The following is a 144,179-nucleotide window of genomic DNA, read 5'->3' as shown; positions in this document are numbered from 1 at the left end:
CTTCAAATACTATTTTGACAAGAAAAAACTAGAACAACAGCTAAGAGATGGAATATTTTTTCATAATGCGTGCTCCAATTCTGTAACAATGTCTATTTCCGGCATAAATAAAATCCATGTAAATAAAAAGAATTAACAAACAATAAACACCGTTTCCATTTGTTTTACAAAAATAGACAACAGGTTTCCAGTGGAATCTTTCGAGAAGCGAAAAACAATGTTTTTTTATTTTTATTGTGTCATCGAAATAGAATAACAATTTGTTTGTGACATGACTCAGCTATTTTTGAAACCTTTTAGGGCATTTCATCCATCACAAAATGGAGATGGTATTTTAAGTTTGTAATTCTAGTTGTCACACCTCTATGATTTTAGATACATTACTCACCGGATTTTTTTAAAGTTTCGCATTTGAATATTGGCTTAATGGCTTATGACAAAGGTCCACGTCTTCGTATAGACCCCAATATAACGACTATATTCGGTTTTTTTTTTAGATTTTAAACAAAATTTTTAACGTATTTTATTTTTTTGGAAATTTCGAAGTTCCTTCCAAATGGTGGAGGGTATTCAATGTTCGGCCCGGCCGAACTTATTGCTTTTTTACTTTTTACGCGAAGAGTTCTCTATCCTGTTTAATTCTTGTACTACCATGACAATGTTTGGAAGATAGTTATATTACAATATAGATAATCCGTTTACATTGTTCGCTTGAAACAAAGGTATCAAGAATTTGGTGTGGGAGCGATTCAATACTTTATGTTGCACAGATGGTACTATAAGTAGGAGGAACAGCTGCGCAAAACTACAGAAATGCAGCCCTGAGTCTAAGCCCGCTTCCTGTTGGAAATATTTAAAAATAAAGGTTGAAATTTTCAAAAAAAAAAAAAAAATGTTTTACTGCACAGAAAGAGAAACGATAATCCTATCTGGCTCTAACTTTACAAACCCTATTTATTGTATGAGAGCTAGGCCAGGTGCGAAAATAGACAATATCGGTCAACTCCAACAAGTATCTCCCCCACAAAAGAACAAAGGGAAGAATTATAACTCTTATAAAATGGGATGTACAAGTCCGATTATCTTCAAATTACACACTTCACAATATTTTTATTAACCCAAGGTCTGGTGTGAAGATGGACTATATCGGTCACTTCTTCTGGCACCTCCCCCACAAAGCTCGTACAACGAGAAATAAGAATCAGATTCTCTTCAAATTTTGCAAATCCTATTATGTCTACTAACACAAGATCTTCTGTGAAGATGGGGTATACCGGTCCATTCCTTCTGGTACCTCCCCCACAAAGGGTCAACATTTTGAATATCCATGAAGCTCATAAAACGCGAAATTAACATTCGATTCCATTCAGATTTGGCACATCTCAATATTTCTATCAACATAAAGATGGTACAGATCGGACCATTTTTTTTTCAAACTCCCCCACGAGATCGGTTCAGATTTGGATATAGCTTTTATTGTGCACCAAACGTGTAATATTTGCCCAAATGCGATGGAATTTAGCACATACGACCGAATTGAGTCTAGAAGGTAGTATGCCAAATTTGGTGAAGATCGGTTCAGATATAGCTATAGCTCCCATATATATTGTTCATCCGATTTGTTGTATTTGTTACCCACAGTCGTAATATGCACTCTGTAACAACGATTCAGGGAAATAAATCAAAACCAGCTCAGAAATATCTTTACTAAATTTTATCGAAATCGGTTCAGATTTGGATATAGTTCCCATATATATCTTTATCTGATTTCAAATTAATTTTGCACCAAATGGGCAATACAAGTCCGAATTTAAAAGATACAAATGATTCGGCATATTTATTACTTTGAACTTTAAATTATAATTATAATCATAGGGTGTATGATTGAATTCTCCCATAAAAACTTTTAATTGTTATGTGGAGCTCAACTAAATTAGCAAAGTGGTGTAGGGTATCATAAAATCGGCCCCGCCCGACTTTAGGACTTTCTTTACTGGTTTTTTTTATCTGTATTAGATGAAGTATGAAAATGGAATACTTCGGTCGACTATATCCGGTACCTCACGCACATTTGAACATTTTCTAAAATCTGTGACATATCTCTTATAAAGTGAAGGAAGTAGGCGATATAATTCAAACCTGTCCCGTCCCAATATTTTTATCATATTTATTTAGGTTCGAGACGAAATGAACAATATTGGCCCATTCTTCCGGAATCTACTCCATAGAGGGTCTACAAATTGAATAATCATAACAGAAGCAAAAATATATTAAAAAAAAATCGAACATTGGCTGAGGGTATACATCTGTTGACGAAACCAACTGATATTTTTTAACTTGTTATTTTTTAAAACAGAAACACATACACAAAATTGGCAGAATTCGGGCACACTTAGAAAACATTACCATTTCATTGTACCATGGATGTAATTGTGAAGAAGTCTTCAAGATGTATCGAAATAGTTTTCTGTTCTGTTTTGTAGTCATGCTTCCATGAAAGTCATTCGAAATGAACGTCTTTTCCGGGAAAGAATTGTCAAGGCAAACATATATTGTCACGAAATCTAACACAGTCTATGCATCGAAAAGAATGTTAGCTTTTCTTACGGACGAAAGCGTTTCAAATGTAAGATGACTTGTTTTCGAAACAAACGAGACATAAACCAAAACACAAATAATCCTTTACCACTGCATGCGTATATGTTTGTTTGTATGTGTAGGCATTTTCCAACTTGTACGATTTCTTCTTTCGTCCTATTCTTAGCTATTGCTGATAATGACTCTCAAGAGAATTTGAAGCCAAAGCAATGTTCAACATTGTTGCAGCAATAATCTGGAAGTAGGAACATAGCTTAAGATGGAGCTATGGTTCGTGTAAATCATTTTTTTTTATTCCCACAAAACAGATGGCTATCATTTTTAATGGATATTCCATAGACAGCAGTAGCAATAAATCATAACAAGTGTACAGATTGCTTAGAATATGTAAATTGTAAATAAAAATCTGGCAACATGAACATTTAGGATTGAAATAGGAGAGTGAGAGATTTCTTTTTCTAAAATCCTTTTGGTGTATTTGCTATAGAGAGAAAATTTTCCAGAGGCGAAGAATATATGCGTCCAACTGGCCAATTGACAAGGGTGGATCAGCTTTATGCGAAACAAAGGAACCTATATTATATTTTTTTAATGTTTGTATAATCTAAATCGCTGTCTTGGATAAAACATTGGTCCTAGACCCACTCTGAGACGGCGGTAGTATTCGAAAATTCCGGTTTAAAAGGAAACATATTCATGCTGCTTTACCAAATGAATGAGAATTATTTTGAGCACAAACGACCAGTCAATGTCGAGTACAGCGCGATATTTACATAAATGCCAATTTAAAATTATTCAAAAAGTGGGACGAATATTCATCAAGTTTGTAGGAGGCATAAAATTTAACAATAATTCCGTTTGTGACTCATCGAAATAATAATTTTAGACCCAACAAAGAATATATATTCTTGATAAGCGTAAAATTTTAAGACGATATAGCCCTGTCCGTCCGTCTGTTGTAATCACCCAACAGTCAAAACGAATTAAGATAGGAAGCTAACATTTTACACAGATCTGTCTTTTGTCTGCAGGCGGGTCAAGCTCGAAGATGGGCTATATCGGTCCACGATATCGTATAGCCCCCATATAACGGTACCCCCCGATATTCGGTAATTTGATGATTTTAGCCACATTTTTCAACGAAATTGTTTGAAAATCCACACAGGTAGTTCTTTGTAAGTACTTTATCCCCTGGAAGAGAATTATCTATATAGGTCCACGATATCGTATATCCCCCATATAACGGTACCCCCAATATTTTGTATTTTGATGATTTTAACCACATTTTTCAATAGAATTGTCTGAAAATTTTCACAATAAGTTCCATGTGAGTACTTTACCCCTGGAAGAGAATTGTCTATATAGGTCCACGATATCGTATAGCCCCCACATAACGGTACCCACGATATTCGGTATTTTGATGATTTTAGCCACATTTTCAATGGAATTTCCCGAAAATTCTCACAAGAAGTTCCTTGTGAGTACTTTATCCCCTAGAAGAGAATTGTCTATATAGGTCCATGATATCACGGTTTGATATTTACTATATTTGGTACAATTGTAGTCTGTAGTCTCTTAGAAAATGTGTACTATAAAAGTACCAAATGGTACTAAAAGTACTAAATGTGGTACAATTTGGTATTGGGTGAACATATAGTGCCTGCAGTTTGAATTTTTGTATTAGTGTCGCTGTTCAAGTGCTGCCTGGACATATTGAGGTGGTTTTGGAAATGTGTACGATAATTGTTCTAAATGTACTGAATGGTACTAAATTGGGCGAAAGGATAGATTTGGAATCCCGAAATTTGATATTGAGGTCCGTGTTTGTATTTGTATTTGGAATTTGATGGTAGTTTGGAAATGCATCCTATATTGGTATTGGGAGAAGGAGCATATATAGAATCCTCAAATTTGATATTGAGGTCTCTATTGGTATCTGGAATTGAGGTATGGTGGTTGTTCTGAAAATGTGTACTATAATTGTTCGAAAAATACTAAATTTGGTAAAAATGGTCAGCAAGCAGATCAAGTTTGAAGATGGACTATATCGGTCCACGATTTCGCAAAGCCCCTATATAACGGTACCCCCTATATTCGGTATTTTGATGATTTTAGCCAAATTTTTCAATGAAATTGTCTGAAATTCTACACAAGGAGTTATTTGTAAGTACTTAGCTCCCTGAAAAATAATTGCATATATAGGTCTACCATATTGTATAACCCCACATAACGGTACCCCCGATATTTGGTTTGATGATTGTAGCCAAATGTTTTATGTAATTGTCTGAAAGTTAACACAAGGAGTTTCAGAATTATCTGAAATTCTACTCATGAAGTTCTTTGTAAGTACTTTACCCCCTGGAAGAGAATTGTATATATAGGTCCACGATACCTCCCGATGTTCGGTATTTTGGTGCCTTTAGCGACTTTTTTTTACCGGGATCGTTTCAAATTTTGTGCTAAAAGTTCGTGATTCTATAGCCTATGACAAAAAATTTCGCCTGCAGGTCCACGTTTTCGTATAGCCCCCATATAACGGTACCTCTCGATATTCGGAATTTTCATAATTTCAGGGAAATTATTTCAACAGAATTGCTTAAAATTTCGAATTTGAACCTTGTAATAGGTACTACAACCTATGACGAGAAATTGTCCACGTAGGTCCACGCCTTCATATAGCCCAAAGCTGTTTTTTCTTGTTTTTTTTTTACAATTAAAAATAAAATGTTTGTGTTTTCAATGTAAGTTGTTAGAAATGTATTGAATTGGATCCATCGAAAAAATAGGTCCCTTAGAAAATTTTTTCAGTAAAATTTATATTCCATTAAGATGGCATAGAGCATAAATAATTTAATATGACCAAAACGTCACTCGAACTATATTTTTATACCCTACACCACAAGGTGGTCAGGGTATTATGTCTTTGTGCATTTGTTTGTAACAGGCAAAGGGAAACGAGATAGACCCATAGTTCCTTTTGATAATCTGCATAGAATCACATTCTGAGTCGATTTATGCATGTCCGTCTGTCGGTCTGTCCATGTATTTTTGTAAACAAAGTACAGTTCGCATTTATTGCCCTATCCAGATGAAATTTTGCACAAATCATTTGTTTGGCCCAAGGACAAACCCTATTAAAATTGGAGATAATCGGTCAAAATTTGGATATAGCTCCCATATATATCTTCGTCCGATTTGCTTTTTATTGTGCACCAAACATGTAATATCAGTCCGAATAGTATGGAATTTTGCACGTACGATCATATTGGACCTAAAAATAAGTATGTCAAATTTGATCGAAATCGGTTCAGATATAGCTATAGCTCCCATATATATTGTTCATCCGATTTGTTATTTTTGTCCTCCGCAGCCGTAATATGCTTTCTGTAACAACAATTTTTAGGCAAATATATCAAATACAGCTCAGAAATGCATTTGCTAAATTTTATCGAGATCGGTTTAGATTTGGATATAGCTCCCATATATAACTTCGTCCGATTTACCTTTGATTGTGCACCAAACGTCTAATATTTGGCCAAATTGGATGAAATTTGACACTTACGAACGAATTGAATCTAGAAGCTAGTATGTCAAATTTGGTGAAGATCGGTTCAGATATAGCTAAAGTTCCCATATATATTGTTCATCCGATTTATTGTATTTGTTACACACAGCCGTAATATGCACTCCGTAACAACGATATTCAGGGAAATATATCAAATACAGCTCAGAAATATCTTTGCCAAATTTTATCGAGATTGGTTCAGATTTGGATATAGCTCTCATATATATTTTTATCCGATTTCAAATTAGTTGTGCACTAAATGGGCAATACAAGTCCGAATTTAAAAGATACAAATGCTTCGGCATATGTAGTCCTTTGACCTGTAAATTATAATTATAATCATAGCGTGTATGATTGAATTTTCCCATAAAAACTTTTATTTGTTATGCGCATCTCTACTAATTTAGCAAAGTGGTGTAGGGTATCATAAAGTCGGCCCCGCCCGACTTTAAGACTTTCTTAACTGTTTTTTTTTTTTTGATAAAAATTTGTTAATGAACTCCCTGAGGTCTCCTTCTGAAATTTTTTAGTTGTCTCCAGATTTTCCACAAATGTTCTAGAGGTCTTCTATTACCCTAGGACCTTTCAAAAGGGATTCGTTACCCAGAACATGTCTCATTGAAAAATGCCCTTATCTGTTGCGTTGAGATGGCTTAAAATGTTCGCCTTGCTTCTTAATACAATTTAGCATTAGCTATGCTTTGTCATATTATTTCATTTTTTTTTCTTTTTGCCACTCAAGTGGCAATTGTTTTAATGCTTCTGGTGGTGATGGTTGGCTTTTGGAATACTTCTGCATTTATTTCAGCTGGCAGTTCGTTTTTTTATTGTTGAAATTTATTGTTGCCCTTCGGGAAATAACTCTACACAACTATGCGCTTTTATCATTTTGATTTACGGGCATCCAGGCATAATGGCGTCGAGTACAGAAAGCAGACACTTTGTAGTGGACAAAATGTTAAAAAACAGAGACATAGTTTCTATTACTCTGCCTCACGCTCTCTCCCCATTCGGAAGATACAAATGGGAGCAAAAAAAAAAAAAAAAGATTCGCACAAAAAAAAAGTTCTGAAACAAAACTCAAATAACTATATTTCACAACATGCTAATTTAATTTGAAAATATTGTTTCAGTTTCCGAGAAGCCTTTAAGTAAATTATATGGAATTTCTTCTTTGCGTTTTGTTCTTGCAATTGTAAGTAAGCCTCCCCCGGGGGTGGGGAGAGGGTTTCAAATGGAACCCATTGCCTTATCCTGGTGCTTATTTTTGATTTTCTATTGCCTTGGAAGACGATGACTGAGGTGGCCTTGTTGTTGCCCATGCTTAAAATGATAACAGGAAATGAATTACAGGCAATTTGCCTCCAAGTACAAAAACAGGATATGGTAGGGCATTCATTGCCAGGCAGACAATACTGTGTGTCACTAACACCATTCCAACAACTGCCACTGCTGCTACCACAACTGCTGATGCTGTTGCTTCCACACTTAAGGCTAATAGAAGGAAACATGAATGCAAATGGTATTAGACATGTTGTCCTTGCAAATACACACACAGGCACACACACTCTATCACATGCATCTGTATGTAAGTGTACACAAGTACACTTGTTGAAGCTCAGCTGCAGGTGCATACAAAATACTGAGTATCTCTGTGTTGTATATATTAATGTAATCTTATGCATATGTATACAATTGAGAAGCCTACAGACATACAGGCAGACACATAGCCACACACACACACACACACACACATGTGTACATGTAGCCTACATGTGTTTTGTATGTACACAGGACATTGTGTAAAATATACTGTCACTCTGGGTTATTACATTACAAAGCATCGGTGCTGAAATTGTTGTTGCTATTGCCAGTATACAATTATGAATGAATCTACTTTGCATTAACATCATGTTTTGCTGAAAGCAGTGCAAGAGGGTGTAGGGGATAGGAGAGATTGTCTAAGCGGAAATATGGGGTATGTACCTATTCCCCCTGCAAATTGGAACATCTGTGTCTGATAAACGGATGTAATAATTATGTGGTAATTGTTCTCAATATGTTGGACATAACATGAGTAAATAGGCCCGATGAAAGGAAGAATTATGATTTGATTTTTTTTGTTGGCAAATATGGGACAATGAGAAATGAGCGGGGCTGGGTGGTGCTGGTGATGGGGCTTAAATAAGCATAATGTGACTCACTCCATTTCATGTGTGTGTGTGTGAGTGTGTATGAAGGAAGGTAGCTGGCTGTATCTGATTATATCGAATATTTAAATTAGCAAAAACGTTATTAAGCTCAAACCAATGCACACTTCACTCTAAGGTAAATCGAAAACAATCATAGATACAGGATTAGTAGGGAGATTTGGAGATTTTGTAAAAATGAGAAAAATTTGGCTCTTAAAAAAATCAATACGAAATTTTTTTTATTGATCCTTTAGAAAAAGTAAAAAATATATATCCTGGATAATTTTGGAACTTCAATGTACCTTACTTAGAAATGTAAAAAAATAGTTCCATAGAAACAAATATGAAATATAGGCCATTACATATTTCTCTTTTAAAAAACAAATTATAAATACAAAGTCCTTTGGAAAATTTCTTAAAAAGGAGTTCTTTTGAAACTTCATAATTTGATTAGCATTCGAATTTCTAATTCCTTCGACATTTATCAGTCCTTTTCGGACTACAAACTAAGGTTTTAAAAATGAATAAAATTGGAAACATGGGGAAAATTATCTATATATACAGGGTGAGAAAAAAAATAACTGCAACAAAGTCATACGCCATAATTTTCACATGTTTTTTTTATAAATTTTATTAAATACAAGCAAAACAAGTAAGCAAAGGATACAGTCGAGCGGGGCCGACCGTTGAATACCCTACAACACTATAATAAATGATACAGTTTATATAGGCGAGATACTCGAAAGAATTGCACAATATATTGTGACAAATAATAAAAGAAAACCATCAGGTTTCGTTCTCTAATTTTCGAATAATAGCAACTTAAACTAATTTTCTCATTTCCAATTTATTGGTAGATGTCGCGCTAAATGGTCTTCCTAGATCTGGAACCAATATTTTCCATAGACCTATAATCTCTCAGAAGTGGCAAAAGATTAACATTTTTTATTGATTTTTGACTAAAACGCATCTATATGAGATACAGACATTTTACTATATTCTTCAACGAAATCAGCGTTAACAAAAAAGTCGGAAGTGCGACTTTCCTGTATTTGTGAATTCTCCAAAAAGTCACTGGAATGGACATTTTCGTATTTTGTCTACAAAAGTTGGCAAACTATTTCACACATTGAATATTTTTGGATGGCCATCCAAAACTGCTTGGCTTTTGCAATGTCCGGTAACCCCCATTCAAATGTGCGTGAGGATCGGGCAATAATTACGACCTGCTGAAAATTTTGCAGTTTTTAGGTCCATTTCAACCCCTAAATATATGGCGATCATCTCCAAAAAGAGTAGGCTTCTATTCTGACCTTCATCTTATCCCCATGCAAAATTTCGTAAGGATCGGGCCATAAATGCGATCTGTATATGATATCCTGATATCCTAACTACTTAGTTTTGTTAGCTGTAGAAATATTACCAAATGTTTAATTCAAAATGAAAATATGCCAAAAATATGACAAAATTAAAAAAATATGAGAAAATAGTACAAAATCAATATTTTCATCTTTAGAGAAATATTTTTATCCGATTTTTAGACGATTTTTCTTTCCTGCCAAGAGGCCATTCTGAATTAATGAGAACTGTCGAAATCAGTTCAGCCGTTCTCGACATATAAGAGATCTTTCAAGCATATCTTCTTTGATCGCACATATTTTGTTATATATCCGATTTGTTGGATGTTGACATCAATGTAAAGGTCAGAAGTAATCTTGTCATGGCTTTGTGATTTCGCCGGGATTTAAAATATTCGCGGTTTAATGAAAAAAATTGAATTTTTTCAACGCAAAGGATATGGTCTATTTTACACGCTAAATATTATCCGATGACCACCCAAATTGGTAGGCTTCTTCACCGCCCTAAACTCTAGCTACATGCGAAATTCCGACATTTTTTCAGTATTTGGTCCATTTCAACCCCTAAACATTTGGCGATCATCTCCAAAAGAAATAGGTTTCTATTCTGACCCTAACTCCACCTTCGTGCAAAATTTCGTAAGAATCGGGCCATAATTGCGACCTGTAGCGTGATTACAAATTAACATGGACAGACGGACGGACGGACATACATAGCTAGATCGACTCAGCTCGGCGAGCTAGGAAGATCCATATATACTTTCCTATATGGGAAATCAATATTTCGAGGTGTTACATAAATTCTGGCCCAATCAAACTTATAATACCCCCAACACATAGTGTTGTAGGGTATAAAAATTCGGAAATTTAAACGGCCAATGAAACCGTCACACGCTGTTGTTGTTCTGCGGTATTTCGCCCATTCCCGGCGTAACGCTTGCTTGAGTATTTTTAGTGCCAATCTTGCTTTCCAAAATACTCCAGACAAAATAGTCCAACGGATTGGTATCCGGAGATTTTGGTGGCCATTGTGCGCTGGAAATGAAACGAGGAACCTCATTCTGCAACCATTCTTGGGTGGCGCGAGTTGAGTGCGATGATGCTGAGTCCTGTTGGAATGTCCAAGGTCTGCGGCCGAAATGATTGCCCAAGAATATTTTCGCGATAATATTCGGCATTTATTCTGATGCCACGGTCGATTAATACGAGCGGAGAACGACCATCTATTGTTATGGTGGCCCACACCATCACCATGGCCGGCGCTTGAGTTCTGGTGGCCAACCGAAGGTGCACATTTTCAGCTGACCTCTTTGGCAAGTAAACTCGATCATTTTGTTTGTTTACAAACTGCTGGATATTTTCTCCTCGGAGAAACCCAAATTCAGCAGTTCTCCCCTTTCGGCCAAGCGAAGCAACTCTTTAGCTCTTTTGAGTCTATTTTCTTTCTGTTGCGGTGTAAGTTCTTGCACTTCTTGGAATTTCAATGGCTTTACCCCGAGCTCATATGTTCAGCTCACGAGCCATTTTTCGGCCACTGGGAAGCGGGTTTCGATCAAGTCGCTCCTTTACTTTTCGAACCATTTCTTCTGATGTTGCTGTTTTCTTCCGTCCATTTCCTTGTCGTCGGGCTACGCTACCAAGTATCACGGTAATGAGAGATGGTACGAGACACAAAAGATTTATTCACATTTAAATGCTGGAGTTCTCTAACGATAGCTACTTGTGATTTTCAAGCAAATATATAGAAATTACACTATCACGCTTGGATTCCATCACGAATAACTTTTTTTCTGGAAAATTGTAAACAATATAATGAGCTGTCACTGGAATAATTTTAACAGCTGTCGGACGAGTGGCTTAGAAATGACAGCAGTCTGAAGTTGGTTGCAGTTTTTTCATCTTACCCTGTACATATAAAAGAATGTTAAAATAACTGACTGACTGACCGAGAATTAGAAACGCCCAGATGAAATGGTTGAAGATGTTTTTTTGGAAATTCGAACTTCAAGTTTACGGAAAATTCAAAATTGGTACTTAACTTCTAAAATGGCACTATTTGGTATTATGTGAAGTTTGATATATGAAGGTTTTTTTAAAAATGTGTACTAAGTATGCCAACTGCACTAAATGGTACGAAATTTGGAACGCTTTGTTTTGTTGAACGGATGAAGCTGGAATTTTGAAATTTTGTATTGGGGTCTCTGTTGGTGGTAGGTTTTTAATAAAAAATTCGAGTTTGGAAATGTGTGTGTGTGTACGAGTACACGAAAAGTACTAAATAGTACTATATTTGGTACAATTTGGTATTGGCCGAACAAATAGTGCTTGAAATCTGAAATTTGGTATAAGTGTTGCTGTTCACGTGTAGCCTGGACATATGAAGAAGGTCTCGGAATTGTGTTCTATAAGTGTACTAAAATTACTAAATTGTACTAAATTTGTAATTGAATGAAGGGATAGGAATGGAATCCTCAAATTTGATATTTAGATTATACATGGTATTTGAGATAGGGATGTCGTTTTGAAATTGAAAAAAGAAATCCTGAAATTTGATAAAAATCTCTGTAGGTATATGGAATTGAGGTATAGACGTGATTTTTGGAAATGTGGTATTGGGTGAAGAAAGAGGGCTGAAACCGTGAAATTCTATATTGCGAGAAGTGTTGGTGTCTAGGTTTGAGATATGGAACTGTTTTGCAAATGAGTACTTAAATTATACGAAAAGTACTAAATATTACTAAATTTGGTACTGAGTGAATGTATAAAATTGGAATCCCAAAATTTGATATTGCGGTCTCTGTTGGTATCTGGTGGTGATTTCGCAAATGAGTACTAAAATTATACGAAAAGTATTAAATAGTACTAATTTTTGATTCTTGTTGGTGTCTAGAATGGAGAGATACTAAAGTTGATATTGTGTGAAAGAATGGAGCTGGAATCCTTAAATTTGATATTGGTTTCTTGGGTTTACATATGGGGACGTCGAAATAGTTTTGGGCAGAAAAATTGAATATGTGCAAAAATAATATGCAAAATTGTGCATCATTCGAAATTATCAATACCCGCCCCTTCGTCTTTCTGGCTGATTTGTGTGCACAGTAACACTCAAGGGGAGTTCCGAATTGGTTCAAACTAAGCTAATCGTAATATTTTTAGAAAACTTAGATCTAGTTCGAAGAAGGATAATAGCAGTCTACTTCTTGTGGTACCACCCACACAAAGGGTCAATATTTTCAGAAAGTCATAAATTTCATAAAAAACCCAGTAAAGAAAGTCCTAAAGTCGGGCGGGGCCGATTTTATGATACCCTACACCACTTTGCTAATTTAGTTGAGCTCCACTTAATAATTAAAAGTTTTTTATGGGAGAATTCAATCATACACGCTATGATTATAATTATAATTTAAAATTCAAAGGACTAAATATGCCGAAGCATTTGTATCTTTTATATTCGGACTTGTATTGCCCATTTGGTGCGAAATTAATTTGAAATCGGATAAAAATATATATGGGAACTATATCCAAATCTGAACCGATCTCGATAAAATTTGGCAAAGATATTTCTGAGCTGTATTTGATATATTTCCCTGAATATCGTTGTTACGGGGTGCATATTACGGCTGTGGGTAACCAATATGACAAATCGGATGAACAATATATATGGGAGCTATAACTATATCTGAACCGATCTTCACCAAATTTGTCATACTACCTTCTAGACTAAATTCGGTCGTATGTGCCAAATTCCATCCCATTTGGACAAATATTAGACGTTTGGTGCACAATCAAAGGTAAATCGGACGAAGTTATATATGGGAGCTATATCCAAATCTGAACCGATCTCGATATCCCTGAATATCGTTGTTACGGGGTGCATATTACGGCTGTGGGTAACCAATATGACAAATCGGATGAACAATATATATGGGAGCTATAACTATATCTGAACCGATCTTCACCAAATTTGTCATACTACCTTCTAGACTAAATTCGGTCGTATGTGCCAAATTCCATCCCATTTGGACAAATATTAGACGTTTGGTGCACAATCAAAGGTAAATCGGACGAAGTTATATATGGGAGCTATATCCAAATCTGAACCGATCTCGATAAAATTTAGCAAAGGTATTTTTGAGCTGCATTTGATATATTTCCCCAAATATTGTTGTTACAGAGTGCATATTACGGCTGCGGAGGACAAAAATAACAAATCGGATGAACAATATATATGGGAGCTATAGCTATATCTGAACCGATTTCGTACTTATTTTCAGGCCTAATTTGGTTGTATGTGCAAAATTCCATACTATTCGGGCTAATATTACGCGTTTGGTGCACAATAAAAGGGAAATCGGACGAAGATATATATGGGAGGTTTATCTAAATTTTTACCGATTATCTCCAATTTCAATAGGGTTCGTCCTTGGGCCAAACAAATGTTGTTTGCAAAATTTCATCTCAATCGGATAATAAATGCGACCTGCATTTTGTTCATAAGAATACATGGACAGACGGACGGACGGACGGACAGACGGACGGACAGACGGACTGACATGCATAAATCAACTCAAAAAGTGATTCTATGCAGATCATCAAAAGGAACTATGGGTCTATCTCGTTTCCTTTTGCCTGTTACAAACTAATGCACAAAGACATAATAGCCTGACCACTATGTGGTGTAGGGTATAAAAATTAATTGATTAACCGATTTGATAGCAAATGGAAGCATCGTTATGTTAGTATCAGGCTCCGCCTTCTAGTGCATGTTTCTCGTACCTCGTACCTACAAATTTTCATAAGATTTCTTATGATGAATCAAAAACTATATTACAATTAATATAGCTACCATTTCACCGAATATAAACATATTCATTGATGTCCTTTGAATTGCAACCGAAGTCCTTTTATAGCAACATGACGCCGAATATTTACATGTATGCACAATCATATATATGTGGCGGATAAACAAATAGTTTTGCTAGCCACGTACAGTTATGTGTAGGACATGCCAAAATATGGTTTATTTAAAGTATTTGTTTATCAATATATGCGCGCCATCTAGTGACAATTTATACTTCCTTGCACATCTGGTTCATAACATTGCTTAGTTTTAGCAAATCCCAAAACCCATTAGCCCTCAGTTTAGTAACACTAGACACTGCTACGTTGCTGTACGGCGCTGAAATAATATTGGGATATTTTCAAATAAAATGCTTATGTCCTGTTTACGTATGACGATATAAAATGAATGCCAGCGAAAATCGCCATTTCAATACTTGTTTTTAAAAATTTTGACTTTTATTAAAGTAAACAACAATTTTAAAACACACTTGGAATTGGCGTTTTTCTTTCGCGTTCATATTCATTCGTCATACATGAGCATGCCATTAAACGCTTGTTTGTTTGAATAATCAATTTATTTTGAAATCACCAGATTGTAAAATATGGAATTGAAACTTTCACAAAAAAGTCTTATATTAAGTGTTTTATTCCATTTGTAACTTATCTAAATAAGCATTTAAGAGACAGTAAAGCATACTTATTCTTGCTCAGCGTTAGAAGAGGGAGGGCCTATTTTTCTGAAATATTTAAATGAAGATATTTGCTAAGTTTTCTTATTATTTCAAGGATTAAACAACATAAATTAATAAAACAAGATATATATAAGAAAATGCTAATAGTCATTCGGGGCCAACCATGTGATACCATAAAACACTACAATACGGTAAAAGTCCCCTTATGTCCAAGTCCATTTTGGAAGATTTAGCTTTTGAAATTATGTGATAGAGAACTGCCCAGATAATTCCCTTAGCTTTTTGACCAGGGACATTTGCCCAATATTTGTACACGCCGTCGTGTAATAAGTTGTTGTGGTCCATTTTACAGCTAAATATAATCCAATGGCCATCCAAAATGCTAGACTTCTTCTTTGTCCTTAACTCTCTTCTTATGCGAAATTCCGTGTCGATTGGTTTCAATTGTGTGATCAGGAAAATGTTCCTGTTTTTGATTGAATTGTACCCCTAAATATTTTGCGAGCATCTCCAAATTTGAGAGGCCCCTCTGTATCTACAAATTTAGACTCATGGCTATACTCGTCAATGAAATCAGCATAGAAAACCAGAAGTTCGCAATTTGTGTATTTTGGATTTGTTGGTATTTTTTTCACGCAAAATTAGTGGTCCATCCTATTCCGAGATTTCGTGTCCTTTGCTTTCTTTTTGTGACCATTTCAACCCCTAAATATATTGCGGACAACTTAAAAAAAAAAAAAATAAAAAAATAGTCCTTCTAAGCCTAACCCTACCCTTATGAAAATTTTCATGGGGATCGGACGATAATAGCAATCTGCAAGGTTAACAAATATTACAAAAAGGTACACTTCAATGTTATAAGTCAACTTGAAAAAACGCATGTCAAAAAAATATTAACAAATAAAAAATATCACCAAATCTATATTAACGTCATTATTCACATCTTCTTGTGTGATTTTTTAGATTTTGTCCTTTTATGCCAAGAGGACATTCTGAATTGGCAAAATTTGTCAATATAGGTCCAACCATCCTTGAGATATAAGCATTTTAGCTAACATCCCCTTCCTTCATATCATATATTGTATATATTTCGCTATGTTTATATCCGATATATTTACTAACGGCATCTATGTAACCATCAGAATTGACCTTTTCGTCTATTTGTGATTTCGGCGGGATTAAAAATATTCGCGGTTTAATGGAAAATTTGAATTTTATTTAAAACAAATGTTATGGTCTATTTCACCCACTATGTGACCATTCAAATTGGAAGGTTTCTGCTCAGCCCTAAGCTCTAGCCCCATCGATTGGTTTATAATTGCGACCTGTAGAGCAACTGCAAAATCAGGCAATTTTTCAGTTTTTGGTCCATTTCATCCCCTAAATATTTTGCGATCATCTACAAAAGCAATAGGCTTCTATTCTTACCTTAAGCCCACCTACATTTTCAATTTCATGAGAACCGGACCAAAATTTCGATCTGTAGCGTGATTACAAACATGGACAGACGGACGGACGGATATACATAGCTAGATCGAGTCAGCTCGTCGAGATAGGAAGATCCATGTATACTTTCCTAAGTGGAAAACCAATATTTCGAGGTGTTACATAATTTTTCGCACGATCAAACTTAACGTAGTGTTTTAGGGTATAAATAGGAGTATTTTTATACCCTCCACAATACAGAGTATGAAACATGGTGCAAGAAGAATCAACTTTTGGAAACATTGATATGTCAAAAATTTTGAAATGTTTTTTTTTTTTTTCAAAAATAGGTAGGTTGTTATGATATGATTTTTTTTTTTTTAATTTTAACGAATTTTAATAATTTGTTCAAAATTTTCAATTTTGGTTTCAAAATTGGTTTGACAGTTCATTGTCCCAGCAGCTGTGTCGACGCGACTACCTGTATTGTTCTACCAAGGTATGAATGGTATAAAATTGTATTTCAAGATCTAAAATCTCGAAATATATATTTTAGACCCCACAAAGTATATATACATATTATTGATCAGCATAAAATTCTATGTCGATTTAACGATGTCCATCCCTCATACAATATCAAATTTAGTACTCTTTAGAACTTTTAGTAAAATTTTAGTACACGTTTTCAAAGCTACCTCCATATCTCAATTCCAGAGACGAACAGAGAAATCCAGGCCTATCACTTCACCCAATACCAAATTTAGTACCATTTAGTACATTTCATCCAAATATAGGAAACATTTCCAAACCCAACTCTATATCTTAACAACAGATACCACAGGTGACATTTAAATTAAATTTCAGGATTCCTTCACCCAATCCCAAATATAGTAAAATTCAGTACTTTTCGTGCATTCTTGAGTGCGTTTTTCGTGTTCAATTTAGTACTATTCTAACAATTGTAGTACACATTTCCAAAAGTACCATATCTTAACCACATACTCCAAGAGTGGCATCTATATAAAATTTTAGGATTTCAGCTCGATCCCGTTACCCAATATCAAATTTAGTACTTCTTAGTACTTATATATGACGCAAGGATACCATCAGTAATCTAAATATCAGATGTCAGTATATTATCTCTTTCCCTTCACCCTTCGCTCAATACCAATAATAGTACCATTCAGTGGTGCACATTTCCAAAACCGCCCTCATTTGTCCACGCTACACATGAACAATGATTCTAATACCAAATTTCAGATATTGGGCACAAATATGGTAATAATAAGTAGCTTTCGTGAACATGTAGCATTCATTTCCAAAACCACCTCTTTATCACAAACCAAACACCAACAGGGCTGCAAAGTACAAATATTCAAATTCCAGCTTCATCCGCGAACCCTAAACCAAACTGTTACAAATTTAGTAATGTTTAGTGCAGTTCCCAATATTTCCATATTCCCAAACCCACATTCATATACCAAACTTACTTTCCAAGTTTTAGGTCTATCCGTTCACATAGTACCAAATGGTACCATTTTAGAAGTTTAGAAGGATTTTAGAACTTTTCGTAACCTTAAAGTACAACATTTAAGAACCCTTTGGTACATCTATCCTGCATTCCATCAGGGACTCTTATTCTAAATTTCTAGCTCATTCCATTTGTCCAATGCAAAGTATTAAATTTTTAGTACAGTTTAGTACTTTTCATACCCTTATATTACAGATTCCAAAAAAAAACCCCAGCCATATCATACGTCTAAGCATCGAGACTGATTTTCATGCAAAATTACAAGATTCTAGGTTCGTGCATTTCATCTGGGCGTTGCGAATTTTAAATTTGAAAAATATATTGTTTGTCCTCGCTTTTATGTACACTTTTTTATGTAATGAGAAATATTTATGTAAATAGAACAGATGCGATGCGATGTTGTTTAAAATTGAGCAGTAGGTGCCAGGAGGAGTTTACAGATACATCCCAACTTTATACAAGATCTTGTTTTCAAACACAAAATTGAGAGGCAATAATTTGGTGAATAATTTGGGATTTTATTAATTTTGAGCAAAAGGGTAGTTAAAGCAAAAGTTCTACCCACATTGCCCATTTTCGTACCTGACTTAAACCTGATACAGGCATTACGATATGTGAAGTTTCAACTAAACGGATGCTTCCATCGCTTTCTATGAAATGTTTGTAGGGATGTCACTAGAAGGAGTGGGTCTATTGGTCATTTCCGAACTCCATCTAAAATAAGTAGAGATATAACAATGTTCCAAATTTGGATTAAATCAAATATATTTTTCAAGGTGCACTAGTCTGACAGCTTGACATGGCTAGATTAACCCTAAATGGTTTGAAACGGATTTCGTTTTGAAAGCGTTTTTATTTCGATAAGACCCATTTTAGCCCTAGGAGATGTTGTATACCCTCTATAAGCATGTATCTGAGGCTGTAGGAACAGGAAGCTTATATGAAGCAGTGTCAAATATTAAACGACGTCTATACCTATGTATGTTACAGACTGTGCATAAAAATTATAAATGATTTTAAATTTTTCTATGAACTTTTTTTATACCTCCACCATAGCATGGATGGTATATTAAGTTTGTCATTCGCTTTCGAAATATACATTTTAGACCTCACAAAGTATACATATTGTTGATCGGCATAAAATTCTATGTAGATTTAGCGATGTTCGTCCGTCTGTATAGCTTCCAAACCAAATGCAGGACTTTTAGTATTGAAAATAGGCCATGTAGATCGACGTTTTGGTATAGCCCCCATATAATAGTACCTCCCTATTTTCAATATTTTGGTGATTTAAGCGAAATTATTCACCGGAAATGTTTCAAATTTGGTATTTGAAGTTCGTATTGAATACTACAGCCTATGGCAGAAAATTGTCCCCCATATAACGGTACCTCCCGATATTCGGCATTTTGATGATTTTAACGAATTTATTCACCGGAATTGTTTCAAATTTGGTATTTAAATTTCGTAATGGATACTGCAGCCTAAGGCAGAAAATTGTCTGTCTTTGTATAGCCCCCATATACCGGTACATCCCTATATATGGTATTTTGATTTTAGGGACATTATTCATCGAAATTGTTTCAAATTTGGTATTTGAAGTTCCAGGCAGAAAATTGTGGGTGCAGTTGTACGTTTTGGTATAGCCAACATATAACGCTACCTCCCTATATTCGATGTTTTGGTGATTTTAGCTACATTGTTCATCGATTTTTTTCAAGTTTCGCATTGGAATATTGTGATGCCTTATGACAAAAGTAGCCTATGCAGGTCCACGTCGGCGTATGGACCCTAATATAACGGCTACATTCGGTATTTTTTTAAGATTTTAACAGAATTTTTAACGGATTTTATTTTTTTGAAAATTGCCAAATTCGTTTCAAATGGTGGAGGGTATTCAATGTTCGGCCCGGACGAACTTACAGATTTTTTAGTTGTTTTCGAAATACAAGTTACTAAATATGTAACATTGTGATACCAAGAACTTACTATCCTAAGCTGTAGCCTTTTCAATTAAAAACCAGTAAAGAAAGTCCTATAGTCCGGCGAGGCCGATTTTATGATACCCTACACCACTTTGCTAATTTAGTTGAGCTCCACATAACAAGTAAAAGTGTTTATCGGAGAATTCAATCATACACCCTATGATTATAATTATAATTTAAAATTGAAAGGACTAAATACGCCGAAGCATTTGTATCTTTTAAATTCGGACTTGTGTTGCCCATTTGGTGCACAAATAACTTAAAATCGGATAAAAATATATATGGGAGCTAAATCCAAATCTGAACCAATCTCGATAAAATTTGGCAAAGATATTTCTGAGCTGTATTTGATATATTTCCCTGAATATCGTTGTTACGGAGTGCATATTACGGCTGTGGGTAACAAATAAAACAAATCGGATGAACAATATATATGGGAGCTATAGCTATATCTGAACCGATCTTCACCAAATTTTGCATACTACCTTCTAGACTCAATTCGGTCGTATGTGCCAAATTCCATCCCATTTGGGCAAATATTAGACGTTTGGTGCACAATAAAAGGTAAATCGGACGAAGTTATATATGAGAGCTATATCCAAATCTGAACCGATCTCGATAAAATTTAGCAAAGGTATTTCTGAGCTGTATTTGATTTATTTTCCCAAATATTGTTGTTACAGAGTGTCTATTACGGCTGCGGAGGACAAAAATAACAAATCGGATGAACAATATACATGGGAGCTATAGCTATATCTGAACCGATTTCGATCAAATTTGGCATACTTATTTTCAGGTCTAATTTGGTTGTATGTGCAAAATTCCATACTATTCGGGCTGATATTACACGTTTGGTGCACAATAAAAGGGAAATCGGACGAAGATATATATGGGAGCTTTATCTAAATTTTTACCGATTATCTCCAATTTCAATAGGGTTCGTCCTTGGGCCAAACAAATGTTGTTTGCAAAATTTCATCTCAATCGGATAATAAATGCGACCTGCATTTTGTTCATAAGAATACATGGACAGACGGACGGACGGACGGACTGACATGCATAAATCAACTCAGAATGTGATTCTATGCAGATCATCAAAAGGAACTATGGGTCTATCTCGTTTCCTTTTGCCTGTTACAAACAAATGCACAAAGACATAATACCCTGACCACCTTGTGGTGTAGGGTATAAAAAGAAAAGACTTTATTTCTCAGAATGTATCCATTGTTGTTTCTTTTTTTATATTTTACCCTTTCGGGATTACTTTATCTTCTTTTCACTGAAGCATTGCACAAAGACTTTATTGGAATATATATTCAAATATTCCAACTCTTCAGAAGATGAGCAAAACTAACCTTTATCTTGCTTAGATCATTTGCGTTGAAAAGATTTCGTAAAACAACTAAAATACCGGGTTTGCAGACAATACAATTATCCATGCGTCAAACTTTTGACCTTTCTTGCTGGCTAGAGAAGAAGAAAATGAAAGAAAATGTGAAGAATTGAAGTTGGAAGGGGAGTTTGATCGCCCTGAATGAATCGCAGAAACAAAGTGTTAAATGGTGTTTGTTTCTTAAGTCTTTTGTTTTAATTGCATGTTGTGGCCAGATTGTTGAATGCAATTCAATTCAATTTTTTGGTGTTTGTAATTTATTGTTGTAAATACATTGTATTCAAAGAGTACAAGTCATTACATTTACAATAAAAGGCGAAATGTGGGCAATACCATTTTGAAATCAGGGAGCTTTTATTTGGTGATTGATATGTGTTTTGATGCAAATAACTGTGTATATATGGAAATGCTTCTGTAAATTGTTTTGAAATCAAATATTGCCCTTGATTTTGGAAATATTTTGATTTGGTTGAAATGAAAATAAAAACAAGTAAGCAAAGGCTACAGTCGAGCGGGGCCGACCGTTGAATACCCTACAACACTATATCGTTTATACAGTTTATATAGGCGAGATACTCGAAAGAACTCCACAAGATATTGTGACAAATAATAAAAGAAAACCATCAGGTTTCGTTCTCTAATTTTCGAATAATAGCAACTTAAGCTAATTTGCTCATTTCCAATTTATTGGTAGATGTTGCACGTAAATGGTCTTCCTAGATCTGGAACCAATATTTCCCAAAGACCTATAATCTCTCAGAAGTAGCAGAAGATTAACATTTATTATTGGTTTTTGACTGAAACGCATCTATATGAGATACAGACATTTGACTATATTCTTCAACGAAATCAGCGTTAACGAAATAGTCAGAAGAGCGTCTTTCCTGTATTTGTGAATTCTCCAAAAGTCACTGGAATGTACATTTTCGTATTTTGTCTACAAAAGTTGGCAAAGTCCTTCACAGATTGAATATTTTTGTATGGCCATCCAAAACTGCTTGGCTTTTGCAATGTCCGGTAACGCCCATTCAAATGTGCGTGAGGGTCGGGCGATAATTACGACCTGCTGACAATTTTGCAGTTTTTTGGTCCATTTCAACCCCTAAATATATGGCGATCATCTCCAAAAAGAGTAGGCTTCCATTCTGACCCTCTCCATGCAAAATTTCTAAGGATCGGGCCATAAATGCGATCTGTATATGATATCCTGATATCCTAACTACTTAGTTTTGTTATCTGTAGAAATATTACCAAATGTTTAATTCAAAATGAAAATATGCCAAAAATATGAGAAAATATTACAAAATCAATATTTTCATCTTTAGAGAGATATTTTTATGCGATTTTTTAGACGTTTTTTCTTTCCTGCCAAGAGGCCATTCTGAATTAATGAGAACTGTCGAAATCATGTCAGCCGTTCTCGACATATAAGAGATCTTTCAAGCATATCTTCTTTGATAGACATATATATCGCACATATTTTGCTATATATCCGATTTGTTGGATGTTAACATCAATGTAATATGGTCTATTTTACCCGCTAAATATTATCCGATGACCACCCGAATTGGTAGGCTTCTTCCCTGCCCTAAACTCTAGCTACATGCGAAATTCCGCGTCGATTGGTCTATAATTGCGACCTGTATAGCTACTGCAAAATCCTAAATTTTTTCAGTATTTGGTCCATTTCAACCCCTAAACATTTGGCGATCATCTCCAAAAGCAATATGGTTCTATTCTGACCCAAACCCCACCTTCGTGCAAAATTTCGTAAGGATCGGGCCATAATTGCGACCTGTAGCGTGATTACAAATTAACATGGACAGACGGACAGACGGACGGACGGACATACATAGCTAGATCGACTCAGCTCGGCGAGCTAGGAAGATCCATATATACTTTCCTATATGGGAAACCAATATTTCGAGGTGTTACATAATTTTTGGCCCAATCAAACTTATAATACCCCCAACACATAGTGTTGTAGGGTATAAAAAGTATTTTCATTGGAGGATATCAGTTGTCAGTCTATAGAAGGTGTTTTCTCCTTAGAAGACCCATAAAAGATGTTATGACTTCAGAAGATTTTTTTTTAAAACTTGTTTCCAAAAAAATAAACTTTTAATCGATTTTCGATTAAGTTATTGTCAGCCTCGCCACAAACAAAAGACTTAAGAAACAAACCTTTCCAGCAATTCACCTTTGCCATTGCCATCAATAAAGTAAAGTAATTGAAAAGTAATTATATTTATATTTTCAAATGTTATTTTTCTCACCTAATATCACTGCTATGGACCATAAAGAATTGGTATCAGTTTTTTCGAATCATTTACAACAACAACAAACAAAAAAAAACCTCACTCACAATATGTGTTACACATTACCGGACATCAGTCGAAAAATTCCCATGCCCCAATGTTATGCATGGCTTTTGTTTCTGAATGGTGTTTTGTTTTATGATCTTCAATTATTTTGGACGTTTTCCTTCTGCTTCCCCTTCGTCTGCTATCTTAAATATCAACAGTTAGGGATCATCATCATAATAATAGCAATAATCTAAAGAGTATCCACTTTACAAACAATTTGATAAATTGCTGTGTCCGAAAAATGTGAAAAGGGCTTTGATATGCGTGGCAGCTGTTGTTGGTAAATTCGTAAAACAAATCTCGAAAAAAAAACGGTAATAACCTTGTTTAAAATATTTACAAGAGACCCGTAGAATTTGCTGTTGTGGTGGCGGCAGAAAGAATGAAAAACTGTACATAATTCGTAAAAACGGCTACTAAATTTACCGACACCCAAAAAATGTTATGTCTCATTAACAACAATTTAAGACGTGCCATGTTGACCTTAACCTTTCTTATTTTTATTTGCGTTGAGTGGAGAAAAATAAAACTAATTTGGCCGTCTTTTTTAATAGCTGGTAGTCGGAAAATGTTGAGTGTTTTTGATATGCTTATCATTATTTGGTGACATGTTTCTTCGGCTGGTCAGATGATTTTGTAAATATTTTTTTTAATTAAGAAATAAAGTGGTTTATTAAATAGCCGATCGTATTAAAAGCCACGCCCGTTAGTATTAAAAAGAGCTAGAGATCTTCTTTAAGAAGATCTAGATATCTTTTATAAGAAGATCAACATATCTTCTACAAGAAGATCCACAGATCTTCTATAAGAAGATACACAGATCTCTGACAAAAAGTCCACTGATCTCCTATAATAAGATCCACAGAACTTCTATAAGAAGATATACAGAACTTCTATTAGAAGATCCGCAGATCTTTTACAAGGCGATCCACAAATATTCTATAAAAAGATCAACAGAGCTTTTTAGAAGATACACAGACCTTCTATAAGAAGATCCACAAATCTTCTATAAGAAGATACACAGAACTTCTATAAAAAGATCCACAAATCTTCTATGAGAAGATCCACAGATCTATCAGAAGATCCACTGATCTATGAGAAGATCCACATATCTTCTGTGAGAAGATCCCCAGATCTTCTATAAGATTCACAGTTCTTCTATAGGAAAATCCACAGATGTAATATGAGAAGATCCACAGATCTCTATAAGAAGATCCACAGATCTTCTATAAGAAGCTCCATAGATTTTCTATAAGAAGATCCACAGATCTTCTATTGGAAGATCCACAGATTTTCTATGAGAAGATATACAGATCTTTTGCAACCAGATCCACAATTTCTTTAAGAGATTGGCAAGGAGATCCATAGACATTCTATAAGAATATACACATATCTTCTATAAGAAGACCCACAGATCTTTTACAGGAAGATCCACAGACATTCTATAAGAAGATCCACAGATCCATAAGAAGATTCATAGATCTTCTATGAGAAGATCTACAAATCTTCTACAAGAAGGTCCACAGATTCTCTATAAGAAGATCCACAGATTGTTTGCAAATAGATCCACCGATTTTCTAAGAGGTCCAGAGATCTTCTATAAGAAGATCCACAGATCTTCTATACGAAGCTATATAGATTTACTATAAGAAAATCCACAGATCTTTTATAACAAGCTCCACATATCTTCTATAGGAAGATTCACAGATTTTCTGTGAGAAGATATACAGATCTTCTATAAGAAGATGCACCGATCTTCTATAAGCAGATCGACAGTTATTCTACAAGAACATCTTCCATGAGACGATCCACAGATCTTTTATGAAAAAATCCACAGATCTTCTATAAGCTGATCCATAGATCTTCCATACGAAGATCCACAAATCTTTTATAAGAAGATTCACAGATTCATAAGAAGATCCACAAATTATTTATAAGAAGATTCACAGATCTTCTATGAGAAGATCTATAAATCTTCTACAAGAAGGTCTACAGATCTTCTATAAGAAGGTCCACAGATTTCTAAGAGGTCCACAGATTTTTTATAAGAAGATCCACAGATCTTCCATAAGAAGATCCACAGATCTTCCATAAGAAGATCCACAGATCTTCTATAAAAAAATCCACAGAACTTCTATAAGAAGCTCTACAGATCTTTTATAGGAAGATCCACAGATTTTTTATGAGAAGATATACAGGTCTTCTGCAACCAGATCCACAGTTTTTCTAAGAGATTGACAAGGAGATCCACAGATCTTCTATAAGAATATACACATATCTTCTATAAGAAGATCCACAGATTTTCTATGAGAAGATATATAGATCTTTTGCAACCAGATCCACAGTTTTTCTAAGAGATTGACAAGGAGATCCACAGATTTTCTGTAAGAATATACACATATCTTCTATAAGAAGACCCGCAGATCTTTTATAAGAAGATCCACAGATTTTCTAAGAAAAGATCCACATAGCTTCTATAAGAAGATACACAAAGTTTCCATGAGAAGATCGACAGATCTTCCACGAGAAGATCCACAAATCTTCTACAAGAAGATCGATTGATATTCTACAAGAAATTCCACATATTTGCTATGAGAAGATCCACAGAATCTATAAAAAGATCCGCAGATCTTCTTCTATGAGGAGATATACAGATCTTTTAAAAGAAGATCCACAGCTCGTCCCGAATCTTGCGTTTAATATTGCCTGTCCCATATTTAGTTTTTATTGCAAAAAAGCCCCCTCGATGTCATTGAACATGAAATGAATTTGCAAAAAAAAAATGTCTTTATTTTCAATTGCTTTTATTGCCCATTATCATCTTCACAATCATCATCCTCTTATTATGCAGAAAATTGTGAGGTGATGATGATGATGACACATTTTACTACAGCTTACCTTGGAAAGTAATTTTGGGCATTTTTTTTTTTTTTTTTTTTTTTTTTTTTGATTCCATAGATTTAAGTTTTCATCAACGACAAAACCATTGAAATGAACAACTTAAAAGAAATAAGCGAAATTATTCAATTTTGAAAATTGAGACATCATTCAATACAATTTTGAAGTGCTTCGAATGCGCGTGTATGTGCATAATGAGCTACTTTTTAATTTAGATATGTCTGTATGGATAAATCAATTGAATTGCAATAAATTAGTGCTATGAATTTGCAAATTGGAGAAAAAAATTCAAGTGTGAAATGATTGAATGTCGTGGGTGTAATTGTGTCAGGTATGATTTTTTTGTCGATTTTATTAATTTTGCGTAATTTATCTTTTATTGTATAACAATGCAAATATTAATAAAGACGTTTTAGTTACTGGCGGTGACTCTCGATTCAATTGTATTGAAAATATTTTAAGTGATTTTTAATGGAGTCTTTTCTAATTAGTTTTGGATGAAAGTTTAGTTATCTAACCGGTAGGACTTTAAACAAATAATTACGATTTTTAACAAATATTTGTGGGTCTATAAACATGGAACTTTTAACAAATATTTGAGAGCTATAAACGCGGAATTCTTAAAAAATCTTCGAAAATCTATTTGATTTTATTTTTAACAAATATTTAAGGGCTATAAACGTGGATTTTTTTTAAAAAAATATTTGGAAGACTGTCTAACTTTATTTGGTGAATAATGTCGAAAAAATCATGAAAATACCGAATATCTGTGGGTACCTCTATATGAGCGCTATACTAAACTTATTTAGACAATTCTCCTTCAGGGTGTAAAGTACTCACAAAGAACTCCATGTGTAAAATTTCAGACAATTCTACTGAAAAAATGTGGGTAAAATCATCAGAATACTCAATATCGGGGTGTATACGTTATCGTGGACTTAAATAGACAATTCTCTTTTAGGGGATAAAGTACTCACAAGGAACTCATTGTGTGAATTTTTAAATAATTCCGTCAAATAAAAATACCGAATATCGAGGGGTACCGTTATATGGGGGATATACGATATCGTGGACCTATATGGATAATTCTCTTTCTATCACAAAGAATTCCTAGTGTAGAATTTGAGACAATTCCATTGAAAAATGTGGCTAAAATTATGAAAGTATCGAATATGTGGGCTATACGATATATGGTGGCTATACGATATTGTCTACCGATATAGCCCATCTTCGAACTTGACCTGCCTGCAGACAAAAGACAGATCTGTTCAAAATGTTAGCTTCCTATGTTAATTCGTTTTGACTGTAGCGTGATTGCAACAGACGGATAGGCGGAGAGGTTAAATCGTCTTAGAATTTGAGGCTGATCAAGAATATATATAATGACGAACTTTATATACCCTCCATACTATGAATGGTAGAGGGTATACAAATTTCGGTTATAGTTGCATGGGGCTATACGAAAACGTAGGCTTTTACGAACTTAAAACACTAAGTTTAGGATAACTATGTTAAAAAATAAACAATTCCGGTGAAAAGTGTGACACACCTCAAAAAAATGTCAAATATCTGGAGGTACATTTATATGGGGCCTATACGAACACGTGGACTTCTTCAGCCAATTATTTGCCGGAGAAGATGGTGCCTATTACGAATTGCAAAAACCAAGTTTGAGATAATTCTCTTGAAATGTGGCTAAAATAATAAAAACCAGTAAAGAAAGTCCTAAAGTCGGGCGGGGCCGATTTTATGATACCCTACACCACTTTGCTAATTTAGTTGAGCTCCACATAACAAGTAAAAGTTTTTATGGGAGAATTCAATCATACACCCTATGATTATAATTATAATTTAAAATTTAAAGGACTAAATATGTCGAAGCATTTGTATCTTTTAAATTCGGACTTGTATTGCCCATTTAGTGCGAAATTAATTTGAAATCGGATAAAAATATATATGGGAACTATATCCAAATCTGAACCGATCTCGATAAAATTTGGCAAAGATATTTCTGAGCTGTATTATATATATTTCCCTGAATATCGTTGTTACGGAGTGCATATTACGGCTGTGGGTAACAAATACAATAATCGGATGAACAATATATATGGGAGCTATAACTATATCTGAACCGATCTTCACCAAATTTGGCATACTACCTTCTAGACTAAATTTGGTCGTATGTGCCAAATTCCATCCCATTTGGACAAATATTAGACGTTTGGTGCACAATAAATGGTAAATCGGACGAAGTTATATATGGGAGCTATATCCAAATCTGAACCGATCTCGATAAAATTTAGCAAAGGTATTTCTGAGCTGCATTTGATATATTTCCCCAAAATATTGTTGTTACAGAATGTATATTATGGCTGCGGAGGACAAAAATAACAAATCTATATCTGAACCGATTTCGATAAAATTTGGCATACTTATTTTCAGGCCTAATTTGGTTCTATGTGCAAAATTCCATACTATTCGGGCTGATATTACACGTTTGGTTCACAATAAAAGGCAAATCGGACGAAGATATATATGGGAGCTATATCTAAATTTTTACCGATTATCTCCAATTTCAATAGGGTTCGTCCTTGGGCCAAACAAATGTTGTTTGCAAAATTTCATCTCAATCGGATAATAAATGCGACCTGCATTTTGTTCGCAAGAATACATGGACAGACGAACAGACGGACTGACATGCATAAATCAACTCAGAAAGTGATTCTATGCAGATCATCAAAAGGAACTATGGGTCTATCTCGTTTCCTTTTGCCTGTTACAAACAAATGCACAAAGACATAATACCCTGACCACCTTGTGGTGTAGGGTATAAAAACCGAATATGAGGAGGTACAGTTATATGGGATCTGTACAGAAAATTGTCAGTCAGTTTCAGTTTGAAATTGAGACCGAAAAATACTTAAATCTTTCTGTTCAGATATATGGGCCTATACTAAAACGTGGACCTTTGTGGCCCATTTTCAAAACACATCTGAGTAAAATTTTATCAACCTACTTAATTTTATTCGTAAGCTAGAGTGATATCCATAGACTAGCAGATGGCACACGGACAGACATCGCTCAATCGATGTCGAATTTATGTTGATCAAGAATATACAGGGTGAGATGAAAAAATTGCAACAAAATTCAAACTGCTGTCATTTCTAAGTCATTCGTCCGACAGCTGTTAAAATTATTCCAGAGACAGCTTATTATATTGTTTACAAGCGCACAAAAGCGTTTTGGTGAGAATTTTCCAAAAAAAAAAGTTATTCGTGATGGAATTCAAGCGTGATAGTGTGATTTCTTTATACTTGGCTGGAAAACCACAAGTGGCTATCGTTAGAGCACTCCAGTATTTAAATGTGAATAAATAAATGGTTCGAAAAGCAAAGAATCGACTTGATCGAAACCCGCGTCGCAGTGGCTCGTGTGCTGAACAAATCGCAATATTCCCCATTCGGCAAATATTGAAAAATGAGCTCGATATAAAGCCATTGAAATTCCAAAGAGCTAAAGAGTTGCTTCGCTTGGCCAAAAGTGGTGTACTGCCGAGTTTGGTTTTCTCTGTCTCCGATGAGAAAACATTCATTGTTCAGCAGCTGATGGTCGCTCTCCGCTCGTATAAATCGACCATGGCATCAGAATAAATGCCGAATATTATCGCGAAAATATTCTGGAGGATGTATTTTAGCCTTGAGCATGCAAATATTTCGGCTGCAGACCTTGAACATTCCAACAGAAATCAGCACCATTGCACACAGCACGTGCCACCCAAGAATGGTTACAAAATGAGGTTCCTCGCTTCATTTCCAGCGCATTATGGCCACCAAAAAATCCGAATACCAATCCGTTGGACTAATGTGTCTGGTGTATTTTGGAAAGCAAGGTTGGCACTAAAAAATACCAAAGTGTTGATCACCTCAAGCAATCGCTTCGCCGGGAATGGGCGAAAATACCGCAGAGCATCACTCGGGCAGCGTGTGATGGTTTCATTGGCCGTTTGATGGTCATAATTCGTGCCAAAGGTGACCAATTCGAACAAATCTAAACTAATTCTAAAATTTGATGCTATTTCCTACATTTTTGCTTTAATTCAATAAAATGTAAAATTTATGGCGCTTGACTTTTTTGCTGTTTTTTTATACCCTCCACAATACTATGGAGGGTATATTAATTTTGTCATTCCGTTTGTAACTCCTCGAAATATTCATGTCAGACCCAACAAAGTATATATATTCTTGATCAGCGTAAAATTCTAAGACGATTTAGCCATGTCCGTCTGTCTGTCTGTCTGTTGTAATCACGCTATCTTTCGAACAAGTTGAGATAGAAGGCTAAAATTTTGCACACATGTATTTTTTCCCAGTAGGCAGGTTAACTTCGTAAATGGGCCATGTAGGTCCAAGTTATCATATAGCCCCCATATAACGGTACCTGCCGATATTCGGTATTTTGATGATTTTAGCGACATTATTCACCGGAATTATTTCAAATTTGGCATTTGAAGTTTGCAATGGATGCTACAGCCTAAAATTGCTACAGAAAATTATCTGTGCAGGTCCACGTCTTCCTGTAGCCTCCATATAACGGTACCCCCCGATATTCGGTTTTTTGATGATTTTAGCGACATTGTTTACCGGAATCGTTTCAACTTTGGTATTTGAAGTTCGTAATGGATACTTCATCCAAAGTCAAAGAATGCGCCATGTAGGTCCACGTCTTCATATAGCCCCCATATAACGGTACCCCCCGATATTCGGTATTTTAATGATTTTAGCGACGTTATTTACAGGGATTGTTTCAAATTTCGTATGTGAAGTTCGTAATGGATACTTCAGCCCATGCCAGAAAATTGTCTGTGCAGGTCCACGTATTATTCGGTATTCGGTATTTTGACGATTTTAGCTACATTATAAACAGATTTTTCTTCAAGTTTCGCATTTAAATATTGTAATAATTTATGACAAAAGTTGCCTATGCAGGCCCACGTCGTCGTATAAGCATTCGGTATTTTTAAGATTTTAACAGAATTTTTAACGGGTTTTATTTTTTGGAAATTGCCAAATTTGTACCAAATGGTGGAGGGTATTAAAAGTTCGGCCCGACCGAACTTACAGCTTTTTTACTTGTTTTATCTCACCCTGTATAATACTATTTAGTACTTTTCGTGCAATTGTTGTACACATTTCCAAACCACCTCTTTATCAAAAACGCACCACTAACAGGGACCTCAATACAAAAAAATCAACAATACAGCTTCATCTGTTCAGCTTAAAACAAACTGTTCCAAATTTAGTACCATTTGGTACAGTTCACTTACTAAATACAGATTTCCAAAACCACTTTAATATATCAAATTTATTGCCAACCTTGATTGTCAAATCAAATTTCAAGTTTTAAGCTCTATCCGTTCACAAAATATCAAATGGTACCATTTTAGAAGTTGAGTACAATTTTAGTACATTTCGTAGACTTAAAGTTTTAATTTTCAAAAAACCCAACATCTATCCCTCACTTCATCGGTGACTCTCATTCTAAATATCAGAAATCTAGCTCATTTCGTTTGTTCAATACAAAGTATTAAATTTTTAGTACATTTTAGTATTTTTCCTAACCTTATAGTACAAATTTCCACATCCCCAGACTTATCACACGCCTACGCACCACGACTGACCCTTGTGCATGTTAAGATTCTAGCTTCAGCCATTTTGCCTAAACTTTGATTATCACTCAGTCTGTCAGTTATTTCACTACACTTTTATATGTATCGCCATCCTTCTAAAAAGTATTTACCATCACAAGCCAGAGTCTTGTAAGCGTTCATGTATTCTATTCGGAATACTATTAATGACGAACATTGAATACAATGTGCCAACAACAGCAAGAACATCTCAGCGTATTATCAAATTAACTTTTTTAACCTCCCACTTCTCAGGGCCAACATGATGTTGGATGTTGTTCTCGGTGTTCATGTTCAGTGTGAGTTGTAAGAGGCTTCTTCAATTATTTGTTGTTAGTTGCGTTTTTTTTTTGGCCAGCCATGATATAACGGATATGGCGACTGACTGACTGACATCGGTAGCAAATTTGAGGATGTTAAATGAAAATAGGCAAGATAATTAAATAAAAGGTGTTGTTTTTTAAGAAAAAAAAAGTTCAAAACGAATCTTAAAACGAGATACAAAGCCAGCTACCTACAAAATGTTAACAAATAATTACATGTTTTAATTTAGTTTATAGCTTCTTTTTTTATACCCTCCACCATACTATGGAGGGTATATTAACTTTGTCATTCCGTTTGTGACTCCTCGAAATACTCACGTCAGACCCAACAAAGTATATATATTCTTGATCAGCGTAAAATTCTAAGTCAATTTAGCGATGTCCGTCTGTCTGTCCGTCTGTTGTAATCACGCTATCTTTCGAACGAATTGAGATACAAGGCTAAAATTTTGCACACAGGTTTATTTTTACAGTAGGCAGGTTAAGTTCGTAAATGGGCCATGTAGGTCCACGTTTTCATATAGCCCCCATATAACGGTACCCCCCGATATTCGGTATTTTGATGATTTTAGCGACATTATTCACCGGAATTGTTTCAAATTTGGTATTTGAAGTTCGAAATGGATACTACAGCCTGAGACAGAAAATTGTCTGTGCAGGTCCACGTCTTCGTATAGACCCCATATAACTGTACCTCCCGATATTTGGTATTTTGATGATTTTAGCGACATTATTAATCGGAATTGTTCAAAATTTGGTATTTGAAGTTCGCAATGGATTCTACAGCCTAAGACAGAAAATTGTCTGTTCAGGTCCACGTCTTCGTATAGCCCCCATATAACGGTACCTCCCTATATTCGGTATTTTGGTGATTTTAGCGTCTTTATTCACCAAAATTTTTTCAAATTACGCATTTAGAGTTCGTAATGGAAACTCCAGTCTGTGACAGAAAATTGTCTATGCAGGTCCAGGTCTTCGTATAGGCCCCATATACCAGTACCTCCCTCTATCGGTATTTTGACGAGTTTAGGTACAATACTCACCGAAGTTGTTTGAAATGTCGTATTTGAAGTTCGTAATGGATGCTACAGAATATGAAAAAAATTGTCTACGCAGGTTCCGAATTTGAATTTGGTAATGACTCATGACCAATAATGCCTGTGTGGGTCCACGTCGTATAGGCACCAATATAACGGCAATATTCGGTATTTTTAAAATTTTACCAAATTTTTTCAGGATTTTATTTCCAAATTCGTTCCAAATGGTGGAGGGTATTCAAAGTTCGGCCCGGCCGAACTTACTGCTTTTTAACTTGTTTAGTTGTGATGCAGTGTATTATTTAAACTTTAGCTTAAGTTATATTCATCTTATGTGGTAATAAGGTAGAATTTTGTTTAATTGTTTATCTGCTGCTGGTTAATTAGTTTATCCTTCCGTTTTTTCAGATGGTGATTGTTGCAGTTATTTGTAAACTAAATCAAGGTATTTGGAGGTGGGCATTTAAAGTTACTTTTAAGTAAGATTTTAGAAAAGAGTTTGGTGGGGTAAGGGAAGAACATAGATATTTGAAAAATAGTACCTATATTTCAAATCTTTAAATCAATGTTAAAAAACAAGGTAAAAAGTGTCAATGTTGTTAGAAGATATATGTATACCGTCAGCCAATGTTCGATTATTTAAATATTTTTTGACTTCTGTTATGATTATTCCAATGTTTGACCCTCTATGGAGTACTTTTCGAAGGAATGAGCCAATATTGTCCATTTCGCACCGGACCTAAATAAATATCATATAAATAATGCGACGCCAGGTTTGGACCTTATTGGTTACTGTCTTCAATGTATATGAGGTATGTGATAATTTTTTTAAAAAAATTAAAATGTGCGAGAAGTATCAGATATAGCGTATCTGATAAGGTATCATCTAATACAGATAAAAATATTGGTATTGGCGAAATTACAAGAAAATCTAATATATTTATCCAATTTTATGCGAAATCATAAAATCCATATTCATCTCAGGTTTCTGGTTGCGAAAAATATTTGGATATAGCAACTTGGTTACTATACAAAAACGTGGACATATACATACAATATTTTGCCAACGGAGCTAGAACTCATTATGACCAACAAATTCCAATTTTTAGACAAATCCGTGATAAAATTTGGCAAAAACCATTAAAATACCGAATATCGGAAGATACCATTATATGGAGGCTATATCAAAGCGTGGACCTATACATACAATGTTTCGGCGCACGAACTAGGACCAATTATGACCTATAAATACCATTTTTTTAGAAAAATCCGTGGAAAAATTTGGTTAAAATTATCAAAATATCGAATATCGGGAGGTAGCGTTATATAGGGGGCTGTACTAAAAGTTTCGCCACCGGAGCTAGAACCTATTATGACCAACAAATAGCAATTTTTAGACAAATAAGTGAAAAATGTGGCAAAAATCACCAAAATACCGAATATTGGGAGGTACCGTTATATAGGGGCTGTACCAAAGCGTGGACCTATACATACAATGTTTCGCCGCACGAACTAGAACTCATTACGACCAACAAATTCCAATTTTTAGACAAATCCGTGATAAAATGTGGCAAAAATCATCAAAATACCGAATATCGGGATGTACCGTTATATGGGAACTATACCAAAACGTGGACCGATATATCTCGCTCTACGTCAAATAATGTGGGCTGTATCGTGATTTCAACAGACAGACGTACATCGTTAAATCGTCTTAGAATTTTATGCTGATTATGAATATATATACATTATGGAGTCTACGACGAATATGTTACAAACGGTATGACAAAGTTAATATACCCTCCTTTCCAAGGTGGAGGGTATAAAAATATAGAAAATTGTGAGGTACCAGAATTTGTATATATATATATATATATATATATATATATATATATATATATATATATATATATATATATATATATATATATATATATATATATATATATATATATATATATATATATATATATATATATATATATATATATATATATATATATATATATATATATATATATATATATATATATATAGAAATATTAATATGTTGTAAGTCCTAATGGTAACGGATGTTAATTTCGCGTTTTATGAGCTTCATGTATACTCACAATGTTGTAGCTTTGTGGGGGAGGTACCAGAAGGAGTTGACCGATATATCCCATATTCACCGCAGGTCTTGTGTTAGTAGAAATAATAAGATGTGTAAAATATAAACCTGAACCTGAGCTTGTTTCGAATTTTATAATCATTTTAGTTATTCAAAACTTTGACCCTTTTGGGGGAGGTATCAGAAGAAATGGTCCGATGTCTATCATCTTTATAAAAGATCCTGTTTTGATAAAAAATATTGAGATGTGCAAAGACTGAAATGAATCGGATGTTAATTTGGCGTTTTAAGAGCTTCATGGAAATTAAAAATTATTCCCCTTTGTGGGGGAGGTATCAGCAGGAGTGGACCGATAAATTCCATCTTCACAGCAGGTCTTGCGTTAGTAGAACTAATGGGATATGTGAAATATGAAGAGAACCGGATGCTTATTTCGGATTTTATAATCATTTTAGTTATTGAAAACTTTGACCGTTTTGGGGAGGTATCAGAAGGAATGGTCCGATGTCTACCATCTTTATAAAAGATCCTGTTTTGATAGAAATATTGAGATGTGCCAAGTCTGAAATGAATCGGATATTAATTTTATAAGCTTCATGTAAATTAAAAATTATTCCCCTTTGTGGGGGAGGTACCAGACCGACCGAAAAATGTGTGTGTTAGTAGAAATAATGAGATGTGTGAGATATGAAGAGAACCGGATGCTTATTTCGGATTTTATGATCGCTTTGAATATTCAGAAATGCTCAGTTCTTAGACATCTTTATAACAGATAATGTTTTGATAAAAAATATTGAGATGTGCCAAGTCTGAATGGGATCGGATGTTAAATTTGTGTTTTATAAGCTTCATGGGTATTCAAAATTGTTAACCTTTTGTGGGGGAGGTACCTAAAGGAGTGAAATGATATATTCCATCTTCACGCCAGACCTTGGGTTTATAACAATATTGCAATGCGTGAAATTTTAAGGCAATCGGACTCTAACATCATACTTAATAAGAGCTATAATAATTCAAAATTTTGAATTTTTACCCATTTTTAACCTTTCCTAACACTGACGTGTTTACCCTTTCCTAACACTGATATAAGGATTTGCAAAGTTGGAGTAGAATTGGATTATCGTGTCTCTTTCTATATATATATATATATATATATATATATATATATATATATATATATATATATATATATATATACATATATATATATATATTTTTTCTTTTTTTTTTGAAAATTTCGAACTTTTGGGAGGGAGGTGCCAGAAGAAGTGGACCGATATATTCCATATTAACACCAGATCTTGGTCTTAAAATGTATATAAATATTGTGAAATTTGAAGGCAATCGGACTCTTACATCACATTTTATAAGAGTTATAAAAATTCAAAATTTTGACCCTTTGTGGGGGACGTACCTGATAAAGTGGGCCGATATTATCCATTTTCGCACCTGACCTAGCATTGATGAAAATATTAGGCTTTACCAAGTTGGAGTATGTTTTTTTTTTTTTTTGAAAATGACGACCTTTTTTTTGAGAGTTTACAGAGGGAGTGGACATATATTGTCCATTTCCGAACTTTATCTAAGTTAGACAATAATATTACGATGTCCGACTCTTACATCACATTTTATAAGAGTTATAAAAATTCAAAATTTTGACCCTTTGTAGGGGACGTACTTGATGAAGTGGGCCGATATTATCCATTTTCGCACCTGACCTAGCATTGATGAAAATATTAGGATTTACCAAGTTGGAGTTTTTTTTTTTTTTTTGAAAATGGCGAATTCTTTTGGGAGAGTTTAGAGAGGGAGTGGACATATATTGTCCATTTCCGAACTTTATCTAAGTTAGACAATAATATTACGATGTACCAAGTTTGGACCAAAACGGATACTATCTTCAAGAGTTGTCGTGCGTACCAACTAGACAGACGGACGGACGGACATCGCTAGATCGACTCCAAATGTTCTAAAACGGATTTGGCCCAAAGAGACCTGGGGGACCTAAAACCGTTATTTCCATGAGGCCCGTCTTGGCCGTATCGAATCATTTATACCCTCTCTAGCCATATGACTAAGGGTATAAAAATAAATTACAAAATCATTGCACCAAATCACCGCCTCTCAAACGCCACTCTCAATCGATTTCCACTTTGATTAAATTGCCATCGAAATATTTCTTTTGACAACAACAAATAACTACTTGAATTAAAGCAGACCCATGGTTTTTCCGTTTGGTTTTTAGTATCGAGTACTTCACTTGATGACATTCACTAAACAACAGCAGATGGATGCATAACTAATGGACCCAAGCGATCGATCGACGACCGACCGACCGTCGTCCATCTATTGATGATGACGCTGCTTCAAGTCCCCGTTACCAGTCAAGTGTTGGAGTTTGTTACACTTGTGCTGCGAACGTGTTCGAAACAACACTTGACAACCTGCTGCTATTTGACATTACAAAGCACACACACACACAAAAAAATATAAAAACAAATGCGATCAAAATAATAAATACAAAGAATGTTAAGCGTTATCATATACAGTCCACACATACATACACACAAACAAAAAAAAAAATGGATCAACTTTTGTTCGAAGTTTAACTTTGAATAGCTTTGAATGATACATTGACATTTTGAGAATTTTTTGCAAGTAGAAAATGCACTCTAGTAAAAATTGAGTATAATTATCATTTTATATTTAAGAATAGAGTAAGAAGATTGTTCCGCATAGCCGGCTAAAGTATATTGGAGGGTACTTGATCATGGATTCATATACGGCACATACCAGTGAGATCAGTTGATGAATGCAGTTCAAGTTTTGAAAATACCATGAAATGAGCGGAATCGGTATATGGGGGCTATACCAACACGGGAACCTATATGGAGAACTTATCACAAACCTACGATCCAAGACTGAATCTCGTGCAAAATTTCAAGATTCTGGCTTTAGCCGTTTGGCCGCTGATTCCACTCAATCAGTTAATTCAGTAGTGAAAGAAATTTTGCACCAGGGTCAGTCTTGGTGCGTAGGCGTTTGATTCGGCTGGCTTTTTGGAAATTCGTACGAAAAGGGTACGAACAGTACTAAAATGTACTAAATATTTAAAACTTTGTATTGGACCAACGGAAGGAGCTAGATGGAATGAGAGAGATGTTTTTTTTTTCGAAAATCGAGCTTTAATGGTACGAAGTTCTACAATGGTGCTAAATTTCTAAAATGGTACCATTTGGTATTATGTGAACGGATAGAGCTAAAAACTTGAAATTCGGTGTAAGAATCCAGCTTGGAAAGAAAGTTTGATGTGGTAGTTTTAGAAATCTGTACTAAATGTGCAAACTGTACTTAAAGCTTGATGAAGGGTTTGGTTAAGAGTGAACGCATGAAGCTGGAATTTTTAATTTTTTTATTGGGCCAATGTTGGTGGCAGGTTTGTGAGAAAGAAATCCGTATTCAAAGTACTACAATGTACTTAAAATTTTATAGTTTATATTGGATAATCGGAATGAGCTAGAATTGTGAAATTGGGAATGAGAGTCACTGATGGAGTGCAGTATATAGGGTGAGATGAAAACACTGCAACCAACTTCAGACTTCCGACATTTCTTTAAAATTGTTCTAGTGACAGCTCATTATATTGTTTACAAGCGCACAAAAGCTTCTTTGGTGAGAATTTTCCACAATTAAAGTTATTCGTGATGGAATTCAAGCGTGATAGTGTGATTTCTTGATATTTGGCTGGAAAAGCACAAGTGGCTATCGTTAGGGCAGCCCAGTATTTAAATGTGAATAAATCTTTTGTGTCTCGTACCATCGCTCGTTACCGTGATACTGGTAGCATAGCCCGACCTCAAGCGAGTGGACGGAAGAAAACAGCAACATCAGCAGAAATGGTTCGAAAAGTAAAGAAACGACTTGATTGAAACCAGCGTCGCAGTGGCTGAAAAAGGGTTCGTGAACTGAACACATCGCAGTAATCCATTCGGCAAATATTGAAAAATGAGCTCGGGGTAAGGCCATTGAAATACCAAAAACTGCAAGAATTTACACCGCAACAGAAAGAAAATAGACTCAAAAGAGCTAAAGAGTTGCTTCGCTTGGCCGAAAGTGGTGAACTGCGGAATTTGGTTTTCGCCGATGAGAAAACATTAGTTGTCCAGCAGTTTGTAAACAAACAAAATGTTTGTGCTTACTTGCCAAAGAGGTCAGCTGAAAATGAGCACCTTCGGTTGGCCAGCGGCCACCAGAACTCAAGCGCCGACCATGGTGATGGTGTGGGCCGCCATAACTGCCGATGGTCGCTCTCCGCTCGTATTAATCGACAGTGGCATCAGAATAAATGCCGAATATTATCGCGAAAATATTCTGAAGGGTGTATTAAAGCCTTGGGCCCGCAAAACATATTGGCCGCAGACCTTGGACATTCCAACAGGACTCAGCACCATCGCACTCAGCACGCACCCTCCAAGAATGGTTACAAACTGAGGTTCCTCCATTTTCACCAAAATCTCCGGATACCAATCCATTGGACTATTGTGTCTGGAGTATTTTGGAAAGTAAGGTGGAATTGAGATATGTAAGTGGTTTTGGACATAATATGATTGTTCGGAAAGTACTTAATGTGGTACAATATGGTATTGGTTCAGCATATAGTGCTTGCAGTTTAAAATTTTGTATTAGTGGCGCTATTTATATGTAGCCTGGACATATGGAGGTAGTTTTGGAAATGTGTACGATAATTGTCCGAAAAGTACTGAATGGTATGAAATTGGGAAATAGATGGAATCCCAAAATTCGTTATTCAGGCTTCTGCTGGTATTTGGGATTGAGATTTGGCGGCGTTGTCCTATATATATACGAAAAATACTGATTAGTACTATATTTGGTATTGGGTGAAGGGATATGGCTGGAATCCTGAAATGTGATATCGGTCACTGTTGGTATCTGTAGTAGAGATAAGAATGAGAATTTGTAAATGTGTACTATAATTCTGCGAAAAGTACTAAATGGTTCTAAATTTGGTAATTGTGCCAAATTTGTGTATTTTGAGAAAAGGTAGGGCTTGCACTCAAAAATTTTGTGTAAATGCCGCTGTTTATGTGTAGGCTGGATATATGGAGGTGGTTTTGGAAATGTTTATGATAATTGTTCGACTGTATATTGAATGGTACTACATTGGGTATTGGATGAAGGGATAGAACTGCAATCCTCAAATTTGATATTGTTCGCATCTGGGATTGAGATTTGGCTGTGGGTACGTGGAGATGCGTACTATAGTTGTACGAAAATTACTAAGTGGTGAAGGGCTTAATGTCATTCTTGGTATCTGAAATTCAGATATGTTGGTTGTTTTTGGAATTCCGTACAATATTTGTTCGACAAGTACTGAATGGTACTATGTTGGGTATTAGTCGAAGGGTGATAAAATTCTGAAATTCAATATCAAAATTACTCATTGCATCTGTGTTTGATATTTGACTTTGGTTTCGAATAGTGTCCTATATTTGTATTGATATTGAGTTCACTGTTCGTTTCTAGGACTTACATATAAAGACGTCTGAAAATTTCGTACGCCGTATGAAGTTTTGATTAAAAATGTTGTCAAACGGAACAAATTATTACTAAAAAGACCTAACACGAACTTTTGGAACGAATCTAAAATTTTGAGATGGACTTTCCACTCACGAAGTAGAGGGCACTTTCTTTTTCTTGTATATAAATCGGTATATAGGTGTATATTAAGCCTTTTGTATAGATTTAAGTTTCTCTCATTATTGTTTCCTTCCTAAGTATTTTATGTTAACACCTTCTGGACTCAAGCAAGTTCGTTGCTTAACTCTTTTGTTTTTTTCTTATTGATCTTTTTTTTTAAACTATAACGTTTATTTCCTAAGTCTTTCTAATACTCACACCAAAATGTATAAATTGAACCCATTTAAAGTGAATATAGTAATTCACTTTAAACTGTTAACCTATAACCGATAATTACTACACCACAACAAAACAAAATAGTCCAAACAATTGATTAAATGTTAAAATAAACGGTATTAATGCTCTACTACTCTCCCCAAAAACAATTGTGTGTGTGTGTGTGTGTGAGAAGAGAGATGTGCACAATTGGTCAAATAACCTTGAAAATAATTTAGATCAATTGTAGAGTAGAGAGATGACGATGTACATTGGAGATGAGCAACATGCCACAGTGAGAAACAGAGCGACCAACTAACAACTGAGCAAAGCCATCATTATCATCAATCATTATGACGATGAGTTGTAGAATTTAGTTGTAAGAGGCAAAAAGAAAAATATAAACAACATAATGTAAAATAAGTAAACAGTAATGATGATCTGCTTGTGCTCGTACAAAGAAAACAATAACAACAACTAGAAAAAAAAAAAAAACAAAACAATCTGCAAGTTTGTTGGCAAAAGTCAAACATTGAATGGTCACCGTAGACAAATGCAGGGATGGAAAAACGTGGATTTGTAATGAATGTTTATAGTTTCATTAATATATAGACAAAAAATTATTTTGTTATAGACTATCTGATTTATGTTCATATATATTTTTGAGATTTTTAAAAAGGCTTCTGAGAAATAACGCTGACATACTCAGTGATATTATTTTTCAGAAAGGGAAGTTTGACGATTTAATCTACATTTTCTAACAAATTTGTCTACAATTTGATATTTGTAGTTCGCAAAAGGTTGTAGCCTCTGTGGAAAACATTGTATACATAGATCCACGTTTTCCTATAGTGCTTTCGATATTCGGTACCTCCCAAAATTTGGTGTTTTGAATATTTTAGTAACATTTTTTACGAAATATTTTTTTGAATGTGGCATTTACATTTTTTTTGAATGTGGTATTTTACCTCCTGTGGTATCCTCCATATAATGGTGCCTGCAGATGTTTCATATTTAGACCACATTTTCTATTAGATTTGTTTAAAATTTGGTATTGTAGTTCATATCAAAATGTTGACTCGTGGTGGGTGGAGTACAAGAAGAATTGTCATAGTCTATCTTCACGCCTGCTCTTATGCTGATAAAAATATCAGGATGTGTGAAACTTGAAGACAGTCGGACTTTTTTTCACATTTTTAGAGTTTCAATTATTCCAAGTGTTAGCCCGTTGTGGGGAAGGTAATAGAAGGAGTGGACCGATGTTGTCCATCTCCACCAAGTTTGGACTAAAGTTTGGATTAATCGAATTCGCCCTTCGAGAGTAATTGTGCTCATCAACCAGACAAAGGGACACCTCTGGTTCGACTCCAAATTTTCTGTCTGTAGACATATGTAGGCTGAAAGTATAAGCACGGGTTTTTTATTCGTGAATTGTTTAAAGAAAATAATATTTAATTTTTTTAATTTTTTTTATTTTGTCTAAAAAAAAAAAATTAGAATTGATATGTTTCCTTTTTTCGGGAGAGGATATTTTTTTGAGGTTTCCCGTGATGTACAGGGTGAGATAAAACAAGTAAAAAAGCTGTAAGTTCGGCCGGGCCGAACTTTTAATACCCTCCACCATTTGGTACAAATTTGGCAATTTCCAAAAAAAAAAAAATAAAATAAAATAAATAAATAAATAAATAAAATAAAAAAATCCTTTAAAAATTCTGATAAAATCTTAAAAATACCGAATGTCTATACGACGACGTATACCTGCATAGGCAACTTTTGTCATAAGTTATTACAACATTTAAATGCGAAACTTGAAGAAAAATTTGTTTATAATGTAGCTAAAATCATCAAAATACCGAATATAGGGGGTACCGTTATATGGGGGCTATACTAAGACGTGGACCTGCACAGACAATTTTCTGGCATGGGCTGAAGTATCCATTACGAACTTCAAATGCGAAATTTAAAACAATCCCGGTAAATAATGTCGCTAAAATCATCAAAATACCGAATATCGGGGGGTACGGTATATGGGGCCTATACGAAGACGTGGACCTACATGGTCCATTTTCTGTTTTCTGCTGCAGTATCTATTACGAACTTCAAATACCAACTTTGGAACGGTTCCGTTAAATAATGTCGCTAAAATCATCAAAATACCGAATATCGGGGGGTACGGTATATGGGGGCTATACGAAGACGTGGACCTACATGGCCCATTTTCTGTTTTCTGCTGCAGTATCTATTACGAACTTCAAATACCAAATTTGGAACGGTTCCGTTAAATAATGTCGCTAAAATCATCAAAATACCGAATATCGGGGGGTACGGTATATGGGGGCTATACGAAGACGTGGACCTACATGGCCCATTTTCTGTTTTCTGCTGCAGTATCTATTACGAACTTCAAATGCCAAATTTGAAACAATTCCGGTGAATAATGTCGCTAAAATCATCAAAATATCGAATATCGAGAGGTACCGTTATATGGGGGCTATATGAAAACTTGGACCTACATGACCCATTTACGAACTTAACCTGCCTACTGGCAAATATACATGTGTGCAAAATTTTAGCCTTCTATCTCAATTTGTTCGAAAGATAGCGTGATTACAACAGACAGACAGACAGACACACAGACGGACATGGCTAAATCGTCTTAGAATTTTACGCTGATCAAGAATATATATACTTTGTTGGGTCTGACGTGAGTATTTCGAGGAGTTACAAACGGAATGACAAAATTAATATACCCTCGAAGTCAAACGCCATAGTTTTTACATTTTTTTAATTTGATTGAATAAAAGCAAAAAACGTCGGAGATAGCATCAAGCGCTTGCTTGAGGTGATCGACAGTTTGGTATTTTTAGTGCCAACCTTGCTTTCGAAAATACTCCAGAAACAATAGTCCAACGGGTTGGTATCCGGAGATTTTGGTGGCCATTGTGCGCTGGAAATGAAGCGAGGAACCTCATTTTGTAACCATTCTTGGGTGGCGCGTGCTGAGTGCGAAGGTGCTGAGTCCTCTTGGAATGTCCAAGGTATGCATTCAAAATGTTTACGTGCCCAAGGCTTTAATACACTCTCCAGAATATTTTCGCGATAATATTCGGCATTTATTCTGATGCCGCGGTCGAGCGGAGAGCGACCATCATCTGTTATGGCGGCCCACACCATCACCATGGCCGACGCTTGAGTTCTGGTGGCCAACGGAAGGTGCACATTTTCAGCTGACCTCTTTGGCAAGTAAAAACGATCATTTTGCTTGTTTACAAACTGCTGGACAACGAATGTTTTCTCATCGGAGAAAACCATTTTCGGCAGTTCACCACTTTCGGTCAAGCGAAGCTCTTTTCAGTCCATTTTCTTTCTGTTGCCGTGTAAGTTCTTGCACTTTTTGGAATTTCAATGGCTTTACCACGAGCTCATTTTTCAATATTTGCCGAATGGAATATTTACCGATATTTTCAGTTCACGAGTCATTTTGCGGCCACTGCGACGCGGGATTCGACCAAGTCGCTTCTTTATTTTTCGAACCATTTCTGCCGATGTTGTTGCTCTTTTCTTCCGTCCACTTCCTTGACGTCGGACTACTCTACCAGTATCACGGTAAGGAGCGATGGTACGAGAGACAAAATAAGATGTTGGGATGCTCTAACGTCAGTCACTTGTGGTTTTCCAGCCAAATATAAAGAAATCACACTATCACGCTTGAGTTCCATCACGAATAACTTTTTTTCTGGAAAATGCTCACCAAAATGCTTCTGTACGTTTGTAAACAATATAATGAGCTGTCACTGGAATAATTTGAATAGCTGTCGGACGAGTGGCTTAGAAATGACAGCAGTCTGCAGTTGGTAGCAGTTTATTCATCTCATCATCATCAAAATGTTTTTGTGCCTTCGATCTGAGGCAGACCGTCTATATTTCTTCTTCTGAATATACCCGACTTTTTTTATACCCTCCACCAAAAAAGGTATAGAGGGTATATTAAGTTCGTCATTCCGTTTGTAACTCATCGAAATAATCATTTTAGACCCAACAAAGTATATATATTCTTGATCAGCGTAAAATTCTAAGACGATTTAGCCCTGTCCGTCCGTCTGTCCGTCTGTTGTAATCACGCTACAGTCTAAACGAATTAAGATAGGAAGCTAAAACTTTGCACAGATCTCTCTTTTGTCTGCAGGCAGGTCAAGTTCGAAGATGGGCTATATCGGTCCACGATATCGTATAGCCCCCATATAACGGTACCCCCGATATTCGGTATTTTGATGATGTTAGCCACATTTTTCAATAGAATTGTCTGAAAATCCACACAAGTAGTTCCTTGTGGGTACTTTATACCTCGGCAGATAATTATCTATATAGGTCCACAATATCGTATAGCCTCCATATAACGGTACCCCCCGGTATTCGGCATTTTGATGATTTTAGCCATATTTTTCAATGGAATTTTCTTAAAATCCACACAAGTAGTTCCTTGCGAGTAATTTACCCCCTGAGAGAGAATTTTCTATACAGGTCCACGATATCGTACATCCCCCATATAACGGTACCCCCCGATATTCGGTATTTTGATGATTTTACCCACATTTTTCAACGGAATTGTCTGAAAATCCACACAAAGAGTACCTTGTGGGTACTTTATACCTCGGCAGAGAATTATCTATATAGGTCCACAATATCGTATAGCCCCCATATAACGGTACCCCCCGATATTCGATATTTTGATGATTTTAGCCACCTTTTCCAATGGAATTATCTGAAAATCCATACAAGGTGTTCCTTGTGAGTATTTTACACGCAGACATAGATTTGTCTTTATAGGTCCACAATATCGTATATCCCCCCATATATCGGCACCTTCCTATATTAGATGTTTTAAAGATTTTAAAAGAATTTTTATTGGATTTAATTTTTTTGAAAATTTTCTAATTCGTTCCAAATGGTGGAGGGTATTGTTTTAGATTTAAATGTCCATCCCTGCAGCACCGGCACAAACTTTGCCACTACCAAGATGATTAAGGCTGCTGATATGCGATTGAGAGTCCCACAGAGGTAGCAGCCATAGTTCACAGCTACTGTTAACTGGTCATAATGATGATCTAGTCTTTTACGCTTTGGCAAACCACGATGCCGATACCTATGATGATGATGGTGATGACAATGGTGATGTTGGTGTTGGCTGTTAACAATGATCGCGACGACGACGACGATGATGGTGATGATGATGAAAACGATGATGACGCTGTTGTTTCGGTTTGGCTACAATGACTGTTAGCCTCGTTTGTATGTAGGGGGGTTTGTTTAGAAGCTGAGCCAAATGATGCGGTGTTTTTGGTGGGAGCTGGTATAAAACTAAAATGTTGGCAGATTTTTTTAGCTTTTTCATTACAACCAGACGCGAGGTAACACGTGCAGCGAATAGAGCGCGTATAACAAACACCCCCTCAAAAACAAAACCCTTCACCGTTGGAATACAAGTGTTTGAGTAACTGAAAAGTGCGTAAATTTTCATTTCTATTTTTTTTTTTATTAAAATTTTCAAAACTCAAAAAAAAAAAAAAAAAAAACAAAACGATATTAAAAACATTATAAGAAGAATAAATAAACCCCATCGTTCAGACTTCGAGTAGTTGATGATGGTGTCACGTAACAAATCTAAAGAACCATTGAAAGAAATAAAGTTTTGTGGTTGATTTCATGCACAAACGGAAACAACACGAATCGAAAACTAAAGAAGACAATAGTTTGAAAACAAAAATATTTATTTCTATATTGCCCAATAAATTTGAAGTACAAGCGAGCTATTGATGAAATAACCAAAATCCTTTCCAATTTGGCAATGACTGAATGACAATACAATTTGTATTTGTTAAGAACATCACCGTTTATCTGCACCTCCATCTATCCCTTTTACTATTTTGTTGATTTTTGTTGATGTTTCTGCTATCGTGTAAACAAACCATCTATCAATCTTTCATTATTATTATTATTTCATTGTGTTTGTGTGTATGTGTGTTTTTCAGCAGCCAGTCGACGGAAAACACAATCACCCAACGTCAATCGACTACCATCACCAACCGACAATTGCAACGGCAACGGCAGCAGCAGCATCACCAACAACATCATCTTCATCTTCGCTAAGCCAAAACATTGCCACAGACAAATTATGGCCCACAAATTTAACTGCAACAATTTTAAGACACTCAACAATAACAACAACGACAGTAGCAACCTCGCGGATCCATCCACATCTCCGACATCATCGTCCATTGTCAGAGGCATGCAGCAGCAACCACCACATCGCAGGCATCATCTTCGTTTCCAGCTACCTCGGTTGGCCGTCGTAGCTACTGTCATATTGGGCCTGTTGCTCTCCTGCATTTGTGTCAGTGGGGTAAGTACGAATATTAATTCAACTATGACTTCAATTTTCGTTTCATTTCGATTTCGTCTTAGTGGCACAGATACGGAGGTGCCTACCTTAGACACACACACACACATACGTACGTACGTACGAATTTTGAATTTGTAGGCCTGTCCTTTCCAAAAAAAAACAAGTAAGCAAAGGCTACAGTCGAGCGGGGCCGACCGTTGAATACCCTACAACACTATAATAAACGATACAGTTTATATAGGCGAGATACTCGAAAGAATTCCTCAAGATATTGTGACAAATTATAAAAGAAAATCATCAGGTTTCGTTCTCTAATTTTCGAATAATAGCAAATTAAGCTAATTTGCTCATTTCCAATTTATTGGTAGCTGTTGCACTTAAATGGTCTTCCTAGATCTGGAACCAACATTTCCCACAGACCTATAATATCTCAGAAGTGGCAAAAGATTAACATTTATTATTGGTTTTTGACTGAAACGCATCTATATGAGATACAGACATTTGACTATATTCGTTAACGAAATAGTCAGAAGTGCGTCTTTCCTGTATTTGTGAATTCTACAAAAAGTCACTGGAATGGACATTTTCGTATTTTGTCTATAAAAGTTGGCAAACTATTTCGCACATTGAATATTTTTGGATGACCATCCAAAACAGCTTGGCTTTTGCAATGTCCGGTAACCCCCATTCAAATGTGCCTGAGAATCGGGCGATAATTACGACCTGCTGACAATTTTGCAGTTTTTTGGTCCATTTCAACCCCTAAATATATGGAGATCATCTCCAAAAAGAGTAGGCTTCTATTCTGACCCTCATCTTATCCCCATGCAAAATTTCGTAAGGATCGGCCCATAAATGCGATCTGTATATGATATCCTGATATCCTAACTACTTAGTTTTGTTAGCTGTAGAAATATTACCAAATGTTTAATTCAAAATGAAAATATGCCAAAAATATGACAAAACTGAAAAAATATGAGAACATTTTACAAAATCAATATTTTCATCTTTAGAGAGATATTTTTATGCGATTTTTTTAGACGTTTTTTCTTTCCTGCCAAGAGGCCATTCTGAATTAATGAGAACTGTCGAAATCATTTCAGCCGTTCTCGACATATGAGAGATCTTTCAAGCATATCTTCTTTAATAGACATATATGTCGCACATATTTTGCTATATATCCGATTTGTTGGATGTTAACATCAATGTAAAGGTCAGAAGTAACCTTGTTATGGCTTTGTGATTTCGCCGGGATTTAAAATATTCGCGGTTTAATGAAAAATTTTGAATTTTTTCAACACAAAATATATGGTATATTTTACCCGCTAAATATTATCCGATGACCCCCCAAATTGGTAGGCTTCTTCCCCGCCCTAAACTCTAGCTACATGCGAAATTCCGCGTCGATTGGTCTATAATTGCGACCTGTATAGCCACTGCAAAATCGGAAATTTTTTCAGTATTTGGTCCATTTCAACCCCTAAACATTTGGCGATCATCTCAAAAAGAAATAGGGTTCTATTCTGGCCCGACCCCGACCTCCATTCCAAATTTCGTGAAGATCGGGCCATAATTGCGACCTGTAGAGTGATTACAAATTAACATGGACAGACGGACAGACGGACAGACGGACGGACGGACATACATAGCTAGATCGACTCAGCTCGGCGAGCTAGGAAGATCCATATATACTTTCCTATGTGGGAAACTAATATTTCGAGGTGTTACATAATTTTTGGGCCAATCAAACTTATAATACCCCCAACACATAGTGTTGTAGGGTATAAAAAGGAGAGTGGACTTAAAAAATATTAATTAAACACAACTTGAAAACCCATTTTTACCGAGATTGAAATTAAAAACCAGTAAAGAAAGTCCTAAGGTCGGGCGGGGCCGATTTTATGATACCCCACACCACTTTGCTAATTTAGTTGAGCTCCACTTAATAATTAAAAGTTTTTATGAGGGAATTCAATCATACACGCTATGATTATAATCACAATTTAAAATTCAAGGGACTAAATATGCCGAAGCATATGCGACTTGTATTGCCAATTTAAAATCGGATAAAAATATATATGCGAACTATATCCAAATCTGAACCGATCCCGATAAAATTTGGCAAAGATATTTCTGAGCTATATTTGATATATTTCCCTGAATATCGTTGTTACGGAGTGCATATTACGGCTGTGGGTAACAAATACAATAAATCGGATGAACAATATATATGGGAGCTATAACTATATCTGAACCGATCTTCACCAAATTTGGCATACTACCTTCTAGACTAACTTCGGTCGTAAGTGCCAAATTCCATCCCATTTGAACAAATATTAGACGTTTGGTGCACAATAAAAGGTAAATCGGACGAAGTTATATATGGGAGCTATATCCAAATCTGAACCGATCTCGATAAAATTTAGCAAAGGTATTTCTGAGCTGCATTTGATATATTTTCCCAAATATTGTTGTTACAGAGTGCATATTACGGCTGCGGAGGACAAAAATAACAAATCGGATGAACAATATATATGGGAGCTATAGCTATATCTGAACCGATTTCGATAAAATTTGGCATACTTATTTTCAGGCCTAATTTGGATGTATGTGCAAGATTCCATACTATTCGGGCTGATATAACACGTTTGGTGCACAATAAAAGGCAAATCGGACGAAGATATATATGGGAGCTATATCTAAATTTTTACCGATTATCTCCAATTTCAATAGGGTTCGTCCTTGGACCAAACAAATGTTGTTTGCAAAATTTCATCTCAATCGGAGAATAAATGCGAATGTATTCACAAGAATACATGGACAGACGGACGGACGGACGGACAGACGGACTGACATGCATAAATCAACTCAGAAAGTGATTCTATGCAGATCATCAAAAGGAACTATGGGTCTATCTCGTTTCCTTTTGCCTGTTACAAACAAATGCACAAAGACATAATACCCTGACCACCTTGTGGTGTAGGGTATAAAAAGTCAAATAAAAATCTTCAAAGAATATACAAAGAATCGATTTGCAAAGACAAAGTATTTTCTGAATAAATATATCATTGGAATTGTCGGAAATATAGTTGTGGAGCCCAATTTTTATACCCTCCACCATACATAATATGTGGGGTATATTAAGTTCGTCATTCCGTTTGTAACTCATCGAAACATTAATCTCAGACATAACAAAGTATGTATTCTTGATCAGCGTAAAATTCTAAGACTATTTAAGCCTGTCCGTCTCTTTTAATTACGTTGGAGTCGAAACGAATAAATGTAGGAAGCTAAAATATTGCACAAATCAGTCTTTTGTCTGCAGGCAGGTCAAGTTCGAAGATGGGCTATATCGGTCCACGATATCGTATAACCCCATATAATGGTACCCCCAACATTCGTTTTTTTGATTACTGTAGCAAAAAATTTCAATGAAATTGTCTGAAAATTCACAAAAGGAGTTCTTCCTGAGTACTTAACTCCCTGGAAGAGAAATGTCTATATAGGCCCACGATATCGTATAGCCCACATACCACGATATTCCATATTTTGACGATTTTAGGAACATTATTCACCGGAGTTGTTTTAAATTTCGTATTTAGAATTCGTAATGGCTACTACAGCCAATGAAAAAAATTCCGTATGCAGGTTCACGTCTTTGTATAGCCTCCATATATCAGTACCTCCCTATATTCGGAATTTTCACGATTTTAGGTACAACATTCACCGAAATTGTTTGAAATTTCGTATTTGAAGTTCCTAATAGGCGCTACAGCTTGTGACAGAAAATTGTCAATGCAGGTCCAGGTCCACGTCTTCGTATAGCCCCCATATACCGATATCTCCTGATATTCGGTATTTTAATGATTTTAGCGACATTATTCACCGGAATAGTTTGAAATGTGGTATGTGAAGTTCATAATGGGAACTACAGTCTATGACAGAAAATTGTCTGTGCTGGTCCACGTCTTCGTATAGCCCCCATATAACGGCACCTCCCGATATTTGGTATTTTGACGATTTTAGCGACAGACCCCAATATAATGGCTATATTCTGCATTTTTAATATTTTCACAGAATTTTTAACATTTTTTTCCTAAGGGTATTCAAAGTTCGACCCGGCCCTTTTACAAACATATTTATGTTTCACAAATTTATTAAAACACCAGGAATTTAGCGCAAACTCAAACTTCATTTTTCGTCATTAATTTTCACTACAAGTCACCGAAAATTCCTATTTCCATTATACGCCTAGAAAAAAAATATTTGTTAATAAAAAATATGAAAATATTTAACTTTTTTTGATCAGATTTTCCTCCGCTTTTTTTTGAACTGAATCATGGAAGTAATATAAAATTTCCTTTTAGCCGGAAATTGTAACTTTCTATACATATTTATGTTTGAGTTTTTTTGTTAAAATCTTCCCTAATATGGACAATATGTGTCCACTACATCAGATTCCTCCCCCACTTTTATTTATACGAGACATGGAGTGAAGATGGGATAGAACGGGCCACTCTTTCTGGAACCTCTCCCACAATGGGTCAACATTTAGAATAGTCATGAGGCTCATATAACGCGAAATGAGCATTCAATTCCTTGCAAACTTATATTTCTATCGACAGAGGATCTGTTGTGAAATTGGTAGATATCGACATACTCCTTCTGGTAAGTAACTATAGAATCCAAATTTTGAATAACTATAAATGCGAATTGAGCATCCAATTCTCTTCGAACTTCACACATCTCAATATTTTTACTAAAACATTATCTGGCGTGAAAATGGAATATACAGGGTGAGATAAAAAAACTGCAACAAAGACAAACGCCATATTTTTTTTTTAAATTTTATTGAATGAAAGCAAAAAATGTGGGAAATGAAACCGTCACACGCTGCCCGAATGTTGCTCTGCGCTATCTTGGCCCATTCCCGGTGAAGCGCTTGCTTGAGGTCATCGACACATTGATATGTTTTAGTGCCAACCTTGCTTTCCAAAATACTCCAGACACAATAGTCCAACGGAGTGGTATCCGGAGGTTTTGGTGGCCATTGTGCTCTGGAAATGAAGCGAGGAACCTCATTTTAATCATTCTTAGGTGGCGCGTGTTGAGTGCGATGGCACGTGCTCAAGGCTTTAATACCGCCTGATGCCAATGTCGATTAATACGAGCGGAGAGCGACCATCGGCTGATATGGCGGCCCACACCATGAGAAAACTAAATTCAGCAGATCACCACTTTCGGCCAAGCGAAGTAATTCTTCAGCTCTTTTGAGTCTATTTTCTTTCTGTTGCGGTGTAAGTTCTTGCACTTTTTGGAATTTCAATGGTTTTACCCCGAGCTTATTTTGTCAATATTTGCCGAATAGAATATTGCGATATATTCAGCTCACGAGCCATTTTTCGGCACTGTGACGCGGGTTTCGATCATGTCGCTTCTTTTCTTCCGTTCACTTCCTTGACGTCGGGCTATGCTACCAGTATCACGGTAACGAGCGATGGTACGAGACGCAAAAGATTTATTCACATTTTAATGCTGGAGTGCTCTAACGATAGCCACTCGTGGTTTCCAGCCAAATATAAAGAATTCCATCACGAATAACTCTTTTTCTGGAAAGTTCTCACCAAAACGCTTTTGTACGCTCGTAAACAATATAATGAGCTGTCACTGGAATAATTTTAACATCTGTCGAACGAGTGGCTTAGAAATGACAGCAGTCTGATGTTGGTTGCAGCTTTTTCATCTCTCCCTGTATAGGACTATTTTTTCTGATACCTCCCCCACTACTGATCAAAATTTGTAATAATTCAAACTTTACTAAAATGCGGAATAACATCCAATTCCTTCTAAGCTTCACACATTTCACCATTTTCGCAAACACCAAATATTTCTCGTTCAGTCACATTGGTTAGGGCTGGGATCCTCAAATTTGATATTCTTGCCTCTGTTATGTATCTGGAACTCAGATCTGCAGGTGGTTTTTGAAAATGTGTACTTTAATTGTACAAAAAGTACTAAATAGTGCTAAGTTTGGTATTTGGTGAAGGAATAGAGCTGAAATCCTGAAAATTGATATAGATGTCATTGTTAATATCTGAGAACGGGGCTTAAAGGTGGTTTCAGAAATGGGTACTAGATTAGTTTGAAAAGTACTAAATGGTACTAAATTGGGTATTGAGTGAAATGAGTCGCGAAATATGATATGGAGGTCTCTTTTGGTATCTGGTGGTGGTTTTGCTATTAATGTACGAAAAGTGCTAAATAGTATTGAATTTGGTATTGGGTGAAGAATCGACCTGAAATCCTGAAAATTGATAAGATGTTATTGGTGGTGGCTGTGGTTAAGATAAGGTACTATAATTGTTCGAAAAGTACTAAGTGGTACTCTATTGGGTAAATGAATAAAGCTGGAGTCCCGCAATGCGTCTGATTAAAAATGTTTGTTAAACTTAAGAAATTTTGCATTTTAAGTACTAAACACGTAGAAAAGCAGCTAAGTTCGGCTGGGCCGAACTTTTAATACCTTCCACCATTTGGAGTAAATTTGGAAATTTTCAAAAAAATAAAATCTTTAAAATATTTTGTTAAAATTTTAAAAATACCGAATATAGCCGTTATATTGGGGTCTATACGAAAACGTGGACCTACATAGGCATTGTTTGTCATAAGCTATTACCATATTTAAATAATGTGAATAATGTAGCTTAAATCATCAAAATATGGTATATAGGGAGGTACCGTTATATCAGAGCTGTTCGAAGACCTAAACCTGCATAGACAATATTCTGTCAGAGGCTGTAGCATCCATTACGAACTTCAAATACGACATCTCAAACAATTTCGGTGGGTATTGCACCAAAAATCGTCAAAATACCGAATATGTGGAGGTATGGATATATGGGGCCTATACGACGACCTGGACCTGCATAGACAATTTTCTGTCACATACTGTATTTCCCATTACGAACTCTAAATACGTAATTTGAAACAATTCTGGTGAATAATGTCGCTAAAATCATCAAAATACCGAATGTTGGGAGGTACCGTTATATGGGGCCTATACGAAGACGTGGACTTGCATAGACAATTTTCTGTCATGGGCTGTAGTATCCATTGCGAACTTCAAATACCAAATTTGAAACAATTCCGGTTAATAATGTCGCTAAAATCATCAAAATACCGAATATCGGGAGGTACCGTTATAGGGGGGCTACATGAAAACGTGGACCTACATGGCCCATTTACGAACTTAACCTGCCTACTGACAAAATAAACATGTGTGCAAAATTCAATTCGTTCGTAAGATAGCGTGATTACAACAGACATACAGACAGACAGACGGACATCGCTAAATCGACTTAGAATTTTACGCAAAAAGTATTTTTATAGTCATTTCATAGTAGACGAAACAGATTTTCTAACAAGGAAAAAAATGAATAAATAGGCCTTCATTAAAAAAGTCTACTAGTCTTCAACAAGAAGATCCATTAGTCTTCTTTAACAATAAGTAATACAGAAGGTATATAGTTGTCATAATTCTTGGGATGCTGGTGATGTTGAGGATATGTGCATGGTTGTGGTTGTGGTACGGCTATCAAGTTCTATTTTTGCACTTTTTATGTGGCGAAGTGGGCTACAAAGACATAATTGTCTCAGAGAGAGAGAGAGAGAGAGAGAGACTTATTTTTAGTAATTGCAAAAATATTACGTTTAACGTAGAAATGCACACCATGCCACCAAATTTTCTACAGCTTCTTTCGGGTTTGCTTTTAGGTGTTCTGAATAATAATCATATCCAAATGATTTCTCTATATAATTACTGTATCTACGATTTGAGTTATTCCTACTGTACATTGATGGCTTTACTCCTATCGTTATCATTAAATCCCTCTTCAGATCAGCATTGTGTGACTACCAGTCTGTTTGGAATATAAAGTTACATTGTTTCTGGCTGTCCCTCCACAACTGATCTTAAACGAGAGATCATGTAGTTTGTCGTGTTTTCTGCCAAAACATTACATCAAATTGGTTTCTATTATTGTTTGTGTCTATCTGCGACTACTATTATTACCCCTCTGTCACCTTTGCCATGTCCATTAACCATTTAACCATTAAAGAAAGTCTTAAAGTCGGGCGGAGCCAACTTTATGATACCCTACACCACTTTGCTCATTTAGTAGAGCTCCGCATAACAATTAAAAGTTTTTATGGGAGAATTCAATCATACGCGCTATGATTATAATTATAATTTAAAGTTATACCGAAGTATTTGTATCTTTTAAATTCGGACTTGTGTTGCCCATTTGGTGCACAAATAATTTAAAATCGGATTAAAATATATATGGGAGCTATATCCAAATCTGAACCGATCCCGATAAAATTTGGCAAAGATATTTCTGAGCTGTATTTGATATATTTCCCTGAATATCGTTGTTACGGAGTGCATATTACGGCTGTGGGTAACAAATACAACAAATCGGATGAACAATATATATGGAAGCTATAGCTATATCTGAACCGATCTTCACCAAATTTGACATAATAGATTCTAGACTCAATTCGGCCGTAAGTGCCAAATTCCATCCAATTTAGACAAATATTAGACGTTTAGTGCACAATATAAGGTAAATCGGACGAAGTTATATATGGGAGCTATATCCAAATCTAAACCGATGTCGATAAAATTTGGCAAATGTATTTCTGAGCTGTATTTGATATATTTCCCCAAAATATTGTTGTTGCAGAGTGCATATTACGGCTGCGGAGGACAAAAATAACAAATCGGATGAACAATATATATGGGAGCTAGAGCTATATCAGAACCGATTTCGCTCAAATTTGGCATACTTATTTTCAGGCCTAATTTGGGTGTATATGCAAAATTCCATACAATTCGGGCTGATATTACACGTTTGGTGCACAATAAAAGGTAAATCGGACGAAGATAAATACGGGAGCTATATCTAAATTTTGACTGATTATCTCCAATTTCAATAGGATCCGTCCTTGGGCCAAACAAATGATCTGTGCAAAATTTCATCTGTATCGGACAATAAATGCGACCTGTACTTTGTTTACAAAAATACATGGACAGACGGACGGACGGACGGACATGCATAAATCGACTCAGAATGTGATTCTATGCAGATCATCAAAAGGAACTATGGGTCTATCTCGTTTGCTTTTGCCGGTTACAAACAAATGCACAAAGACATAATACCCTGACCACCTTGTGGTGTAGGGCATAAAAAGCTCTTAAAGATCATCTATATAAAAAAGTACAAAAAAAAAAAGCTTTGAAAAGTAATTTTGAGAATAACATAGCTTTGAAGGCCTCTTGGTCTATAGAAGAGCTATAAATGAAATTCTGTGATCTATTAAGGATTTAATACCTTCTGGAATCTTCAAAGATCTGTTGATAGCCAAAAAAATTGTTTTTTTTTGTCTATAATCTATTTAAAAAATTGCTTAAAAAGTTCTTATAAAATATGGATAAAATAAAAATGCCTTACATTCTAAGAAGAGAAATTCGTCTTTTTGGGAGAGTGGTATTTTATCTCTAGAAGAGCTTTATACATAGATGAGCCTCTTAAACTGTTATCTTTATAAGTACTTTAAAAGAAGAGCTTTGGAAGTTTTATAGATAAGCTTTAAAATGGCCTTGCTCTTCTATACATCTCTCTTCAATCTGTAGAAGAGCTTTCATTTATTAAAAATTTTAGGAAAATCTATGGAAAATCTAAATTGATTCTTCAAGCTACAGAAAAACTTTTAAACGTATTCTTTCAATAGAAGAGCTTTGAATGGTATTCTAGCTTTAGAAGAGTTTTAAACGAACTCCTATAGATAACCGACATTTAGAAGAATTTCAAACCACAGTAGCGCTTTTAAAGTTATTCTAGCTATAGAAGAGGTTTTAAAAATTATTTAGTTACTGAAAACTTTAGAAGATCTTCTTCCTGTAGAAGCTTTGAAAGGATTTTTTATATATATTTGTCTAATAACTTTGAACGGCCTTTTTTTAGAAGACTTAACTTTTCCCTAGCTATAGAAGAGCTTTAAAAATCTTCAATCTAGAAAATAACTTTAATGGGTATTCTATCAATAGGTGAGCTTCGAATTGTGTTGTTGCTATAGAAGGGTTTAAAACGGACTCCTATAGATAACAGAGATTTAGAAGGGCCATTGAAGAGTTTTTAAAGGTATTCTAAAACTGATTTAGCTACAGAAAACTTTAGAAGGTCTTCTACATATAGAGGAGCCTCAGAGGTGTTCCAGCCGTGGAATCGTTTCGGTAGGTCATGGTCCAGATATGAAATAGCTGTGGATTGTTCTATCTATAGAAGAGCTTTGAACGGTATTTTTCTATAGAAGATCTTTAACCGGTCCCATAGAAGAGCTTTTAAAGATTTTCTAGTCATCGAAAACAGCTTCATATGGCGTTCTGGCCATAGAAGAGCTTTAAAAGTTCGTCTGGGTACAGAAAAGCTTCAAAGATATTCTGGGTACAAAAGACCTTTAAATGTTATACAGTCTTCAGATTAGCATTAAGAGATCTCCAGATGAACTTTAGAGGCACTTTAAAATGTATCCTTTCTATAGCGGGTTTCCGTCTACTAAAAAACTTAAAAAGCTCTTTAATCGGTCCCATTAAAGAGCTTTTAGAATTTTTTAGTCATTGAAAATAGCTTAATATGGCGTTCTGTCCATAGAAGAGCTTTAAAGGTCTTCGGTGTACAGAAAAACTTCAAAGAAATTCTGGGTACAGAAGAGCTTTAAATATGATCCAATCTTCAGATTAGCATTAAGATCTCTCCAGATGAATTTTAAAAATTTCCTGCCTTTAGAGGCACTTTAAAAAATATCCTTTCTATAGCGGGTTTTCATCCACAAAAGAACTTAAAAAGGTCCTCTATTTACAGAAGAGCTTGAAATTGACTTATAGAAAAAGCTTTCACAAGAAATCCCTCCATCCTTTTTCTTGAAGACCTCTAGATGGTCTTGATGGATCTTTATACAAGGCCATTAAGATATCCTTTCACAGGAGAGCTTGAAATTGACTATATACTACTATAGAAAAACTTTGAGATGTGTTTAATGGGTGTTTCATAGGAAAAAGTCTTTTTGATATAAAATTTAGGAAACTATTTATTTTAGAAGACCATCAAATGCTCTTCATTTCATAAAAAAAGAAAATCTTTGAAAGCTCATGGAATTCCTATAAAATCAGCACTTGTCATATAAGTTCCTTTTAAATCTATTTTTTTCATAAACAATTTTGAGAGCTCTTTGTTCCTTTGCAAATAATAACTTTGAAAACATTTCTTCTCAAAGAATTCCTTTGGGAGGTCTTTTTTTAATGAAAAGAGCTTTGCATGATTTTTCTTCACCTTAGAAAGTTTTTATTTTCAAATAAAATTTTGAAATCTTCATTTAAGACACTTGAAATTTTTTTCATAAAAGCTTTTGAAAGAGCACACTAGAAAGCTTTTTTCATAGAATATATTTGGATGTGCTTTCTCTAATTCCAAAGAAGCCTTTTAAAAACTTTTCTTCCTATAGAAGTCCTTTAAAACGTATTGTTTTCATTGAATACGTTTGAAAGCTTTTTTTTCATAGAAGATCTTTGAAGAGCTTTACACAAACGAGTTGAGAAATAGCTTCTATTAAAAATTAAGCTATCAATGGAAGAACCTAAAAAGATATTCTATAAAAAAATCTGCAAACATTTTTGGAAGGTCTTTTATAATAATAATGCGTTGTAATGTTTTTATACCCTACACCACAAGGTGGTCAGGGTATTATGTCTTTGTGCATTTGTTTGTAACAGGCAAAAGGAAACGAGATAGACCCACAGTTCCTTTTGATGATCTGCATAGAATCACTTTCTGAGTTGATTTATGCATGTCAGTCCGTCCGTCCGTCTGTCCATGTATTCTTTTGAACAAAATGCAGGTCGTATTTATTATCCGATTGAGATGAAATTTTGCAAACAACATTTGTTTGGCCCACGGACGAACCCTGTTGAAATTGGAGATAATCGGTAAAAATTTAGATATAGCTCCCATATATATCTTCGTCCGATTTGCCTTTTATTGTGCACCAAACGTGTAATATCAGCCCGAAAAGTATGGAATTTTGCACATACAACCAAATTAGGCCTGAAAATAAGTATGCCAAATGTTATCGAAATCGGTTCAGATATAGCTATAGCTCCCATATACATTGTTCATCCGATTTGTTATTTTTGTCCTCCGCAGCCGTAATATGCACTCTGTAACAACAATATTTGGGGAAATATATCAAATGCAGCTCAGAAATACCTTTGCTAAATTTTATCGAGATCGGTTCAGATTTGGATATAGCTCCCATATATAACTTCGTCCGATTTACCATTTATTGTGCACCAAATGTCTAATATTTGTCCAAATGGGATGGAATTTGGCACATACGACCGAATTTAGTCTAGAAGGTAGTATGCCAAATTTGGTGAAAATCGGTTCAGATATAGTTATAGCTCCCATATATATTGTTCATCCCATTTATTGTATTTGTTACCCACAGCCGTAATATGCACTCCGTAACAACGATATTCAGGGAAATATATCAAATACAGCTCAGAAATATCTTTGCCAAATTTTATCGAGATCGGTTCAGATTTGGATATAGCTCCCATAAATATCTTTATCCGATTTATGCACCAGATGGGCAATACAAGTCCGAATTTAAAAGATACAAATGCTTCGGCATATTTAGTCCTTTGAGTTTTAAATTATAATTATAATCATAGCGTGTATGATTGAATTCTCCCATAAAAAATTTTTAATTATTAAGTGGAGCTCAACTAAATTAGCAAAGTGGTGAAGGATATCATAAAATCGGCCCCGCCCGACTTTAGGACTTTCTTTACTGGTTTTTTCTATAGAAGTTCCTTTAAACGACCTTCTCTCAGTCGAAGAATGTGTTTCTAAAAGTCTTGCACAACGTATTTTCCAAAGAAGTTATTTTTATACCCTCCACCATTCCATGGAGGGTATATTAGCTTTGTCGTTCCGTTTGTAACTCCTCGAAATATTAATAATAGACCCTAAAAAGTATATATATTCTAGACCAGCGTAAAATTCTAAGACGATCTGGAGATGTCCGCCTGTCTGTCCGTCTGTCTGCGCGTCTGTCTGTTGTAATCTTTCGAACGAATTAAGACAAAGGCTGCCAGTAGGCAGGTTAAGTTCGTAGATGAGCCATGTCGGTCCACGTTTTCGTATAGCCCCTATATAGCGGTACCTCCTGATATTCGGTATTTTCATGATTTTTGCGACATTATTTATCGGAATCGTTTCAAATGTTGTATTGGAAGATCTTAATGGGTACTACAACCTATGGAAAAAAATCGTTTTCGTATTCATTTAAGTGGTAGATTTCGGATTTTTTTTGAAATTTTTCGAATTCCTTCCAAATGTTGGAGGGTATTTCATTTTATAAAGAAAATCCCCTTATAAAGCATTCCGTTTTTTTTTTTTTTTTTTTTTTTTTAAAATTAAGCCACTTCGTCATTTCTTGAGCAACCCCATGTTGACCCCTTAACCCCCCCCCCACATTGATAGAGATTTGGTAAGAACTGCATTAGGTCTAAACGAAATTGATTTAATGATAATGTTAAATGCTAATTGCCTTGGCTTGACAGGCATTTCAAAACGAACCATCTCCCATCACACACACACACACATACATTCAAACTGAAATCTACCCAAATACCAACAGCATCTCCGATCGCCCCAGAAGAAAGACTCAATGTGGGAAAAGCGTTTTGGGAAAATTACAATAAACGATCAGTTAACCAATGAAAGGGGCAAGTCGTTTAAATGTTGTTGCCGTTGCTGTTGTATTTTCCCATTTCCCTTTAACATTTGAATGTTGCAATGGCCTGGAGTAAAGTGATGAAGTGATTCAGCCATAGCAGTAGTACTCATGACGGCAGTTGTGTGTGGCTTTGGCGGATCTTCTTCTTTTTCTGTTGCTGCTGCTGCTGCTGCAACATTATGTGGCATTTCCAGCAAATTTCCAAATTGAGTGCAACATAACGTAAGATTTGTATTTGTTTCTATGGATTTCTACATTTTGATGGTGTTTCTTGTTGTTGTCGTTGTGGCGGTGGTGGTGGCGTTGATGCTGTTGCTTGGTAGTGGTGCTGGTGGTGGTGGATAATTGTTATAGTTTCAAACTTGGGGTTTTATTTTTGGCTTGTTTTACTGTTAGTTTTTGGGGCTACCAACACTTTGTCTGCTCTGATTGCAACTTGTTGTTTATTGATGGTGTTGTTGTTGTTAGTGGCTGGCTGGCTGGTTGTGTGTGCAGGGCAGTGTGTCGTCGTTGTTGGTGTTACCGTTTTTGGCGTGGGAGTTTTTGTGTTCCACATGGAAGTCGTCATCGTCGTCGTTGTTGTTGTTGATCGCATTGTTGCTGTTGTTTTTTTGCTTCTTTTTGGAGTTTTATTTATTTTTTTTTTGCGAAAAGCTTTGAACAACAAAAGCCCTGCTGTCGCTATCGCTGCTGCAGCATTGTAATGTAAGGTGGATCTGTGTTGACTTAGGGTACTCCTCCTCTTCTTGTGGTTGTCGCTGGGTATAGATCACTATCAGCGACAAGCCAGAGACAAATGTGTGCAATCACATTATTGAATTATCACTCTTTTCAATGTTGTTGACAGTTTTTAGGCAGACGTCAGCGGAGACGTCTGTTTCTCGACTTGTGTTTCAGCGATTTGATGCGATTTTTGCGTTTCTAATGTTCTCAGACATAACTTTTTATAAGACAGAGAATAGGGGAAGCCTTCGCCAAGTGTTTTTTGATTTAAAAGTTGAATTTCACAATTAAATATGCCACAGATAAAAAATATGAATTATCTTGATTGAGTGCCAAGTTGTGCCATATTTTTGCTGCTGTTGTTGAAGAACAATTGGTAATAAGGGTAAATTTGGTGAATGATTGAAATTATGATTAATTCTAAAAATGCAATTAAATTATGTTATTAGATTATGGTTATAAGGCAAGGACATTAGGCAAAATGTAGACCTTTATAGGCAAAAAGTCAATCGAAGTATCCCATTTTCATGCTTCATCTAATACAGATGAAAATATGGGTTATGGACAAAATTACAAGACAATCGAAAATTTGTAGTCAATTTTATTCGAAATCATATATTCCATATCCATCTCAGGTTTCTGGTTGGGAGAAATATTTAGATACATCAATTTGTAAAGAATCGCCGACTAGTTTCTGAGGTACCAGAAGGGGTTCGCAGATATATTTTGCCTAACCAACAGATATTCTGTCAGCAAAAATGTTTGTATGTGTGAAATTTTAAGAGAGTTGGAGGCTTACTTCACTTCCTTTGAGCGGCGTTTTTTCAAAATCTTGAAGACTATATGGGGGAGGTACCAGAAAAAATGGTTTGATCTCTACCATCTTTATAACAGATCTTGTCTTAACGGAAATATTGAGATGCACCAAGACTAAATGCAATCGGAAATTAAGTCCGCATTTTTTGAGCTTCGTGGATATTCAAAATGTTGGCCCTTTGTGGGGGAGGTACCAGAAGGAGTGGACGTATATCTTCCATCTTGGCACCAGACCGTGGGTTAATAAAAATATTGTGATGTGTGTAATTAGCTGACAATCGGACTCTTACATCATATTTTATAAGAGGTATAATTAGTAAAAATTTTGACCCTTTGTGGGGGGAGGTACTTGATGGAGTGGACCGATATTGTTCATTTTCGCACCTGATGCAAATATTGGAATTCGCAAAGTGGGAGCAAAATCGGATTATTCTTTCTTTTTCTGTGCAGTAATATATATATATATATATATATATATATATATATATATATATATATATATATATATATATATATATATATATATATATATTTTTTTTTTTTTTTTTTTTTTTGAAAATGTCTACATTTTGTGTGGGAGGTACCAGAAGGCGTGGACCGATATTGCCCATCTCCAAATTTGACCTAAGTTTGATAATAATATTACGATATACCAAGTTTGGACTAAATCGGATACTCACTTCGAGCCAGCCAGACAGATAGGACGACCATCGCTAGATCGACTCCAAATGTCCAGAAACGGATTTGGTCCAAAGAGTCCTAGGGCCTAAAACCTTAATTTCGATTAGGCACGTTTTCGCTTAATCAAATGATATACACCCTCTCTAGCCATATGACTGAGGATATAATGATGGTCTATTTCACCCGCTAAATATTATCCGGTGACCATCCAAATTGGTAGACTTCTGCCCTAAGCTCTAATCTCATGCAAAATTCCGTTTCCGTCGATTGTTCTACAATTGTGACCTATAGAGCTACTACAACAACAAGAACATTTTCTCCTTTTCTTCAAAATCCAACCCCTAAATTTGCGATCATCTCCAATAGCAGTGGGCTTCTTTTCGGACCCTATCCCTACCTCCATGCGAAATTTTGTGAGGATTGGGAAATAAATTCGATTTCAGATTAACATGGATAGACGAACGCACATAGGTAGATCGACTCAACTCGGCAAGATATGAAAATCCATTCATCCATCCGCCAATATCTTAAGGTGTTGCACATTTCGTGATCCAGTCAAATTTATAATACACTCAACACCCAGTGTTATGGGGTAGAAAAATCTTCCTACTAAGTGCTACTTGGATATAAGAATTCAAGTTCGTAGCTTAAGTCTTTTGTATCTGTCAATGGCATCAAACAATACAAAATCATGTTCGTTGTCTAAATCTCATGAGTCTAATTTAAGACAGATTCTGTGAGTGGAAGGGGTCAAATGATAATTAAAATGTCTTGTAAAGGTAATAATAGTAATATTCTTCCCCTTTTTATACCCTCCACCATACTATGGAGGGTATATTACTTTTGTCATTCCGTTTGTAACTCCTCGAAATACTCATGTCTGTCTGTGTGTCTGTCTGTCTGTCTGTCTGTCTGTTGTAATCACGCTATCTTTCGAACAAATTGAGATAGAAATGGGCCATGTAGGTCCAAGTTATCATATAGCCCCCATATAACGGTACCTCCCGATATTTGATGATTTTAGCGACATTTTTGACATTTTGGTGATTTTAGCGACATTATTCACCGGAATTGTTTCAAATTTGGTATTTGAAGTTCGTAATGGATACTACAGCGCAAAACAGAAAATTATCTGTGCAGGTCCACGTCTTCGTGCAGCCCCCATATAACGGTACCCCCGATATTCGGTATTTTGATGATTTTAGCGACATTGTTTACCGGAATCGTTTCAAATTTGGTATTTGAAGTTCGTAGTAGATACTACATCCTAAGTCAAAAAATAAGCCATGTAGGTCCACGTCTTCATATAGTCCCCATATAACGTTACCCCCCGATATTCTGTATTTTGATGATATTAGCGACATTATTTAGCGGAATTTGATTTTTTGATGATTTTAGTGACACTATTTACCGGGATTGTTTCAAATTTCGCATGTAAAGTTCGTAATGGATACTTCAGCCCATGCCAGAAAATTGTCTGTGCAGGTCCACGTCTTCGTATAGCCCCCATATAACGGTAACCCCCATATTCGGTATTTCGATGATTTTAGCTACATTATAAACAAATTTTTCTTCAAGTTTCGCATTTAAATATTGTAATAACTTATGAAAAAAGTTGCCTATGCAGGTCCACGTCGTCGTATAAGCATTCGGTATTTTTAAGATTTTAACAGAATTTTTAACGGTTTTTATTATTTTTTTTTTTTGGAAATTGCCAAATTTGTACCAAATGGTGGAGGGTATTAAAAGTTCGGCCCGGCCGAACTTACAGATTTTTTACTTGTTAATACCCAACACCGCACTGTGGCCCAGGGTGTTACGTTTTGTTCATTTGACTGCAACATGAAGAAGGAAACAAAGTATACCCATAGATTCTTTTTGGATCTTAAGAGTTGATTTATGGATGTCCGCCAATCTGTCCTTAGAACTGGTCGCATCTATTGTCCGATTGAGACAAAAATTTGACAATTCTTTTTTCCCATAACCCTGACATCCGGAACAAGATATAAGACGCAGACTAGAAAAACTAGAAATTTTATCGGGATCGTAACAGATTTGGTCCTAGCCCCCATACATATATTCGTCCCATTCAGAGTCTTCTGTGCAGCACATGTATGTGTACAGCCTGGAACTACCCTTGCCAAACTTTGTCGAGATCGGTTAAAATTTGAATATAGCACTCACATACATATTTCTCAAATTCCATGCAAAAAATGCATTAACCACTATAACATGTAGAAAGAGCAGGCTTCCATTCTGACCCTAAGGAGGACTTTGTTAGTATCAGGCTAAAATTACGAAATTTTTGGCCTAATGTTATAATACCCTCAGTATATACGGTTTTTTTTGGAATAATTGCATAACATATGCCTATTTACATTTTAACTCTTTATATTCTCTTTCTTCAAAACCAACATGAGAACATTTAGAGCACAACAAATTCTCTGACATACCCCCCCCCCCCACAAATTATTATCTCACATAAAATTAAAAATGCGTTTGAAATCATAAAACAAATTCTACACTAAATTATTTATAACATTCGCTCAAGTCATTCTATTGTTGTTTGATGTGCGAATTGTTGTTATCATTAATTTATAACAAATTTACAAGTCGATGACACAATTTATTTAAATTTTAACATTGCCAACGGATGAACGTTGTTGCCATTTGTCACAAACGAAACAAAACAAAACAAAATACAACACCTTCGTTCGTTGGATGCGTTCATTTTGCAGTCTCGTCGGTACGTAATTCAATTTTATGTCGAATAAAAAAAATGTATTACAAACAAATTGCAATGGCGTAGCGAACTTGTCGAATGTTGTTGTTCTTGCAACATGCCATATGTTTTTTCATTACATACATATGTATATTTTCAATGTACTCAGCTTATCTTGTCTGAACTATCTCAATGATGTTGGTGATGTAAATAATTTTTGATTTAAGCTGTTTCATCGAATATAAACGATTCTAGAGTTATCTTTGGATTTTTTATAAATACATTGGAGACGTTATACGAATATTTAAAAAGGCTCATTTTTGGAAATAAAAGTTCTACAAATTTATATCTCTTACATATACAATTCAAAAGATTAATGATTAAAAGATTGCGCCATCATCGACGGCCAAAGCTTGAGTCTTGAATTCCCTTATATGAATTTGTATCAACCGGATTTTTGGAAATTTGTACTAAAAGGTAAAAAACAAGTTAAGTCGGTTTTGCCAAGAGATGTATGCCCCCCAACCTTGAAATCGGATAAAGATATATATGAACCGATCTCGATAAAATTAAACAAAGGTATGTCTGTGCTGTATTTGATATATTTTCCGAATATCGTTACTACAGAGTGCATATTTCTGCTGTGCAGGACAAATTCAATAAATCGGGAGCTATAGCTATATTTGAATCGATTTTCACAAAATTTGATAAACTTCTTTCTAGACTCAATTTGGTCGTTAGTGCCAAATTCCATCCCATTTGGGCTAAAATTACACATTTGGTGCACAATAAAAGGCAAAACAAAATTATTTGGGACAAACAAATTATTTGTGCAAAATTTCTTCTGGAATGGGCAATAAATGCGACCTGTACTTTGTTTACAACAAGTAAAAAAAAAAACATTAAGTTCGGCATTAGAAGAAATGTGACAAAAACCATTAAATTACCGAATATCGGGAGGTACCGTTATATAGGGGCTATACCAAAACGTGGACCTATAATTACAATGTTTCGCTACACGAACTAGGACCCATTATGACCCACAAATACCAATTTTTAGACAAATCAGTGAAAAAATGTGGCAAAAACCATAAAAATACCGAATATCGGGATGTACCGTTATATGGGGGCTATATCAAATCATGGACCCATGCATGCAATGTTTCGCCACCGGAGCTGGAACCCATTATGACCAACAAATACCAATTTCAGACAAATCCGTGAAAAAAGGTTGCAAAAATCATCAAATTACCGAATATCGGGAGGTACCGTTATATGGGGGCTATACCAACTCATGGACCCATACATGCAATGTTTCGCCACCGGAGCTGGAAACCACTACGACCCACAAATACCAATTTTTAGACAAATCCGTGAAAAAATGTGGCAAAAAAACTAAAATACCGAATATTGGGAGGTACCTTTATATGGGGGCTATACCACAACGTGGACCTATACATGCAATGTTTTGCCACACGCTCAGGAACCCGTTATGACCTACAAATACCAATTTCCAGACAAATCCGTGAAAAAATGTGGCATAAATCATCAAAATACCGACTATACCAGAACGTGGACCGATATATCTCATTTTCAATACCAACCATCCTAGACACAATGCAAATAGCTCTGCTAAATTTTGGCGCTCTTCGTCAAATAATGTGGGCTGTATCGTGATTTCAACAGACAGACAGACGGACATCGTTAAATCGACTTAGAATTTTATGCTGATTATGAATATACTTACACTTTATGGGGTCTAAGACGAATATTTAAGGATGTTACAAACGGAATGACAAAGTTAATATACCCTCCTTTCCAAGTTGGAGGACAGACGGACATGAATAAATCGACTCAGAATGTGATTCTATACAGATCATCAAAATTAACTATGGATTCCTTTTGCCTGGTACAAACAAATGCACAATTTCGTGAGGAGGACATAACACTCTGACCATCTTGTTGTTTAGGGTATAAATATCGGTATTTGCAACATTTAAAGGAAATGGAACAAATATATCATAAATTTCGAATATTTTGTATTCATATCAGATTTTTGGTTAAAAGTAGTATTTATATATTGCAAGTTGTATAGAATCGCCGAATTGCAAGTTATGACAGATATGAGAGAAGTACCAGAAGGAGTTCGCCGATATATCCCATTGTGTTAGCAGCAGATCTTGTGTTAGTAGAAATATTTTGATGTGTGGAATAAGAAGAGAACCAGATGCTTATTTTGAATTTTATAATCGTTCTGGTTTTTAAAAATGTGAGGAGGGACCGGAAAAAATGGTCCGATCTTTATAACAGATCTTGTGTTGGTAGAAATATTGAGATGAGCCAAATCTGAATGGAATCGGATGCTAATTTCGCGTTTTAAGCTTCATGGATATTAAAAATTTTGAATATAAAGAGAACCGGATGTTTATTTTGGATTTTAAAATCGTTTTGGTTTTCAAAATGTTCACCCAATGTGAGAGAGGTACCAGAAAAAATAGTCTGACCTCTACCATCTTTATAACAAATCTAGTGGCGCGTGTAATTTGAAGACAATCGGACATCACATTTTATAAAAGTTATATTTATTCAAAATTTTGACCCATTGGAGTGAACCTCTATTCTCCATTTTCACACCTGACCTAGCACTGATATAAATATTAGAATTCGCAAAGTACGAGCAAAATCGTGTTATCCTTTCTCTTTTTGTGCAGCAAAATATTTTTTTTTTTGAAAATTTCGAACTACCAGAAGGAGTAAACCGATATTGCCCATCTCCGAACTTAATCTAAGTTTGATAATAATATTTCGCCGGCCCACTCCTGCGGAACCTCCCCCTTTAAGGGACAACAGTTCAAACAAACAGGCTGAGGGTAAACATCTGTCGGCAAAACCGACTGATACTTTTTATACCCCCCACAATACATAGTATTTTGGTATATTAAGTTCGTCATTCCGTTTGTAACTCATCGAAATAATAATTTTAGACATAACAAAGCCCTGTCCGTCTGTTGTAATCACGCTAGAGCAAAACGAATAAAGATAGGAAGCTAAGAAAAGTCTTTTATTTGCAGGCAGGTCAAGTTCGAAGATGGGCCATGTCGGTCCGGGATATCGTATAGTCCCCATACAACGGTATTCCCCGATATTTGGTATTTTGGTGATTTTAACCACATTTTCCAATGGAATTTTCTGAAAACCCAAACAAAGAGTTCTTTCTGAGTACTTTACCTCCTGGAAGAGAATAGGTCAACGATTTCGTATAGGCCCCATATAACGGTACCTGCCCATAGTCGGTATTTTGATGATTTTAGCCACATTTTTCAATGGAATTGTCTGAAATTCTACACAAGAAGTTCTTCGTAACTATTTTACCCCCTGAAAGAGAATTGCGAATATAGATCCACGATATCGTAGAGCCCACATACAACGGCACCTCCCCATATTCGGTATTTTTATGGTTTTAGCTACATTTTTCAATGGAATTGTTTAAAAATCCGTACTAGAAGTTCTTTCTAAGCACTTTACCTAGAAGAGAAATGTCTATGTAGATCCACCATATCGTATAGCGTACATACAACTGTACCCCCCGATATTCGATATTTTGACGATTAGGGGACATTATTTACCGAAGTTGATTCAAATTTCGTATGTGGAATTCGTAATGGGTACTACAGCCTATGGCTAAAAATTGCGTATGCGTAGGCCCACGTCTTCGTATTGCCTCCATATCTTCGGTACCGTCTGTGCCAGAAAATTGTCTATGCAGGTCCAAGTCTTCATACAACCCCGATGTAACGATACCTCTCTATATTCGGTATTTTTCCAGTTTCGTATTTCAATATTGTAATGGCTTATGACAAAAGTTGCCCATGCAGGTCCACGTCTTCGTATAGACCCCAATATATGGGTTATATTCGGCTTTAATGGCTATTTTAACAGAATTTTTAACGGATGTTATTTTTTTTGAAAATTTCCAAATTCGTTCCAAATGGCAGGAGGTATTCAAAAGTTCGCCTCGGCCGAACTTAAGCTGCAAGTACATAAGAAGCTTGAAGTCATGGCTAGGCATATTTTGTAACATTTCATAAAGGGAGTATAGAGCCGCACTAAAATCCTGCCGTCATTATCCATTATAACTTGACATTAATATGCCTAACCTTGACTTCAAGCCTTTTATGTACTTGCACCCTTATTGCTTTGTTACTTGTTTCAACTACACTTTTCACCAAAATTATTTCAAATTCAGAATTTGAGTTCGCAATAAATACTGCTTTCTATGACATGCAATTTCCTGTGCAGATCCACATCTTCGTAGACCCCCCTTATAATGGTACAACATGCGATGTTTTGATGATTTTAGCTATATTTTTCCAAGGAATTGCTCTAAATTTGGTATTATGAGTTTGTAATGGGTTCTAATTTTAGTGGCAACACATTATCTGTATAGGTTAATGTGATCTTCAAATATCAATGATATATTTTAATGTCATATTTAAACAAGTAAGCGAAGGCTACAGTCGTGCAGGGCCGACTATGTGATACCCTACAACATTACAATATGTGAGAAGCACCCTCATGTCCAAATCCATTTTGGAAGATTTCGGTTTTGAAATAATGACAAAAATAATGTCCCTGTTCTTAACTCTCTTCTGATGCGAAATTCCGTGTCTATAAGTTTTCAATTGTGGCCTATAGAGCGACTACAAAATTAGAAAATATAATTTTTTTTAGTCAATTTGCACCTCTAAATGTTCATCTTAAGAACAAAAGGCTTTAATTTTGACCCCAACCATACTCTTATAAAAAATTTAGTGGGGATCGGACAATAATTGCGACATGCATATAATTTAGAAAGTTTACAATTCAAAATTTATGTCAAATTGTAAAAATCGCATGCGATAAAAAATATGACAAAAATTAAAAAAATTGTAGAAAAGATATTCACTTTTTTATTGGTATATTTTTCCGCGATTTTCTTAGATTTTATCGTTTTCTGGCAAAAAACCATTCCGAATTTATTGGAATTGTGAAAATCGGTCCAGCGGTTCTTGATTTATATGCAGAATAAATAAGATCAATTCTATTACATATATATTGTACATATTTTGTTATATATCCGATTGTTTGGCTATTAGCATCACTGTAATGGTCAGAAGTGCTCTTTAATATATTTGTGATGTGGCTGGGATTGAAAATATTCGCGGCTTAGTGTAAATTTTGCTAATTTCCCAAAAAATTAGAGTCTATTTTACCCGCTAATTATTATCCGATGGCCGCCCAAATTGGTAGGTTTCTGCCCACTCCAAAACTCCAACTTCACGTAAATTTTCGCATCGATTGGTTCATAATTGTGGCCTATAGAGCAAGTGCAAAATCAGGAAATTTTTTTGTTTTTGGTCCATTTTAACCCCTAAATATATTGCGGACATCTTTGAAAACAATAGGCCTAGCCCTTCTCGGCCTAACCCTACCCTTTTTCGTGAGTATCAGACGATAATTGCAATATGTATATAATAGCCCCAACCTGTGTTGTAAGGTGAAAAAATATTACAAAATGTACACCTCAATATTATAAATCAAATCGCATGCGATAAAAAATATGAAAAAATAAAAAAAATTTCACAAAATACTACAAAATATATATTAACATCATTATTGGCATCTTTTTATGCGATTTTTTTAGATTTTATTCTTTTATGCCAGGAGGACATTCAGAATTGACAAAATTTGTCTAAATCGGTCCACCCAATCTTGAGATATAAGCATTTTAGCTCACATCCCTTTGTTTATACACATTGTATATATTTCGCAATATGTATCCGATATATTTACTATCGGCATCTACGTAACGGTCAGAATTGCCATCTTCGTCTTCGAGGTTTAATGGAAAATTTGGCTTTTATATAACACAAATGTTATAGTCTATTTCGCCCACTAAATATTACCCGATAACCATCAAAATTGGAAGGCTTCTGCCCAGCCTTAAGATCTAGCCCCATGCTATTTTCCACGTCGATTGGTGCATAATTGCGACCTGTAGAGCAACTGCAAAATCAAGAATTTTTTCAGTTTTTGGTCCATTTCGACCCCTAAATATTATGTGGTCATCTCCAAAAGAAATAGGGTTCTATTCTGACCTTAACCCCACCTCCATACCAAATTTCGTGAAGATCGGGCCATAATTGCGACCTGTAGAGTGATTACAAATTAACATGGACATACGGACATACATAGCTAGATCGACCCAGCTCGGCGAGCTAGGAAGACCCATATATACTTTCCTATGTGGGAAACCAATATTTCGAGGTGTTACATAATTTTTGGCCCAATCAAACTTATAATACCCCCAACACATAGTGTTGTAGGATATAAATATGTAATCAAATATACCACAAATGCTATAAAAAGCACTTCCCTACAAGACGAAAAGATAATCTCATATAGATACTTAACGCTTCATTTACGAACAATCTATAAATTAGTTAATCCAATCACTTAATTACATGGCTAATACAAATATTTTATTCAAGCGTACCAACGCTCCAATTAAACTAGATCACCCCTATTGCAACAAACTTTCCTGTTGTAGTCAATGAAAAGTCCACAAAAACAAAATAACATCAACACAATTCATTTATCTCTTTTTTCGGTTACTTCAGTCACCTTTTTGCGATATTTCATTGTTGTTGTTGTTTTATTTTTAATACGATTTTATGTGATTCTCTTATTTATCTCGCTAAATCTCTTGCGTTATGGTAAATTAGAATTTTAAATTAGCAGTGATGATGATGATGAATGAATGAATTGTTGGCATTTTACAATGTGTGTGTGTACAGATATGTATATGTGTACAGACGTATATATGTCTGTGTTCGGGGGGATATGTAGTAACATTTGTTTGTACCTGTCTACGGTTTGTTAACATGGATTTGCATTTCAATTCATCGTTTGATCACAGAATAATTTTCCTAGCCGGTTGAGACATAACAAAAGAAGAAAAATTAACAAAACAAATGAAATTGTGTTTTTTGTTGTTGTTGTTTCTGTTTTGTATTTTATGTGATGTGAAGGTCATTACAACATACAATTTGATTTGATATTTTAACAAAGGGATTATGTATTTTTTCTTGCTGCTTTATGCGAGGTTGCGAGGAAAATTTGTTTTTTTTTTTATACCCTACACCACATAATGGTAAGGGTATTATGTCTTTGTGCATCTGTTTGTAACAGAGAGAAGGAAGCGAGATAGGCCCATAGTTACTTTTAAGGATATTCATATAATCACTTTCTGAGTCGATTTATGTATGTCATTCCGCCCTTGTATTCTTGTGAACAAATGCAGGTCGAATTTATTATCCTATTGAGATGAAATTTTGCAAACACCATTTGCTTGGCCCAGGGAAGGAACCTTATTGAAATTGGTGATAATTGTATCAGATTTAGATATAGCTCGCATATACCTTCAAACGATTTTGGGGTTATTGTGCACCAAGTTCTAATGACATGAATTTTGGTACATCCAACCGAATTCAGTCTAGAAGCATGCACATCAAATTTGGAGAAAATCGGTTCTGATGTAGCTATAGCTCTCATATATACAGGGTGAGCTAAAAAAAAAAACTTTTTTTTTAATTTTATTGAATGAACGAAAAAAATGCCGGAAATAGCATCAAATTTTAGAATAGGTTTAGATTCGAATTGATCACCTTTGGCACGAATTATGGTCTTCAAACGGCCAATGAAACCGTCACACGCAGCTCGAATGTTGTTCTGCGGTATTTTGGCCCATTCCCGGTGAAGCGCTTGCTTGAGGTGATCGACACTTTGGTTTTTTTTTAGTGCCAACCTTGCTTTCCAAAATACTCCAGACACAATAGTACAACGATTCGGTATCCGGAGATTTTGGTGGCCATTGTGAGCTGGAAGTGAAGCGAGGAACCTAATTTCGTAAAAATGTTTGCATGCCCAAGGCTCTAATAAACCCTCCAGAATATTTTCGCGATAATATTCGGCATTTATTTTGATGCCACGGTCGATTAATACGAGCGGAAAGCGACAATCGGCTGTTATGGCGGCCATACCATCACCATGGCCGGCGCTTGAGTTCTGGTGGCCAACCGAACGTGCACTTTTTCAGCCGACCTCTTTGGCAAGTAAACACGATCATTTTGTTTGTTTACAAACTGCTGGACAACGAATGTTTTCTCCCCGAGCTCATTTTTCAATATTTGCCGAATGGAATATTTGCGATATGTGTTTTTATCAGCTCACCCTGTGTGTTTTATCCGATTTGATGTTTAAGTCCTTCATATTCGTAATATGCATTCGACAACAATGATATTTGGAACCAGATCTCTTTTATACGGGAGCTCTAATAAATATGCATAGTGGAGTAGGGTATCATGAAGTAGGCTCCGCCCGACTTTTGACTTTTCCTTACTGGTTTTAATTTGATTTTTAATGGATCGGTGCAATTTAACCAACAATGTAACTTATTGCTACATCACATTAAAAATAGAAAGACTTAAGGAACGAACCATTTTACGAGAGCTTCTAAAGGTCTTTTATAATTTGTAGAACTTTCTACAGGTAGTCCATACACAAGTTTTTACGTAGCTTTACTATAGGATATTAGGTCAATGGGTCTCAAGTAGATATGAACCTTTCTACATGTTTTTTTGACGGAAAATATTCTTAAAAGGCTCTATTGATGGCAGACCTTTTAATGCTCTTTTCAGATATGTAAAGCTAAATTCTTTCAAATAATTTAATGTACACAGAAGAAGTTTTGCATAACTTTTACAGATAGAGGACCTTCAATGGGGTTTTCTATAGTTGAAATGTTCTAAATCTTGAAATTTTTGACGAGGTTCAGTCTTGGTGCGTGGCCGCGTGATAATGCTGGATTTTTGGAAATTCTTACCAAATGTCTATAAAAAGTGATATTGAACAACCGGAATGAGCTAGAATTCTCAATTTTGAAATGAGAGTCACTGATGGAGCACAGGATAGATATACCACAGGGTTTTTGCAAATTCCAACTTTAAGGTTACAAAATCTCTTTAAATGATACTTGTCTTCTAAAATGGTATCATTTGGCGTTGTGTGAACAGATGGATCTGAAAACATGGTATTTGGTATGAGAATCAAAATTTTAAGGTTACTTCGGCATATGAAGGTGGTTCTGTGTAAATGTGTACTAAGTGTATCAATTGTAGTAAATGGTACAAAATTTGGAACAGTTTGTTTGAGGGTGGACGGATAAAGGTGGAATTTTGAAAATTTGCATGGAGTCCCTGTTGGTGTTATGTTTGTGATAAAGAGCTGGTTTTAAAATGTATGCTACAAGTGCGCGAAAAGTACTAAATAGTACTATATTTGGTACAATTCGGTTTGCTTGAAATCTGAAAATTTTATATAAGGGTCGATGTTAATGTGTATCATGGACATATGGAGGTGGTTTATCGAAAATGTCTACTATAATTGTACAAAAGTACTAAAAAGTACTAAACTTGGTATTGGGCGAAGGAATAGGGCTGGAATCCCAAAGGTTGATATTGAAGACTTTATTGGTATCTGGTGTTGAGATCTGATGATTATTTTGCAAATGCGTAGTAAAGTATGAATGTTTAGTACGATGTTTGAAGTTTTTAATTATTTTTTTTTTGACTGAACTAATTGTTCATTTTGAGTACTAACAAGTAAAAAAGTTCGGCCGGCCCGAACTTTTAATACCCTCCACCACTTGGTACAAATTTGGCAATTTCCACAAAAAAAAAATAAATAAATAAATAAAATCAGTTAAAAATTCTGTTAAAATCTTAAAAATACCGAATGCTTATACGACGACGTGGACCTGCATAGGCAACTTTTGTCATAAGTTATTACAATATTTAAATGGGAAACTTTAAGAAAAATCTGTTTATATGCACAGACAATTTTCTGGCATGGGCTGAAGTATCCATTACGAACTTCACATGCGAAATTTGAAACAATTCCGATGAATAATGTCGCTAAAATCATCAAAATACCGAATATTGGGAGGTACCGTTATATGGGGGCTATATGATAAGTTGGACCTACATGGCCCATTTTCTGTTTTATGCTGCAGTATCTATTGCGAACTTCAAATACCAAATTTGGAACAATTCCGGGGAATAATGTCGCTAAAATCATCAAAATACCGAATTTCGGGGAGTACCGTTATATGGGGACTATATGAAGACGTGGACCTACATGGCTCATTTTTTGACTTAGGATGTAGTATCCATTACAAACTTCAAATACCAAATTTGAAACGATTCCGGTGAATAATGTCGCTAAAATCATCAAAATACCGAATATCGAGAGGTACCGTTATATGGGGGCTATATGAAAACTTGGACCTACATGACCCATTTACGAACTTAACCTGCCTACTGGCAAAATATACATGTGTGCAAAATTGTAGCCTTCTAACTCAATTTGTTCGAAAGATAGCGTGATTACAACAGACAGACAGACGGACATGGCTAAATCGTCTTAGAATTTTACGCTGTTCAAGAATATATATACTTTGTTGGGTCTGACGTGAGTATTTCGAGGAGTTACAAACGGAATGACAAAATTAATATACCCTCCATAGTATGGTGGAGGGTATAAAAAGGCCTAACTGTTGGGCAGAATCTAAAATTTTAAGGTGGACTTTTCGAAGTAGCGGGAACTTGCTGGTAATATATAAATGTTAATCTGCAGAAATGTTTTAGATAGAAAAGACCTCCTATGGATACAAATATAAATATTCTCTTAACAGAGAACTATCTAAAGGTAATTTATAGTTAGAATACATTCCATAGACCTTCTTTTAAAAACCCTCTCTTAACAGATCCCCACTTAATATTTGCATTCTTTCTAACTTATTGTTTGTTTATGGTTTTTTTTTTCTTGTCAAGAATGAATTTATTACAACATCTTCTTGTTTCTTGTTCGTATGTTTCTCTCAGGCGATTGCTTCATATCTTGAGAATTACAAGACAATAAAATAAATTTATTTTTATTCTTTTTTCTCTTCTTTCCAGCAAATTGACGGCTATGAAGCTGGTGTTGATTATCCAACATATGATTCGGTGCCCAAAGGCTTGTCATTCAAGTGTCAAGGCCGTGCACCCGGATACTATGCCGATACAGAAACTAGATGTCAGGTAAGTTTTAAATCGAAGTATGATATGTGAAATACAGGGTGCGATGAAAAAACTGCAACCAAATTCATACTGCTATCATTTCTAAGCCACTCGTCCGACAACTTTTAAAATTATTCCAGTGACAGCTCATTATATTGTTTACAAGCGTACAAAAGATTTTTGGTGATAGTTTTCCAGAAAAAAATTTATTCGTGATGGAATTCACGTGTGATAGTGTAATTGTTTTATATTTGACTGGAAAACCAGAAATGGCTATCGTTAGAGCACTCCAGCATTTAAATGTGAATATATCTTTTGTGTCTCATACCATCGCTCGTTACCGTGATACTGGTAGCGTAGCCCGACGTTAAGGAAGTGGACGGAAACAAACAGCAACATCAACAGAAATGGTTCGAAAAGTAAAGAAGCGACTTTATCGAATGCCGCATCGCCGTGGCTGAAAAATGGCTCGAGAGCTGAACATATCGGCAAATATTAAAAAATGAACTCGGGGTAAAGTCATTGAAATTTCAAAAAGTGCATGAACTTACACCGCAACAGAAAGAAAATAGACTCAAAAGATCTAAAGAGTTGCTTCGCTTGGCGGAAAATGGTGAAATGCCGAATTTGGTTTTATCCGATGAGAAAACATTGTCCAGCAGTTTGTAAACAAACAAAATAATCGTATTTACTTGCCAAAGAGGTCAGCTGAAAATGTGCGCCTTCGGTTGGCCACCAGAACTCAAGCGCCGAACATGGTGATGGTGAGGGCGCAATCAGCCCTCAGCCGATGGTTGCTCTCGCTCGTATTAATCGACCGTAGCATCAGAATAAATGCCGAATATTATCGCGAAAATATTCTGGAGGGTATATTAAAGCCTTGGGCATGCCAACATTTCGGCCTCAGGCCTTGAACACTCCAACAGAACTCAGCACCATCGCACTCAGCACGCGCCGCCCAAGAATAGTTACAAAATGAGGTTCCTCGCTTCATTTCCAGCGCACAATGGCCAACAAAATCTTCGGATACCAATCGGTTGGACTATTGTGTCTGGAGTATTTTGGAAACAAGCAAGGTTGGCACTAAAAAAATACCAAAGTGTCGATCACCTCAAGCAAACGCTTCGCCGAGAATGGGCCAAAATACAGCAGAGCAACATTCGGGCAGCGTTTGACCGTTTGAAAGCCATAATTCGTGCCAAAGGTGATCATTTCGAACAAATATAAACTTATTCTAAAATTTGATATTATTTCCGACAGTTTTTGCTTTCATTGCATACCCCCCTATAACGATACCTGCCGATATTCGTTCTTTTGATAATTTTTGCCATATTTTTCACGGATTTGTCCAAATATTGGTGTTTGTTGTTCGTAATGGGTTCTAGCTCCTGTATAGGTTCACGTTTTCATATGACTCCCAGTGGCAAAATATTAAACATTTAGGCCCACGTTTTCCTATAGCGCACATATTGCGATACCCACCGATATTCGGTATTTTGATAATCCAAGTCACATTTACCAACGAAATTGTTTAAAATGTGATATTTAAGAAGATTTGTTAGATGACAATCCATAAAGTCTAAAATTGTCGATAGAGATTCCCATTTTGGTATGGCCTCCATACAACTGCCTCACCGACTTTATGGTTTTTTGAAAAGTTTAACAGCATTGTCCAAACGGTCTAACCGGTATTTGTAGTTTGAAGTAGAAAACGTTTGACTTCAGATACATTTATATAGAAATGATTTCTTTACCCAAAGGTGGAGGCTATTAAAAGCCCAGCCCGGCCGAACTTATTATTTTTTTTTTACTTTGGAAAAACTCTAGTTTAGTAAAAACTCTTCGATTTTTTCGAAAGATGTAGGTATTTTTTTCCAGATGTAGGTATTTTTACCCTGATTACAGGAATCTATTTTTTTTTCTTGGGGGACGGACCCGGGACCCGAGATTTTTGACCCGAAAGTCCGGGCCTGGGATCCACTTACCCGATTACCAGGATTCTAACTGGTTGAAATCGGGTTATGCGGATGAAAAGACCCATATCTCTGGACTCAGTAAAGGTATTAGCACAAATTGTAGCATTTTGGGGCCTTTTTTGACTTTTTGGGGATTCTAAAAAAATCCGGGTCCAAAAATTCGATAATTTGACTATAACTTCCGAACCGTGACCACTTACCCCATCATGTGACCACCTGTTGGATAGGTATTTTCATAAACGATACCTATATTATATATATCGGGTAATTGGATCCGGGTCTAGTCGGGGTCTTGAACCCGGACTTTGGGGTCAAAAATCTGTGGTCCCGGGTCCGTCCCCCCAAGGAAAAAATAGTTTCCCGGGTTCAGGGTAAAAATACCTACCACTTACTTTTTATTACCTAAAATCCTAAATTCAAATTTTGAAAATGTAACAAAAATATGGCGAGGTCTAATTATATTTTCGATTAGAATATTTTCCTAAATTTTTTCATAAAAAAGTCATAAAATTAGAAATTGTATTTCACAAATTACCCTTGCATTGAAAATATCTAACTCAATTTATTATTGCCATTAATTTTGGCTAATTTTTATTTCGTTTTTGTTTTATTATCGTTTTTTTTCAGATTTGGCATTGGTGTCTTCATTCCGGCCATCAATATTCCTTTGTCTGTCCAAATGGCACAGTTTTCAATCAGGCTGTTCGTGTTTGTGATTGGTGGTCCAATGTCAATTGTCCGGCCTCGGAACAATTGTACGAAAACAACGATGAACTCTATCGAACCGTGGAGCCCAACAGCAATGGGGGCGATGGCAACACCATTTGATATAAGGCCCAAGAGCCAGAGAGGAGTAGTAGCAGCCGTGGAGACAACAATAATGGAAATGAGGGAAATTTTAGGGGAAGACAAGAGTTAAGAACGCGTGGAAATAGCAATGAAAGAATGTTTAATAAAAATGGAGGAGAAGAACCAAAACAACAGAGATTACAATTAGAATTAGCACCACCACCCCCACCACGAACAACAAGTAGGCAGCAGCAGCAGAGGCAAAGAATAGCACCATTAAGAGCAACAATAGCACCCAGCAGATCGTATCCTTTTAGCCCACCAGAAGATATATCGCCCATATCACCAGCCCTACAAAATGCAGTTACAAGCACCACAACTCGTAATAATACCAAAAATAGTTTTAGAGGCCACATGAAATACTCACAAACAATCCAAAGTAGTCCTAATGCAATAGCATCCCATGGCGGTAGTAGTAGCAGCAGTAGTGGTAGTTCGAGCGGTAGCAGTAGTATTAGTACAAATAGTAATAATAGAAATGAGCTTTTCAATCATCAACATCATGGAAAGATAAAATTCAATCATGATAAACAACAACAACAACAGCAGCAGCAGCAGCGTCAACAATTTCACACAAATGAACAACGAAAACGTATTAACAACAACAACAACAACAGTAGCAGCAACAAGAACAACAAAGAGTCTGATCATCATTCCCGGCCCATGCAAAGGCAACGTCAGCATTCAAAGTCGCAACATCAGTCATCGCAAATCGGTAATTTCAGTTCGGGCAAGAAATCCTCAAATGCCAACACCATCAACAACAACGAAGAGCTGAAAGACTACAAGAGCAAAATCAAAAACAAATACAACATCGATTATGATCATTCACTGGATGAGGAATACGAAATAATTGAGGCCGTCGAATGAATGGAAGAAGGGCACGAAAAGGCTGCACTGATGACGACGACGACAATGATGGCGGTGATGGACAATGGCTGCTTGACCACCATCAACCAAACCGATAACGACAACGACACCAAGACAATGTCGTTGGCATGAAATGATGTTGCTCAAACGATCTCCAAAAATGGACGTTGCACCATCCCTTGAATGGGCACTGAGTACTTGGGGAGTGCAAAATTTGACAGCTTAAATAGTTTGGCATTATGTACGATGTGATCAAAAATAACAGGGAAAATCACACACATTTTCCATTCATCAAAATCTATTTGGCATATGTGTTGCACTGTGTGTGTCTGCGTTGTGAAAATTGTGAAATACGATTGAATTGTTCTTTAAATTGAAAAAAAAAATACTCGCTACAATTAAGTTAAAAATAAGTACGACAATACTGCATTTTATTTTATTTTTTTTTCTCTCTCTACTGGTTGGCTTTTTCAAAAACTCTATTCTCCGTTTGACCACAAAATTTCTATTATTTCCATATTGTAGAAAATTGTTTTTTATTATTGTTTAATTAGTTTTAGGGATAATATTTTGTATTTTTATTTTTTTATATGAATTTTTGTATTTTTTTTGTGATCAATAAAGATTTGAAAGAAATGTTAATTATTTGTTATACCCAAAAATAATGTAACACCTCGAAATATTGGTCCCCGACATAGGAACCTATATATGGATCATCATATCTTGCCTAGCTGAGTCGATCTATGTCCGTCGGTCCTTGTTAATTAGTAATCAATCTACGACATTGAAAATGGAGGAAGGGTAAGGGTCAGAATAGAAGCCTTTGGTTTTTGGAGGTGGTCGCAAAATATTTTATGACCAATAAACATACGAAAATGTCCACTAATCCTCCACCATTCATAGTATTGAGGGTATATTAAGTTCATTCCGCTTGTAATTCATCGAAACAATTTTAGACCCATCAGCGTAAAATTTTAAGACAATTTTGCCCTGTCTGTCCGTCTGTTGTAATTATTTATTGAGGAGAAAGTGTTCACTTCTCCTTCAATTTGGACTTTTTTTGCGCATATTTTTAGCGGAACCAATAGAGCTTTAACATAGATTTTTTACAATATTTTTTGAAGAACTGACAGAGTTTTGAACGTCAAATTTTCAAGAATATTTTTTGAGGAGCCATCATTAAAACCATTGAAGCCTTTAAAGTGAATTTTTAAATAATATTTTTTTAACAACGCCAAAGCATTGAAATTTATACGATTTCTTACAAAAAAAAATCATATTTTTTACGACATTCATGGCCAAAAATTCACAGAATAAAATAGAATCATGGACTTGTTAGAGATATTTTAAACTTTCTTGGTCAAAAACAGTAGAATATTTCTTTGTTAAAATTTGTCGCTTTTGTAGAAAAAATGAAGGACTAAAAGGACAAAAGTTCAGGGGCTTTCAAATATGAAATCCCTGATTTATTTTTCAGAGTCTTAGTGGCAAAAAACTTTGATTTTGATATAGTTGACCTAAATATCGCGGAATTTTAACGAGATAATTTTGACCACTTAAAGTCGTTGCATAATTACTTCTATATCGACTTTTAGTAGCCACTAAATGACTACACATTGTGGGTGAGTTATGCCCTTGTTAAAACCATAGGTTGGTAACATAACTGTAATGGATACTTTTGCTGGGAACATAGGCCGAAGATTTGCATGTAACTATCGTTAAACTAACATTTTAAATAATATTTTTAAGAAGCCTTCGGAGCTAAAAAAAAGTAAAATTTTAAAGATTTTATTTTGTATAACTATAGAACCTTTGGACGTTGCTATTTACACATTTTTATACCCTACAACACTATGTGTTGGGGGTTTGATTGGGCCAAAAATTATTTAACACCTCGAAATATTGGTTTCCCACATAGGAAAGTATATATGGATCTTCCTATATCGCCGAGCTGAGTCGATCTAGCAATGTATGTTCGTCCGTCCGTCTTTCCGTCTGTCCTTGTTAATTTGTATTTAAGCTACAGGTCGCATTTATGGCCCGATCTTCACGACATTGAAAATGAAGGTAGGGTTAGGGTCAGAATAGAAGCTTTTTGTTCTTGGAGGTGGTCGCAAAATATTTAGGGATTAAGATGGACCAAAAAGAGAAAAATTTCCTGATTGGAGTTAGAGTTCAGGGGTGGGCAGAAGCCTATCAATTTGTACCGTCATCTGACAATATGTAGAGGGTAAAATAAAACATAACTTTTATGTCAAAACATACGAAAATTTCAACTAAAGCGCGAATATTTTTAACCCGGCCATATCGCAAATACATTTAAATGTCACTTCTGACCATGATATTTATAGCCAAGATATCGGATATTTAGCAAAATATGTACAATATATATGTAAAAGAACTATATCTTTTGTTATTCTGCTTATAAGTCAAGAACCGCTGGACTGATTTTCACAATTCTCGTCAATTCGAAATGGTATCTTGCCAGAAAAGGATAAAATCTAAGAAAATCGCTTAAAAATATAATAATAAACAAGTAAACAAGCTGTAAGTTCGTCCGGACCATTTGGAACGAATTTGGCAATTTTCAAAAAAAAAAAAAAAAAAAAAAACAGTAAAGAAAGTCTTAAAGTCGGGCGGGGCCGACTTTATGATGCCCTACACCACTTTGCTGTATGATATCTGTATTTGTATCTTTTAAATTCGGACTTGTATTGCCCATTTGGTGCACAATTAATTTGAAATCGGATAGAAATATATATGGGAGCTATATCCAAATCGGAACTGATCTCGATAAAATTTGGCAAAGATATTTTTGAGCTGTATTTGATATATTTCCCTGAATATCGTTGTTACGGAGTGCATATTACGGCTGTGGGTAACAAATATGACAAATCGGATGAACAGTATATATGGGAGTTATAGCTATATCTGAACCGATCTTCACCAAATTTGACATACTAGCTTCTAGACTCAATTCGGTCGTAAGTGCCAAATTCCATCCCATTTGGACAAATATTAGACGTTTGGTGCACAATAAAAGATAAATCGGACGAAGTTATATATGGGAGCTATATCCAAATCTGAACCGATCTCGATAAAATTTAGCAAAGGTATTTCTGAGCTGCATTTGATATATTTCCCCAGATATTGTTGTTACAGAGTGCATATTACGGCTGCGGAGGACAAAAATAACAAATCGGATGAACAATATATATGGGAGCTATAGCTATATCTGAACCGATTTCGATAAAATTTGACATACTTATTTTCAGGCCTAATTTGGTTGTATGTGCAAAATTCCATACTATTTGGACTGATATTACACGTTTGGTGCACAATGAAAGGCAAATCGGACGAAGATATATATGGGAGCAATATCTAAATTTTGACCGATTATCTTCAATTTCAATAGGGTTCGTCCTTGGGCCAAACAAATGATTTGTCCAAAATTTCATCTGGATAAGGCAATAAATGCGAACTGTACTTTGTTTACAAAAATACATGGACGGACGGACAGACGGACGGACATGCATAAATCGACTCAGAATGTGATTCTATGTAGATCATCAAAAGGAACTATGGGTCTATCTCGTTTCCTTTTGCCTGTTACAAACAAATGCACAAAGACATAATAACCTGACCACCTTGTGGTGTAGGGTATAAAAAGAATAAATACATAAAATAAAATACAATCTGTTAAAAATTCTGTTAAAATCTTAAAAATACCGAATGTAGCCGTTATATTAGGGTATATACGAAGACTAGGACCTGCATAGGAAACTTTTGTCATAAGCCATTAAAATATTCATATGCGAAACTTGCAAAAAAATTCGGTGAATAATGTGGCTAAAATCATCAAAATACCGAATATCGGGAGGTACCGTTATATAGGGGCTAAACGAAGACGTAGACCTGCACGGACATTTTTTTGTCTTAGGCTGTAGTATCCATTACGAACTTCAAATACCAAATGTGAAACAATTCCAGTGAATAATGTGGCAACAATCATCAAAATACCGAATATCGGGAGGTGCCGTTATGTGGGCTATACGAAGACGTGGACATGCACAGACAATTTTCTGTCTTAGGCTGTAGTATCCATTACGAACTTCAAATACGAAATGTGAAACAATTCCAGTGAATTATGTCACTAAAATCATTAAAATACCGAATATCGGGGGGTAGCGTTATGTGGGGGCTATACGAAGACGAGGGCCTGCACAGACAATTTTCTGTCATAGGCTGTAGTATCTATTGCGAACTTTAAATACCAGATGTGAAATAATTCCGGTGAATAATGTCGCTAAAATCATCGAAATATCGAACATTGGGAGGTACTATATATACGTCTTCGTATAGCCCTCATATAACGGGCTATAGCACAGACAATTTTCTGTCTTAGGCTGTAGTATCCATTACAAACTTCAAATACCAACTTAGAAATAATTCTGGTGAAAAATGTCCCTAAAATCATCAAAATACCGAATATCGGAAGGTAGTGTTATATGGGGGCTACACGAAAACGTGGGCCTGCACAGACAATTTTTAGTCATAGGCTGTAGTAACCATTACGAACTTCAAATACCATATTTGAACCATTTCTGGTGAATAATTTCGCAAAAATCATCAAAATACCGAATATCAGGCGGTACCATTATATGGGGCTATACCCAAACGTGGACCTACATGGTCAATTTTTAATATCAGAATTCCTGCGCACATAATATACATTTGAGTAAAATTTTATCAACCTTCTTCATTTCCATCGGAAGCTGGAGTGATTTCCACAGACGGACGGACATCGTAGAATCGACATAGAATTTTATGCTGATCAAGAATATATATAAGGGGTCTAAAATGTATATTTCGGGGAATGACACTGTCACTATCGGTTTTACCAATTTTTCCCTGAACGTTATTATTGGAACAAAGTTATTGTTGTTTGTTCGGTGAATTTCTTCAAAAGCAATTTTGAGTTTTCTTTCTAAACTGAAGTATAATTTTAGGCGCTCTTAATTAATTTAACTAGAGCTTACAAATAAACAATGAAAGTTTGTATCCGTAACAAAAAAAGCTTTGCTTGGGTACAATCAGCTGCTACAATAACAAATTGTATGTAAAAATACAACAAAAACAAACGTCAGTCAACAACTTGGCCCAGTGCCAGCAGTGGTTTTTATTTTTGTTTGTTCTCCGTTTTTGGTATGTGTCTCCGCGATAAATATTCGTAAACTCTTGGAAATATTCATAATACCGTTGTAGATGAATGGATATAAAAGTTAACTGATATATTTGTTAATTTATGAATATAATGAAGGTAAGTATGGAAAATGTATTGTTTACAAATGTTCTTCAAAGCAAAGTGTATACAGTGGATACGTCACCACGATGAGAGCATAAAACGCAATTCATTTTATCTTTTATGAGAATAAGAGTGAACTGTCTTCAGCGTTGCCATATTTGTTATTTATTGAAAATACCCAGAAATAATTCGATAAACCCCAAAAAAATTCAATAATTTCAAATAACATAATATATGATCATGCACTGAACAAAATTTAAATGTAGAAGATTTGGCTTATCTTGAGGTTTGAGGCTACCCATGAAGCATTTGGAAGATTGTTTTTAAAGAAATCACTTTGCTGAGTCATCGTTGATGAGAGCATAAAACGCAATTCATTTTATCTTTTATGAGAATAAGAGTGAACTGCGTTCAGAGTTGCCATATTTGTTATTTATTAAAAATACCCAGAAACAGTTCGATAAACCCCAAAAAAACTCAATAATTTCAAATAACATAATATATGATCATGCACTGAACAAAATTTTAATGTAGAAGATTTGGCTTATCTTGAGGTTTGAGGCTACCCATGAAGCATTTCGAAGATTGTTTTTAAAGAAATCACTTTATGATTGGAATTGACACCCCCTTCTAAATCAATCAATCAGGTCAATTTAATATATAATAACAAAATGTATGGGAATCATAAATTAATCATTGAGGTCTGTAAAATTTGACTATTTCCTTGTTATTTATTATTGTATTGTGTCTTAGTCTTCAAAAGATTTTGTTGTTTTTCTGGAGTGGCTATCAAAAAGTTGACTTTTTAAAAAGTGTTTTAAAGTGTTAAAAAGTGTAAATATTAATACAAATATTTCTGATAACCTAATTCCAGAGAGAGTTTATTGCCTTAGAACTGTAGTTCGAAAGGTTTTTTTTTTTTAGAAAATTTTGTCTGTCAGTACAGCTCGAAAAGTGATATTAGTGCCGATAGTAAAAAGTAAGATTATTTTTCTAACACGAATGTAAAAAATTAGTAAAATGGTATTTTCTTTTAGTCAATTCGTCATACTCTACCTTTTTAATCGCGCTGTAGGATAAAAAAAAGGCTCGAAAGTGATTCTACATTTCAAAAAATGCTGACTGGGGTAAGTCGATTTTCGATTAACCGATTGATCGAATTCTAGTACTAAAACCTCTAAAAGTCCTTTTCTATTATGGATTGTGGTGAATAATAATCGAATTGAATACCTGATTGAACCGAATAATCAACACTTTTAATGAAATTGGATACATAATATTTCTTCCTTTTCAATAACAATAAGAATTATGGGAGATTTTGACTTAGATACGTATAAAATGTTTAGTCAACAAGTAAAAAAGCTGTAAGTTCGGCCCTGAATATCCTCCACCATTGAAACGAATTTGACAATTTTCAAAAAAAAAAAAAAAAAATAAAAAATAAAAAAAAAAAGTAAATAAAATCCGTTAAAAATGCTGTTAAAATCTTAAAAATACCGTATGTAGCCGTTATAATGTCGCTTAAATCATTAAAATGCCGAATATCGGGAGGTACCGTTATATGGGGGCTATACGAAGACGTGGACATACATGGACAATTTTCTGTCTTAGGCTGTAGTATACATTACGAACATCAAATACCAAAATTTGAAACAATTCCGGAGAATAATGTCGCTAAAATCATGAAAGGACCGAATATGGGGAGGTATCATTATATGGGGGCTATATGAAGACGTGCACCGATAATTATCTGTCTTAGTCTGTAGTATACATTACGAACTACAAATACCAAATTTGAAACAATTCCGGTGAATGATGCCGCTAAAATCATGTAAGTACCGTATATAGGGACGTAGCCTAATAAGGGGGCTATACGAAGACGTGGAACTGCACGGAATATTTTCTGTCACATGCTGTAATATCCATTTGAAACTTCAAATACTAAATTTGAGACATTTCCAGTGAATAATGTCTCATAAATCACCAAAAATACCGAATGTAGGGAGGTACCATCATGGCTATACCAAAACGTAGACCTATATGGCCCATTTTCAATACCAAAAGTCCTACAGACAAAAATACATTTGAGTAAAATTGTATCAACCTACTTCATTTCGTTCGGAAGCTAGAATGCTTTTCATAGACGAACAGACGGACGGACATCGCTAAATCGACATAGAATTTTATGCTGATAAGAATATACAGGGTGAGATAAAAAAAAAACTGCAACAAAGTCAAATGCCACAATTTTTACATTTTTTAAATGTTATGGGATGAAAGCAAAAAATGTCGGATATAGCATCAAATTTTGGAATAAATTTAGAATTGTTCGAATTGGTCACCTTTGGCACGAATTATGGCCTTCAAATGGTCAATGAAAGCGTCACAAGCTGTCCGAATGTTGCTCTGCGGTATTTTGGCTCATTCCCGGCGAAGCGCTTGCTAGAGGTGATCGACACTTTCGTATTTTTTAGTGTCAACCTTGCTTTCCAAAATACTCCACACACAATAGTCCAACGGATTGGTATCCGGAGATTTTGTTGGCCATTGTGCGCTGAGGCGAGAAACCTCATTTTGTAACCATTATCGGGTGAGCGTGCTGAGTGCGATGGTGCTGAGTCCTGTTGGAATGTCCAAGGTCTGCGGCCAAAATGTTTGCTTGCCCAAGCCATTAATACACCCTCCAGAATATTTTCGCGATAATATTCGGCATTTATTATGATGCCACGGTCGCCACGGTAATACGAGCGGTGAGCGACCATCGGCTGTTATGGCGGCCCACACCATCACCCTGGCCGGCGCTTGAGTTCTGGTGGCCAATAGAAGGTGCACATTTTCAGCTGATCTCTTTGGCAAGTAAACACGATCATTTTGTTTGTTTACAAACTGCTGTACAATGAATCTTTTCTCATCGGAGAAAACCAAATTCCGCAGTTCACCATTTTTGGCCAAGCGAAGCAACTCTTTAGCTCTTTTGAGTCTCTTTTCTTTCTCTTGCGGTGTAAGTTCTTGCACTTCATGGAATTTCAATGGCTTTAACCCGAGCTCATTTTTCAATATTTGCCGATATGTTCAGCTCTCGAGCCATTTTTCAGCCACTGCGAAGCGGGATTCGATAAAGTCGCTTCTTTACTTTACGAACCATTTATGTTGATGTTGCTGTTTTTTCCGTCCACTTCCTTGATGTCGAGCTACGCTACCAGTATCACGGTAACGAGCGATGGTACGAGACACAAAAGATTTATTCACATTTAAATGATGGAGTGCTCTAACGATAGCCACTTGTGGTTGGTGGTTTTCCAGCCAAATAAAAAGAAATCAAACTATCACGCTTGAATTCCATCACGAATAACTTTTTTTCCGGAAAATTCTCACCAAAATGTTTTTGTACGCTTATAAACCATATAATGAGCTGTCACTGGAATAATTTTATCAGCTGTAGGGCGAGTGGCTTAGAAATAACAGCAGTCTGCAGTTTGGTTGCAGTTTTTCATCTCAACCTGCACTTTGTTGGGTCTGAAATGTATATTTCCAGGTGTTTCATGGTGGATGACATAAAAATACCATGGCGTTATTTTAAGATCTTTGCTTAGTTGCTTTATTTCGAATTCGGTGTTGGACTGTTTACCTTGCGTAACATAAACTTCCTAAATGTGCTGCCTCGGATTAGAATCCTTTAAAATCAACATTTTTATCGTGAACAGTGAACATTTATTTTATATATATGTAAAATAGGGTATGTATATTATTTATATGGACAAATAATGACGATGAGTATAAAAATGTGTGAACAAAATACTTGTGTTTAATGAAAATTGCTTATGAAATAGGTATTCTAATTATCAACACCCTTTTCCCTGAATATGAATGTGAAAGCGATGCCAAAAAGTTGCGATTCTACAAAAATATTGGAAATTGCCTATGTAAGTTTTTCTTCTTCAAATTGACTCAAAATCGGCTCAAGGCAAACTGAATCATTCGTTATGAACTATTGGCCCATTGAATCGACTATAATGTAAAACCAGTAAAGAAAGTCTTCAAGTCGGGCGGGGCCGACTTTATGATACCCTACAGCACTTTGCTAATTAAGTAGAGCTCCACATAACAATTAAAAATTTTTATGGGAGAATTCAATCATACACGCTATGATTATAATTATAATTTAAAGATCAAAGGACTAAATATGCCGAAGCATTTGTATCTTTAAAATTCGGACTTGTATTGCCCATTTGGTGCGAAATTAATTTAAAATCGGATAAAAATATATATGGGAACTATATCCAAATCTGAACGGATCTTGATAAAATTTGGCAAATGTATTTCTGAGCTGTATTTCATATATTTCCCTGAATATCGTTGTTACGGAGTGCATATTACGGTTGTGGGTAACAAATACAAAAAATCGGATGAATAATATATATGGAAGCTATAGCTATATCTGAACCGATCTTCATCAAATTTGACATACTAGCTTCTAGACTCAATTCGGTCGTAAGTGCCAAAATCCATCCCATTTGGACAAATATTAGACGTTTGGTGCACAATAAAATGTAAATCGGACGAAGTTATATATGGGAGCTATATCCAAATCTGAACAAATCTCGATAAAATATAGCAAATGTATTTCTGAGCTGTATTTGATATATTTCCCCAAATATAGTTGTTGCATAGTGCATATTACGGCGGCGGTGGACAAAAATAACAAATCGGATGAACAATATATATATGAGAGCTATAGCTATATCTGAACCGATTTCGATCAAACTTGGCATACATATTTTCAGGCCTAATTTTTGGTTGTATGTGCAAAATTCCATACTATTCGGGCTGATATTACACGTTTGGTGCACAATGAAATTCAAATCGGACGAAGATATATATGGGAGCTATATCTAAATTTTGACCGATTATCTCCAATTTCAATAGGGTTCGTCCTTGGGGCAAACAAAAGATCTTTGCAAAATTTCATCTGGATCGGGCAATAAATGCGACCTGTACTTTGTTTACAAAAATACATGGACAGACGGACGGACGGACGGACATGCATAAATCGACTCAGAATGTGATTCTATGCAGATCATCAAAAGGAACTATGGGTCTATCTCGTTTCCTTCTGGCTGTTACAAAAAAATGCACAAAGACATAATACCCTGACCACCTTGTGGTGTAGGGTATAAATAGAAAATCTAAATGGCTTATAAAAAACGGCCAGTAATGGTCTGTTCCAGAAGTGCAAGAATGTAAAAGTTTTTACAACGATATCCGAAATTCCCTTTATGATATCGAAAAAAATTGCAAGCCTGGTGGATTCTTGCTAGTGCTGGAATTGAAATATCTGGTCGCGCATTTTATTTCCGTTTTTTTAATATTAACTGCAGCTGGATTCGAAAAATGTATAGCCATGGGATTACATTATATATATCCTACTACAGGTAATACAAGTCATAATTGCAGAAGCATATTTCCAATTTCCTTACTGACATTTCAAATATTATAAGAGTTTACGTTGTTGTGCGGATTTACATTTTTACAACTTTTTTTTTTTTTTTTGAAATTTAAAATTTTTGTAGAACTCACAACTTTTCAACAATGACCTACTAAATGGAACTCCTTACGGGGGATTTATGATAATTCGACTTAGAATTCCATTTAGATTGTCCCAAAAAGGTCTTCAATGAAATAGATACTCCGGCACCAACTCATGCCGGTGATGATGATGATGTCCATAATTGCGAGTATCACAGACAGTACCCTGAACCAAGGTGTCAGCATCCGCCTTCAAGATACGGAAATTAATGTCCTCGTAATTCAACTGACTATAAAGATAGACGGGCAGACGGTTACTTATCACCCACACACTTTGTTTCGGCTCATGATCGACTTTCAAATCATTGGGAAATTGTATGAGCGTACTATTGCCCTCTGCCTCCAGGAAGCGATGCAAGTTGGTGGCATCATATGGCTTTTTGGTATTCCAACAGCCAACATCATCACGATGTACTTGGGTGAAGAACATGACGCCGTTGCGATCGATTCCCGAGGTGGATGACTGGCCATTGATACCACGTTCTCCAATGGGCAGGAAATATTTGGCGAAATCCTGGGCCTTGGCTGGCCAGAGGCTTTCGTCCTTTAGCAGGGCATTGGAGACGACAAATTCCTGGATTTGAAAAATATTTAATAGTTTTTAGATTTGTTTGTTTTGCTTTTTCAATATTTTAAAACACCCACCTTAAAACTAGCCATTGGATGGAAATATAAAATCCTCTCCTCATCGGGAGTCTTGGCCAACGACAAACTCATGCCAAACACACCATCCAACCATTGGAAATTCAAACCAAACACATTGAAATCCGAGGCCACTGGATCGGGTGAGAAATTGTAATTGGTCACACGCCAGCTACGATTCTTCTTCAGGCTGTACACAACAATGCCAAAACGCCAGACATCTGTCACATAGGCATGGGCATCGTCACAACGATTACGATGAACATCCACAATAATGTTGGAATGCAAACTATCTTGTTTCACCTGATCGGCAGGGAATTGATACTGGACCACCTTTTGATTGGTGCGCAAATCAAAGGCCACAATTTTCGGGGGACACACCTGGCTAAGGCTTACCGTGGCATTGACAATACCCGAATCGATTAACCATATTCGACCACAATCATCGATTTGGGTACGATAGACAGAAATAAGTTTCGAACAATCTGGATTGTAAGGATCGCCATGGGCCTCCCAATTCGGGTATGGACGTATTGGAGGACTTTCTTCCTTTGGTGGATATGGCAACCAGCCAAAGCTGGCGGGGACACCATCCTTCCAGCGTGGAGTTGTTATAAATATGCGATCTTTATAGAAGTCAACACCCAGGGGTAGATTATTTTCGGCTATGAACTCTCTGGAAATAGAAACAAACACACACACACACATTGACAAAAAAATTAGTTTCTAATCCATGGCCTTCAGCAGTTAAAGATTTCACTATAAAGAGGGCTGCCTTGCATACCTATTGGCAATAGCCTTTTGTCTCTGACCAAAGGTGGGGTATTCAAAATCCAAATATTTCCATTGGTTGACAATTTGAAATGCTTGTGATTTTCGTGTTATTGGTGCTCCAACTGATGGTGCATCGGGTGCACCATAACCATATGCCGTTGCTCCGCCATACTCAATCTCTTGTGGTGGCAAAGCTGGTGCTGAGTAAATTCCACTGCTACGATAGGTCCCCGCTAAGACGCAGTTGAGACAAGCCAAGCTAACCACAATTGTCACAGTTACAGCAACAGTTGCAGAGCGGCGACGGCGCTTCACAAAACTGGAACAGGGCATTTTTTGTTGTTTTTTTTTTCTTTTCAACCAATCACTGAAATTTTGTTTTATAGAATTATTGAATAGAGGATTTTTATTTGAAATTTGAATACGCAAGCGTTTCACTTACCGTTTCGAACTGTATCATTTGGCAACTGAAACTGAAATGGCAATTAAAATCATACATGGCTGGTGTTTGGTTGGCTAGCTGGCTGAGTGGATGACAAGCTGGCTGGCTGGCTGGCTGGCTGGCTGGCTGGCTGGCTGGCTGGCTGGCTGGCAGACTTGTGGACTGGTCTGGTACAACAAGAAGGCTATTTACAATTTGAAGTTAATTCCAAAACATCAGAAAGGCTAGACGTCTGTCTGTCCGTTTTTCTCAATGTGTGTAGTTAGCTTAGCTTGGCTACAATACCGTTCAGTCAACCAACCATCACACATGTCGGTCAGTGATGCCAATACAGATTTTGAGGACTGGAAATGCGGATTTTTAAAGAAAAAAATTTGTGAGGGGTCGAAATGGTTATAATCGCTGGCTCTTAAAAATATCGGACGGAGAGTTGTAAAAGTGGAATCTTCAAAAAAAAAAAAAAAAAAAAAAAAAAAGCAATACGACCTATAAACGTGTATTTCTTGGGGAACATTTTTTAAGGTCCAGTACCTCAGCTTTAAACTTGCATTTTACTTTTTAAGGAACTTTAAGAGCTGTACATGTGTGGTTTTAAGGACTATTTTTTAAGGGACTCGAAGAGCTTTAAACTTGAATTTTTCTTTTTAAGGAACTTTAGTTTAGAGTTTTACATTTGGATTTTTAAGGGCTTTTTACGGCTTGGATTTTTAAGGACTATTTTCCTTTTTTCCATAAAAAGTCATTCAATCATTTACGTGGACTTTTATGGACTATTTTGTGTGGATTTTCATGGACCATTTTTAAGAACCATAAAAGTGTATCTTTTGGGACTATTTTGGAGGGGCCGTACGGTCCATTAAAATGCATTCTAATAGATACTTTTTATAGGATCATTAGAGCTATTAATTTTGGTTTTAAATGACTATTTTCTGAAGGGATCATTGGAACATTCTTAAGGAGCAGGCGAAATTAATAAGCTATATATTTTCCAGGGATCATCAGAGCTACAGACAGGATTTTTAAGATATATTTTTTTTTGCAGAACATCAGAGCTACAGGCTTAGTCTTTTAGGGACTATTTTAGAGGAACCATCAGAGCTATATACGAGGATTTAATGCACTATATTTTGAGGGATCATCAGATATATCAGGTTTTAGGGACTATTTTCAAGGGGACATCAGAGCCATATGGAGGGATTTTAAAGGACTATCTTTTGAGGAATCATCAGAGGTATAGGCGTAAGTTTTAGAAATTATTTTCAAGGGACGATCAGAGCCATAGATTTTTAAGGGATAATTGGAGTTATATACGCAATATATTTATATATATATAAACAAGTAAAAAAGCTGTAAGTTCATCCGGACCGAAAATTAAATACCCTCCACCATTTCCAGCGAATTTTCAAAAAAAATAAAATCCGTTAAAAATTCTGTTAAAATCCTAAAAATACCGAAAGTAGCCATTATATTAAGGCCTATACGACGACATGGACCTGCATAGGCAACTTTTGTCATAAGCCATTACAATATTCAAATGTGAAACTTGAAAAAAAATCGGCGAATAGTGTTTTCTACATTATCAACTCATCAAAATACCGAATATAGAGAGGTACTAATATATCTGGGGGCTATACCAAATTTTTAAAATTTTCTGTCATAGGCTGAAGTACCCATTACGAACTTCAAATACCAAATATGAAATAATTCCGGTGAATAATGTCGCTAAAATCATCAAAATACCGAATATCGGGACTATACCAAAACGTGGACCCGCACAGACAAATTTCAGTCATAGGCTGTGGAATCCATTACGAACTTCAAAAGCCAACTTTGAAACATTTCTGCTGAATAATGTCGCTTTAATCACCAAAATTCCGAAAATGGGGAGGTACCATTACATGGGGAATATACCAAAACGTGGACCTACATGACCCATTTTCAATACCAAAAGTCCTACAGACACAATACATGTTTGAGTAAAATTCGGAGGCTAGAGTGATTTTCATAAACGGACATCGCTAAATCGACATAGAATTTTATGTTGATCAAGAATATGGGGTCTAAAATGTATATTTCGAGGTGTTACAAACGGAATGACATACTTAATATATATGTAGGGTATACACTATGGTGGAGGGTATAAAAAGTTTAGAGTGATGACTAAGTGTGTAGGGGCGAGATAAGGCCGGGTTTTTGGATATTTATACTACAAGGTTACTAAAAAGTACAAAAATTTGAAACCACTCGATTGGGTAAATTGATAGAGCTAAAATTCTCAAGTTTTTGGAACCGTCCATGTCCCTATCGCTAGAAAAAACCAGTATTAATAGAAAATAAATAAATAAAATAAAATTTGGAATGAGAGCCGCTGAAGGTGTGTACGATAGATGTACCAAAGGTTGTTTGGAAATTTGAACTATAGGTTTTCTAAAATTACTAAAAGAACCTAAATTTGATATCATTTGTTATCATGTCAACGCTTAGAGCTAAAAACACTAAATTTGAAATCTGAATCAAGGTTGAGGAGTATGGTAGATGTAGGGAGGTAGTTTTGTACAAATGAGTACGAAAAGTACAAGGTATTGAAATTGGCACAATGGAGGAAGAGGAATGGAGCAACGGATGGAGCTGGAATCCGGAAATTTGAAATGAAGATTACTGGCAGAGTGTAGGATTGGGATATTTATTTTGAAAATTCGTACTTATGTGTACTAAATGGTACTAAATTTGGTACAATTAACATTTTGGGAGAGTAGAGTTGGAATTCTTTAATCTATTAGATTGCATGATGTAAGTAGTCATGGAAATGTGTACTTATGTGTACTAAATGGTATTAAATTTGGTATACTTTGGATTTGGGTGAAACGATACAGCTGAAGTTCTGAAATTTGATATTTAGGTCAATGTTGGGTTTTGAGTGAATGTATAGAGATGGAATCTTGAAATTGTAATTTTGAGGTTTCTTTTGGTGCCTGTTGTTTAGATGTTGTGGTGGTTTTGCAAATGCGTACCAGAATTGTTCAAAAAGTACTAAATTGTACTAATTTTGGATCAGTGATGGTGTCTAGAATATACGTACTAAATGTTGCTAAATATGGTATTGACTGAAATTTTGAAATTTTATATTGAAGTTTCTAGGGTTTACATATGAAGACCTTAAAATGGTTTTGGACAGAAACATTACATATGGGTCTATTGTGCAATGGTTTTATTAATATCCTCCTCGAAAAAATGAAGGATTTTGAAGATGTTTTGGTGGAAAGGTAAACATTTTTATATCCTACAAGGCAATGTGTTGGGAGTATTATAAGTTTGATTTGGCCAAAAATTATGTAACACCTCGAAATATTGATTTCCCACATAGGAAAGTATATATAGATCTTCTTATCTAGCCGAGCTGAGTCGATCTAGCTATGTATGTCCGTTCGTCTGTCTGTCGATATTAATTTGTAATCACTCTACAGGTCGCAATTATGGCCCGATCTTCACGAAATTTAGAATGGAAGTGAGGCTAGAGCCAGAATAGAAGCCTATTGCTTTTGGAGATGATCGCATAATATTTAGGTTGAAATGGACCAAAAACTGAAAAATTCCCTGATTTTGCAGTTGCTCTATAGGTCGCAATTATAGACCAATCGAAGCGGGAGTTAGCATGGGGCTAGAGCTTAGAATTGGGCAGAAGTCTTCCAATTTTGATGGTCATCGGGTAATAATTAGTGGGTGAAATAGACCATAACATTTCTGTTACATAAAAGTCAAACTTTCCATAAACCGCGAATATTTTTAATCCCGGCGAAATCACAAATAGACGAACAGGTCAATCCTGACCTTATGTAGATTGCGATAGTGAATATACCGGATATATATAGCGAAATATATACAATGTATATATACAAAGGAAAACCAGTAAAGAAAGTCTTAAAGTCGGGCGGGGCCGACTTTATGATACCCTACACCACTTTGCTAATTTAGTAGAGCTCCACATAACAAATAAAAGTTTTCATGGGAGAATTCAATCATACACGCTATGATTATAATTATAATTTAAAGTTCAAAGGACTAAATATGCCAAAGCATTCGTATCTTTAAAATTCGGAATTGTATTGCCCATTTGGTGCACAATTAATTTGAAATCGGATAAAGATATATATGGGAGCTATATCCAAATCTGAACGGATCTCGATACAATTTGGCAAAGATATTTCTGAGCTGTATTTCATATATTTCCCTGAATATCGTTGTTACGGAGTGCATATTACGGTTGTGGGTAATAAATATAACAAATCGGATGAATAATATATATGGAAGCTATACCTATATCTGACCCGATCTTCACCAAATTTGACATACTAGCTTCTAGACTCAACTCGGTCGTAAGTGCCAAATTCCATCCCATTTGGACAAATATTAGACGTTTGGTGCACAATAAAAGGTAAATCGGACGAAGTTATATATGGGAGCTATATCCAAATCTTAACCGATCTCAATAAAATTTAGTAAATGTATTTCTGAGCTGTATTTGATATATTTCCTCAAATATTGTTGTTGCAGAGTGCATATTACGGCGGCGGTGGACAAAAATAACAAATCGGATGAACAATATATATGGGAGCTATAGCTATATCTGAACCGATTTCGATAAAATTTGGCATACTTATTTTCAGGCCCAATTTGGTTGTGTGTGCAAAATTCCATACAATTCGGGCTGATATTACACGTTTGGTGCACAATAAAAGGCAAATCGGACGAAGATATATATGGGAGCTATATCTAAATTTTGACCGATTATCTCCAATTTCAATAGGGTTCGTCCTTGGGCCAAACAAAAATGTGCAAAATTTCATCTGGATCGGGCAATAAATGCAACCTTTACTTTGTTTACAAAAATACATGGACATAAATCGACTCAGAATCAGTGTGACCGCTGGAAATTTTCAAAAAGTGTCACAAAAAGTATCATTTCTTGAAAAAAGTGGCACATATCATTTTAAATGGTGGCACAGAAAGTGGCACAATTTATTTCACATTTTATTTAAAAAATAACAGTTTAGAACAAAACAACAAATTCATCTATATGTAATACTATATAGTAATAATATATGTATGTACATATTGCATATTTAACCAGTAAATAAAGCCTTGAAGTCGGACGGGGCCGACTTTATGATACCCTACACCACTTTGCTAATTTAGTAGAGCTCCGCATAACAATTAAAAGTTTTTATGGGAGAACTAAATCATACACGCTATGATTATAATTATAATTTAAAGTTCAAAGGACTAAATATGCCGAAGCATTTGTATCTTTTAAATTCGGACTTGTATTGCCCATTTGGTGCACAATTAGTTTGAAATCGGATAAAGATATATATGGCAGCTATATCCAAATCGGAACCGATCTCGATAAAATTTGGCAAAAGTTATTTCTGAGCTGTATTTGATATATTTCCCTGAATATGGTTGTTACGGAGTGCATATTACGGTTGTGGGTAACAAATATGACAAATATATATATGGGAGCTATAGCTATATATGAACCGATCTACACCAAATTTGACATACTAGCTTCTAGACTCAATTCGGTCGTAAGTGCCAAATTTTATCCAATTTGGGCAAATATTAGACGTTTGGTGAACAATCAGAGGTAAATCGGACGAAGTTATATATGGGAGCTATATCCAAACCTGAACTTCGTCCTTGGGCCAAACAAATGATTTGTACAAAATTTCATCTGGATAGGGCAATAAATGCGAACTGCACTTTGTTTACAAAAATACATGAACAGACAGACGGACGGACGGACATGCACAAATCGAATCAGAATGTGATTCTATGCAGATCATCAAAAGGGACTATGGGTCTATCACGTTTCCTTGTGACCACCTTGTGGTGTAGGGTATAACAAGTAAAAAAGCTGTAAGTTCGGCCGGGCCGAACTTTGAATACCCTCCACCATATGGTACAAATTTGGCAATTTTCAAAAAACTAAAATCCATTAAAAATTCTGTGAAAATCTTAAAAATACCGAATGTAGCCGGATATTAGGGTCTTTACGACGACGTGGATCTGCATACGCAACTTTTGTCATAAGCCTGCACAGACAATTTTCTGGCACAGGATGTAGTATCCATTACGAACATCAAATACAAAATTTGAAATAATTCCGGTAAAAATTGCATCTAAAATCAACAAAATACTGAATATCGGGGTACCGTAATATGTGGGCTATACGAAGACGTGGACCTGAACGAACAATTTTCTATCACAGGCTGTAATATCCATTACGAACTTCAAATGCGAAAATTGAAACAATTCCGGTAAATAATGTCGCTAGAATCACCAAAATACCGAATATCAGGGGGTACCGTTATATGGGGGCTATACGAGGACCTGCACAGACAATTTTCTGTCATAGGCTGTAGTAAAGTAATTAAAAATGTCTCTTAACAGTTGTTCCAGAAATAAACCAACAGAACCATGTTGACAACTTTGAGCATGCGAAAACCACTTACAAACACCTAATATAAGAGCGTTCGCTCTGAAATTTGCTATCGCAAATTGGAAATGGCAGCGTACGACGCTTTTCATTGTTTCATTTCATTTTATTGTTTTAAATACAGCATTTAGATTAAAATATACGTAGTTTAAAAAAAGGTGGCACAATGTATAAAAAAGTGGCACAAAAATTCAAAAAAGTGGCTCATTTAGGATCAAAATAAAAAAGTGGCACAAAGGTATCAAAGCCCAAAAAAGGTGGCAAAATTGATACTTTAGTGGCACAACGGTCACGCTGCTCAGAATGTGATTCTATGCAGATCATCAAAAGGAACTATGGGTCTATCTCGTTTCCTTTTGCCTGTTACAAACAAATGCACAAAGACATAATACCCTGACCACCTTGTGGTGTAGGGTATAAAAAGCTAGAATGCTTATATCTCAAGAATGGCTGGACAGATTTTGACAAATTTTATTAATTCGGAATGCCCTATTGGCATAAAGGTATAAAATCTAAAAAAATCGCATAAAATGATGACGATAATGGTGTTAATATAGATTTTGTAGTATTTTGTGACATTTTTTTATGTTTTCATATTTTTTATCGCATGCGATTTTTTTTATTTGACTTATAATATTGAAGTGTTTATTTTGTAATATTTGTCCACCCTACAACACAGGTTGGGGATATTATATATAGATTGCAATTATCGTCCGATTCTCACGAAAATTTTTACAAGGGTAGGGTTAGGCTGTGACGGGCTAGGCCTATTGTTTTCAAAGATGTCTGAATATATTTACAGGTTGAAATGCACCAAAAGTAGAAAAAAATGTCCTGATCACACAATTGAAGCCAATCGACACGCCGGAGAAGACAGTTAAGGACAAGGAAGAATTCTAGGATTTTGGATGACCATTTGATTATATTTAGCTGTAAAATGGAAAGCAACAACTAACAGCACGACGGAGTGCGTAAATATTGTGCAAATGTCCCTGTTCAAAATGCTAAGGGTAATATCTCGGCAGTGCTCCGTGGCATAATTTCAAAAGTGAAATCTTCCAAAATGGATTTGGACATGAGGGGGCTTCTAACATATTGTAGTGTTGTAGGGCATCACATGGTCGGCCTCGCACGTCTATAGCCTTTGCTTACTTTTTTTACTATTACTTCTGAAAAATAATAATAATTATATAAAACCTTTCAAGACTGAAAATTTAGAACGATGTATGAAGTTTTGATTAAAAAATTTCGCCAATCTTAACAAATTGCTCATTTGATTACCATAAATACCTAATACCAACTGTTGGAACGAATCTAAAATTTTAAGGCGGACTTTTAGCTTGCGAAGTAGTTTTGGGGGATTAATTTTTACTGTGGCATTTCAAGTGATAATCTTAAGTTATTTAAGATTTTTATTAAAAATCGCTTCATTTCACAAGCCACAGCTATTGACAACACTGCTATTTATTTCTTATTAAACAGCCTTCGATTTCTATTTTTTTTTTCTTTCCCATGTTAACAATTTCTTGGCTTACATTTAATGGTGATAATAATGTATATCGGTCGGTATGTACGTACATGAAACGATTGACTTATGATTAAATGGTTTAATGCGTTTGCACAGTGTCCAAAGACACTGTAACCATAGGCAAAGTATAGCCTGCCAAGATGCGGAAACTCTCACATGAATGTGTGTGTATGTTGTGGTCAAGAAAAATGTGTAGTACTCGTAGGAGCAGCAAAGTTTGTAGAATACGTTTGCAACATAATTAATGGTATCACACGATACTGTCTGGCCGAGACAATATTTTGCAATATGAAATTTCCGCTGTGTAAAATAAGCTAATGGGCAGGGCATACTTGTGAAGTAGGAAAAAAAAAATAAAAATTGTCATTAAAACTAAGAGCACCATATCTCTTAATCTACAATGCAGAAACTAGCGATGTAAACTCGGATTTTATTATTTGGGATCTAAAAAAATATGTATTTATATTGTTTTTTTTTTTAAAGATTTAATAAAATTTTGAAGACACTTTTTATTAATAAACTGTATATAGTATATATCAAATTTTTGCTACGAAAATTCCAAAATTAAATTACTTTATTGAAAATTAGCAATTACCCCCCTACTTCGTCAAGACTTCGAAAAGTCCACTTAACTTTTTAGATTCTTTATTTTAGATTCGTGCTATGCCTTGTTATACATAGTATGGAGGGTATATTAAGTTCGTCATTCCGTTTGTAACACCTCGAAATATACATTTTAGATCCTAGAAAGTATATATATTCTTGTTCAGCATAAAATTCTATGTCGATTTAGCGATGTCCGTCTGTCTGTTCATCTATCCGTCTGTGGAAATCACTATAGCTTCCAAACGAAATGAAGTAGGTTGATAAAATTTCACTCAAAATTTTAACTGTTTGTAGGATTTTTGGTGTTGAAAATGGTTCATTTAGGTCCACGTTTTGGTATAGCCCCCATATAATGGTATCTCCCCATTTTCGGTATTTTGGTGATTGAAGCAACATCATTCACCGGAATTGTTTCAAATTTTGTATTTGAAGTTCTTAATGGATACTACAGCCTCAGGTAGAAATTTGTCTGTGAAGGTCAACGTCTTCGAATAGCCCCCATATAACAGCACCTCCCGATATTCGTTATTTTGACGATTTTAGCGACATTATTTACCAAAATTGTTTCAAATTTGGTATTTGAAGTTCGTAATGGATACTACAGCCTATGACAGAAAATTGTCTGTGCATGTCCACGTCTTCGTATAGCCCCCATAAAACGGTACCTCCTGATATTTGGTATTTTGATGATTTTTTGCGACATTATTCACCAAAATTGTTTCAAATTTGGTATTTGAAGTTCGCAATGGATACTACAGCCTATGAAAGAAAATTGTCTGTGCAGGTTCACGTTTTGGTATAGGTTCCATATAATAGTACTTCCCTATATTCGGTATTTTGATGATTTTAGCTACATTACTTACCGGTTTTTTCTCAAGTTTCGTATTTGAATATTGTAATGGCTGATTACAAAACTTGACTATTCACGTCTTCGTATAGACCCCAATATAACGACTAAATTTGGAAATTTTAAGATTTTAACAGAATTTTTAGCGGATTTTATTTTTTTGAAAATTTTTAAATTTGTTCCATTTGGTGGAGGGTATACTAAATTCGGCCAGGTCAAACTTACAGCATTTTTAATCAAAACTTTATGCATCGTCCTAAATTTTCAGACTTTTAGGGTTAAGTTTAAGTTTTAAGGTTAAGTTTGTCCCGTTTAGGAAAATGTTTACCATTTACACCAAGAAATCTTCAATATCTTCCGTTTTGAAGTTTTCCAAAGAGGATATTGTAAAAAAAAATTGCACAATTTACCCACATTAAATTTTTTGGCCAAAACTATTTTAACGTCTCCGTGTGTAAACTCTCATTGACCCCAATATAAAATTTCCAAATTCTAGCTCTCTCCTTAACTTTTCGTTCAAATATAGGACGCATTTCAAAACCCACTTCTAAATTTCAATCAGAGATGCTAACAGACGTGAATATTAAATTTTGGGATTCTTATTTTATTACTTCACTCATTACCAAATTTAGTACTATTTAGTACATTTCGCACAATTTTAGTACACATTTCCAAAACCACATCCATATCTTAATTCCATACACCAACAGAGACCTCATTATCAAATTTGAGGATTCCATCACTATCCCTTTATCTAATATAAAGTATAGTACTATTTAGCACTTTTCGCACAATTGTAGTAAACATTTCCGGAACCACCTCCATATCTTAATTCCATACACCAACAGAGACCTAATTATCAAATTTGAGGATTCCAGCCCTATCCCTCATCCAATATAAAATATTATGTCATTTAGTACATTTCGCATAAATTAATTCCAGATACCAACATTGACCTCAATATCAAATTTTAGATTTTCATTTTTATGCCTTCCCACAATACCAAATTTAGTACTTTTCGTACAATTATAGTACACTTAGTTCAAGTTAGTACTTTTCGAACAACTATAGTGCGTATTCTTAAACCCACCTCCAATCTCAATCTCAGATACCAACAGTCGTCTAAATAGCAAATTTTTGGTCTATATTCTTCCACCCAATACCAAATATAGTACCATTCGGTACTTTTCGGAAAATTATACAAAATGATTGACTTATACGAAACCATCTCCATATGTCCAGGTTTCATATGAACAGCGACCCTAATACCAAATTTCAGATTTCAAGCACTGTCTGTGCACCCATTATCAAATTGTACCAAATTATGGTACTATTCAGTACTTTTCGAGCACTTGTAGTGCACAGTTCCAAAATCACCTCTTTACCACAAATCACCAACAGGGAACCCAACACAAAATTAAACAATTCCAGCTTCATACGCTCACCCTAAACCAGTCTTTTCCAAATTTAGTACCAGTACAGGTCGCATACTTGGTACAGATTTCCAAAACCACCTTCATATATTAAACTTATTTTCCAATACTCATGGCTAGTTTCAAGTTTTTAACTCCATCCTTTCACAAAATGTCAAACGGTACAATTTTAGAAGTTTAGTACCATTTAAGAACTTTTCGCAAAGTTCGAATTTCCTAAAACCCATTTGGACATTACTTTAGTGGATTTCATTCCAAATTTCAGAGTTCTAGCTGATTCCAATACAAAGTATTCAATTCTTAGTACATCACCAATCTGGTATTCCGCTAGTTATTTCACTACTTGTTTACATATATAGGTAACCGATTATTATTTAGATAGTCCTTTGTGAAATATTTCTTAAAATTCCACAATTATAGCTTCGTATTAAGCCACGAGTATCGAAAATTGAAATAACCAAGAATTTTAGCTGAATTTAAAACAAAACCACAACATTCCCTGACAGACAATTCAATGAACTGTTCTTTTTGGAACTACGTGACAGAATGCCACAAATTAATTAGCAAGTGGTTGTGAAACGCTTTTTTTGTTGGTGTTTTTTTTTTCTTCTTTCATTTCGCAAGTAAAACACTGTACGGCTTTGGGATATTCCTCAAAACAATGATGGCTGCTGGCAAAGGGTAGGAGGGTGGAAAGGAAGGAAGGTGTGGCCATGAATTGAATGTTTTATTACCTCCTTTTACTAATCAAATCAAACGTCTTTGTTTCTGCATAAGCCAATGGTTTTTTGTGTTTTTTTGAATATGGAAACAAAATTGAAATTGCGAAATTATTCCGGTACATAAATTTCGGCGGATAAAATCTTGTAGGTGGCACGCCTTTTAATTTGAAAAATAAAAACCAAAACACAACAATCGCAGTTCTTTGTTATGGAAATCATTTGGCATTTATGCAATCGATGTTTGGTTAACAGAACTAAATGTTAATGATTTCTTGAATTTAGGCTGCAATATTTTGTGGTACCGTTATATGGGGCCATACAATATCGTGGACCGAAATTTTGTGCTTCCTGTGCTATATTTAAGCTTCCTATCTTTATTTTTTTTGACTCTAGCGTGATTACAACAGACGGACGGATGGACAGAGCTAAATTGTCTTATCTTGTCTTGGAATGACGAACTCAATACTATGAATGGTGGAGGGTATAACATTGCAAACATTTGTGAATTTGATAGACCTTAAAAGAGAGAAGAATCCTCGCTTCTGACATTGCGGGTCACTCAAGCAAACGTTTTTAAACATTCACATTTGCGGGTTTGAGGTTCCTCAAAAATTATTCCTAAAAATATCTTAAACACAAATGGTTTTTGATAACGATTCTATAGCTCTGATGGTGCTTAAAAATTTCATTAAAAAATTCATATTTATGTAGTTCTGGAGGTCTCCCGAAAATAATCTTTAAAATTCCCTATAGTTTTGACTAATCTTCTTGTCATACAGACACTGTGGCATACTATAGCAGTAAGTTCGGCCGGGCCGAACTTTGAATATCCTCCACCATTTGGAACGAATTTCGAAACTTAAAAAAAAATAACAAAACCCTTAAAAAATTCTGTTAACATTTTAACAATACCGAATATAGCCGTTATATTGGGGTCTATACGACGTGGACCTACATAGGCATTGTTTGTCAGAAGCCATTACCATCTTCAAATTCAAAACTTGAAATAAACGGTGAATAATGTAGCTAAAATCATTAAAATATCGTATACAGGGAGGTACCGTTATATCGGAGCTGTGCGAAGACCTGGACCAGCGTAGACAATTTTCTGTCACAGGCTATAGCATCCATTACGAACTTCAAATACGACATCTCAAACAATTTCGGTGGGTATTGTACCTAAACTCGTCAAAATACTGAATATAGGGAGGTATTGATATATGGGGCCTATACGAAGACCTGAACCTACATAGACAATTTTCTGTCACAGACTGTAGTTCCCATTACGAACTTCAAATACCAAATTTGGAATTGTTTCAAATTTAATGAATAATGTCGCTAAAAATCAGCAGAATACCGAATATTGGGAGGTACCGTTATATGGGGGCTATACGAAAACGTGGACCTGTTCGGACAGTTTTCTGTCATAGCCTGTATTATCCATTACGAACTTCAAATACCGGTGAATAATGACGCTAAAATCATCAAAATACCGAATATTGGGAGGTACCGTTATAAGGGTGCTATACGAAGACGTGGACCTGCACAGATAAATTTATGTCTTAGGCTGAAATATCCATTTCGAACTTCAAATACCAAATTTGAAACTACTTAAAAAATAAACATGTGCAAAATTTTAGCCTTCTATCTCAATTTGTTCGAAAGATAGCGTGATTACAACAGACATACATACAGACGGACATCGCTAAATCGACTTATAATTTTACGCTGATCAAGAATATATATACCTTGTTGGGTCTGACATAAATATTTCGGGGAGTTACAAACGAAATGACAAAGTTAATATACCCTCCATAGTATGGTGGAGGGTATGAAAAAGACAGCTCGGATGATCCCGCAAAAAATAGCACTCGAACAATCCGCGTTTATAGCTTAGACGGTGTCTCGAAAATAATCCTTAAAATCTCCATTTATAGTCCTGATGTAGGCTCAGAAAGGGTTTTAAAATCCAATAACCCCTCTAATAACCCCTCAAAATAATTATAAAAATATATAAATAAATAAAATAAAAAAATAAAAAAAACCTTAAAAATCCACGTCGATATGGTTGGATGGTTTCCAAAAATAGTCCTACAAATCAAAGTCTATTGCTAAGATTCCCTCCCAAAATATTTATAAAAAATACCTGTCTATAGCTCTGATGGTACCCTTGAAAATAGTTGTTAAAAACCTACGTATGTAGTTCTGATTTCCCTCAAGAAATAGTCCTTTGAAAATTCCCGTCTATAGCTCTGATGGTTCTTGAAGAAATATTTTTTAAAAAAACTACGTATGACTCTAATGATTCCTCAAAATTAGCCCCTAAAAATCCCATAGAAAATGTTGATGGTGTCTCGAAAATGGTCCTTTAAAACTTCTGCCAATAGCTCTGATGATTCCAAATTTTTGTTCCTTCATTTCATTTTCGTCTAGCAAATTCCCAGTTTGCTCCACAATTTCGCAAAAAATTGTTTCGCATGAGATTGCAATCTACTTCAAATAATAAATATTTTTTCCAGACAATCAATCATTTGTAATTCCCCCTCTAATCCCCTTAAATGATTTTTTGTTTTGCTTTTGTTTGTAATCACCAATTATGGCTAATTTATGATTGGCCAAAAAGTAAAGTTGGCTGTGAAATTTATGACTTAATTATGGACTGAAGTCGATCTCTGTTGGGCCATGTGAATGACCATCAGCTCTTGCCCGCAGACTACCACCACCGCCAATGGGGGTCCCTTTCTTTTCAATTGTCTAGCTTCCCAAAAAGATCGCATATTTTGCACCCACATTTCTTTTGTTCCAATTTTTTCTATTGTTGTATAAAAATCGTATTTATGTGTGAGTGTATCTGTGTCTTTGCTAGGCACCTTCGGTGGCAGTGGGGTTGGTTGTCTGGCTATATTGTGTTGTTGGCTGGGAGCAAAGAGAGAAAAAAAAGTAAATGGACTTGGGTAAACAAAATCACGTTTTGTTAATTTACACCCAACATAAACGAGGCGAAAGAGACAAACGCCAAAACAACAAAACAAAGCGGGGCCGACCGTTGAATACCCTACAACACTATAATAAACGATACAGGCGAGATACTCGAAAGAATTCCACAAGATACTGTGAGAAATAATAAAAGAAAACCATCAGGTTTCGTTCTCTAATTTTCGAATAATAACAACTTAAACCAATTTGCTCATTTCCAATTTATTGGTAGATGTTGCACGTAAATGGTCTTTCTAGATCTGGAACCAATATTTCCCAAATGCCTATAATCTCTCAGAAGTGGCAAAAGATTAACATTTATTATTGGTTTTTGACTGAAACGCATCTATATGAGATACAGCCATTTGACTATATTCTTCAACTAAATCAGCGTTAACGAAATAGTCAGAAGTGCGTCTTTCCTGCATTTGTGAATTCTCCAAAAAGTCACTGTAATTGACATTTTCGTATTTTGTCTACAAAAGTTGGCAAACTATTTCGCACATTGAATATTTTTGGATGGCCATCCAAAACTGCTTGGCTTTTGCAATGTCCGGTAACCCCCATTCAAATGTGCGTGAGGATCGGGCGATAATTACGACCTGCCGACAATTTTGCAGTTTTTTGGTCCATTTCAACCCCTAAATATATGGCGATTATCTCCAAAAAAAGTAGGCTTCTATTCTGACCCTCATCTTATCCCCATGCAAAATTTCGTAAGGATCGGGCCATAAATGCGATCTGTATATTATATCCTGATATCCTAACTACTTAGTTTTGTTAGCTGTAGAAATATTACCAAATGTTTAATTCAAAATGAAAATATGCCAAAATATGACAAAATTGAAAAAATATGAGAAAATTTACAAAATCAATATTTTCATCTTTAGAGAGATATTTTTATGCGATTTTTTACACGTTTTTTCTTTCCTGCCAAGAGGCCATTCTGAATTTATGAGAACTGTGGAAATCAGTTCAGCCGTTCTCGACATATAAGAGATCTTACAAACATATCTTCTTTGATAGACATATATATCGCACATATTTTGCTATATATTCGATTTGTTGGATCTTAACATCAATGTAAAGATCAGAAATAACCTTGTCATGGCTTTGTGATTTCGCTGGGATTTAAAATATTCGCGGTTTACTGAAAATTTTTGAATTTTTTCAACACAAAATATATGGTCTTTTTTACCCGCTAAATATTATCCGATGACCACCCAAATTGGTAGGCTTCTTCCCCGCCCTAAACTCTAGCTACATGTGAAGTTCCGCGTCGATTGGTCTATAATTGCGACCTGTATAGCTACTGCAAAATCCGACATTTTTTCAGTTTTTGGTCCATTTCGACCCCTAAATATTATGCGATCATCTCCAAAAGAAATAGGGTTCTATTCTGACCCTAGCCCCACCTCCATTCTAAATTTCGTGAAGATCGGGCCATAATTGCGACCTATAGAGTGATTACAAATTAACATGGACAGACGGACAGACGGACAGACGGACGGACGGACATACATAGCTAGATCGGCTCAACTCGGCGAGATAGGAAGATCCATATATACTTTCCTATGTGGGAAATCAATATTTCGAGGTGTTACATAATTTTTGGCCCAATCAAACTTATAATACCCCCAACACATAGTGTTGTAGGGTATAAAAACACCATTGAATTGGACTGCCAAAAAATACAATAACAACCATAGCTACTACAAAAATCCCTCCGAAATAGAGGCAAAGCAAAACGCATTGCCAGTCAGCCAGCCAGCCAAGTCAACACCAACACCAACTACTATACTATAATGCAAGATCAAGCAATCGAAGACAAAAACCAACAACAAATATAACAAAAAAAAAAAAAACAACTTCAAAAAATACATTATGTAATATGAAAATTTTCGGCAATTTTTACGGTAACGTAATGTTGCTTTTTTTAGGTCGAAATCGAATCAGCGCGACATACAGACATACATTCGTACACAGCTCTATGTTAGCGTGGATGTGGATGTAAACAGTCAAAAAACGCAGTCACCACACGCATTTTGAGATGGCATGTTGTACCCAAGACGGACAGACAGACAGACAGCGAGGTATGCCAGAAGCAGCAACAACAAGCTGGAGCTAACAACAATGACAACAACTTCCCCAACAGCCAACAACTGGCATTTATTGCAGTTAATTAAAATAAAACACTTGAATGATTTGTGGATCTGTGTGGACCTTTGCGATGGGATTTTGAGAGAGAGAAAAAAATATGCAAGTAATACAACCTGACCCAACAGGGGATTCATTATTAAGCTTGCGAAGTAATAAATTATAAATAGTTAAACCTATGGGCAATGAAATAGCAGTTGACATTTTTGAGGACCATTGGATCTTTCGTGGATCTTTATAGAATATTTTTGGGGGAGTTGGAAATTTATAAACGTGAATTTTAAGGAGGACTCTACGAGTTATAAATTAGATTTTTTGAAGTTTTTTTTTTCTAGAAGTCCAACAGCTATTTTATACCCTACACCACAAGGTTGTCAGGGTATTATGTCTTTGTGCATTTGTTTGTAACAGGTAAAAGGAAACGAGATAGACCCATAGTTCAATCACTTTCTTACTTGATTTATGCATGTCAGTTCGTCTATCTGTCCGTCTGTCTGTCCATGTATTCTTGTGAACAAAATGCAGGTCGCATTTATTATCCGATTGAGATGAAATTTTCCAAACTACATTCGTTTGGCCCAAGGACGAACTCTATTGAAATTGGAGATAATCGGTAAAAATTTAGATATAGCACCCATATATATCTTCGTCCGATTTGCCTTTTATTGTGCACCAAACGTGTAATACCAGCCCGAATAGTATGGAATTTTGCACATACAACCAAATTAGGTCTGAAAATAAGTATGCCAAATTTGATCGAAATCGGTTCAGATATAGCTATAGCTCCCATATATATTGTTCATCCGATTTGTTGTTTTTGTCCTCCGAAGCCGTAATATGCACTCCGTAACAACAATATTTGGGGAAATATATCAAATGCAGGTCAGAAATACCTTTGCTAAATTTCATCGAGATTTGTTCAGATTTGGATATAGCTCCCATATATAACTTCTTCCGATTTACTTTTTATTGTGCACCAAACGTCTAATATTTGCCCAAATGGGATGGAATTTGGCACTTACGACCGAATTGAGTCTAGAAGGTATGCCAAATTTGGTGAAGATCCCATATATATTGTTCATCCGATTTTTTGTATTTCTTACCCACAGCCGTAATATGCACTCCGTAACAACGATATTCAGGGAAATATATCAAATACAGTTCAGAAATATCTTTGCCAAATTTTATCGAGATCGGTTCAGATTTGGATATAGTTCCCATATATATCTTTATCTGATTTCAAATTAATTTTGCACCAAATGGGCAATACAAGTCCGAATTTAAAAGATACAAATGCTTCGGCATATTTAGTCCTTTGAATTTTAAATTATAGTCATAGGGCGTATGATTGGAGCTCAACTAAATTAGCAAAGTGGTGTAGGGTATCATAAAGTCGGCCCCGCCCGGCTTTAGGACTTGCTTTACTGGTTATTTTTAGATTACCCCATAAGTTAATAAAGTCAAGTTTTTGAAAAGTATTTTTTGAGGGACCCTAAGAGTTATAAATGTGAATTTTAGGCCAATTTTTAGAGTCCCCCAGGGTTTATAATGGTGGATTTTTAAAGACAATTAAAATAAAATACAAATTTAATTAAAACTATTTTTACGGACCCAAGAAGCCATAAACGTGGACTTTTTAAAGACTATATTTGACAGACTCTGGGAGCCATTAACTTGGATTTTTTAAGATAATTTTTGAGGGATCCTAAGAGCCACGAACGTTTTTATTTTTGAAAATTATTTTTTGGCGGACCCTAGAAGCCATGAACGTGTTTTTTTTTTAAAGATTATTTTTTTGACGGACCCTTGGAGTCATAGAGGTGGATTTTTTAAATACTTTTTTTGAGGCACCCTAGAAGCCATAGGTTTTTCAAATACTATTTTTGAGGGACCCATGGACTATATGCGTCGATTTTTTAAGAATATTTTTTGGAACCTTAAGAAATTTTTTTAAGGAACCCAAAGAGCTATAAACGTGGATTTTTAAAGACTATTTTATGGGGTCCCTAGGAGCTATGTTTTAAGGAACCCTATAAGATATTTAATCGGGGGAACCAAAGATCTATATATGTAGATTTTTAAAGACTATTAAAGACACTTTTTTTAAAAACATATGTTGGGGTACCAACAGTGTCATATCGTGGATTTATTAGTGAACCATAGATTTTTTGGAAGGGTTTTCTGGAGGGCCCGGAAACTTAAATATGTCGGTTTTTTAAGAATATTTTGGGAGGGATCATCTATGATATGGACATAGTTTATAAGAATAACAAATAAAACTTGGAACCCAACTTTTTTGGAGTATTTTCAAAGAAACCTGGACTTTTTGAGTCCGTCTGTTGTAATCACGCTACAGTCCAAACGAATTAAGATAGGAAGCTAAAATTTGGACAGATCTGTATTTTGTCTGAAAATGGGCAATATCGGTCCGCGATATTGTATTGCCCCCATATTACGGTACCCCCCGCTATTCGGTATTTTTAGCCGCATTTTTCAATGGAATTGTCTGAAATTCTACACAAGGAATTCTTTGTGAGTGCTTTACTCCCTCAAAAGAGAATTGTCGATTAAGGTCCACGACATCGTATATCTCGCATATAACGGAACCCTCCTATGTTCGGTATTTTGATGATTTCAACCAAATTTTTCAATGGAATTCTCTAAAAATCCACAAAAGGAGTTCCTTGTGAGTACATTACCCCCTGTAAGTGAATTGTCGATATAGGTCCACGATAACATATATCCTCCCGATATTTGATGATTTTTGCGACGTTATTCGCCAGAATTGTTTCAAATTTCGTATATATAGTTCGGAACAGTTACTGCAGCTAATTTTTTCGACGTTATTCACCGGAATTGTTTCAAATTTCGTATACATAGTTCAAACAGTTACTACAGCCTATGACACATATTACTTAAGCAGGACCACGTTCTCGTATAGCCCCTTATAATGGTTTTCATTTGAGCGGTATTTTCCGACGGATTTTTTTTTGAAATTTTTCAAGTATCTTCCAAAGGACCACATTCTCGTATATCCCCTATATAATGGTTTTTCATTTGAGCGGTATTTTCCGACGATTTTTTTTTTGAAAATTTTCAACTGGCTTTAAGCGTGAACTTTGTAAACAATATTTATTAAAGCACTTTTATAGCTTATATCGTGAAGGTTTTGAGTATATTTTTTTTAAAATGTTTATTGAGAAAAATGTATAGTTTGAAAAGTGGAACATTTAAGAATATTTGTTGGAGAACCCTTAGAGCTACAAGCGTGGACTTTGTAAGAATATTTGTTGAAGAACCCTTAGAGCTGCAAGCGTGGACTTTGTAAGAATATTTGTTGGAGAACCCTTAGAGCTGCAAGCGTGGACTTTGTAAGAATATTAATTGATGAACTTTTAGAGATTTTTTTAAATTTCAATAACCATTAAAGCTTTAAAGTTGAATGAAGTTGAATCCAATCATCAGTATCTTTTGCTTTTGTAATTTGTGAGGAACTATCAGAGCTTTTGAAGTTCATTTTATGAGAATATATCACGAGGAGTTTTTAGTGAGAATTTTAAGACTATATTTTAGAATCCATGAGAGCTTTAAACGTGGATTTGTAACATCATTTTGATAAAAGGACAACAGAGCTATAAGCGTGACTTTTTTTACTAATATGTTTGAGGGACCATGAAGCCTTTAAATTTGCATGTTTTAAGAGTATTTTTCAGAGCTTTAAGCTTATGCCTTATGGTTATTTTCCAGATCAGTCGGAGTTTTAACCGTGGATTTTTAAGAATATTTTTCTGTGAACTATTAGATATTTAAGCAAACATAAGAAAAATCAACGCGGATTTCTTAAGATCTAAGGTACCATGAGAGTTTTGATCGTGGGTTTTTCTAGAATTATTTTTGAGAAGAAACTGGGATTTTTTATCTTCCATCAGCCATAGGAGCTTTTAATGTAGATTTCTAAGAGTATTTATACCCTACACCACAAGGTGGTCAGGGTATTATGTCTTTGTGCATTTGTTTGTAACAGGCAAAAGGAAACGAGATAGACTCATAGTTCCTTTTGATGATCTGCATAGAATCACTTTCTGATTTGATTTATGCATGTCAGTCCGTCTGTCCGTCCGTCTGTCCATGTATTCTTGTGAACAAAATGCAGGTCGCATTTATTATCCGATTGAGATGACATTTTGCAAACAACATTTGTTAGGCATAAGGACGAACCCTATTAAAATTGGAGATAATCGGTAAAAATTTAGATATAGCTCCCATATATATCTTCGTCCGATTTGCCTTTTATTGTGCACCAAACGCGTAATATCAGCCCGAATAGTATGGAATTTTGCACATACAACCAAATTAGGCCTGAAAATAAGTATGCCAAATTTGATCGAAATCGGTTCAGATATAGCTATAGCTCCCATATATATTGCTCATCCGATTTGTTATTTTTGTCCTCCGCAGCCGTAATATGCACTCTGTAACAACAATATTTGGGGAAATATATCAAATGCAGCTCAGAAATACCTTTGCTAAATTTTATTGAGATCGGTTCAGATTTGGATATAGCTCCCATATATAACTTCGTCCGATTTACCTTTGATTTTGCCCCAAACGTCTAATATTGGCCCAAATGGGATGGAATTTGGCACATACGACCGAATTTAGTCTAGAAGGTAGTATGCCAAATTTGGTGAAGATCGGTTCAGATATAGCTATAGCTCCCATATATATTGTTCATCCGATTTGTTGTATTTGTTACCTACAGCCGTAATATGCACTCCGTAAGTGAAACATTAATTTCTCTTTATGACTTGGAATGTGATTTTTGCGGTTAAAAAATGTCTTCCCATGATAGTAAAAGGTTGTACATTTCAAAGTTAAACTTTCTTAAATTATTCAATTACCCTTATCACTACATTGTTAATTATTCCATTACATCTCATAATAGTTTCACACCATTGGCGAAACCTAAAAATTCCCAAATGGAAGTTTTATGGATGCCATTTAAATTGTTTTATGTGAGAAAAAGTTCATTAAATATTTTCCGAGCATTACCAGCATGCAAAGGCATTTAGCCTTGCATCATAAAAACGCCTATAAACCAAAAATCTTAACTCAGATTTTAGTTACGAATTTTTTGTTTTGTTTATTTAATATACGTCAACTTCAACATTTAATGTTTTTAAAGATCTCTTAAGCAAAATTTTCAAGAAAAAAATCAAATTTCAAGAAATAAACTGTCAACCGGCTTAACAGGCAACGACAGAAGTTGTTGGTGTCGCTGATACTGGCGTTGGCTGTCCGTCCGTCTGGCTGGCTGGCTTTCTGGTAATAACTCGAAGGCAAGCGACTTAGGAAATCTACAAAATTAAGTATAAAAAAGACCCAACAAAGAAGACAACTTGACGCAAAAAAAAAAAATCAACAACAAAGTGGATAATGTCGTGTATGAACGCGGAGACAGGTTTGAGCTTAAGATACATTTTAATCGTTCAAAAGTCAGGAAGGCTCATGCTGACGAAATCATTTCATTTGAATATTAAAAATTAATTGCCATATAGCAAAGCTATTCGGAGATATCAAGTTTCTGAACTAATAAACTAAATACACCACCCACCCATTGATATTTGCTATAAGATTTTTATAACTTGATATACTTCTTGTATTTTTTCTTGGAATGTTCTAGATGATGAGTAAGAAACCTTCCGGTTCACTGAGATTCAATATGATTCTGCAAAAAAATTGTTAAAAAAAAGAGCGCTGTAGAAATGCGACAAAGAGAATGGATTTGAAAGCAGAAGTATTTACTCTTAGTTGAATAATTTAAGAGTTGTGAGTATACTGGCCCAATACCAAGTTGGATTAGAGAAACGAAGGTATTCTATCCATAGAAGAAGCTCAGAAGAATAGCTTCATAAGGTCTTCTATTTATAGAAGATCCTCAGAAGGTCTTCTATACATAGAAGGGCCTCAGAAGGTCGTAGAAGAGCTTCAGAAGATCATCTATAAGTAGAATAGCTTCAGAAGTTATTCCATCCATAGAAGAGCTTTAGAAGGTCTTCTATCTATAAAAGAGTTTTTCTATCCATTGAAGAACTTCAGAAGGTCTTCCATCTTTAAAAGAGATCTTATATCTATTGAAGAACTTCAGAAGGGTTCTGTCTATAGAAGAACTTTAGAAGTTGTTTTATTCATACAGGAGCTTAAGAATCTTTAATATCCATAGAAGAGCTTCAATCCGTAGAAAAGTTTCAGAAGGGCTTCTATCCATAAAAGAGTTTTAGAAGTGATTCAAAAGGTCTTCTATTCGTACCTCCTGAAGGCCTTATATGCTTAGAAGAGCTTCAGGAGGTCTTCTATTCATAGAAGAGCTACAGGAAGTCTTCTATTTATAGAAGAGCTACGGGAGGTCTTCTATTCATAGAAGAGCTACAGGAGGTCTTCTATTCATAGAAGAGCTACAGGAGGTCTTCTATTCATAGAAGAGCTACAGGAGGTCTTCTATTCATAGAAGAGCTACAGGAGGTCTTCTATTCATAGAAGAGCTTCTGGAGGTCTTCTATTCATAGAAGAGCTTCGGGAGGTCTTCTATTCATAGGAGAGCTTCGGGAGATCTTCTATTCATAGAAGAGCTTCGGGAGATCTTCTATTCATAGAAGAGCTTCGGGAGATCTTCTATTCATAGAAGAGCTTTGGGAGATCTTCTATTCATAGAATAGCTTCGGGAGATCTTCTATTCATAGAATAGCTTCGGGAGATCTTCTATTCATAGAATAGCTTCGGGAGATCTCCTATTCATAGAATAGCTTCGGGAGATCTTCTATTCATAGAATAGCTTCGGGAGATCTACTATTCATAGAATAGCTTCGGGAGATCTTCTATTCATAGGAGAGCTTCGGGAGATCTTCTATTCATAGGAGAGCTTCGGGAGATCTTCTACTCATAGGAGAGCTTCGGGAGATCTTCTATTCATAGGAGAGCTTCGGGAGATCTTCTATTCATAGGAGAGCTTCGGGAGATCTTCTATTCATAGGAGAGATTCAGGAGGTCTTCTACTCATAGGAGGGCTTCAGGAGGTCTTCTATTCATAGGTGTGAACTCCAGGAGGTCTTCTGTGAATAGAAGAACTTCAGGAGGTCTTCTGTGAATAGAAGAACTTCAGGAGGTCTTCTAGAAGAGCTTGAAGAGGTCTCTTTTATGAAAAGGGGAGCTTTTGTAGCTCCTACTAAAGCTATGGATAGGAGACCCTCTGATGCTCTTCTGTGGATAAAAACCTCCTGAACCTCATCTATAAATATAATACCTTCTGAAGCTAATTTATGTTTAGAAGTTTTTCTGAAGCTTTTGTATGTATTTAAGGCTTTTTGAATCTCTTTCATGAATAGGGGATCTCATAAGGCATTTTTATAAAAAAGGAGCTTTTACAGCTCTTCTATATATAATAGACTTCCTAAAGCTTTTCTATATTTAGAAGACATTGTGAAGCTCTTCTGTTGACAGAACCGCTTCTAAAGCGTGCTGTCTTCAAGAAAGCTTCTAAAGACTTACCATAACTTCTCAGTACATGAAAGACTTTTAAAGGTTATTCTACTGTCTACAGATGATTCAGTTTACAAAATATATACCTGCAATACAGTAACCTAGCTGTGAGCACGTCTTCCTAAACATTCACTAATAGAATTCATCCCCCGAAGGAATAATAAATTATAATTAATCAGTCTATCTTCACTTGATAATAAATTATTAACTTTACAAATTAAACTATTTTATTTTATCTTTTGTTTCTTTTCATTTCAGTTTCCAATAGAGATGTTCTTCGGCGACAAGTTTTAATTTGCATAATTTATATCTAATTCAAAATCAAAAACGAAGAGAAGCCGAAGAAGCGGAGCAAAGACACACCGTAACTCTTCACACTTTAAATTTTGAAATTCAAAACAGCTTCAAAGCCAAGGTCACTTAGCAACAACAGCAACAGCAACCAAAAAGACGGACAACCATCAAACCAGACATCATCAACATAAAATTTGAAAAATAAAGTGTGCCACAATAAGCGTGCGTGTGTGTGTGTGTTTGTGTGCGTGCATGCGGGTCTTCTGTCGGTTCGACGAAAAATGTATTTATTATTACCAAATATTTGTCAACGTTAGTGCTAAACGCTTGTGGTAGCCGCCATTAAGCCTATGAGTGATAATTTGGAACAAGGCTTGTGCACGGAACTCACCCATTCACTAAATAACCATCATCAAGCTCCTCGTCCGCATTGTAGAGGCAAGCGACATCGATTGGTTGTGACAACAAGCAAAGAAACTCAACTCAATTTGTCTACGTCTAATCCATCCAGTCAGCCAACCATCCTCAAACGCATCTGAAAAATTAACAGTGTTGCCATTTACATACCCCATCTCCTGGCTCCGTATCTCTCATTCTGGCCTCTGGCACCATGGTCTTTAAATATTTGCAAATAGTCATACAAAATCTCTTTGACATTTTGAAAATCTATTTGAAATTTGCCATATTGGCTTTGGGTTTGTATCTCGCGGCCGAATGGTATATTGTGCGTTTCGGCATCGATCTGGATGATGAGCGGGCCACATTGGTGCCTAAACAACTGGCCGAGAATAGCACCGTGCATAAGGTTTATCGATTTGTTGTGGATTTTTTCTTTAGATGACAACCACGGCAAACATGTCATTCAGCGACAACAAGAACAACCAGTTTTATGATTTGATTTAAAGTGTTTCTGATATTTGAAAATTCAGAAGAAGACATTGCATACGTGCGAGTGTATCTTTTTCATATATATATATATATATATATATATATATTTATTTTTTTTTTTTTTTTGTGTTAATTCATTCAATATCAAATATCAAGTTCTCAATCAAACGGACAGCATTATATTTTGGATGATTGAGAAAGATGTGCAGTTTTTGAAATTTAATATTGTATTTATTAATAAATGTTTATTTTAATTGAATAAATATTTTTATTTTACTTTATTATGAAGAATAATGAGAAACCATATTTATGGGTCATTTTTTAACTCTGCGGAAGAATAAAATTGGGTTTTCGATATAAACAAGTTAAGAAGAAACCCTCAGCCAATGTTCGATTATTTAAATAGATTTTGACTTCTGTTATGATTATTCCAATTGTTGATCCTATATGGAGTAGGTTCCTAAGGGTGGGCCATAATTGTCCATTTCGTATCGGACCTATTTAAATATGACATAAATATTGCGACGTGCCAAGATGGGACTATACTGGTCACTTTATATGAGATATGTGTGATTGTTTTAAAAAATGTTAAAATGCTGAAGCACCAGATATAGTAGACCGAAGTATTCCATTTACATACTTTATCTAACACAGAATAATATTGATATAGGCAAAAATTTCAAAAAAGTCGAACATTTACAGGGTGAGATAAAAAAACTACAACAAAGTCAAACGCCATAATTTTTACTTTTTTTTATACCCTACACCACAAGGTGGTCAGGGTATTATGTCTTTGTGCATTTGTTTGTAACAGGCAAAAGGAAACGAGATAGACCCATAGTTCCTTTTGATGATCTGCATAGAATCACATTCTGAGTCGATTTATGCATGTCCGGCCGTCCGTCCGTCTGTCCGTCTGTCCATGTATTTTTGTAAACAAAGTACAGTTCGCAATTATTGCCCTATCCAGATGAAATTTTGCACAAATCATTTGTTTGGCCCAAGGACGAACCCTATTATAATCGGTCAAAATTTAGATATAGCTCCCATATATATCTTCGTCCGATTTGCCTTTTATTGTGCACCAAACGTGTAATATCAGCCCGAATAGTATGAAATTTTGCACACACAACCAATTTAGGCCTGAAAATAAGTATGCCAAATTTGATCGAAATCGGTCCAGATATAGCTATAGCTCCCATATATATTGTTCATCCGATTTGTTATTTTTGTCCTCCGCAGCCGTAATGTGCACTCTGTTACAACAATATTTGGGGAAATATATCAAATACAGCTCAGAAATACCTTTGCTAAATTTTATCGAGATCGGTTCGGATTTTGGATATATCTCCCACATATAACTTCGTCCGATTTACCTTATATTGTGCACCAAACGTCTAATATTTGTCCAAATGGGATGGAATTTGGCACTTAGGACTGAATTTAGTCTAGAAGCTGGTATGCCAAATTTGGTGAAGATCGTTTCAGATATAGCTATAGCTCCCATATATATTGTTCATCCGATTTTTTTGTATTTCTTACCCACAGCCGTAATATGCACTCCGTAACAACGATATTCAGGGAAATATATGAAATACAGCTCAGAAATATCTTTGCCAAATTTTATGGAGATCGGTTCCGATTTGGATATAGCTCCCATATATATCTTTATCCGATTTAAAATTAATTGTGCACCAAATGGGCAATACAAGTCCGAATTTAAAAGATACAAATGCTTCGGCATATTTAGTCCATTGAACTTTAAATTATAATTATAATCGTAGCGCGTATGATTGAACTCTTCCATAAAAACTTTTAATTGTTATGTGGAGCTCAACTAAATTAGCAAAGTGGTGTAGGGTATCATAAAGTCGGCCCGTCCGACTTTAAGTCTTTCTTTACTGGTTTTTAAATGTCAAAATGTGAATGAAGTACCAGATATAGTCGACCGAAGTATTCCATTTACATACTTTATCTAACACAGATAAAAATATTTATATAGGCAAAATTTCAAAAAAGTCGAACATTTACAAGGTCAGATAAAAAAACTGAAACAAAGTCAAACGCCATAGTTTTTACTTTTTTTTTAATTTTTGAATGAAAGCAAAAAATTTCGGAAAGATCATCAAATTTTATATTAAGTCTAGTTTTTAAACTGCTGTACAACGAATGTTTTCTCATCGGAGAAAACCAAATTCGGCAGTTCACCACTTTCGGCCAAGCGAAGCAACTCTATAGCTCTTTTGAGTCTATTTTCTTTCTGTTGCGGTGTAAGTTTTTGCACTTTTAGGATTTTGAATGACTTTACCCCCAGTTAATTTTTCAATATTTGACGAATGGAATATTGCGATATGTTTAACTCACGAGCCTTGTTTCGGCCACTGCGATGCGGGTTTCGATCAAGTTGCTTCTTTAATTTTCGAACCATTTCTGCTGATGATGCTGTTTTCTTCCGTCCACTTCCTTGACATCGGGCTACGCTACCAGTATCACGTAATAGGTAACGAGCGATGGTCCGAGACACAAAAGATTTATACACATTTAAATGCTAGAGTACCCTAACGATAGCCACTTGTGGTTTTCCAGCCAAATATAAAGAAATCACACTATCACGCTGGAATTCCATCACGAATAACTTTATTTCTGGAAAATTCTCACCAAAATGCTTTTGTACGCTTGTAAACAATTTAATGAGCTGTCACTGGAATAATTTTAACAACTGTCGGACGAGTGGTTTAGAAATGACAGCAGTCTGAAATTGGTTGCAGTTTATTTCCTCTCACCTTGTATCCAATTTTATGCGAATACATAACTTCCATATTCATCTGAAAGAGAAATATTTCTGGTTGACAGAAATATTTGAACATAGCAAGTTGTAAAGAATCGTGTTGATGGAATTATTGAGTTGTGCCAAGTCTGTATGGAATCGAATGTTAATTGCAAAATTTTGACCCTTAATTTTTTGTGTTACTTTTTACAATTTAAAATTCTGTCTAGCTTAAAAAACACCCTTTATGATTATCGGTATGCCTTTATGGTCTAGGACGAATATTTCAAGGCGTTACAATTTTTTTATGTGTCCCAAACAAACTTAATATGCTCTATCCAAAAAATCCATGATCTATAAATATTTTTTACCATTTTTCCGGAACGCAATTTCAAACCGGAAAAATAGCCAGATCTTACCCAGCTAAAACTATATTATAAATAATTTGTATTTCCATAATTCGAAGAAGTCTAATTTGATTATAGACATATGTGTGGATTTCTTTATAAATTTTTTTTATGACACCAACAAATTAACGGCTGATGTGGTTTTACCTCAAATGTGAGTTCTTAGTAACTGCCCCCGTTACTTTGGATTGACGTCAACCGACATCCAAATGAATGCGAATTTATGTTTACCTAAATGTATCGAATTTTTAATGAACATTCAAACTTTAATATTTGTACCGAAATTAAAAAAAAACAATGTTCTATTTTGTTATTTTTGTAGTACTTCAAATCCAAAGCAAATACCATGACTTCTATAACAAAAATATTTATTTAAAAATATACATCAATTGAATTATTTAATGGCAAAAAAAAGAAGTTTAATCGAATGATTGGCAATCAAGGTCTTAAGAGAGAGGGATTAAGTTCGAAAAAAAATGAAATGTTAAAATATTTGTTTAGTTTCATGCATATGTAAGTACAGCGAGTATGAACATAAATAAGTATATCACTTAAGCTATCGAATTTGCCGGAACACCTGTACCTGTCCGTATCTCTTGCAACACTGTTATACAAAACATTGTTGATTTTGTCGGCATTTTAGTCAGTGCACGTTGCATTCGACCTTGCATTGTCGTATAGTGTTTATACCTTTCATGCAATGCAATGTGCCAACAAATTCGTAAACATTTTATTTAGACATGTCAAAAGTGCAGAAAAATCATAAAAGCATTGTGTCAAATTGATTTTGTCAAAGCAATGACATTTTTTGATTGCACTCGTTGGCTGCGAAGAACAAAGATTGTCTTCATAAATTTATACATTCAAAAATACTTCAGTATGATCTAAGAAGAAATATTTTACAGTGCGGACCATACTGAAAAAGACCAAACATAACTAGCATACACAATATTTTAAATTAAAAGTTAAAAAGCAGTAAGTGAGGCCGGACCGAACTTTGAATATTCTCAACCATTTGGAACGAACTTGACAATTTTCAAAAAAAAAAAAAAAAAAACCAAAAAATCCGTTATAATTTTAACAAGTAAAAAAAAAACATTAAGTTCGACCGGGCCAAACTTTTAATACCCTCCACCTTAGGGTAAAAGAAACATTAGAAGAAATGTGGCAAAAACCATTAAAATGCCGAATATCGGGAGGTACCGTTATATGGGGCTACACCAAAACGTGGACCTATAATTACAATGTTTCGCAACACGAACTAGGACCCATTATGACCCACAAATACCAATTTTTAGATAAATCAGTGAAAAAATGTGACAAAAACCATCAAAATACCGAATATCGGGAGGTACCGTTATATGGGGGCTATATCAAATCATGGACCCACGCATGCAATGTTTCACCACCGAAGCTGGAACCCATTATGACCAACAAATACCAATTTTCAGACAAATCCGTGAAAAAATGTGGCAAAAATCATCAAATTACCGAATATCGGGAGGTACCTTTATATGGGGGCTGTACCAAAACGTGGACCTATAATTACAATGTTTCGCCACACGAACTAGGACCCATTATGACCCACAAGTACCAATTTTTAGACAAATCAGTGAAAAAAATGTGGCAAAAACCATCAAAATACCGAATATCGGAGGTACCGTTATATGGGGGCTATACCAAATCATGGACCCATACATGCAATGTTTCGCCACCGGAGCTGGAAACCATTATAACCCACAAATACCAATTTTTAGACAAATCCGTGAAAAAATGTGGAAAAAAAGCTAAAATACCGAATATCGGGAGGTACCTTTATATGGGGGCTATACCACAACGTGGACCTATACATGCAATGTTTTGCCACACGCTCAGGGACCCGTTATGACCTACAAATACCAATTTCCAGACAAATCCGTGAAAAAATGTGGCATAAATCATCAAAATACCGAATATCGGGAGGTACCGTTATATGGGGACTATACCAGAACGTGGACCGATATATCTTATTTTCAATACCAACCATCCTAGACACAATGCAAATAGCTCTGCTGAATTTTGGCGCTCTACGTCAAATATTGTGGGCTGTATCGTGATTTCAACAGACAGACAGACAGACGGACATCGTTAAATCGACTTAGAATTTTATGCTGATTATGAATATATATACTTTATGGGGTCTAAAACGAATATTTAGGGATGTTACAAACGAAATGACAAAGTTAATATACCCTCCTTTCCAAGGTGGAGGGTATAAAAATACCGAATGTAGCCGTTGTATTGGGGTCTATACGACGTGGACCTACATAGGCTTTGTTTGTTATAAACCATTACTATATTCAAATTCGAAACTTGAAATAAACGGTGAATAATGTAGCTAAAATCATCAAAATACCGTATATAGGGAGGTACCGTTATATCAGAGCGATACGAAGACCTGAACCTGCATAGACAATATTCTGTCGCAGGCTGTAGCATCCATTACGAACTTCAAATACGACATCGCAAACAATTTCGATGGGTATTGTACCAAAAATCGTCAAAATACCGAATATAGGGAGGTACTGATTTATGGGGCCTATACGAAGACCTGGGCCTATATAGACAATTTTCAGTCACAGACTGTAGTTCCCATTACGAACTATAAATACATAATTTGAAACTACTCCGGTAAATAGTAAACCTAAAATCGTTAAAATAACGAATATTGGGGGGGGTACCGTTATATATAAAGCCGTGTACCTGCACAGACAGTTTTCTGTCATAGTTTGTAGTATCTATTACGAACTTCAAATACGACATCTCAAACAATTTCGGTGAATAATGTCGCTAAACTCATAAAAATACCGAATAACGGGAGGTACCGTTATATGGGGGCTATATGAAAACGTGGACCTACATGGACTATGGCCCATATATATCCTCAACCGATTTCGGGTTAATTGTGAACCAAATAGCCAATATCATTCCCAATGACCAGAATTTTGGCATATTTGACCGAATTCGATCTAGAAGCAAGTACATCAAATTTGGCGAAAATCGCTAAAGCTCCCATATATATGTTGCATCAGATTTGGTGTGTAAGTCCCCCACATTCGTAATATGCATTCGACAACAATGATATTTTGTACCAGATATCTTATAAAGCTCGGAAATTCCTTTGCCAAATTTTAACGAGAACGACTAAGATATGGAAATAGCTCCCATATATATCCTTAATCCGATTTCAGGTTTATTGTGTAAATAATTGTTAATGTCAGCCCAAATGTAGTGAATTTCGGGACGTACGTTTCCATTTTGTGCAACTCGGCTCCTATATATTTTTTATACCCTCCACCAAAAAAAGTATGGAGGGTATATTAAGTTTGTCATTCCGTTTGTAACTCATCGAAATAATCATTTTAGACCCAGCAAAGTATATATATTCTTGATCAGCGTAAAATTCTAAGACGATTTAGCCCTGACCGTCCGTCTGTCCGTCTGTTGTAATCACGCTACAGTCTAAACGAATTAAGATAGGAAGCTAAAATTTTGCACAGATCTCTCTTTTGTCTGCAGTCAAGTTCGAAGATGGGCTATATCGGTCCACGATATCGTATAGCCCCCATATAACGGTACCCCCGATATTCGGTATTTTGATGATTTTATTCACATTTTTCAAGTGAATTGTCTGAAATTCCACAAAAGGAGTCCCTTGGGGGCACTTTATACCTCGGCAGAGAATTTTCTATATAGGTTCACGATATCGTATATCCCCCATATAACGGTACCCCCCGATATTCGGTATTTTGATGTTTTTAGCCACATTTTTCAATGGAATTGTCTGAAATTCCACAAGAGGAGTCCCTTGTGGGCATTTTACTCCCTCAAAAAGAATTGTCTATATAGGTCCACTATATCGTATATCCCCCATACAACTGTACCCCTGCCCCCCCATATTCTGTATTTTTGTGATTTTACCCACATTTTTCAACGGAATTGTCTGAAAATCCACACAAGGAGTTCCTTGTGGGTACTTTATACCTCAGCAGAGAATTTTCTATATAGGTTCACGATATCGTATAGCCCTCATATAATGGTACCCCCGATATTCGGTATTTTGATGTTTTAGCCATATTTTTCAACGGAATGGTCACAAGGGGTTCTTTGTACACAAGGGGTTCTTTGTGAGCACTTTACCCCCCGACAGAGAATTTTCTATATAGGTTAACGATAACGTATAGCTCCCATATAACGGTACCCCGCGATATTCGGTATTCTGATGATTTTAGCCACATTTACCAATCGTATTGTCTGAAAATCCACACACGGAGTTCTTTGTGAGCACTTTACCCCTGAAACGGAATTGTCTATATAGGTCCACAATATCGTATATCCCCTATATAACGGTACTCCCCTATATTCGGTATTTTGATGATTTTAGCCGCTTTTTCCAATGGAATTATGTGAAAATCCACACAAGGAGTTCCTTGTGAGTACTTTACACGCAGACATAGATTTGTTTTTATGGGTCCACAATATCGTATATCCCCCCATATATCGGCACCTTCCTATATTAGATATTTTAAAGATTTTAAAAGATTTTTTAATGGATTTTATTTTTTTGAAAATTTTCCAATTCGTTCCCAATGGTGGAGGGCATTCAAAGTTCGGCCCGGCCGAACCTACTGCTTTTTTACTTGTTTTAATATAAACCTTCACCAAGCGAAATCATGCACCCTATAGCAAACTACAACTGCTCTAAATCCAAAGGATTATAGGTGGTATGATCTACTTGAAATAAATTCTTTTGTTTCGGAAACACTACTAAATATGCATAGTGGTGTAGGGTATCATATAGTTAGCCCCGCCCGACCTTTGACTTTTCCTTTCTGTTTTTTTTTTTCAGTATAAGGTCAGATTTGGAAAATGGACAATATCGGCCCGCTGTCTTAAGTACCTGTCTATAAGGATTACAATTTTGAATAATCATAACTGTGAAATAAATTTCCAATTGTCTTCAAATTTTCAACAAAACCAATATTTCTTTCAGAAGATGAGATATATCGGATTACACTTCCTGGTACCTCCCCAAGAAGAGGTGAAAATTTTGAATAACACTAACTCCTATAAAATGCGAAATATTCATCCGATTCTTTTCAAACTTCGCACATACCAATACAACTACGAAAGCAAAATTTGGTGCGAAGATGGAATATAGGGGACTGCTCTATCTGGTACCTTCACACAGAGGGTCAACATTGTGAATAATCATAACGCAAGTCAAAACATATTGTAAAATACAGACATAGACTGAGGGTATACATATGTCAGGCAAATCGACTGATACTTTTTAACTTGTTGCTTGCTTTTTGAATTTTGATGGATTAAATCGCATAATTATTAGATTATTCCTTAATGAAAACATAAGGCAAACGAACTTGCAACCACATGCTGTTAAAACACATGAAATTCGTGTCAGTATGTTTGATATGTCAAAGTTAACGAAGGGCTATATCAAGATACAAGGCATCTCAAAGGTGATGACTTGAGATATTTATCTCCCAACATGTATAAATGTATGTGTCATACACACACACATACATACATGCCTTTTAATATCTTAACAGCGTTTCTTTCATTCACTTTTGAATTACAATCAAATAAGTCATCGATCATTTGGAATTGCCAACGGTCATACAGTTCGCCAGTTAGTTACTCAGTCACATGTTGCAGTTGTTGATTGAACCACTCTGCCGGGCTGCTGGTTAAAACGAGCCATGTTATGTTTGCTTGGCGTCAATGTTATTAGAGATTGTTGTGGTTAGTTGTTGTTGTTGTTCTCGTTTGCTGTTTATTATTGTTGTTATTATTGCCAGGCATTAGGCTTTTAGGTTGTGGTTTTAAGAACCCTAAATCTGTACAATCACTTGCCAACGTAATGTTGTTGTTGTTGTTGTTGTTAACAGTTTCCATTGGTTCAGCGATTAAGAGCAAAATTGTTATTCAACATTTTATGAATTTGACCCGGCATGAGGTTGCAGAGGCAGAGGAAGAGGAAGGGGCGGGAGCGCCAAAAAGTTGTAATACTTGTTTGCAGTAAACGGTTGTTATTGCAGTCTCTTTTCTGTTTACTTTTGCTGTGGTTCTTTTGACAAATCACAGCTTTTTAGCAAATTGTGCTTGATCTGGTTTGAAGCTTTGTTTAGAAACAAATTGTGTAAGTGTGGAGAATTCTGTCACCAGTTTTTTGCTCGCTAAAATCGAAGTAAAAAAACACGATTCGTAACATTTAGAAACAGGTTTCGTTTAGCACGTGTTGACGGAGTTTCTACATTAGATATCCGTTTTTTGCCAGCTATTTATAATGATTTTGTAATTGCTAAAACCGTAAAATTGTGTTTTTTCATAAAAATCTTTGGCCTTTCAGCAATGGATAAATATGATTTTTTCCATTCATAAAGAGAAAAAATTTCGTCAAATTTGAATTTCGGTGTCCCTAAATATTCCTGATTAAATTCAAACGCTTCATTTTTGATAATTGTGCTGAAAAACTAGTTAAGAATTTTCACTCAGTTTTGCCGAAAGATGTATACCCTCCGCCAATGTTCTATATTTTACATATACAGGGTTGCCCATATTCGACGGACCCATCTGGGATCACATCGCTTAATGACATACCGCGTTTGAAGCGTCAGTCCAAGCAGATTTTTACCATGAACCAATACACGCCACGCGAGCGCTCTGAAATAGTTGAAATTTACATTCAACAGAAGAAAACAACGTGCTTTTAAAACATTAAAAGTGCGCCTTCTAAGAACACCATTAAGCGTTTATACGAAAAATTTTCGACTGGTAAGGCTCTTTCTAATCCGAAGAGGCCATATAAAAGTCGACCAAGGCGATCGGCCGAGAATATCGCTGCCGTACGAGCCAGTGTTGAGAGGTCCCCAAGAACATCCCAAAAACGCCGTTCTCAGCAGTTGGGCATGGCTCGGTCCACTTTACAACGGATTATTCGCATTGATTTGCATTTGTTCCCGTACAAAATTCAATTGACGCAAAGAATGTTGCCAGTGGACAAGCCTCGTCGATTTTAATGGGCCCAAAGAGTCATGGGTCTGTCGAATATGGGCAACCCTGTATATCACGTTTTTTCCAAAGGAATGGAAAGGAATTCAAAAGGAATTGTTCATTCAGTATCGGACAGATAAAATAATGGAAAATTGTGACCCTTTGTGGCTAAGGTACCAGAACGGTTTCTCAGTTATATATCATCTTCACAACATATCTTGTGTTAGCAAAAATGTTTGTATGTGTGACATTTGAAGAGAGATCGATGCTTATTTCGCCTTTTTCGATCGTTTTGTTTTTCAAAATCGTGAACCCTTTGTCGGGGAGGTACCAGAAGAAATAGTCCAATCTCTACCATTTTTATACCCTCCACCATACTATGGAGGGTATATTAACTTTGTCATTCCGTTTGTAACTCCTCGAAATACTCATGTCAGACCCAACAAAGTATATGTATTCTTGACCAGCGTAAAATTCTAAGTCGATTTAGCCATGTCCGTCTGTCTGTTGTAATCACGCTATCTTTCGATCGAATTGAGATAGAAGGCTAAAATTTTGCACACGTGTTTATTTTTCCAGTAGGCAGGTTAAGTTCGTAAATGGCCCATGTAGGTCCACGTTTTCATATAGCCCCCATATAACGGTACCTCCCGATATTCGGTATTTTGATGATTTTAGCGACATTATTCAACGGAATTGTTTCAACTTTCGTATTTGAAGTTCGAAATGGATACTACAGCGTTTGACAGAAAATTATCTGGGCAGGTCCACGTCTTCGTATAGCCCCCATATAACGGTACCTCCCTATATTCGGTATTTTGATGATATTAAGGACATTATTCACCGGAACTGTTTCAAATTTGGTATTTGAGATTCGTAATGGATGCTAGAGCCTATGACAGAAAATTGTCTGCGTAGGTCCGCGTCTTCGTATGGCCCCCATATAACGTTACCTCCCAAAATTCGGTATTTTGATGATTTTAGCGCCATTATTCACCGGAATTGTTTCAAATTACGTATTTAGAGTTCGTGATGGGAACTACAGTCTGTGACAGAAAAATGTCTATGCAGGTCCAGGTCTTCGTATAGGCCCCATATATCAGTACCTCCCTATATTCGGTATTTTGACGAGTTTAGGTACAATACCCACCGAAATTGTTTGAGATGTGATATTTGAAGTTCGTAATGGATGCTACAGCCTGTGACAGAAAATTGTCTATGCTGGTCCAGGTCTTCGCACAGCTCCAATTTAACGGCACCTCCTTATATACGATATTTTGATGATTTTAGCTACATTATTCACCGTTTATTTCAAATTTCGAATTTGAATATGGTAATGGCTAATGACAAACAATGCCTATGTAGGTTCACGTCGTATAGACCCCAATAAAACGGCAATATTCGGTATTTTTAAAATTTAACAGAATTTTTTAAGGATTTTTTTTTTTTTTAAATTTCCAAATTCGTTCCAAATGGTGGAGGGTATTCAAAGTTTGGCCCGGCCGAACTTACTGCTTTTTTACTTGTTATAACAGATCTTGTGTTGATGGAAATACTGAGATGTGGCAAGTCTGGATATTAATTTCGCGTTTTATGAGCTTCATGAATATTCACAGCAGATCTTTTGTTAAAAGAAATAATGGGATGGTTGAAATATGAAGAGAACTGGTTTTAATGATCGTTTTAGTTATTCAAAACTTTGACCCTTAGTGGGGGAGGTATCAGAAGGAATGGTGCGATCTCTACTATCTTTATAAAAGATCTAGTGTTCTAGTAATATTTAGATGAGCCAAGTCTGAATGGAATCGGATGTTAATTTCGCATTATAGGAGTTTCATGGTATTCAAAATTTTGACACTTTGTGTGGGAGGTTCTTGATGGAGTGAACCGCACTAATGCAAATAATAGGAAAATAGGATTTGCAAGTTTGGAGCAAAATCGAATTATACTTTCTCTTTGTGTTCAGTAAAATTTATTTTTTTTGAAAATTTCGACCTTTGGTGGGGGAGTTACCAGAAGGAATGGACCGTTATTGCCCATCTCCGAATTAGGTCTAAGTTTGATAATAATATTACGATGTACCAAGTTTGAACCAAATCGAATTGGAGAGTTATCGTGCCCACCATGAGACAGACGGGCGGACGGACGACACTAGATCGGCTCCAAATGTCCTGATACGTGACATCTACAGGGTGTTATAAAAAAACTGCAACATAATCAAACGCCAAAATTTTTGAATTTTTTTTAAATTTTATTGAATGAGGCCTTCGCTTGAGTTCTGGTGGGCAACCGAAGGTGCACATTTTCAACTGAACTCTTTGGCAAGTAAACACGATCATTTTGTTTGTTTGCAAACTGCTGGACAACGAAAGTTTTCTCATCGGAGACAGAGTAAACCAAATTCGGCAGTTCACCACTTTCGGTCAGGCGAAGTTGGTGTAAGTTCTTGCACTTTTTGGAATTTCAATGGCTTTACCCCGAACTCATTTTCCAATATTTGCCAAGTGGAATATTGCGATATGTTCAGCTCACGAGCTATTTTTCGGCCACTGCGACGCGGGTTTCGATCAAGTCGCTTCTTTACTTTTAGAATCATTTCTGATGATGTTGCTATTTTCTTCCGTCCACTTGCTTGACTTGAGCTACGCTACCAGGATCACGGTAACGAGCGATGGTACGAAGCACAAAAAATTTATTCACATTTAAATGCTGGAGTGCTGTAAAGATTGAGGTTTTCCAGCCAAATATAAAGAAATCACACAATCACGCTTGAATTCCATCACGAATAACTTTTTTTCTGGAAAATTCTCACCAAAATACCTTTGTACGCTTCTAAACAATATAATGAGCTGTCACTGGAATAATTGAAACATCTGTCGGAAATGAGAGCAGTCTGAAGTTGGTTGCAGTTTTTTCATCTCACCCTAAATATCACATTGCAAGATTTCTGCTCTTCAAAGGATCACCTCTTTATCACACTCCATACCAAATTCCAAGTTTTTAGCTCTATCCGCTCAGGTAATACGAAATTGTACCATTTTACACTTTTAGAATTTTTCGTAGTCTAAAAGTTGGAATTTCCCAAAACACTTTCGTACATCTATCCTATATTCCATCAGTGACTCTCATTCCAAATTTCAGAATGCTAGTGCTTTACGTTGGTTCAACACAAAGTATTAAATTTTCAGACCAATTTAGTATTCTTCGAACCCTTTTAGTAAGAATTTCCATAGATCCATCCTAACACACACCCGCGTTGTTTCTCAGTTAGTCGGTCAGTCAGTTATTTCACCTCTCTTTTATATCATCTATGTAACACAGAAATGTGATCCCCCTTTTAAATGTTTAACATCAATTTGCTTTCTACTCCTTGCCTATGCAAAAGACTACCAGCACCCTCTCAACTAAGCAGATACCTGGAACTAATAAAGCATGCTACCCAATCAATTTGATTCAAAATAAACGAGAAGAGTAATCTGTTTCTTCTCATTTCATTTCATTTCATTCCATTTTGTTTTGTTTTGCCATTATCGGTATTATTATTTTGTTGTCTCTCTCTCTCTTTTTGTATTTTGATTTTCTTCTCATTTTTACTATTATTTGTTATTACTTTCACATATTTATGTCAATGTATGATGTAATAGATGTTTGTTGTATTTTGTCACAGTTGTAGTTGTTGTATTGTTTTTGTTATTTTTCAATGATTGTTGCTGTTACCAATTTCAGTAGATATGTTTTGTTCGATTTTGTTTGTATAAAGGGATATAGATTTTTATAGATGTCAATGCGTACTGGGAATGATGGTTGTTAATAGCTTTTTAGAAATCGTTCGTCCTTAAGCGAAAATATATATTTTGAATGTAAAACCACTAAAGAAAGTCCTAAAGTCGGGCGGGGCCGATTTTATGACACCCTACACCACTTTACTAATTTAGTAGAGCTGCGCATAACAATTAAAAGCTTTTTATGGGAGAATTCAATCATACACGCTATGATTATAATTATAATTTAAAATTCAAAGTAATAAATATGCCGAAGCATTTTTATCTTTTAAATTCGGACTTGTATTGCCCATTTGGTGCAAAATTAATTTGAAATCAGATAAAGATATATATGGGAGATATATCCAAATCTGAACCGATCTCGTTAAAATTTAGTAAAGATATTTCTGAGCTGTATTTGATTTATTTCCCTGAATATCGTTGTTACGGAGTGCATATTACGGCTGTGGGTAACAAATACAACACATCGGAGGAACAATATATATGGGAGCTATAGCTATATCTGAACCGATCTTCACCAAATTTGGCATACTACCTTCTAGACTCAATTCGGTCGTATGTGCCAAATTCCATCGCATTTGGGCAAATATTAGACGTTTGGTGCACAATAAAAGGTAAATCGGACGAAGTTATATATGGGAGCTAAATCCAAATCTGAACCGATCTCGATAAAATTTAGCAAAGGTATTTCTGAGCTGCATTTGATATATTTCCCCAAATATTGTTGTTACAGAGTGCATATTACGGCTGCGGAGGACAAAAATAACAAATCGGATGAACAATATATATGGGAGCTATAGCTATATCTGAACCGATTTCGATCAAATTTGGCATACTTATTTTCAGGTCCAATCTGATTGAATGTGCCAAATTCCATACTATTCGGACTGATATTACAAGTTTGGTGCACAATAAAAGGCAAATCGGACGAAGATATATATGGGAGCTATATCTAAATTTTGGCCGATTATCTCCAATTTCAATAGGGTTCGTCCTTGGGCCAAACAAATGATCTGTGCAAAATTTCATCTGGATCGGGCAATAAATGCGACCTGTACTTTGTTTACAAAAATACATGGACAGACGGACGGACGGACGGACATGCATAAATCGACTCAGAATGTGATTCTATGCAGATCATCAAAAGTAACTATGGGTCTACCTCGCTTCCTTTTGCCTGTTACAAACAAATGCACAAAGACATAATACCCTGACCACCTTGTGGTGTAGGGTATAAACAATAAAAGTTGTGAAAATATTTTCAATCGCTGCATAATTTGAACTGCAGAGGAAACTCCATTTTAATTGCTATAGGTTTGTTTCTTAAGTCTTTCTTCCCACCACTTCATACCAATTTCTATTACATGGGCAGGTTTACCCTGTCAAAGTAATTAGACTCATTTGTAACATTTTTTTAAAATTCGACCCTATAGTAAGGAAACTATTGACTACAATATGAAAAAGTTGTTAATTAAATTGAAACCTGTAAGGATTAAAGAAACTTGAACACGTCGCACTTGAAATACATTTTTCCCAACATGGCAAACGTTGTGTGGTACACTTAAGCTTGAGAAAGACAATATTTTGAGGCAATATTGGGGGTGAGGTGGTTCAAAACAGAGTTAATACCCTATCCATCGAGTAGGTTAGCAATTATAATATTGATAAGAATCTATATAAATTTATCAAACAGTGAATGGTGAAGTTGTGTCCGTAAAACTATACAGAGGCCATTCCACCCCATCCAAAAAAAAAAAAAAAAAAAAAAACACTGTAAATGTCTAAAAATATGACAATGTTTTTGGTTTATTAGAATGTGCACAAAGTGTGCGAACTGTACTAAATGGTAATACATTTCGAACTGTTTGGTGTAGGGTAAACGGATGAAGCTGAAATTTAATTTTTTTTTTTTGCGTTCCCTGTTGGTAGTAGGTTTGTGATAAAGATTTGCTTTTGAAAATAGTACTATATTTGGTACAATTTGTTATTGGGTGGACATATAGTACTTGAAATCTGAAATTTTGTATAAGGGTCGCTATTCATGTGTAACCTAGACAAATGGAGATAATTTTGGGAATATGTACCACCATTGTACGAAAAGTACTGAATGGTACCAAATTTGGTATTGGGTGAGGGAAGAGAGATAAAATTCTGAAATTTGATAATTATATTTCTGATAGTATCTGTGTTTAAGATTTGGCGGTGGTTTGGAAATGCGTAATATAATTGTACGAAAAGTATTAATGGTACTAAATTTGTTATTGTGTGCAGGGAATGCGCTGCAATCCTTAAATGTGTTATTGAGGTCTCTGTTGTTATTTGGAATTGAGATGGAGAGGTGGCTTTGGAAATGTACATTATAATTGTACGAAAAGTACTAAATTTGGTATTGGACCAGAGCTGAAATCCTGAAGTTTGTTATGGATGTCGCTGTTGGTGTCTGCGGTTAAAATATGGAAGTAGTTTTGGAAACCCGTGCTATAATTGTACTAAATTTGGCAAATAGAGGAAATTAGAAAGCTGAAATCTTGAAATTTGATATTGAGGTCTCTGTAGGTATTTGCAATTGAGATGGGGAGGTGGTTTTGGATATGTGTGCATTATAATTGTACGAAAAGTACTAAATTGTACTAGATTTTGTATTGGGTGAAGCTAAAATCATGAAACTTGATATGGTTGTCACTGTTGGTGTCTGTAGTTGAGAAAAAGAGGTGGTTTTGGAAATTCGTACTATGAAGGTACGAAAAGTGCTAAATTCCACAAAAAGTGCCATTGGTAGTTGAGATTGAGATGGAATTTTGAAAATTGGTATCGAGGTTACTGTTGATGTCTTGGGAGAAGAGAAGGAGGTGAAATCACATTTAACTGTACAAAAAGTATGGTAATACATTTGGGATGGGGTCTTAGAATAGAGCTGGTATTCTGAAATATTATATGAAGACCACTGTTGGTATATATTTTTGAGAAAAGAAGATGGATTTTGGAATGCGTACTATGATTGTTCGGAAACTACTTAATGCTAATGCTTGAATCCTGACATTTGATATTGAGGTCTATGTTGTTTTCTAAGATTTAGGGCAATTTTTATTATGAAAAGACATTGAAATTCCACAAAAAGTGCCATTGGTAGTTGAGATTGAGATGGAATTTTGAAAATTGGTATCGAGGTTACTGTTGATGTCTTGGGAGAAGAGAAGGAGGTGAAATCACATTTAACTGTACAAAAAGTATGGTAATACATTTGGGATGGGGTCTTAGAATAGAGCTGGTATTCTGAAATATTATATGAAGACCACTGTTGGTATATATTTTTGAGAAAAGAAGATGGATTTTGGAATGCGTACTATGATTGTTCGGAAACTACTTAATGCTAATGCTTGAATCCTGACATTTGATATTGAGGTCTATGTTGTTTTCTAAGATTTAGGGCAATTTTTATTATGAAAAGACATTGAAATGGTTTTGGTAGAAAAATTGGATGTGGATAGCGATATCATATGATACAGCTAAACCGTACCCCATAGAAATACATTTTTAAAAGCCTAAATCTTTTCTGACAGAATCCGTTTCAGAACATTTGGAGTCGAACTGGCGGTGTCCGTTCGTCTGTCTGGCGAGTGTACACGATAACACGAAGGAAGTATCCAATTTGATCCAAACTTGGTACGTCCATTATTTTTGCCAACTTAAATCGAGTTCGGTGATAAGCGATATCCGCCTTCTTTTTCTGATACCTTCCCCAGAACGAGAAAATATAATTTTTGATTAAGAATCAAAAAATGAAAAAAATTCTAAAATGGATAATTTCGGCCCAGTTATTTTAGCACCTACCCCACAAATGGTAATTAATTTTTAATAATCATAAATCTTATAAAAATCTTATAATTGTCTCAATATTTTTGCCAAAAATCTTTTCAAAAATAGAATCCGTTAAAAATTGTGTTAAAATCTTAAAAATACGAATCAAATACGTAAATTGCAATAATTGCGGAGCATAATGTATCTAAAATCATCAAAATACAGAATATAAAGAGGTACCGTTATATGTGGGGGCTATACGATGACTTGGACGTGCATATGCAATTATCTATCATAGGCTGTAGTACCCTTTATGAACTTCAAATACGAAATTTGAAAAAATTCCGGTGAATAATGTCCCTAAATTTTTCAAATATCGAATATCGTGGGGTACCGTTTATGTGGACTATACGATATGGTAGACCTATATAGAGATTTCACTTCCAGGGGGTAAAGTGCTTAGAAAGAAATTCCAGTATGGATTTTTAGATAATTATCAATCAAAATACCGATTGTGGACCGATGTATCCCATCTTCGAACTTGACCTACCTGCAGACAAAAGACTGATCTATGCAAAATTATAGCTTCAAATCTTCATTCGTTTTGACTGTAGCTTCATTGTGTACAGACGGATATATTTTGTTATGTCTGAAATTATTATGTCGATGAGTTACAAACGGAATGACGATTTTCATAAACCCTCCATACTATGTATGGTGGAAGGTATACAAAAAATAAAATAAAACAAGTAAAAAAGCTGTAAGTTCGGCCGGGCCGAACTTTTAATACCCTCCACCATTTGGTACAAAATTTGGCAATTTCCAAAAAATAAAATCCGTTAAAAATTCTGTTAATATCTTAAGAATTCCGAATGCTTATACGACGACGTGGGTCTGCATAGGCAAGTTTTGTCATAAGTTATTACAATATTTAAATGCGAAACTTGAAGAAAAATCTGTTTAAAATCATTAAAATACCGTATATGGGGGGTACCGTTATATGGGGGTTATACGAAGACATGGACCTGCACAGACAATTTTCTGGCATGGGCTGAAGTATCCATTACGACCTTCACATGCCGTATTTGAAACAATCCCGGTAAATAATGTCGCTAAAATCATATAAAAAAAAACATACCAAATATCGGGGGGTACGGTATATGGGGGCTATATGAAGACTTAAACCTATATGGCCCATTTTCTGTTTTATGCTGCAGTATCTATTACGAACTTCAAATACCAAATTTGGAACGATTTCGCTAAATAATGTCGCTAAAATCATCAAAATACCGAATATCGGGGGCTACCGTTATATGGGAGCTATATGAGGACGTGGACCTACATGGCTCATTTTTTGACTTAGGATTACGAATCCATTAGAACTTCAAATACCAAATTTGGAACGATTCCGTTAAATATTGTCGCTAAAATCATCAAAATACCGAATATCGGGGGGTACCGTTATATAGGGGCTATACGAAGACGTGGACCTACATAGATTATTTTCTGTCTTAGGCTGTAGTATCCATTACGAACTTCAAATACCAACTTTGGAACGATTCCGGTAAACAATGTCGCTCAAATCATCAAAATACCGAATATCGGGAGGTACCCTTATATGGGGGCTATATGATTTCTTGGACCTACATGGCCCATTTACGAACTTAACCTGCCTACTGGCAAAATATACATGTTTGCAAAATTTTAGCCTTCTATCTCTATTTGTTCGAAAGATAGCGTGATTACAACAGACAGACAGACAGACAGACAGACAGACGGACAGACAGACAGACACACACACAGACAGACAGACGGACATGGCTAAATCGTCTTAGAATTTTACTCTGATCAAGAATATATATACTTTGTTGGGTCTGACATGAGTATTTCAAGGAGTTACAAACGGAATGACAAAATTAATATACCCTCCATGGTATGGTGGAGGGTATAAAAAGAAAAAAATCGCATTTAGATGTTAAGTGTAGGCCCACTCTTTTTAGTATCATTCCCATAGGGATTTAACATTTTTCGAAAACATATGCATCAGGCCTAGGTCAGGTTGGATAGTGGACCACTCTTTCGATACCTACATCATAAAGGTTACATTTGTCAGCAAAGCGGAGTCCTGATACGTTCAAATTTGTAACATATTAATTATGCCGTCTAATATGCAGCTTTATTGAAAATACTTGATTTTAACCCAATATAATTAAAAACTTAACTCCTTTCAGTATGGTTAGGGGCACTCAATCACTTTGGCAATAGGTTACACAGTAAACTAGTCAATAATCTCTTAGAAATGATTTTCAAAATGCGGCTTAGCAGTTGTCATTTCTTGGCGGCACTTGACGAACAATACCGTAGGGTATTATTAACAAAATCCATTGGCATAAATACTTTTAATAACTGTTGTTTTGGCGCGTTACATGTTACCACACACACACACACACACACCCTTAGACATGGATAAATGCAACAATGCCTACAGTCAAGTCAAGTCTTCCAGACTTCAATGAATGAAAAACTGAAAAATTTGAAAAAAAAAAAATAACAGAAAAGCAGTTCAATCGAGTATCTGGTATATTTACGTAAATATTCATGGCATATACATATGTATGTACGTTTGAATGTAGGAAAAAAAATTATCGATAGCCTAGAGACTTAAATATGTCGAGTGTGCCATTGCAAAGCTAAGGTAATGCAAGTGTAAGGTATGTAAATATTTTTGTTTTGTGTTTTTCTTGTATTTCTCTCTTTTACCATTTACTCCAATCTATTAGCATTTATCGATTATTTCTTTTGTTAATATCTTTGGGCCTCATATAACTAACTGATTGACTGGCTGACTGACTGACTGAATGAATGACTTGCTGATATGAGTGTTAAGGGTGGTCGGTTGGTTGGTTGGTCGATCGGTCTATTGGTCACTTGATATTTTCACAACTATTTCTTACAATTACCGTTGGCCGTCTTTCTCCCTACGGCTGATGGGGTAACACATATTGTTGTTATTTCTATTATTTGGTATCGTCTTCAACTGAAGCGCTTTATATGTGTAAGTGTATTTGTGCATTTAGCCGTATTATGTCATTAGCAATTGTGTCACAAATTTGTGTCATAAAACGTTAATGCTCACCACCATTCATTCAATTGTTGCCTTAAATCAAATGGCATAGAGCCACCAAACCAAACTGAACTGAACTGAACCGAACCCAACCGATACCGCCAATTGACTCAGCCAATAATGAGCCGCAGTGTGGGCAACCACCACACAGCCAATTAAAGTCAATGATCTTCCCAAGTGAATAATGGTGCCACAGCGGAGACAATGAATGCCTTGACTTGTGATTTCAATATATTTCTCATTTCTCATGGAAATTTGTTACTTCCGGCCCAATAAATTTCGTATCCCCCCTTCTTGGCTTTGCATAATAGCAATAGCAATAGAAAAAAAATGCTAAATTATCTAATCGAATGAGATTATTTTTGAATCGAAAGCTATCTTCCAGCGATAATTATAGCATTGTTAAACAACTAGTGACAAAAAACTGTTATAAATCTGTCAAATTTTATGCCAAGTGATAATTTATTGACGGAGAAATACAAGCACGACATTTACAAATTGGCCATGGCCCATTTCTTTTGAAATTGGAATTTTTTAATGTCGTTGTTTGTTTTAATGGTAGAATTAATCATTTTTATATTTTAAATGGTCAAATATAACTGCAAACAGATTTTATTGATAGCTCTTCTTTGGCGGGGTATTAGTCGCCATTTGCTTTGTAATAAGCAGCAAGTTTGTATCTTAAGTCTTTTGTTTTATTTAACATTAATTTGTATTAATTAGGCGGCAGTGACGTTCGAATTGACCTTATTGACTGGAAATTGGATCATTTTTGTTGTACCAAATTTTAATGGACTCATTAGTCATAGTTTTTATACCCTCCACCATACTATGGAGGGTATATTAATTTTGTCATTCCGTTTGTAACTTCTCGAAATACTCATGTCAGACCCAACAAAGTATATATATTTTTGATCAGCGTAAAATTCTAAGACGATTTAGCCATGTCCGTCTGTCTATCTGTGTGTCTGTCCGTCTGTCTGTTGTAATCACGCTATCTTTCGATCAAATTGAGATAAAAGGCTAAATGTTTGCAGACATGTATATTTTGCCAGTAGGCAGGTTAAGTTCGTAAAGGGGCCATGTAGGTCCAAGTTATCATATAGCGCCCATATAACGGTACCTCCCGATATTCGGTATTTTGATGATTTTCGCGATATTATTCACCGGAATTGTTTCAAATTTGGCATTTGAAGTTCGTAATGGATACTACAGCCTAAGACAGAAAATTATCTTTGCAGGTCCACGTATTCCTATAGCCCCCATATAACGGTACCCCCCCATATTCGGTATTTTGATTTGGTATTTAAGTTCGTAATCGATACTGCAGCATAAAGCAGAAAATGGGCCATGTAGGTCCACGTCTTCATATAGCCCCCATATAACGGTACCCCCCCCCCACATATTCGGTATTTTGATGATTTTAGCGGCATTATTTAACGGAATCATTCCAAATTTGGTATTTGAAGTTCGTAATAGATACTGCAGCATAAAGCAGAAAATGGACCAGGTAGGTCCAAGTTATCATATAGCCCCCATATACCGTACCCCCCGATATTCGGTATTTTGATGATTTTAGCGACATTATTTACCGGGATTGTTTCAAATTTCGCATGTGAAGTTCGTAATGGATACTTCAGCCCATGCCAGAAAATTGTCTGTGCAGGTCCACGTCTTCGTATAGCCCCCATGTAACGGTACCCCCTATATTCGGTATTTTGATGATTTTAGCTACATTATAAACAGATTTTTTGATAACTTATGACAAAAGTTGCCTATAAAGGTTCGCGTCGCTTATAGGCATTCGGTATTTTTAATATTTTAACAGAATTTTTAACGGATTTTATTTTTTTGGATTTTATTTTTTTTGCCGAATTTGTACCAAATGGTGGAGGGTATTAAAAGTTCGGCCCGACCGAACTTATTGCTTTTTTACTTGTTTATATATAAACAGTAAGGAAAAGTGAAATGTCAGGTGGGCCGATTATATGCTACCCCACACCACTATGCGTATTTGGTAGAGTATATTGGGAATTTATGTAAAGTAGATCATACCAACTATGAACCAAATATATGGTGAGCAATAAGCGTAAAATCGGCGTACGATATATATCGAAGTTATATAAAAATCTGAACCGATCTCAATATAATTTGGCAGAGGTATTTTTGAGCTGTATCTAATGTTCGGTATCAAATATCGTAGTTGTGGAGTGCATATTACGCATGTGAGTGACTTAAAACAACCAATCGGATGAAACATATATATGGCAGCTATAGCTATACCTGTACCGATTTTCTCCAAATTTGATGTATTTACTTCTAGACTGAATTCGGTGGGATGTTCCATAATTCACTACATTTGGGATGATATTAGCCATTTGGTGCACGAAAAAATTGAAATCGGATAAAGATATATATATGGGAGCTATATCCAAAGCTGAACCGATTCTGACAAAACTTTAAGCAATATGACAAAATTGAAAAAATATGAGAAAATGTTAGAAAATCAATATTTTTATCTTTAGAGAGATATTTTTATGCGATTTTTTTAGACGTATTTTATTTCTTGCCAAGAGGCCATTCTGAATTAATGAGAATGTCGAAATCAGTTCAGCCGTTCTCGACATATAAGAGATTTTTCAAGCATATCTTCTTTGATAAACATATAAATCGCACATGTTTTGCTATATATCCGTTTTGTTAGATGTTAACATCAATGTAAAGATCAGAAGTAACCTTGCCATGGCTTTGTGATTTCGCCGGGATTTAAAATATTCGTGGTTTAATGAAAAATTTTGGATTTTTTCAACACAAAGATATGGTCTATTTTACCCGCTAAATATCATCCGATGACCACCCAAATTGGTAGGCTTCTTCCCCGCCCTAAACTCTAGCTACATGCGAAATTCCGCGTCGATTGGTCTATAATTGCGACCCTTAAACATTTGGCAATCATCTCCAAAAGAAATAGGCTTCTATTCTGACCCTAACCCAACCTTCGTGCAAAATTTCGTAAGGATCGTGCCATAATTGCGACCTGTAGCGTGAT

General features: G+C 35.5%; 3 protein-coding genes and 1 long non-coding RNA gene across 4 annotated transcripts; 3 read left to right on the top strand and 1 right to left on the bottom strand.

The window, feature by feature from the left end:
• The first annotated feature begins 47,300 nt into the window (after positions 1–47,300).
• LOC131806707 (U-scoloptoxin(01)-Er1a-like) lies at positions 47,301–81,076 on the top strand. The gene is made up of 4 exons (XM_059131314.1): positions 47,301–47,413; positions 47,944–48,311; positions 78,171–78,293; positions 80,876–81,076. The coding sequence occupies exons 2-4, from the start codon at positions 48,084–48,086 to the stop codon at positions 81,074–81,076; spliced, it is 552 nt and encodes a 183-aa protein (XP_058987297.1). The 5' UTR covers positions 47,301–47,413; positions 47,944–48,083.
• Positions 81,077–81,193: 117 nt separating this feature from the next.
• On the top strand, positions 81,194–82,427 carry LOC109614321 (sex-determining region Y protein-like). The gene has a single exon (XM_020039740.2). It carries the CDS (start codon positions 81,194–81,196, stop codon positions 81,965–81,967), a length of 774 nt encoding a protein of 257 aa, XP_019895299.1. The 3' UTR covers positions 81,968–82,427.
• Positions 82,428–87,115: 4,688 nt separating this feature from the next.
• LOC131806697 (uncharacterized) lies at positions 87,116–120,462 on the top strand. The gene is made up of 2 exons (XR_009344142.1): positions 87,116–87,287; positions 119,276–120,462. It is a non-coding gene; the product is annotated as an uncharacterized LOC131806697 (long non-coding RNA).
• Positions 90,961–94,831, bottom strand: LOC101897883 (protein yellow). Its single transcript, XM_005191881.4, has 4 exons — positions 94,717–94,831; positions 94,285–94,641; positions 93,504–94,176; positions 90,961–93,432 (listed from the first exon to the last, which is right to left on the bottom strand). The coding sequence occupies exons 2-4, from the start codon at positions 94,605–94,607 to the stop codon at positions 92,944–92,946; spliced, it is 1,485 nt and encodes a 494-aa protein (XP_005191938.2). The 5' UTR covers positions 94,608–94,641; positions 94,717–94,831; the 3' UTR covers positions 90,961–92,943.
• Positions 120,463–144,179: the final 23,717 nt, after the last annotated feature.

Source organism: Musca domestica, unplaced genomic scaffold, assembly GCF_030504385.1.
Source record: "Musca domestica strain aabys unplaced genomic scaffold, Musca_domestica.polishedcontigs.V.1.1 84, whole genome shotgun sequence".
NCBI classification, from domain to species: Eukaryota; Metazoa; Arthropoda; class Insecta; order Diptera; family Muscidae; genus Musca; species Musca domestica.
Note: the sequence above shows the minus strand (reverse complement) of the source record. Positions and strands in the feature narration are given on the sequence as shown.

Excerpts from the sequence above, each read along its gene's own strand:
- LOC131806707 (XM_059131314.1), top strand. The coding sequence starts at position 48,084 with ATGGCCCACAAATTTAACTGCAACAATTTTAAGACACTCAACAATAAC. Across the intron at positions 48,312-78,170 it reads CCTGCATTTGTGTCAGTGGG|CAAATTGACGGCTATGAAGC; the intron begins GTAAGTACGAAT and ends TCTTCTTTCCAG. Across the intron at positions 78,294-80,875 it reads ATACAGAAACTAGATGTCAG|ATTTGGCATTGGTGTCTTCA; the intron begins GTAAGTTTTAAA and ends GTTTTTTTTCAG.
- LOC101897883 (XM_005191881.4), bottom strand. The coding sequence starts at position 94,607 with ATGCCCTGTTCCAGTTTTGTGAAGCGCCGTCGCCGCTCTGCAACTGTT. Across the intron at positions 94,177-94,284 it reads CAAAAGGCTATTGCCAATAG|AGAGTTCATAGCCGAAAATA; the intron begins GTATGCAAGGCA and ends TTCTATTTCCAG. Across the intron at positions 93,433-93,503 it reads ATCCAATGGCTAGTTTTAAG|GAATTTGTCGTCTCCAATGC; the intron begins GTGGGTGTTTTA and ends TTTCAAATCCAG.
- LOC109614321 (XM_020039740.2), top strand. The coding sequence starts at position 81,194 with ATGTTTAATAAAAATGGAGGAGAAGAACCAAAACAACAGAGATTACAA.